This window comes from Muscardinus avellanarius (genome assembly GCF_963383645.1).
Source record: "Muscardinus avellanarius genome assembly, chromosome: 12".
Taxonomy (NCBI): domain Eukaryota; kingdom Metazoa; phylum Chordata; class Mammalia; order Rodentia; family Gliridae; genus Muscardinus; species Muscardinus avellanarius.
In genome coordinates, this window is record NC_137798.1 from 49,534,512 (window position 1) to 49,678,690 (window position 144,179).

Consider the following 144,179-nt stretch of genomic DNA (forward strand, 5'->3'; position numbering starts at 1 on the left):
AATGCCTTTGTGTTCCATCCCCAGACCCTCAAAAAAATACAATAATACTAACTAGCTTTATCACCCCAATTTAACGACTATTTCCATTTCTTAGTCACCTCTGGTTACTTACTCATATGCTTAGAATAAAATTTTTTATTTTCGCCGGGAAGATGGCGACCTAGAAAAGCGGGGCTTAAGAGCCCCGCTAACAACTAATCTCCATTACCACAAAATCAGCACCTTTCATAGCCAGAAAACACCATCACCAGAGAAACAAAAAAATCACCAGGCTCCAGAGAGAAAGCAGACTGAGAACAGAGCTCAGAGCCACAGAGGAGATACACCGGCCTCACTCCCGAGGCCGCGACAGCAGCGCCATACTGCCTGTGGCAGCGGCGACTTCACCAGACGGCTACAGCAAGCCAAGGTGAGCCGCTGAGGAACAGCCAGGCGGGATTTCTCGCCGCAGGTAAAATCTAAAGCTCGCAGTGGCTGAGCTCAGCACACGCCGCAGGGATTCAGAGTGGAAATCAAAACCAAGAAGAAATACGCCAGCCTCACGGCCGAGGGTGTAGCAGCGGCGCCATATTGCCACCGGCGGCAGCAGCAGAGAATTCACCGAATCCAGTACAGCTACATCTGCGTACTCAAGAACAGTGAGTCATATTGCGGGCCACAGAGGAGAAATCCCAGTACTGTACTCCCTGGGACTTGACCCAGTGGGGGAGGGGCGGTGGCAGAGATATCACACCATAGGAGAACATGCAACCTGGCACACCCCACAGTCTAAAGCAGCCTCTATCGACTCTCTGGGTCAGAGACTCTGTGATACAACCCAGTAAAGGAGTAGTGGGGTCTGAGATACTACAGACTCGAGATCCAGAACACCTTAAGTGAAGTCATAGTGACCCAAGGGAAGAACCCAGAGAAGGCACAAACTTCCGAAATCATGGGAAAGAGGAATAAAACTGGAGCAATGAATGCCCACAACCCCACAACATCAGAACCCAATAAAACAGAAAATCAGAGATTTCTAGAAGATCAAATCAGGAAAATAACTGTAGAAATAATAGAGGTGCTTCGAAAAGAACTCAGAGAGAGCCAAAAAGAGATAAAAGATGCAATTAATGAAGTAAAGGCCTCAATTCAAAGCACAAACAACCGATTAGACCACATGGAGAACAGAATCTCGCTCTTAGAAGATGATCATTCCAAAAATGAACGCATAGTTTCTAATCTAGGAAAAAATATCCGACAGCAGGAATCTGATATTGAAGAAATATGGGCCCATTTTAAGAGAGCTAACCTAAGAATAATTGGAATAGAGGAGGGAAAAGAAAGTGAAACCAAAGGGATCAACAATCTCTTCAAGGAAGTAATAGCAGAAAATTTTCCAAACATAGAGCAAGAGGGCGATACACAGGTCCAGGAAACTTATAGAACTCCCTTTAGACAGGATCGGAGAAGAGGATCCCCACGCCATATAATTGTCAAAATGACCAATGTGGAAGCCAAGCAGAGAATCTTAAAGGCAACAAAAACAAAGGGCCAAGTGACATTCAGAGGCAAACCAATTAGAATCACTCCAGACTTCCCAAACCAAGTTATGAGAGCCAGAAGGGCTTGGAGTAACATGTTCCCAATTCTGAAAGAAAACAACTTCCAGCCAAAAATTTCCTACCCAGCAAAACTTTCTATCAAATTAGATGGAGAAATAAGAAGCTTCCATGACAAACAGAAACTGAAGGAATTTATGTCTTCAAAACCAGCACTAGAGAAAATACTCAAAGAGATTAACTACAAAGAAGAAATAGGTAACACACACCAGAACCGGAGAAACAAGAGTTTCCATCCAACAGACAACTAAGACTGGTTATCTGTGGAGATTCATTATTTATGTTAGTCTTTTACCTATCTCTAAATGGTATTGTTTGCCTTTATTGTTGTTAATTTTTAGGATTTCTAGTTCGAATATTAATATACCTTCAGATATAGCATTTGGAAATATTTTATACCATTCTATTAGTAACTGTTAACTCTGTTTACACTGTCTTTGGATATACAATATTTTTTTTTTTAGGGAGTTTGTATACTCTTCTGTTGCCTGTGCCATTGAAATCATATCCAAGAAATCACTACCAATTTCAATGTTGTGAGGTTTTATGACCCAGATTTTCTCTTAAAAGTTTATAGTCTTAAGATTTATATTTAGGTCATTTATCTATTTTGAGTTAATATCTGTATATGGGATTAGGTAAGGGTCCAACTTTATTCTTTTCCATGTAATTATTATGTTTCAACAATATTTAGTTAAAAGATTATTATTTCCACCACCAAATGTTCGTGGAAACCTTGTCAAAAATAACTTGACAATATACGGAAGAATTTAGCTCTAGGCTTTTATTTAACTCCAATGGTTTATATATCTTCCTTTAGAATAGTACTACACTGTTCCAATTATTGTAGCTTTATATGGTTTGAAATCAGAAAATATATATCTTCTAGCTTTGTTCTTTTTCAAGATCGTTTTGGGTATCTAGAGTCCATTTTCCATATTAGGATAGATTTTTTTTCTGAAAAATAAATATATAAATATATGATAGTTTCACCTTAAAAAAATAGAAAAAAAAATATTCTCTGGTATGAAAGAAAGTAAAAGAAATATTGAAATGTTATCTTTAAGTCATCAAAAGCTTGGTATCAGACAAATGAAACTGTTATGTGAGATTATCATTTTTAATTTTGGATAAATTGCTATAATACTAGATGTCAACCACTAAGCCAAGCATGGGAGGGAGGGTGGGGAGAGAATGGGGTGGGGTTTGGGTGGGGGCTGACTGGGCGATGTGTGCATGTATGTCTACAAAAGTTTGTATCCCACTATGATGTATGAATACAGTGCACCAATAAAAAAAAAGTAAAGTAAAAAAAATAAAATAAAAAGTAAAGTAAAAAATAAAAATAAAATAAAATTTTTTATTTTCCACACTGACCCCAGATTAGTACAATATCCATCATGAGATTCCTGTCCCTGTCCTCTCCAACAGCTGCTCCTCCTCCCATCATTCTGGCCTCTGTTGAAAGATAAACATATCTGCTAAAGCTCCAAACATTCAAATAGCTTAGTCTACCAGTGTTCAATTCTTAAATATGTTGCATTCTTCTCCAAAAAATATGAAAAATTCTGTATCGATATGAACAGTACTAAAATTATTTCTGATAAAAATAATGGGTAAAATTTCCAAGTATTTTAAATCCCGACAGTTATATCAGTCAAATTTCCACAACTATGACAGAAAAAAATTACCTTATTCATGGTCACTTAGCACATTTTTGTTGTTGTGTTGGCCTTTGCGGTAGGATAGCACCTTGTAGTAGGAGCATGTGGTAGGAAAGGGCATGCTTATTATAAGAAAGGAGGAAGAGGAGGAGGAGGAGAAGAAGGAGGAGGAGGAGGAGGAGGAGGAACAAAAGGAGGAGGAGGAACAAAAGGAGGAGGAGGAGGAAGAGGAACAAAAGGAGGAGGAGGAGGAGGAGGAACAAAAGGAGGAGGAGGAGGAGGAACAAAAGGAGGAGGAGGAGGAGGAGGAGGAGGAGGAGGAGGAGGAGGAACAAAAGGAGGAGGAGGAGGAGGAGGAACAAAAGAAGGAGGAGAAACAAGAGGAGGAGGAGGAGGAGAAGGAGGAGGAGGAGGAGGAGAAGGAGAGGAGGAAGAGGAGGAGGAGGAGGAGGAGGAGGAGGAACAAAAGGAGGAGGAGGAGGAGGAGGAAGAAAAGGAGGAGGAGGAGGAAGAAGAAAAGGAGGAGGAGGAAGAAAAGGAGGTGAAGGAGGAGGAGGAGGATAAAGAGGAGGAAAAGGAGGAGGAGGAGAAGTAGGTGAAGAAGGAGGAGGAGAAGAAGGAGGAGGAGAGGAGGAAGAGAAGGAGGAGGAGAAGGAGGACGAGGACGAGGAGGGGGAGGACAAGGAGGAGGATGACGAGGAAGAGAAGGACAAAGACGACGAGGACTAGGACAAGGACAAGGAAGAAGGGAGGGAAGGAGAAAGGAAGTTATGAAGGGGCCAGATATTCAATATCCCTTTCAATGGTTCACTCTCAATTACTTCACAAGGCCCCACCTGCTAAAGGTTTCAGGACCTTCCAATAGTACTATAGGCCAGGACCAAACCTTCAACATATGAGCATCCAAGATCCAAATAATAGCAACATCAGAAAAAAACAGTAGTAAAACAAAGTATGCAGTAAAGTATATCAAATTTCTAATGCATACTCTAAAAGCAGAAAAAATACTTGATGGGAGTAACTACTGAGTTAAATACTGATACCAAATACTATAAAATATACTAATATTAAAATAAAACTGAAAAATATAATAGTACTGTGAAAGAAAAATGATAGTATAAGTTTTTTATTAGTTTATGTTAAAACTTTTATTCCACTTCTATCCACTTAATACACATATTTTTAACAAAGTAGGATTGGATTGTTCATGAAAATTTCATGAACATTAAACATTAAGCAAAACTAACTACTGTCTAAAATTATTTTCCTGTTAACTATTCTTATAGCACATGCATATCAAGTAAGTATTAAAAAAACATTGAAGCAAAAAAAAAGTTTAAGAAAGTTCAGTACATGGAATATCTAATTCTGTTTTGCACAGTTTCTTGATGTATATTAAATAATAAATATCAAGCAACTCATTTTACTATATCTCTATGTGGTCTCAAATTGCTCAAAATATTTAAATATAAATAAAATTAGTGTTGCGATTATTTTTAATCAAATAACAGGTAACATGTAAAAGAATGGAAAGTGAATCATTTCTGCCTTTAGGTGAAATTGGATCACAACCTTGTTTGAAGGAACATTTTAGCATTTGTAGTCAAAGATATGCTCACTGAACCTGTTTATTTCACAGATACACGTAGTTCAAATGGGTAGATACCAATAGGGTCATCTATTTCTATTATCTTTGTAAGGTCTCCAGTCGTTAAAAGTATTTACCATAAACTATATCTTTGACTGAAGACAGTGATCCCTTTACTCACACACTAAAACAGAACAATACATAGGCACCTTACTTAGATAAATAAGCAATTTTCACACACGTCACACTGTAGCTAAAGTTTAATGTCAATCATTTATAGGTTGGATAAAAATTCCAAACGCCCATAATGGCTGCCTGAAGATGAAAGCAAGAAACTAACTAAATGTTAATTGAATATATTCCCCTATATTAAACATAAAGAGAGAAAAATAAACATTCAAATAAAAGTAATTTATATATATCATAAATAAAAACTAAAAGCTATTTCTGGGGCAAGATGGATGACAACTGGTCAACCATTTAACTTTTAGATAAGGCAGGCAAGCGGGAGGGTGGTGGTGCATACTTATAACCCATTACTTGGGAGGCTGATACAGGAGGGTTTGTAATGGCAGGTCTGTGGCCATTACTTATTCAAGTTCCTTGATGGCTTTGACTACCTTGGATCTCAGAATGAAAAGAACCTTTCATTCTGTGAGAAGTTCTATTTGATCATGATTTGTCCCTTTACATACTGTTGAATTTGGTTTGATAAAATTTTGAGGTTTTTGCATCAATGATATTGAGGGGTATTGTGCAGTTCGCTTTTATTCTTAAATGATCTTAAATTAGTTTCTTGCTATAATTTTATTAATACTATAGCTAGATAATTTTGTCTTTAATTGAAGGGCAATTTTGTACTTCAAATATGTATGATAAAAATACAAAATACACAAGATTTCTAAAAATTGGAGCTATGAACAACATTGACCCATTTGCAGTTGTATGTAACCATGGTAAAATAGAAAAAAAAATGATTTAATGAAAAAATAAACAAATAAACTTTACCTATTTTAGATGTGACCCCAAGGAAATTTGGGTTATTTTACATTACTTCTTTGATCAATATAGATAAGCATTTCTCTTTTTTTTTTATAATATGAGAAGGTTGAACCAAGACAAACACTCCCAATCAACAAAATCCAAATATAGCCATAATTAAGTAATTTTTCTCTCTGAATCCAAATAGGAGATGATATAGGCTAAGACTACTATACACATGTCTTATTACCTAAGCCTGAGAACTACAGAGAAATAATAGTGATAATACTATGCGTGTATATCCATAACAGTTGCACACTTATACACCTTTACACACTAGGCTGCACTTTGTCAACTTAATTTCTGGTGGTTTCAAAGGTTATTATACATAGATGTAGGATATCTAGCACCACATAGCTCAAATATACTTATCTCTGACTGTTTCCCATAGAGGTTGTGTCAATTTTTATTCCAACAAGCAATGAATGAGTTTCCAGTTGCTCTACATCCTCACCAGGAATTGCTATTGTCAGGGTTTCTTTTATTGTTTTGTCTTAACCATTCTAATACAGAGTAGTATCTCATTATAATTTTTAATTTTCAGTCTCCTAATAACTAATTATATTGAACTTCTTCTTACATGTTTACTTGCTATTCTTATTATCTTTAGTTTTTGTCCACTTTTAGTTGGATGGTTTGTTTTCATATTTTTATGTTTTGTGTGGTTTTATATATCCTCTAACTACTTCTAAACTAAAAATTACAACAGGAATGAAACATCTATACAATAGTATCAATAAAATTTTATACAAAATAGATGTCATGCTCAGAATATTATAACAAAACTTTGTGATAATGAATAAATTATGTATTTTATTCAAGTATGTTTTATTTCTCTTGCCTTCTGATGTGATTTTTTTAAACAAATTTTTTTATTGAACATAAATGATATACATTTAAACTATATTTGGTGCCCTCTCCCCCCGCCCCCGTTTTCCCTTCCCCCCTCCCGCCAATGGTTGTCCAGGTTAACCATGTCATATTCATAATTTTACACATATTCAGATGTAGACCCTCATTAATCAAGATCAGCCTTCCTCCTCTCCTATCTTTCCATTCAAACTTTGCTGGTATTTCCCCTCCATTATCTGGAGTCCCGCTGGTATCCTCTGTGTTTCCTAGTTTGGGCATATTAGAGGAAACATATGTACCTTCTCCTTCTGTGCTTGGCTGATCTCACTTAACATAATGTTCTCCAGGGCTTTCCATCTTCTTGCAAATGATATAATTTTGTTCTTCTTTATGGCTGAATAGAATTCTATTGTGTGTATTTCCTAAAGTTTTGCTATCCATTCATTCTGATGAGATTTTTAAATTGGTATTCCTTTCTAGAAATTCTCCAGTGTCTATCAAAACTTGGGAACATGCATACCATTTAACCTAGCGATATGTCTTCTCAAGTAATTAGAGCTATATGTAAAGAACTAAGCGCAAGGATATGGCTCCAAGCACTAAGAACAAGTGTTAAAAAATTAGAAGCTACTTAAAATTTCAAAAATAGGAAAGTGGGTAAATTAATTATGGTGCAAATATACCAAAGAACAAAATGGAACTATTAAACTTGGTACATAAAATCTGGATTTACTAACTTAGGATGATGTTCATGATTGAATTTTCTCAAATTGTTATTTGATGATGGTTTTTAGCAAAATTGTGTGCATAATTTAATCCATTTCTTAAAAAATTATATGCAAATCTATTCATTGTGTACATATTTACTAAGTGTCTACAGCTTATGAGAAAGGATGCTATATACTAAGAATACTGAGATTAACAACTATGTGCCCCTCGAAAAAAATACAGATAAAAATGCATTAAATCTTGTAAAGACTATAACGACAAAATCTGAGAGAGGAAAAAAAAATCATCAATAGGCAAAATATTACTCTAAAACTACCAATTAATCAGTTTCCCTTTTTCCTTAGAGGCATCTAGAGAGCAATAGCAATAAAGGACAAAGTATAAGATAGTGTTTAATGTGTGTGGAAAAATAGCTACTTATAGAGTTACTCAGAAAGGCAAGCATTCAACTCCTAGTTGTATCACTTCCTAACTGTGCAAACTGGGGCAAATCATTTAGCCCTATGTATAAAATGGAGAAGGAACAATTACCATATGAATTAATAAAATATATGAAGTAAGACAGTGTAATGTCTGTGCCGGGCATGGTGACTCACCCTTGTAATCTGAACATTTATGAGGCTGAGACAGGAGCATCGTGGTTCGAGGACAGCATTCTACCTCCGAGCTATAATCTCAGCCTTATTTTTTATTCTTTATTTTGAAACAGGGTCCCACTGAGTTGCAAAGGGCCTCACTAAGTAGTAGCTGAGGCTGTCCGCCCAATTCCCTCCTCCCTCTCTCCTTTTCATGTTTTGCTTACTGATCGACTTTGATATGTCTGTGAATTTACATTATGTACATTAGGGATATTTCTTCATTGATATTATCTACTTATGTATAAACAGATTGATCCAAATTTAGCTATTATGGATGTATGCTTCAATATTAAAGCAGTAATATTAGCATCTTTACAAATAATAGGGAGATTGTAAAGTGCTTTAAAATTTTATGACAGCTAATAATAATAATTAATAAAACAGCGATGACGACAACTGCATATGTGTAATACAGAGAAATGAGTGGCTTTTCCTAATCCTTAATAGTACTGAAAAGGTACAGTTATGGATTGGCAATTTTTTAGCATTTTTATTACATTTCAAATATGTGCATGAGAGATAAGTACAGCTGCTGCATAGACAATTAAAAAATACAAGCAGCATTCTGCTCTATAAAACTTAAGATAAAGATGGTATCCCTGAAGTCTCTCCTTCATGAATATTTGCCAGGAGTCCACAATTAGCATTAGTAGTTGATTTTATAGAGATGAGCTATTATAATATGGTGACATCAGGTAAGGGAATTATTTAAATGTCACAAGAAGAGAGAAATTAATAAGGAAGGTAAGGCAGAATAGCAATAAGGATTCTCAAAGCATGATTTGATTGAAAGCTGGTCACCTAAGAGTGGATTTTGCACTACTCATGCTGCCATGCTGCTAAACACTGTGACATGGAGAAGATATTCACAAGACAAAAAACTTTTCTAATATTCTGCTAAAATTATTGGATTATTTAATTAGATAAAATATTTGGACACTTTCCGTTTTTTTACATCCCTCAGCTTTATTTTTACATTGAAAAAATGTAAGTGATAAACATCACACCAGAGAAAGAATGTTTGAAATATATGACTTGTGTTATCATCCAATGTCTATAATTTCAGTTTTTATTAGCGGGTCTGGGGATGGAACCCAGAAGCATTTGACCTCCAGGCTACATCCCCTGCCCTATTTTTTTATTCTTTATTTTGAAACTGGGTCTCACTGAGTTGCAGAGGGCCTCTCTAAGTAGCTGAGGCTGTCCGTGAACCGCGATCCTCCGGTCTCAGCCTCCCAAATGCTGGGATTACAAGTGTGCACCACCAGGCCCAGTTTCCAATGTCTATAATTTAGGAAGAAACAAGTCTACCTGTTTCACTCCTGCATCTTGAGAGCTCTCCTAGTTAAAGTAATATATTTTGGTCAGTTTTAAGTATATTAGACAAATAATACAATTGTCTGTCTTGCTTCTGAGGGACTTAATAATTAAACTTGAATGTGTGCTTTCCCTATAGACTTTTTTCTTTTAAGTCTCTTTGAGTTTAGTTTTTAAAATTAAGACAAATTTTCAGAAATGTTTCTCTATTAATTTCAAACTTGTTAAAGACAGAAGTCATTTATATTTTATATTCTTTGCATTTAAAACAATGCCACCACATAAACAGCACTCAACAATTATGTAAGGAAAAAATGAAAAGAAAAAAAGGAAAGGAAAGAGGAAGAATTTCTACCCTGAGATAATGACTAGGTAGACAAAAGACTAGCCTGAACTTTGCAATGTTTAGGCTTAAGAAATTTTAGAAGTTAAATTGGGAGAGGTATGGCAAGATGGCAACAGAGTAAAATCCTCCAGCAATCATATCCCCACAAACACCAACTTGAACACAACAGGCTGTGTTCAAAAAAGCTAGGGAAGTCACACTAGAGAGCAGAGTGCCTAGTTTTTATAATAATAATAATAATAATAATAATAATAATAATAATAATAAATAATAATAATAATAATAAACTATGCACTGAGATGGGAAAGAAGAAAAAAGTTAACATATTAATTCTCTTCCAATTGCATGGAGCGTCTGAAGAGATGTCTCCTGTTTGTGAAAGGAAGGAATAAATCCAAGTTTTAGAACTGAGACCCAGTTTCAGGCCCACCATGGAAAAACCAAGTACCTGACAAAACCCTACAAACCCTGCCATCATGCCAGTATTTATAGAGTAAGCCTCAGGAATTATGATAACCTGGTGGCAGAAAGACTGACTCTACTATTCTTCTTCCCACCTCCAACATCAGAGGAAGGTAAAACACTCTGTTTGTTGAGGAGAAGACATGGAAGTTAGTATAGGTCCTTGCCTTGAAGCTTAATGATGGTCCAGGCATGATGAAGCCCAGAACTAGGAAGAAACCAAAGGGCTCTATATACCCAAGCCAGAGCTCATAGAACTGTAGACCTGACAGGCATAGATAGAGAGCACGTCAGTGAGAGAATCAAGTTTCAACCAACATCATTGATGGACTTAGAATAGGCCTGGGGCACACTTCCTTGCCGGAGATTATGCCAGTCCCTGTAGCTCTAAGGAGCAGCCTAGGATCAGCCTTGGAAGCCAAGGAGCTGTCTCCACCACATGTCGTCCAACTCAGCAGCACAGATGTAGCGAGTCCAGTACCTGAAGTTAGAACTTAGACACACCCCAACACTAGGCAAAGACCTGAAGCTCAGTGGAACTTACTCATGTTTTAGTCTGCACGACTGTCAACTGTATTGTTAGCCTGGATGCACACCTACCCTTGCAGCTGAGAACACTACTCTTACCTTGGGCAGTGAAGTATGAAGCAAAACTTCATTCACTGGGAGTTGAGCAGTATAGTAATCACAGGATTTTGCCTTAGAATTTAATGGCAAACTCATAAAACCTATCACAGGGCAGATACTAATGGTTCCCCTTCCCAGGCCTGCACACAGATCCTCTGAAAAGACCCCCAGTCCTAGAGAAGATATTAGCTCCAGTTTATCAGACTTCTAATTGGACCAGCAATACCACCAGAGGCTGGTTTTAGTGCTCATGTGCCATGACTCCAACTTAGCAGTAAGAATCCCATAGAGTGTACGTATTGGTGCAATCATAATATGATGCTTATACTGGAGGCCTATAGGCTCAAGGTGTGCACATCTTTGTAGAGTTGGTGGTCATAGACATGGCATTGAAACCTAGGGATGGTTTATCCATGGTAATTCTGCCCAGAACCAAACAGAATCCCACAGTGCCCAGTCACACACCAGTGATTATGGATGAGACATCTAATCCCACTCCAGCCCCAGGAAGAGGATTGTGGGAACAGACTATCATCTTGAAGTACTATCTTGCTTCATGTCGAGCAACATCATAAAGTGTGGATGTGGGACAAACCTGGGCTTAAACCTCCATCTAGTGCTAAAATGGTGGCAATAAACAAGGGACCAACAGCAGACTTGTGGCAAACTTGGATGTAAGGTAACAGAATCATAAAGAAATAAGTGACAGAGAAATTTGACAGAGATGGAGTAAATTTTAAAAATCAAACAGAAATGCTTGAATTGATATATACACTAAGAAAGTTTAAAAACATGATATAATGACCAAGAGCATGATATATAAATAGAAAAAAGTGACTATAAAAAAGAATATAAGTGACTATAGGTTCAGAGAAAATAAGCAGCCTGCTTATAATTTCTTGAAAATCCACATAGAGATTATAAATAATTAAATATATATCTAATTCATCAAAGGCCAGATGTCACTGCCTTCTAAAAATCATTGAAAGATCTCAGGAAATCACAACCTTACCTAATGGTCTAAATAAGTTACCAGAAACTAGCAAGATAGTAATAATTCTAAGAAAACTTTCAGAGAATTTAAAACAGTTGTTTTAAGAAAACAAGTTTCAAGAAAACATAAATTCTTCAATACTGTAACAGAAAATTAACAGAGATGGAGTAAATTTTTAAAAATCAAACAAAATACTTGACTTTAAATATACACTAAGAAAGAAGGTTAAAATCAAGAACAGGATAGACAAACAGAAGAAAGAACTAATGAGTTGAAAGACAGGCTATTTGGAAATACACACTTAAAAAGACAATCCTTTCAATAAGTAATCCTGAGAATATTGGGTATCCACATGAAGAAGAATGAAATAAAACTCTCTTGTCTTGCCAGTTTTAAAAATTAACACAAAACAGAATAAGAATTTGATTAAAAAAAAAAAGACCTGAATCTCTGAAACTATTACCAGGAAACACAGAGAAAATATTTCAGGACATTGGAATAGGCAAGGATTTGGGGCAAGAACAAAAAACGAAAACAAAAAGTAGACAAGAGAGATTATATCAAATTAAAGGCTTCTACCTAGCAATTAATACAGTAATCAGAGTGAAGAGAAAAAAGAATGGGAGAAAAATGTTTGCAGAATATACATCTGGTAATATGCAGAATATTGATGCTCACATACATATATATGAAATTAAACAACTCAATAGCAAAAAAACACATAAGTAAAAACAAACAAATGCCCTGATTTTAAGATAGGCAATAGAGCTAAAGAGATACTTCTCTAACAAAAATGCAAAAAAGTTTAACAAGCATATAAAAATAGTCAATATCATTAATCACCAGGTAAATAAAAATCAAAACCATAGTGAGATATCACCTCACACCAATAGCAATGGTTAATATCAAAATGACTAAAGATATCAAGTGCTGGTGACAAAGTATTCCTAGTATGTGTGCAACAGAACAGACAGCAGGAGTAATAAGTACTAAATTAAGAACCTGACAGTAAAAAGCTGGGCATGGTGGTGCATGCTTGTAATCCCCGCAGTTGGGAGGCGGAAACAGAAGGATCACGCAGATTCAAAGCCAGATGCGCTGGCTTAAGAGACCCTATTTCCAAATAAAAATATATAAAGGTCTGGGAGTGTAGCCCGGAGGTAGAAGGGCTTCCAGTAACCCCAGTACCACCAAAAAAAAAAAGAAAGAAAAAAGAAAAAGAAAATAGAACCTGACAGTAAGGTAGATTACTCAAGGGAATAGGTTTTGACTAGTAAGTGACATACATTAAAATGTCAAATGTTGTGTTCCATTTTTCAAAGGAATGTGAAACTGGCCACAGAAAATTTATGTACAGTAATAGGTAAATTCTTTACATAACTTTTGTGAGGTGATCAACCTAAAATTCCTGATTCCAAAACTGGTACTCCTTTCTCTTTATCAAAATGTGACTTATCCTAAGAAGGAACTAAACATTATCTATTCAAAGGCTTCGGGCTACAAATTTTTACTTTTATCTTATTTTTATGCATTGATCTGATTGCAAGATGACAAATACTTGAAAATTAAAATATTCTGACAAGAATTCAGACCTTTTGGTCTCTGTGATGTTCACCAAAAGTTCTGAAAAACAGAATTAAGAAAATTACAAATTAGAAGCATATTAGCCCATATTCTCATTCCACAAATGACAATACACCTGGTTAATAGTTCTCTTTACAAAACACAGCAGGGGTCTCCGTGGACCCAATAAAAACCAGAAAGAATAATTTTACAGTAGTGATGTGTTTGGAGGAAATGGTTTGTTCTTTGGGGTTGTTCATTTAAATAGTCTTATTTATATTCAGAGAAAAAGAACAATTCTGTTATATCTTTTAGTAAAGAAAAAGCAATACAAACTATGTCATGTCAGAGTAAACAAGAAGGTATATACCTTTATAAAAAAAAGAATCAGATATTCATGCCAAATAATTTCCATCGGCTTCCTAGAAAATATTTCGTATTTAATTTTGAGAAATTTATTACGAATTTATATTATTACATTAAAACATCTTAATAAAGTTGTACACATTAACATGTACAGAAAACATCTCACTAGAAATGAGGTTAAGTATGTTATCAAAGGCATCTTTTGACATTTTCTCCTCCATGGATTCCTTCACCTTATTTTTTTATTCTAGTTCATGAGCTTTCTAGATATTCCTTAGGAAAATGTAGTTTAAAAATTTTACTTCCTACAAATGAAGGGGAATTGACAGCTGTTCAATTCTCCAACTATCCATTTGATATGACACTGATTTTACTACAGTCTTTTCCTGAAACATATATATTGCAGTGAATAAAATATATACAGAAATATAAAATTCCCAGGCACATGAAATAAAACAGAAATTTTTTAAAAACTACTTATTGATATAGAAAATATATATTTTGGTAGTAGCATCACATAAAATTTCTCATCAACAGTGAACATCTGTTTCCTTTCATTATGATTTTCTTTTGCAAATTCAAATGGCTATATGACAGCATCACCACATATAGGAAATGCAAGTGTTCAAGAAAAATTCTGGAATTCTCCCTAAAAATAGTAATAGTCAAGTGTAATTGTTTGGATTTAGAATGTCCCTCTAGTCCTCATGGAAACAAAGTAGAAATGCTGGGACTGGGGCTTGGTTGTTAATAAGGGGGTCCCTAAAGGGTGTGTGGGCATGGGAATTATAGATGGTTCTCTCCTTCCCTTGAGCTCTCTGATGATGAGAACAAAGCCTTTGTTCTCTCCCTCTCTCTGCTTCCCACCACCGTATCTTAAACTCCCAGCCCGACATGGATGACTGAAAGTCTGAAATATCAAAAAATCATGAGCAAATATGTCTTTCTCCTTCTAAGTTGTATGATCAGGATTTTTGGTTCATAGCAGTGATAATGGTGACCAAGACATGAAGAAATAATTTAAAATACATTAAAAACAAGTAAATAGTAAGGACAAAGACTTAAATGTACATCACCAATGTATATGATATGCACTATTGCTTTTAATAAACTTCATAACTCAATATTTTGTTGATACAACAAAAGAGAAGTAAAAAATAAAATTATTTTTAACTTTGAAAGAATTAAAATATCTAAAATTAATCCAGTCACAAAGGTTAAAATTAATTAGTACAAGAAAGAATTTTATTCTATTTTCTAAAAGGATTATATCTGAAGCAACATTGGGTTTAACTTAAGGACTTAACTATGTCTCTTTAATCTAGAACAATTAATTAAACATTAACATAGGCTTGGCATGGTGGTGCACACCTGTAATGCTAGCACTTGGGAGGCTGAGACAGGAGGATTGAGGACAGCAAAGACCTTCAGCAACTTAGTGAGACTCTTTTAAAAATAAAAAGTAGAAAAAAAATCAACATACTTTTATTTGAATATTTTATTTAAATACATTATTGTGAAGTATGTTAGCAGTCTCACAGGAAAGTAGTGATATAAATTACTCTTATTTTTTGAGTTAAATAAAGTTAGATCCAAGTTTTCTAAATATGTTTCACGTTCTGTTAAATCTAAATCAGTCACAATTCACATAACATTTCCCATGCATTCCCAACTCTGCATCTTGTTTTATGTGACTTTTCTCCAACACAACTAATCTATTATCGTGTTTTTAGTTTATGTTTCTTTAAAATTCATGTTAGAATCTAAGACCCAGTGTAATAGTATTAAAAGGTGGAGTCCTTTGGGACATGATTAAGTCATAAGCATTCTACCCTCATAAATGAGATTAGTGGTCTTATAAAAAAAAAAAAAAGGAGATTGAAGGAGCATTCATGTCCCTTTTCCCCATCTGCCCTTTCTGCCATCCTTTCTAGAAGAGACAGCAATAAGGCACCATCTTGGAAACAGAGAAGAAGCCCTCACAAGACACCAAACCTGCCAGCACCTTGATCTCAAACTTTCTAGCTTTATTAGCTGTGAAAAATAAACCTGCATTATTTATAAATTATTCATTACTTATACTAGTCTGTGATATTTTGTTACAGCAGCACAATGGACACAGACTGCTCCCCACCTCATTTCTGAATGCTGAAATTGTGCTGTATCTCCAAAGCCTCACATTGACAGCCTTCTTACCTTTATTCCCCTACCAAATTTTAACCCTGTAAAATTACTTTCTTCTTTGAATGATCACATTATTTTGAACCTTTCTAAGATAATTACATTTTTATGTTCCCACTATTACATTGGTTATTTGTTCACTCTTTTACTTACTGTATTAAATATTTAATGAACATTTTCTATGTATAGACTATGTCCCTTCTATGGAGCACTAAAAATGAATATAACATTATTTCATCCTCATGAAATTTACCTTGAAGGCAAGATTCACTCACTTTCTTACCTTTTATATCTAGCACAATATTATGCATAGTTCACTCATAAAATATTTATATAATTAAATCTACTTATAATGAGTATCAATAACACATAGAAGAGCTATAAATTACAGTATTATGTAATTAATAATATTTGTATGCTATGTAAAACTATTATTAACTTACAGAAAGTCAAAAAACTGATACGGTGAAAGTAATTACATTTTTTTCTTAACTTTAGGGATACTACCTAATGTGGAGAAAAAATTGATGTCACACAGACTAATATAAAAAATAATTTTTTACACAATCGTCCTATCCTGGAGGCAAGATCAAACTTAATTAACATCATTAGAGATTCCTTAAACACATTAAATTTTATAAAGCACCTTTGGGTCACATTATATGCTGCAATATAAAATGAGGGAATAAACTAAACTCAAAGTCTAATCACAGCTCCAGCAATTAAAATCGTTTACAAATAATTTACAGATACATGTACTGCATAGTTATTTTTCCATACATAGACACACAGTATTAAAGTTGAAATAAAGACAAAAATATCTGGCAAAGTTAAATGAGAGGATAATTGTTATTCTTAATGGTATTCTATCCTATAATTTGCATATGATCATCTACATCAGAATGATTCCAGAGTTTCCAAAATAAAACAATTTTACTTATTTTAATCCTTTTGGCAATTGTATTGTCTAGCTTGTGCAGGCCAAAGGAATTATGAATGCCAATAGATGGATGCCTCCAAAATTTACAATTGTGATGATAGATAATTTTGCATTTGCATCCATTCAGGACCACAATTTCCAGACTAAACAGAAAGATAAAAATAACACAAAGCCTCCTACTTAACTGAGGAAAGTATTTTTTCAGTTCATTAACCAAAATATAGGTCATGTGTTCTTTCTGCCTCTTTCTCCCCTTCACATATAACATATCATCACCATTATCAACCTGTTGAGAAATTTTAAAACAAAATGCTTCATATGTTCCAGGTAGGGTTTATAAAGACATCTTTCCACCCTATAATTTGAATAGATCTGTCAATCAAAACTTGCAATATTTTGATGTGGTGTGTGTATAAGACACCTCATCAAACCATAGCAAATTTAATCTACTCTTTCATTAAGAATATTTTCCCAAGCACAAATGTCACTTGATGTGCTAGTCATAACCCATTGCTTTAAACTAATAAACATGAATAGAATGATTAAGATATGATTACTTATTCAAAATTATTTTTTCTAAAATATTTATCTCTTTAACTTGAAAAAATTCAGAGAGCATTTTTCAAACCAAATAAAGTCTACTACCCATACCCAAAGAAAAGAAGACAAAAATTATAGTAAAATTCCTATTTTTTTTAAATAGAAGTTTCTGGTATATAGTAGGAGTTTCTAGTATATAAAAATATGTTTACACTTTGTGTGTATATGTAAATGTGAATGTATTTGTGTGTACGTTCATACTGCAGGTATGGAAGCCTAAACTATCTTTCCTGATACTGAGTAGTTTCATATTGGACAATTTTGCCCTAAAATGGTTCTTTATATAGGATTATAAATCTTGGTATTAAGTTTTGAATTATGATTATTATGTATTTTTTATAAAGACCTAGATAGTAAGTATTTTAGGATTTGGGGTTGACTCAGCTTCTCTGTTTGTAGATTCTTTGTTTTTTAAACCTTGTTGAAAATTAAAAAGGAACCTTAGCTCCTGGATCACTAAAAAATAGGACAAAGGCTGAATTTGGCTCATGATCATGGTTTGCTGCCCTCTGCTTTGAGTTATCAAGAGCCAAACTGAAAGGTATGTAGTTGGCTTCAGTAAGTGTTGGCCAAATACAAAGCCTCTGTCTGTGGTCTTAGGAGGTGCTCTAAATTCTGCTTCTTCCATGACTGCTTTAGAGAGTAGTTACCCAATCTCTTGTGAGCTGTTTCATCTGTTCAGAAAGCCAAGAGAGTTTGACCTGCAGAATTCCACTAGCTCTATCTGCTCTCTCCTCCTCTCTTTTAACTCTTCTTTCCCCTTTTTTCTTTCTCTTTTCTTTCACTTTCTCCTTCTCTGATCCCCCTCACCCACCTACTGCCTCTCTTTAGCACACACACACACACACACACACACACACACACACACACACACACACACACCATTCTCTGCATCAAACAAACACAAAGCAAAGCACTTGCATGGAAATTGTCTTCTACACCTAAAGGAAAAGAGCCATACCAGCTTGGTTATTGTTTAAACTATATCTTTCTAAATCTATCCTTTTTTGTGTGTATAGTCCTGGAGATTGAAGATTTAACCCAGGGGCATTCTACCTCCAAGCTACACTCCTAGCCTTATTTTTCATTCTTTATTTTGAGACAGTCTCACTGAGACAAAGAACCTCAGTAGCTGGAGCTGGCCACAAACCGCGATCCTCCTTGTCTCTACCTCCTGAATGCTGGGATTACAAGAATGCGCCACCATGCCCAGCTTAAAACTATCATTTTTGCCTTGAGACTATATTCATAATTTTACTTATTGTTCTCTGCCCTCATTTTTTGGTTTTTAGGATTTTTTCTACATAATCTAATACATATTTATTAAGTACCTAATATGACTACTTTAAACTTCCCAATTTAAATGTAAATATGAATCACCCTGAGATGATAAAAATGCAGAATATGGTTCATTGGGTTCAGGATGGAGCCTGAAACTCTGCATTCCTAAGGTACATCTAGGTGATATTGGTAGTCAGGTTTTGTGAGCCATATCTAAGAAGTAGGACAATGAAGAAATCTGTTAAGTAAGGTAATTATAATCTAATAGTAGTGAGGATTATTTGAAAGAAATGTGCTTTAGGAGCAAATACTCTTGGACATATTTTAAAATTCAGGAAAAATATCCTAGAGGATTTAAGAAAAACAAGTGTCTTAGGGGAAATATGGTTATTAAAATAAAGGAGGAGTGAAGGAAAGGATGGGAAAAAGAGGAGAAACTTGGATTTCTCACAGAAAAGAACTCCGCAAAACAAATGCTAAGTACCTATTAAAAAAATTTATTAAAAACTATGCAAAAGCTAGGGAGAAATGGGTAACAGAAGGAACCCTAAATGAAGGAGTACTTTATGCTTCTATGATGAAGACGACCATGGATATACAGTGATAAGTGGTCTTAGTTCTGGCTCCTTCCACATTATCAGGAATCCTGTTTTGTTTTCTTTTTGCTTTTGTTTTCAAAGTGTGAATAACCAGCCGGGCGTGGTGGCACATGCTTGTAATCCCCGCGCTTGGGAGGCTGAGACAGGAGGACCGAGGTTTGTGGACAGCCTCAGCTACTTAGTGATGCCCTCCTCAACTTAGTGAGACCCTGTTTCAAAAAAATATAAAGAATAAAAAATAGAATCACTGGGTGTGGTGGCGCACACTTATAATTCCCACACTTGAGAGGCAGAGACAGGAGGATCCCGTAGGTTCAAAACCAGCCTCACTGGCTTAAGAGACCCTGTTTCCAAATAAAAATATAAACTAGGCCTGGGAGTGTAGCCCAGAGGTAGAAGGGCTTCCAGGAACCCCCGTATCAAAATAAAATAAAATGTGTATAACCAGGTCCTAGCATTCTGGATGATTTCACACTACCTTTCCTGTTCCAAATACTGAGGCCCTATATCCACATCCTATTATTTGGGCTTACCCTCCCAATTTTCAGTGTAAATCAATAATTACTTTAGAGATCATTATACTACACAGAACTAATTTATTTTGTTCTCTCATTTGCCCGTGTTTAGTCAATTCTGTATTCTTCCTCTCTCCCTCCCTCCTTCCCTCTTTTTTCTCCCTTTCTCATTTATCATGACTAACAATTCTCCCCTGACATATCTAGCTTATAGTTCTTATGGTCAGGACTGTGTAAATGTCTCCTAGAGGAACCCATGACAGTTATACAAATATATTAAATATCCCCAAATGTCCTTAACATTTTGATAAGGTCATACTTCTTCCTATGTGCAGAATTCACATATTACCATTTATTTACTGATGGTTAACTAGAGCAGTCTCTCATCATCACACCAAACTCTTGAGAATCAAAACATCTTATTTTATTTACAGCACATGTCTTTGATTCAAGACCAAATCTGATGACTTAATAAAATCAGTCAAAGTTATATGAGTGACTTTTATTTCTCAAAGTAAAAATATGAAACATGATTGCTATTCATAAATGCTCTTATAAGGTTTAACACAGGATGGAAAACTTTCTTGTATAGAATCATCTGGGATAAATTAATTGAAGAAATAATAATATTTCCTTGTATCTGTATTAGCACAAAAAAGTATGTTAAGTCATGGATGGGAAAGTTATAGATTCAGCTTAATATTTCAATTATATAGGACTTTCATTTTGCTGTTTTAAGAAAATAATATGATGCCTTGTTTACGAATGTGGTTCCTTGTGGCACTAGCCTGACCGATTCCATTTAGGCAAATTAACCTGTCCTAGCTTCAGTTTCTTTCTATATAAGATAGGTATATTAATAATGCCTACCTAGTACAGTTGTTTAAAGGATTAAATGGGATATTTATATGTACAATCGCATGTGAGCAATCTATCCTAGTGAGGAGGTGTACTTTATCACCGCCTTTTAGAATTATTCAAGTGCTTGGTGATATAACAGACTGACTTTCACAAATTTTATGATTGTTTGTAAATTCTTTATAGAGAAATCATACCCTTGTCATTTACTTCCTAGAACAGACCACTTTCTTATTTTTTTTCTAAGCAAGATGCTTAACTTTGAAGGGAAAATATCTGGGATTCCTATTTTAGGGTAACTTACCCCTAAAGAAAGGCTGTCCTACAAATAAAAGCTATGTACAAATATTTTTATAAATTATCCTCAATTTTACAATAATAAATAAAAACTTAAATACCCCAACCAAACAAGGTATGCAAGAATTTTTATGTTGCTTTGTTGTTGTTAAAACAACAAGAGCTAATTTATTAGAATAGAAAAGCTAAATGAGCATGCCACTGATGGAGAAAGAGGATAGTTTCAAGGAAATAATATTTTCCCCCATTCTATCTTCATTTGATGTTAGTCAAAATATACCACTGGCCATTTAGTAAAAAAGAAAAAATTCAATATGCTGATGCACAAAATCAGTTATTTTATGTATAATAAAAGTATAGAAAAGGGAAGATGAAAGTACGGAAAAGAAAATACTGTAGCAATCAGGATGTGGTGGAACCAATTTGAGGCTTTTCTAAATGAGAATGTACTCTTGATCTGTAAGAACAGAGTTCTGGGTAAAGTAGCAGGCTCTGTTATAACAGACACTCTCCAAATCTGTACTGAATCACATCAATTGTATCTTCATCCCCCATTTCCAACTGTGCAGGTGTGTGTGTTTCATTGATTGGCTGCCCATCAAATTTGAATTTGATCTGCCTCATTGATAAACCCTGTGGCTCACAACAGGCTTTCATTAGCTTACTAAGTGGTGTGTCTCTTAATCTTAAACCATAACAAAGAACCATCCTGACCTGCTACATTCAAACTAATATGATCGATGTCCTTAGATCTGACTTCTTCCTTGGGCTTTTCATTGGCCATGGAGAGAGCCAGAGTGTCCTCTGTCTGCTTCACAAAAAGCACGCAAGAAGCACGAGGAATGGTAGGAGGAAGAGGAAAACCCACTCTGTCGCACAATAATGAAATGGGTAGTTACTATATTCTAATAAAATGAAAAAATAATGAAATGTAAAATATTTTAACAGTTACATTTAGAGAAGCATTAAGAGATAAATAAGGTTAATGACAGCACACTTCAAGTATAAATTTTGGAGGTTAAATGTTTTATACTATGAATATGTTACTTAATATTGATTTAATTCAGGCCAGAAAAAGCAATGTGCTACTCTACAGTGGAATTGGGTATGTATACATTCTGAAGTACAAATACTCTGTAATTTCTTGAAGATTTAGTTAATTCCTCCATATGGCTCAGATTTATTGTAACATGTGACCTTTAGCCACTCACATTTTATAAGAATTCTGTAAAAGTTCTGGACAGTTCTTTTGTCTCCAAAAGATTTCACATCCAAGCTTTAAACAGGTTCTAGGTTGCCGGGCATGGTGGCACACTCTTGTAATCCCTGCGCTTGGGAGGCAGAGACAGGAGGATCATGCGGGTTCGAAGCCAGCCTTTCTGGCTTAAGAGACCCTGTTTGCAAATAAAGTAAAAGAAACATAAAATAGGTCTGGGAATTTAGCCCAGAGGTAGGAAGGTTTCCAGGAACCCCAGTACAGCCAAAAACAGACAAACAAACAAACAAACAAACAGGTTCTAGGTCATGTAGATATCCAAAGCAAATAGCTGAGTCTAGGCACAGGCATCTCATTTTTATTCTTTCCTTTCAACAAAAGAAAGTAGGACATTCTAATCAGACTATTAAAGCATGACTCAGGTTCTGCTGAGTCTTTGTTCCTCAGGATGAACTTCTGCTTCCAGGCAAACATGTGTAAACCAAACCTCGTGGAAAAGAAAATGAAATCTCCCTCTCACAAATCCTTCCCTTTATTCCTTCTATTCTTCCTTAATTCTTTCTCATTTTAGTCATACACACACACACACACACACACACACACACACACACACACACCTTCTGCTAGAAATAAATTTCTCTAGCAAGCATCCAAGCTTTACAGCAAAAGCATAAACTGTTTCTTTAACGTAACTTGTGGATAGCTGTGCTTTGCTTATCATTTTTTCAAACATGTGTTTTTCTGACATATCTATTGTTTTTGAAATCTATAATTAGTAAAACATAAAGCAACTATTTTTATTTTCCATCTGCCAGATGCCAAGTTGTCTCTGGAGACTCTGAAGGAACATAAGCCAACATGGCTCTTTTCATTTGCATTCTTGTTTACCAGAGTGGGTGATGGTGACAGCTGAAATAAATAGCCATGGCTTAGGGAAAATGGTTTTGTTTCTTAATTGTTACTGGGCTGTGATCAGGAAAAGACTAAAGATAAAACATAAATCAGCTTCCAAAAATGGTGGCTCTCTATTCTTTTAATTTTTCAGTCTACTATGATGAATTTTAACAGTATGATTTTTTAGTTAATGAAGCAAACTCATCTGAACCTAAGCTATTATCAGGCTACAACCAAGACTACTCTGACATTGAAGATACCAACAATTAGAATATTTTTAGTAGGAAGAAAAGTTTATTTGGAAATAATTTGACAAACTATGTTCATTATAACAGCTATTGAGATAGGGGTGTAATTCTGATGTACATATTAGATGTGATGGGAATGAAAGGGAAATGACTTAATTTTCCAATTTTGGTCTAATACTACAGAAAGTCATCTAATTTTTTTTTATCTGCTTCACCTATCTGGAATATTCTTGCACTTAACTACATAGGACAAGAATATTATAAAGGGCAGTAAATTCTTTCAAAAATTAATTTGCATAAAAATAAATGGACCTGGAGAATATTTTGTTGAGATTAGCCAGTCACAGAAAGTGAAAGGTCATATGTTTTCTTTCATATGTGGAAGCTAGGTAGTAATTTGGATCTAAAAGGGACTTTAGGTAATGAACAAACTCCGGTGGAACAAGGGAGGTGGTTTTGGGGTGAGAGGGACAGGGAAAGATAATGAATAAAACTCTTCCACTGACATTATGAACATATGTGAGAATAAATGCCAATCTTAATATTTTGGAATGGGGAGACAGCCATGGGAAAGCTCACCAACTGCTGTGTGCATGTATGTCACTATCATTGTGAAATACCTTATGATGTAAAACCAATAATGCACCAATAAAAGTATAAAAAGTTATTCCCATTACCCAAGATAATAATATTAGACTACTAATCCAATTAAGCTCTTCCTTCTACCTTCCTAATGCTTTGAATAAGCTGCTGGCTAGCAGCAAGGTGTAGCAAATACAAGACAGGTTGACATAAATAATAACACAAGCATTTCACAAAAGCCACCACCTTCCAGGTTTGTTTTCTTGGTAAATTTTCCAGGTATAAGATACCTAAGAAATGCATCATTTCACACATTTGATACAGTCCCCTTTATTTATAAGATTATCTTTTATGCCAATCTTTTCCGTAATGTATTTTAGTGTGTGGGACCTCATTTCACTGTGTTTACCCATGATAACCCCAGCCAACATTCCCCCTTTAAGTATTCTTCAATGAATAAGCCAGTTGGCATATTAGTCGCTCTACCCCTAAATACTACAACCTAATATTTGCTTATGCATGTTATTATACCTTATTAACAAGAGATGGAGATTCTACAACCTTGGTAAGTACCCTAAGTGATTCCTCAGGTCAATCTTAGTTGTATTTTTACCATTTAAACTCTCACTATGCAGTCTTTTTATTCAACAAACATGTATGGAATGTTTACTATAGGCAGGCACAGTTCAAGTTTCTTTGGATCATTTATTGACTAAGAGAGAAAAAAGTATGCCATCCCTTAGGAATTTATATTCTTTTTAATGGACATAGGTAATAAATATCAACAATAATAAGTGAGAAGATTCTTTAGTATGATAGAGTAATAAATTCTCTGAAAGAGAAAGAAAAGACAGTTTGGTAAAAAGAATAATAAATGAATGAGGGTGTGAGGATGGCAGAGTGTTTTCTTTTTCCCAAATGGTTACCAGAAAAGCAATACTGGAGAAACACATCTCCAGTATTTGCCTTTAATCTTTACTGTTTCTCTTAATGTTACACCTAGATTCACAAAATAAACATTTATATTCTCTATTAGTTAAAACTGATACATTTCTCACTCTCAATACAATGGATTTCAGTCTGATCTGCCCTTTTACAAAAGTAGAAAATTTTAGTGCTTACATTATATAAAAGATTGGCATAAAAGAAAATCTTATAAATAAAAGAGGCTGTATAAAATCCTACTGCTTAAGAAGTATACTTCCAAAACAGGAATTAATCAAGTACAAGTTAATCTTTACAACCTATACTTAACATATACATTTATTACCATAACATATATAAAATACAATAATATTTTTCTGGGTTTTCCTTGGAATAAATTGGCTGAAAGATATTTAAAGTAAACCCTATGCCAATGATTCTCAAACTCATCTGCATCAGAATTTCAAAGTCACTAGTAGAACTTATTAAATGGCATCTACAGCATAAATTCTGATTCAATATGTCTGGAACAGAGAATCTGTATTTATAAAATCACAAGTGAAACAGGTTATACCACATAAAGAAACACTACTTTGCATCAATATTAGTAAAATTTTAGAACCTTTAACTTAATTGTGAAGTACCAAATGAAACTAGCATGTCAGTTCTGATTTTTTTAAACTGAAGAAATGGATATAATTGATGTATATTTTTATTGTTATTTTAGTATTTCACCAGTCAATAAAAAGGATAGGAAGCTATTTTTCCTAACTCAACCACAGACAACCCAAATGAAATAAAATAAATCTCTTCTCTCCAGGACTCAAACAATACTATATCTGCCAGAAGATTAGATCACATTCCTAATGTTACGGTGTATATTTCTAAGATTCTCCTGGCCATTCAAGCAGGTTAGCTATAAGCTTGGAAAAAATTCACAGTTCCCTTCAACTGTAGAAAATCTATTCTTGTCAAGTAAGAAACTAAAACGCTCCAAATAAATATAAATTGTGAGTTTATAGATAGGAAAAGTATCAAGAACTCCTCCCTAAGCATGAAAGACCCTTGTTTCAAATCCTATCTTGGTCCCTAAGGAAACTGGTGTTCCATAAAAAGTCATACCCCAAATTAATGGATGAATTGAGATTACTAGAAGCAACAAGTAGTTCAGCGCTGCTTTCAGAAACCCAGTGAAATGAAGCAACGATAAAGAGTTATGTTTTGAACAAGCTATGGGATTGTCTCAGCTCATTTTTGTGGAGCTGAAGCCTTGCCTGCCAAGGTTTCTTAGGCAGCAGTGAAGCACTGCTCAGATCACTACAGAAATAAGTTTTATGGGCTACACTTGTCAAGGTCCGCTGGATATGTCAGGAAGAAAGGAGCAATAACACGGGAAACATTCCTGCTTACTCTTAAATAAATGTAGGTATTTGTTGACCAAGAGTACCTAAAGATTCTTTTCTCTAGGTAAAGTAAGCATGTATACTTTATAAACTCAAATGATCCATGAATATAATGGGATATTCATTAAAATATGGTAATTAATCAACTTCTTTAAATCAAAGATTGCAGCAAAAGCTAAATATCTGTGTCAAAAGACATGCAGTTCTACCTGTTGGTTAAACAAAAATGAATGTGAAATATTCTTTATATTTTAATGTTAAGTTTCCTGGGTTTACCTAAGCCACACTTGGGTATTTAAAAAGTGATCATATCAGTTGAGCATGGTAGCACACACTGTAATCTTAATACTTGAGAGACTGAGAAAAGAGGATCACAGGTTTAAGGACAGTCTCAGCAACTTAGAACCTCAGCAACCTAATGAGACCTTGTTTTAAAATATAAAATAAAATTAAAAACAGGGCTGAGTCTGTAGCTCAGAGGTAGAATGCTCCTTGCTTTAATCCCCAATACCACCAAAAAAAAATTATCATATTGAGAATAATGACTGTGTGTCACTGTTTTTTATTCAATTGTTTCCCCTGTTTAATCTCTAGCTCCTTATTTAAAAAAAAAACTTTAATTAGCTCAGAAACACCTGAAATGGCCTCACCTGTACTCATAAGTACATGTATATAGGTCCAGATATTATTAAGGGATTTGCCATTTCCCTCCTCTTCCACACTGTCTGCTCTGGTGACAGCTCAGTTCTTAGCACTCTTGCCAAAGCTTTCACTGCTGGTTAAATTGCATGAAATCACCTCAACCCCACCCATCATGTCTGTGCCACTAAACTGGGTCCCTTCATATATATAGAATTATTTTGTAAGTATGAAGTTTCTGTATAGCTGATTCCAAAAATAATTTATCTGACACATTTAAACATTTCACTTAAATGTATAAAGTGAATTTATTTTAAGCCAGGAAAGAAGTTAAACAGATCATAATTTAGTATAAGAATCCTAGGAAATTATTGCCCTAACTTTAAGTGTTTGCCCTCTTCCCCTCTCATTGGAGCTAATTACCACTGAGTACCATTGAGTTTTGTGTTTTATAGCTATTAGATGTAGCAGGCAGAAAGAAACTGGAGGATGTAAACCAAAGTGTGGGCTACTCAGTAAGAGATAGAGGAAGATGGGAGAGAGGGGTGGGGGAGGGAGGGGGAGAGGGAGGGAGAGGGAGAGAGGGAGAGGGAGAGGGAGAGAGAGAGGGAGAGGGAGAGGGAGAGAGGGAGAGGGAGAGAGGGAGAGGGAGAGAGAGAGAGAGAGAGACTTGTACTTTTGTACATTGTTCTCTTGTTCTCTTGTGGATTGTTTTATTATAGCCTGAGGACCAAAAATAGAAGATCTTAGGGCAAAAGTCAAGGATCAATGCCAATGAGAAAATTTTTGAGCAGAGAAACATATTCCTAAAATGATAAACATTTTTTCCTACCTACCTATCATAAAGTCTAGAACTCAAAAGAGAACTAACTGCCGGCCAACTTATACCTCTATGCTACTAATGAGCAGAGAATATTAGATATACCACTACACAGCCAATATTCAACCAAGACATGTCTCACTAGAAGAGGGAATCAGAGTTTTCACATTGGCAACGGTGTGCAAATATGCAAGAAAGAAACCACTTAAGGGGAGAAGACTAAAAAAAAAAAAAAAGCTCCAAGCAAACAACAAATGAATACCATTAGAGTCCTAAAGAAATGGATAGGTAGATCTCTCCAATTACAGATTCCATATGGAAAGTGCTTAGAATTCCTCACTTCCATCTTTACAATAATAAAAAGCTACACAGACTAAAAGCCAATCATTTATCTTGTACCCATAAAAGAATCAAAGTCACAGGGCAAAATACCACCCTAAAATCTTGAAAGAAAGGAAATATAGTTATTTTACCTTATATATAAGGCATGTGTTCCGATATTTTCTACGAATGTCTGAAGCTGCACATAGTTCCAAGCCCTATAAATACTATGGTTTATTCTGTACATGCTTAGAATGCTTAATTTATGTGTTAGACATGGTAAACAATTACAACAATAATAAAATATAACAAATGTCAAAATCACTATGAATTACTTCATCATATGATAATATAATGTACCAGTAAAATTATATAAAATATGTAACAGGCCGGGTGTGGTGGCACATGCTTTTAATCCCCGTGCTTGGGAGGTGAAGACAGGAGGATCGGGCAGGTTCGAAGCCAGCCTTGCTGGCTTAAGAGACCCTGTTTCCAAATAAAAAAGTATAAAATACGTCTGGGAGTGTAGCCTGGAGGTAGAAGGGCTTCCAGGAACCCCAGTACCACCAAAAAAAAAAAAAAAAAAAAGTAACAATCATAATGATATAGTATAATAAAAGTTATTTAAAACTTGTGTTTTGTTAATTTCTGCAATATTTTTAACTTTTTATGAACAGCCTCAGTAACTGATACATCAAGTGAGACCATCAATAAGGGGAAAATACTACACAGAAAATCACAGCCAAGTTTGGCTTAGTGGAAGAAGAAGTTGCTGTAGCTACAATTGGAAGGAACACTTAAATTGTAACACTGATTAAATTCTGGAGGCATTATGTAGATTGACATAGGAGTAAGAAATATGTAGGGACCACAGACTGAGGGGAAACTCACACTTTTGTGAGATTTTCTCCCAAGAATTCAAGATTTAATGGTGAGAGCAAGAGAAACTCTGCTGTTTACAACAGGGAGGAGAAAAAATTAAAATATATTTTGTTTCCCATATCTCTGTTGGTCAGCTCCTTATAGCAGTGACAAAATATCTGACATAGATGAAAGACAATGACATTTATTTTGACTAATATTTACAAAGGTTTCAGTCCATAGTTTCCTGTCTTCATCACTGTCTTAGAGCCTGAGATGAGATGGAACTATCTTTGTTTCAAGGGCATGGCAGATAAAGCTACTACTCATCTCACGACAGCCAGGAAGGAAAGAGAAAATGAAGGACCTGGAGAAAAGAAATACCCTTCCAGGACAAGCCACAATTACCTACTTCCTCTCTACCCCTTGTCTACAGTTTCGACCACGTGTCAGTTGTCTTTTCAGCTACTAATGGATTAATCCACTGATGAACTCAGAACACTCATTATATAATCACTTCCAAAAAGCCCACTTATGAACACTGTTGCATTACGAAACAATACTTCAGTATATGAACCTTTGGGGGACATTCAAGATCAAAACCATAGCAGTATTTAAGAATCATACTCCAAGAAAAAGGACTCTTTCAGGACTTTATTTGATTCAGGTGGTATAAATTTATCCAATTCCAATTCTCTATCTCTTTTAGAAAATGTTTCCTATCTCATACTATGAGGCCAGTACTACCTTCTTACCAAAGTTAGATAATACAAAAGACCAGTATCTATCATGAAAATACATATAAGAATTCTCCACAAAAAGTATTATGTTATTATATTAGCAATAAAATACAACAATGTATTTGAAGAATTATTGAATTATTCAACATGACTACATGGGATCCATTATAGGTATACAAGACTGATTGAGTCAACATTTGAAAATATTTAATGTAATCCACCACATTTAGACTAAACATGAAAAAGCATTTGACAAAATCCCAAACTAGGATTAGAGGAGATCTTCCTCAACTTTATAAGAACATCTAAAAAATATCTATAGCTAACATACTTAATGATGAGAAATCAGGTTCTTTCCCTCAAGATAGAGAACAAGAGAAAGTGTCCTCTCTCACTACTAGGCAACATCTTACTAGAATCTTTACATATATATATATATATATATATATATATATATATATATATATGTTATATGTATATATACAATCTTTTGTTTGTTTATATATATATAACCTTTTGTTTGGTTGTTGTTGTTGTTGTTGTTGTTGTTGAAACAGGGTCTCACTCAGTTTCCAGGCTGGTCTCAAACTCATGAGTTCAAGTGATCTTCTCATCTTGTCCTCCCTAGTAGCCTGGCTTAAAAATGATGACATATATAGAAGAAATTTAATGGTTTTAGTTCAAAGATTATTTGATTTTTCCATAGAAAAATTTGCAAAGAATAAACAAAAGGACTCTTAGAATAATAAGTAATGTTGTAGGATAGAATATTAAAAATAAGTCAATTCCTATATCACTAAGCAACTGGATTAGGACCAAAAATTATGTACTTAGGTATAGATTTTTAAAAACTATGTACCAGATCTCTACTAGGATAACCATAAAACTCTGATTTACATCAAAGGAAATGTAAATCAATAGAAATATTCCATGTTCATATCTGAGAAGACCCAAGAGTGTTAGAGTGGTCTTTCTTTACAACTTTATTGATATATTCAACACAATCCAAAGGTCCAAAAATTATTTTGGTGATACCAACAATAGAATTCTAAAGTTTCCTGGAAATGTGAAACACTTAAAATAGCCAACACTGTGCTGAACAATGAAATTGGGGAGTGGACTATACCTGACTTCAAGACTTACTTTATCAAAAATTGTGACATTGGTAAAAGAGTATACAGATGGATCAATATAATAGAGTAGAAAGCCCAGAAACAGACCCACACATATATAGTCAATGATCATTAACAAAGAAGCAAAGAAGATAGAGTGAAGAAAAAATAGACTTTTAAACAAAAAGTGATGGAATAATTTGACATTCATATTCAATAAATGAATCTATACTATCAGAAAAATTCACTCTAAATGTATCATAGAATTAAATATGAAATATAAAATGCAATACTACACACCATCTAGAAGAAAACACAAAAGAAATTCTATGTGACCATAGGTTTGGTGATAATATTATAGATCCACTACCAATAGCATCACCTATGAAAGAAATAATTGATAAATTAAAGTTTCTTAAAATTAAAAAACTCCCAGTCTCCAAAGTATACCATTAAGAGTATCACAAGATACTCTGGTATCACAAGCCACATACTTGAAGAAAATATTTTCACAATTCTTGCCTAATAAACTGGTATCTACACAATATAAAAAGCACTTAAGATTTATACCTAAGTAAACAAATAACCCAATGTTTAAAATCAGCAAAGATATGAACAAATATACCTCACCAAATAAGATACACAGATGGCGAAAAGGCTCATGAAAAGATGCTGTATCATTTTTCATCAAATAATTACAAAGAAAAACACCCACACATGTGGGACAAGCCCATGCTGTTCATCCCAGTGAAAAAATTTTTCAAAGCAGAAAGCAAGTGGATGAATAACCTAGTAGACTGCAGACAGTTGCTCCGAGAGCAGCACCAAGTGCCTTGGCTGAATAGCGCTAACCAGTGGGCTGGTAATTGTGGGAACTGTGCCATGAATCAAGGAATCCCAAAGAATGGACATCACTGTGAGTGAATGTGCATTGAACAAAATCAAGTGGTGAGAACCAGGAGGCAAATATGTGCTCACAGTTGGCAAAATGAGCTTTATGTGTTGACTGATAATGCCAAGGCAATCACCCCTCCCCCGTTCTCAACCTGGATATCTGGTGGAGCTGGATGTACATTTTGCCAACCAGGAGATTTCTTTGAGAACATAAATTTAAACTGAAATATCACCACTCTGGCTACAGCTTCTTGAGATTTCTTGCTATGTTAGCACAACTTTATGAGAACATGGATGTCACTCGAGAACTTCTAACAATGTCTTTGTCTAATAGAAAACCAAATATGTGTCACAACTATTTCTGCTATGCCGCAGTGGCTCCTTAGTTGAAAGCTCCACTTGTAATGGGACCATTGTAAAATTCCTTGCGGATTGGTCAACCCATTAAGGAACATTTATATACACAGAAGTAACTTATAACCAACAAAACCTGTGCTATTTTCCATTTTGTCAGTTCCTTCAACACAAACCTCTACAGGGCTCGTTAATCTGGCTGTCTTTGGTAATTTACAAAGGAAACACTATAGTACTCTTCTTTGCCTTGATTAGGCTTGTCTGTCTCTATAAATCCAGACAGTGGAATATGAAGAATTCAAAAAAGTTTTAAATGGTACAAGTTTTATAGTAAAATATTATATAGTTTGTCAATTTGCATATGACCTTAGAATTTGGATAAACAGGTTATATTACTAAGATCAAGGACCCATGGGTGAATACAAATGTGAATCCTGACTTGAATCAAATGGTTCAGTAGCCATTCTCCAAATCCAGAAATCACTATGATGATGAAGCCGCTATCCCTGGCTCCTTCCTGAAAACTGGAGAGTCTGGCTCATCCCCTCTGAGGAAAGGCAGACGTGATTGGTTGGGTGAAACCCCAGACAAGTTCACAAAGTATGTTGGTGTCAAGGACATACTCTTGTCTCCTTGAGCGTTTCAAAGGCAAGCAAACCATTCTGGTCTCTCTTAGACTCTTCAAAGAAGTGTCTCACTTTTCTCTTGGACTTACCATTTTCCTCTTATATTTGTTATTTACAACCAATCTCAGAATTTCCATAGCAATCTCACCACTGTTCTAAAAGAAAAACATATAGTGCTGATTTGTTCACATCCCTAAGTTGTTAACCAAGTAATTAACTTCAAACATTGTATATTAATGAACTTTAAGTTTTAAAGAAGGTATTCATGTCTGCTTTGTGAAATGCTAACACCATGCTGAATAATATGTGGCTAAGTAAAACAGCCTTGTTTTGTGCATGTGTTTTGAAACTGCAGTTCAACTTTCTTTAACGTTTTGATTTTGGGAAATATTTTAATACAGTATAGTTTCCATATTAGAGTCACTTTCTCCAAATAAAAATTAAATCTGTTAAAGACATTAGCATTATTAAAAATAGTTTTGTGAAATAAATCAGGCACAGAAAAATGAGTAATACATGCTCTCACTCATATGTAGAACCTAAAATAGTTGATCTTATAGAAGCTGAGAGTATAGTGGAGGTTACCAGAAACCAGGGAGAATAGCAGGGAAGGGACAAGAAGAGATCGATCAATGGAAACTAAATTACAGTTAGATGGGAGCAAGAGGCTCTGGTGCAGATAACAATACATTTCAAAAAGCTGTAGGAAAGGATTTTGAAATATTTCCCATAAAGAAATGATAAAATAGGAATTACATATGTTTAACCTAACTTGAACATTATAAAATGTATACAAACATTGAACATTACATGGTATCTCATTAATAGGCACTGATTTCATGTTTGTGTCAGTAAAAAATTAATTTAAATAAATAACCAAATAAATATTTGACTCACTCATTCCTTCAGTAATGGTTGTAGGGAACCTACGATGTGCCAGTGTTTCTGGTGTTAGAACTCTTAATAAAACAAAGTTCACACTCTCATGGAACTTGTGTTTCTTGGGAAGAGATGGACAAGAAGCAAAGGTATAGCATGTCAGGTGGGGATGAGTGATATGAGGACCAGTGTTCTTAACAGAGTTGGGGATGGTTTAGAAAAGCAGGGATATTTTAAACAAAGCATTATATATGTCTTCATCCCTTTGGGCTATTATATTAAAATACCAACAACAGATTAGCTTATAAACAGAAATTTACATTCTATAGTTCTGAAAGATAAAAGTTCAAGAAGAGGGTATCAGTATGTTAAGATTTTATATGGGCCCTTTTTTAGGCTACAGGCTTCTTGTAACTTCATATGGTATAGAGTGGTTGTGAGAACTAAAAACTCTTGCAAAGCACAGATTTCTTTCATGGGAGTTTCAGTCTGGTGACATAACCACCTCTCCCAAACACCCATTGAAGTTAGAATTTCAACATATTAAGTTAGGGAGAACAGAAACTATCACTTCATTGTAGATAGTGAGTAGAGATCTGAGAAAGTGAAGGAGCAGGTCAGGCAGATAAAGGAGCCCATAGGTCAGATAGGTTGCCAATGGAACCAAGATCTGTAGGACCTTGTAGACAATTTAGAGCACTGTATTTTATTTAGAGTAAGAGAATGCTTAGAAATTTTCAGCAAAGGAGTAATTTGACTGACTAAATATTTTCCAAAAATCATCATGGCTAACAAACGGTCTTTTACTAAAGGTGTGGGGATAGAGAGCAAGATAGAGAAATCAGCTGAAAAACTTCAGGAATAAAACTATTCACCAGGGTTGTAGTGTATGCCAGCAGTACTTGAGAGGCTGAGAGAGGTGGGTCACAGGTTCAAGGCCAGCATGGTAATTTAGTAATATCCTGTTTTAAAAATAAAATTAACCGAGCGTGGTGGTGCATGCTTGTAATCTCCGCTTGGGAGGCTGAGACAGGAGGATCGCGCAGGTTTGAACCCAGCCTTGCTGGCTTAAGAGACCCTGTTTCCAATTTTTTTTTTTTAATTATAAAATAGGTCTGGGAGTGTAGCCTGGAGGTAGAAGGGTTTCCAGGAACCCCAGTACCACAAATAAATAAATAAATAAATAAATAAATAAATAAATAAATAAATAAATAAATTTAAAAATGAAAAGGTTTAGGAGTGTAACTCATAGGTAAAATGCCTCTGAGTTCAATTTTCAGTAACATACACACACACACTCAAATACAATATAGGAGGCAATTAATGAGAGTTATTTAACAAAACTTAATTTGCAGATTTGTTTTACACAGATATCCTGTGCAATGTATTAGTGATACATAAAAATAGAAAGGTCATGTAATTAGGATGGCCCACTGATTGTTCTTCAGTAAAAAGGAAAAAAAATTATTTAAATTTTTTCTTCAAATGCAATGTCAAAAGCAACAAAAACTACAAATTAAATCATCATTAAGAGGTTATGCAATCTTCCATCTCACAATGTACAAACAGCTGACAGTTCTAATATAATCACCTACCTATCACTTCTTCAATTAAACAAAAAGGTAAGTTCCATAATTGTTGCTTGATTTGTTATTTCCTCTTTCTGGAAATCTTTTCTGTTTCTCTAATGAACGCTTACAACTTCATGCAAATTCCTCATAACACTCACTTTCATTGATATACTTTTTGTGACTGTGACTAATGTCTCCACATGCTAAGCATACCCCCTACTCTGTAAGCAAGTACTGAGGAAAATGCAATCTGCAAGACATTATACATCAGGTAAGAGGCTACAGAGCTGAGTGCAAAAAGATTACAGGCTGCACAATCAGAAATCAGAATGATAATCTACCTCAATTGTAGGATCTTCTGCAAGATATATAATCTTTCCAACTTCACTTTCATTGTTGTACAATGGGAAAAATAATGCCTACCCCGTGTGTTTGTGAGAAAAATCAATTAGATGATAATAATCACTATCACATACAAGACACTAAATCTGGCCCCAGAGTCCACATTCTTGATCATTACTCCATGCTGGCTCTTTGATAACATTTATAAAATACCTAGTCCAGTGCATGATACATAGAAGACCTTTACACAAATAATAGTTCTGTTTTCCCTTTTATCTTCCAGGAATGTTGTGCTATTTTCTTTCGAATAAATGGACAATTAGTGGCAGGCAGGAAATATAACTTTTCTAGGCTTCTCTTTGGGGATTTTTTTTTATTACTGTGCACACTATAGCCAATTGATAAGTGGCTATAGAATAGTAAAGAAAATAAAAATATATTTTAATAAACTAGGAATATAGTAAATCAGTAAGCTTTGTCCTGATGTAAATACTGACAGTAACAATGCTATTAAATGTCTACCTCAGTTGTGGAAACTTCAATAAAAACCTATATAATTTCCCACCCCAATTTTGATCAAAAGATTTAGTAGATAAGACTTGTTATTCATGATCAAAAATTGTCCAAGTCCATTCATCGTGAACATGCTGGTAACTTTCCAAATACTTCAATGCTTCCCCCAAATTCTTTAATTCTCTTTTCCTTTGTCCCTCTTAATATTTCCACCAGTATGTGTTTTAAACTTTCATTACTCATGACTTCTTTTATTTTAAGCAAACTTCTACACTATAAGAAATCCAAGAGGAGAAAGTAATAACACCTCAATTCCTGCCCATTTTACAAGTTATCCTTTTCTCACTGAAAAGGAATCCCCTTCCTTCTATTCTCTCTTGCTTCCTACAAAATTTAAATTACCATTATCATACCAAAGTCAAAAATAAATAAAAAAAATTTACCTTGATACCTTTGCCATATTTTCAGAAATATAGTGTATATGTGCTGCCTTCATTTAAAATTGAGTGAACTTTCTTTTGCCAAGGGCATCAATAGCATAATGGATGCAAACTGGTTTTGTCCTCCTACCTCCTTGACATTTGTGGAGCATTCAACATTAACCATTCTTCCATCTCTAACATTATCTGGCTTCTATTTGTTTTCTTTTTCTGTTTCCTCTTTCTTAGTCTCCTTTGCAGGTTCTCTTCCTCTTCTAATCCCTGCAGTTACATCCTTGAATCTCTCTCCCCATTTTCACCCTCTTCCAGTGGCCTCCATGCACCCGATTCTGTCTCTGCTAAAGACTGGCAGATCCACATCATACGGGGGAGCCACAAGCTATAATATATCTGCCAAAAGGACACAGCAGGTAGATAGGCATCGAATGAATTTATTCCCAAGTGAATGTTCAGAAGCATATTCTTCCAGTTCCAATCTATTCCATAACATAACCAATAATGATGATGGCATTGTGTTCACTCAGTCATCCATGCCAGAAACCTGCAAGTCATCCTTGACCCACGTTATCACAATCCTGCTTTCTCATAATTAACCTCTCCCAATGTTCAGAGGCAGAATAAGAATTTCAGACAGTGTATACTTTATCAAGAGAGCTAGCACACAACCTCCTTAGACCAAGTCAAAAGGATTTTTTTGGAAAACCACAAATTCCCTTCAAGTGAAGTTGTTGAGTAAGCACTACCCATCACTAGGGAAAAATGTATTCATTAACTCCTAATGACAAGTATCTATGTCTTAATATTTGGAGTTTTGATACAGTGATTTACATTCTTTTCAGTGCATCATATGATATCCTGAGATTCCGAGCTAATAGTTATAAAGTGAAGGCAACTAACCTATATTTTTTACACATTCTATGGATAATTCTAATGCACAGACTACTGATGATCGCTATCCTAGATATAAGCTGTTCAATGCAGGAAATATTAGCCACATGTAGCTGGTGTTACCAAGGAAATGAATTTTAACATTTAATGTACTTTATTTAATATTTTAATACATATTCAGAAATTTAGTTATAATTATTGGAACATGCTTAATATGTTTAGAATTTTGAGAATGTCTAATTATTCATCTGTAAATGTTATAAAATTTAAATATAGATCAAGAATTTCAATGAAAATTTAGTATCCAGATTGAGACATGTTAAAAGAATATACACCAAATTTCAAAGATTTAACATCTAAAAAGAAAAAAAAATGTTGATAATTATTATATTTGTTCTTGTTGAAGTGATATTTAGGGTATATGGCATTAAATACAATTTACATTTTAAAGTACATATTAAACACATAAGTAATATGTTAAATTAACTTTGCCCTTTATTTTAATATTGTCTGGCAACTAAAAATGTAAATTAGATATGTAAATGGCATTATATGTCAATTAGACAGACAGCACTGACTTAGTTTTTAAGATATTGATATTTTTATTTTTGTACTGACTTTCCAGAAAACAAATTTTGAGATACAAGGAGTGGGGAAACACCAAAATTAATGCCAGTGTTCCATAATTAATTAACAATAGTGCATATAGCATCAAATTAGAAAAATTGGAAGCATTTTAAGAACTAATCCTACTATAAACAATGAACTAGTTTATAAATAAAATAACCAACTCATAGACAATAAAAGGACTTTTTATTATTTTTCTCATATTTATCATTTAGTATATGGTAGCACTACTTTATTACTGTTTAAACTAGTATGGGAACAATTTTTTAGTTTAGGTAGTCACAACAGAATTACATAGACTTGGTGACTTAACAAAACTTATTCCTCATAGTTATTGAGGTTAAGAATTCCAAGATCCTCTGTGGCCCTGAGCTCTGTTCTCAGTCCGCTTTCTCTCTGGAGCCTGGTGGTTTTTTTGTTTTTCTGGTGATGGTGTTTTCTGGCTATGAAAGGCGCTCTTTTTGTGGTAATGGAGATTGGTTGTTAGCGGGACTCTTAAGCCCCGCTTTTCTCGGTCGCCATCTTCCCGGAAGTCAAAGCACAAACAACCGATTAGACCACATGGAGAACAGAATCTCGCTCTTAGAAGATGAGCAATCCAAAAATGAATGCATAGTTTCTAATCTAGAAAAAGATATCCAACAGCAGGAATCTGACATTGAAGAAATATGGGCCCATCTTAAGAGAGCTAACCTAAGAATAATTGGAATAGAGGAGGGAAAAGAAAGTGATACCAAAGGGATCAACAATCTCTTCAAGGAAGTAATAGCAGAAAATTTTCCAAATATAGAGCAAGAGGTTGATACACAGATCCAGGAAACTTATAGAACTCCCTTTAGACAGGATCCGAGAAGAGGATCCCCACGCTATATAATTGTCAAAATGACCAATGTGGAAGCCAAGCAGAGAATCTTAAAGGCAACAAAAACAAAGGGCCAAGTGACATTCAGAGGCAAACCAATTAGAATCACTCCAGACTTCCCAAACCAAGTCATGAGAGCCAGAAGGGCTTGGAGTAACATATTCCAAACTCTGAAAGAAAACAACTTCCAGCCAAAAATTTCCTATCCAGCAAAACTTTCTATCAAATTAGATGGAGAAATAAGAAGCTTCCATGACAAACAGAAACTGAAGGAATTTATGTCTTCAAAACCAGCACTAGAGAAAATACTCAAAGAGATTAACTACAAAGAAGAAATAGGTAACACTCACCAGAACCAGAGAAACAAGAGTTTCCATCCAACAGACAACTAAGACTGGTTATCTGTGGAGATTCATTATTTATGTTAGTCTTTTACCTATCTCTAAATTGTATTGTTTGCCTTTATTGTTGTTAATTTTTAGGATTTCTAGTTGGAATATTAATATACCTTCAGATATAGCATTTGGAAATATTTTATCCAATTCTATTAGTAACTTTTAACTCTGTTTACATTGTCTTTGGATATACAATATTTTCTTTTATTTTTTAGGGAGTTTGTATATTCTTCTGTTGCCTGTGCCATTGAAATCATATCCAAGAAATCACTGCCAATTTCAATGTTGTGAGGTTTTATGACCCAGATTTTCTCCTAAAAGTTTATAGTCTTAAGATTTATATTTAGGTCTTTTATCTAGTTTGAGTTAATACTTGTATGTGGGATTAGGTAAGGGTCCAATTTTATTCTTTTCCATGTAATTATTATTTTTCAACAATATTTAGTTAAAAGATTATTATTTCCACCACCAAATCTTCGTGGAAACCTTGTCAAAAATAACTTGACAATATAGGGAAGAAGTTAGCTCTAGGCTTGTATTTAACTCCAATGGTCTATATATCTGCCTTTAGAACAGTACTACACTGTTTCAATTATTGTAGCTTTATATGGTTTGAAATCAGAAAATATACATCTTCTAGCTTTGTTTTTGCTTCGAGATTGTTTTGGGTATCTAGAGTCCATATTCCATATCAGGATAGATTTTTTTCTGAAAAATAAATATATGATAGTTTCACCTAAAAAAAAGAAAAAAATATTCTCTGGTAAGAAAGAAAGCAAAAAGAAATATTGAAGTGTTATCTTTAAGACATCAAAAGCTTGGTATCAGACAAATGAAACTGTTATGTGAGATTATCATTTTTAATTTTGGATAAATTGCTATAATACTAGATGTCAACCACTAAGCCAAGCATGGGAGGGAGGGATGGGGAGAGAATGGGGTGGGGATCGGGTGGGGGCTGACTGGGCGATGTGTGCATGTATGTCTATAAAAGTTTGTATCCCACTATGATGTATGAATACAGTGCACCAATAAAATAAAATTAAAAAAAAAAGAATTCCAAGATCAAGGTGCAGAAGATCCATTGTCTAGTTATGATTCATTGTCTTGGTTTTCTTATATCAGCATATGATAGAGAACAGAAAGAAAAGGCTACTACCTTTCCTTGTCTTCTTAAAAGAACACTAATTCCATCATGGAGTTCTAATTACCTCCCAAATTCCCAAACTCCAAACAGCATCACATTTGGGCTTCAGTACATGAATATTAGAGAAATACAACATTCAATCTATAACAAGCCAATTTGATTGTTAATAACTTGTATTTAATATGCTTCTTTGTTAAAAGAATAAAAGAAAGTATAGAAATACTTTCTGATAGCCGGGCATGATGGTGCATGCTTGTAATCCCAGCATTTGGGAGGCTAAGACTGGAGGATCCCAGTTTGCGGACAGCCTCAGCTACTTAGTAAGGCCCTCTGAAACTTAGTGAGACCCTGTTTCAAAATAAAAGAATAAAAAACAGGGCAGGGGGTGTAGCTCAGAGGTTGAATATTCCTGGGTTTCATCCCCAGATCCACACACACAAAAAAATACTTTCTGATATCTAGACTCTTGATGACCCCAAATAAACTGCTTGTTTCAGAGCTGGGAAATTCTTAGAGATATCAAACAATATGCCTTCAAGTGTATTATTCTTATACTAACTAACCAATATGGAGCACACCCACCCCCAGTCTCCTATATTGGCCTCTTATATCCCAGACTGGCCCTAATCATACCAGAGTCAGGTACCAGACAACTACATACAGCCTCTGTACCATGAAGACAATTGAAATTATGCAAACTAGCTAATTCTAAACTTGCTTATTCTGTCTCATTCGTTTATTCTCATGACAACAATAACTAAGGTTCCTTTCTACATTTTCTCTTTCTCCCTTGGCTTCCAGATCAGCCCCAGTGCTTCCTTTTGTGGCCCTGTGTGGCGTGGCATGCCCTCTCCCCTAGGTGGTTTTGAATAACAATCTGTCTTTGCAATGAACGTCATCCCCTAATCTACTGGTCTTAGCAAACTTTAATAATAATAAAACTTATGTTTTAAAATGTAGCCTATTACCATGTTTCTGTAGTGCCAATGGGCATTTGACCTACCTAACATTTTTTAACAAGATGTCATCTTGCCTTTGAGCTACCTGTACTAGAAAGTATACTGCCTTAGGTTTTATTTGGTCTTATAAACTATTTTCATTTTAGACTATAAAATTTTAGAAAATCTGGCCCATCTCTTACATGTCTCCTTATGCCCTTAGTAAATAAATATTCTGCATATTGTAGGTTTAAACAGATAAAATATATGCTACTTAGCCAGACTAATGATATAACTACCAATTTCATTGAAATACATGATTTCTCTTAATTGTAACTCCCTCATTTACTAAGTAAAAATAAATAACAAATTGACTCAAGTTTTGACCATCAGTAATTATCTAAATTAACACTAACTTAAACAACCAAACCATTCCTATGATTAAGATTTTCCTTCAACATCTTCCCTTTTTAAAAACAAACAACTCTATGTGACTAAAACAGTCTATTGAATTGTGCTATGGCAGGGAAAATCACTTAAAAACCTAACACTATATTACTAAATATCCTAAAATCCTCAGTTCCTTAGTTTATGGCATTCGTTTCTTTTATAATATTTTATTTTTAATATTTAACACATACACATATATATGAGTGGGGTAGCATGTGATGTTTTAAGACACATTATGTGTTTTTAAATTACATGACCCATTCTTGAACTCCATAGAGGATCACTATCCCCTGGTTCACACCCTTTCTTAATTAGGGCAAGTTAATTAGATCTCAAGTAATTATTGCAATTTTTTTTCCTGGTAAGAATGTAGTATATAAATAAAACAATATACTAGATTCTATTAAAGGACCTAAAGATAATAGGCTTCTGAAATATTTTCTGCATATTTTGCCTTGCTGGGCAGGTTAAATATGCCCATCTCCTGACATAATAATTATGTATTGTATATTAAAATTAGGTTTAGCTATAAATTTTATAAGTACATATAAGTGTTTAGGTGATTCCATACTACGCACAGGTGTATGTGTACATATACTCACACACACACATATGCACATACACTCACAAGCATATTACTTGACCTAAAACACTCCTTGTATAGATGTTGCCATATAATCTTCTACCTTTTGAAACTTTCACAAACTTATAAATGAAAAATAAAAAAATGGAATTAAAAGAATTTTTCAAGGTGTGTTATTTCCAATGTATCAAACATTTTTGGTTCAGATAACTAAAGTTGCATTCCCAAAATGAAATGATAGAATTTTTTCACTTTTTTAAATATACTTCCTCAATTTGTACAGAGAAAACTTAAAACAGGAGCTGATATAGAAACAAATGTAAAAATATCCAAGCAAAAAAAATAGATGTACTTTATGCTATAAATACTATATATATTTGACTTTTCCCATATATATGTACATATATATACACACATACATATGTGTATTATGTATAACACACATTTATAATATATTATTTTATTTGTATGTATATGTCACTATATGTAAGTATAACAATAAAGTTAAATTGGGACTCATTGAAAAAACAAAAACAGTAACATTATGAAGAATTTTAAATAGCAAAACTAATTATTTTCTTGTATTAAGGTGATATATGTATATACAGTAGTTAAGCAGTGAGTTGCAGATTGACAATTCACAAAATAACCAGATTCTGAGATCATAATAAAATACCAATTTCGTGGCTTGTAACAAACATTAGTATATGATGGATTAGACTGGCCATATGAAAAAGTGTATATTCTATTTGGCAACACAAGAAGATGAAACTCTCCTAGAAACTGATGCTAAAAAAGAATCAATAGCTGGGCGTGGTGGCGCACGCTTGTAATCCCCACGCTTGGGAGGCGGAGACAGGAGGATCACTGGTTGGCAGCCAACCTCAGCTACTTAGTGTTTCAAAATAAAAAATAAAACATAGGATATATATATATAGATATATATATATGTGTGTGTGTGTGTGTGTGTGTGTGTGTGTGTGTGTGTGTGTATGTATATATGTATATATCCCCAAATAAAATGCTCCTGGTTCCATCCCCAGTACTGGAAAAGAAAAATGTACTACTCAAAATATACTTGAAATCACAAAATGGTATAATGAAGTATTTTTTTAAGATGCAACTGCATGCTAGCAAATTATTTGTGACTCTTTTCTTAAGATGCAACTGCATGCTAGCAAATTATTTGTGACTCTTTTCTAATAAGAACAAGGCACATTTACTAAATCTAAATAATACATTTTAAATGCTTACAAATATCTAAAATTCAAGTACTATTAAATTCTATCTGTCCAGAAAATGTTTTCATAATAGAAAAATGGTAGTTTATATCAAACTGGGTATAAAAGAGAGTCAGAGAATATATTTTATCAGTGATTCTCTAAACTAGTCAAGATTAAATATTCTGCAAAGCTACGCAGAATCTTTTGTTCATGAAGCATACTTCTGATTTATATTAGATTATACTAGTATCTTGATACAAGAAGGCATGGACTCATGAGGTAAAAGAACAATGACAGTCCTTTGGAAAGCACCAAATTCCCACAGTGTCCACACACTCCTTACAAATTTAAAAGTTAAAATGTATTTACACATCATTTTCTCATATAGTTTGTTTTTGTTTGTTTGGGTGAGTGGTGGCTTTTGTGACTTCTGTTTGTTTTAGGTGCCATAAGACTATTCTGTATTCTCTGATTACCTATAAATTCACAGGGAAAGAAATGAATTTCTAAACCAGAGAAGTTAACTGGTTGGTTGTCATTACCAAGTTATACATATGCAATAACTTTAACCTTGAAAGACAGCCTGTTGGCTTTCTTTACCAACAATTCTACATATTTCAAATGAAACAAAGATTGCCACTCAATTTATAATTATCTTAGTATTTTTTCAAGGCCCAAATCGTCCTGTTTGCCAATTGGTTTTACTGATGACAAGAACTGTAAGCATTACATAGATCCAGATAAAACTGTTTTTTGATAAACTAATGATTACATAAAAATACATAAAGGGTAAGAGTTAGGGCTTCATCAGATGTGATAATCTAAAGGAAAGCAGGTGTTAAACTGTATACAGAGGGCCTTCCTAGTGACATATCATTATAAACCTTATCTCGCTTGAGAAGACTGCTAAGGCTGCTTTAACACTTATGTTCAGAAAGTTTCATAGTCCATTTTGTGCTGCTACAACAAAAACTACAGACTGGGTAATGTAAACTGAATGAAAATTTATCAGCTCATCTTTCTGTAGGCTGCAGTGTCCAAGATGAAAGGGCTGGGGTCTGGCAAGAGCTTTCTTCCTTGGTCATCTGAGGACAGAAGGGCTAAGTGAGGTCAAGAGAAAGCAAGCTCTAGAACGCACAGCTTCAAGCCTTCTTATAATTGGCATTGATCCACTCTAGAGGGAAGAGCCCTACTGACCTCCTGATAGGCCTCCTTCCTGACTCTTGCCCTAGGGATTAAATTTCCAATACCTGATATATTTGGGGGGAAATCGATCAAACGATAGCAGAGTATATATATATATGTTTTGGCTCAAGTTTATATGAGATGAAAGAAGTCTTGAGAAATTTTCTGATTCCTAAGATTCTCTTGGCTTCTCTTAATAATTAAAGAGATTCACTCCCTGTCTTTATTTCCAGTGTTGAAGGAAGGAGACCTTAAGAATCTAGCTCTTCTTTGATGGACAGCAGCTGGTGGAGAAAACGACGATGCTTTGCTAAATGCTGCTCCGCAGCCAGGGGTAAGTTTCCCACAAATCCCACCTTCTTGATCAGATGGTACTTTTAGTATTCATCTCTTCTCACTAAACACCAGGCAACTGAAAATCAACACAAGCTAAACAACTGCATTGGCTTCTTACTGACAGGCCACACCCGTGTTCCTTCTCTTCCAATCTCCACCTGCTACAATCATCCTTTTTTTATCATATATACCAAAAAACATGTCCCAAATTTTACAATTTTAAAGTTTTTTTGGCAAGTATGCTTTGACATGGTATACAAGGATTTTTCATGATCTGGACCCAATTATACAAATATTCAACATCCTCCTAGTCATTATAACACAACGTGCACATGCACATGCACACACTCCTAGGTTTTAGATCAATACTCTGTATTTTTACTTTTTTTCCTATTCCCATGCCATTGTCAATTGTTTTCTCTCCATAGTGGCATCATTCTCTTCCTATTTATTTGTACAGAAAAGAAAATATTCAGTAATATGAAATGCTAACCTACAGAATGAAAAAACATATCCATAAACCATGTGGTAGATAAGGGGTTTATATGTAAAATATATAAGAAACTCACACAAAATAATAATAATAACTACAACAACAGCAAGAGCAACAACAACAATAACAATGTGATGAAAAAATAGGCAACGAATCTGAGCAGATATTTTTCCAAAGATGGACAGGTACATAAAAAAATTCTATTACTAAAAAATAGAGAAATCCAAATTTAAAACACAATGACATATCACCTTGTAGTTGTTAGAATGATTTTCCAAAAGATGAATGATAACATGTATTGCCAATGATATGAAGAAAAAAAAAACCCTTAAACAGTATTGTTGGGAATATAGGTTAGTACAGCCATTAGAAAAAGTTACCTGCAAAAGAAATTTTAAAAAACAGAAAAAATATCTACTGTAGAATCCAACAATTTCACTTCTGGGTGTAACTACAGAGAAAATTCAATCAACCTGCCCTGCTAGAGAGAGATCCACACTTTCATGTTCAGCGGAGCATTATTCACAATAGCCAAGCCATAGATTTGATCATCAGTGAATGAATCAATCAAGTGTGGCATGTACACCCAGTGGAATGTAAGTCTTCCTTAAGTTTGTTCATTTTTGCTTCTACTACCGGTTTTTGGTATCATATCCAAAAGTTATTACCTACATCAACATCAAGAAATTTTCTCTGTTTTTATTTCTAGAAATTCTACAGTTTCTAGTCTTATATTTAAGTATTTAATCCATTTTGAATTAGTTTTTATACATGTGGTGAGATAAGGTGAAATAAGGGTCTAATTTTATTCTTTTATATGAGGATAGTCATTTTATGGCACCATTTATTAAAGAAAACTGTCCTCTCTTCATTGTATGTTTTGGCATCTTTGTCAAAAAAAAATCAGTTGGCTATGAATATGTGGATTTATTTCTGGACTTTCTATTTTGTTTTTGTGCCAGTACCATACTATTTTGATTACAATAGCTTTATAATACATTTTTAAAACAATGGAGCATTGTTCCTTCAGATTTGGTCTTTTTGCTCAAGATTGCTTGGCTATTTGAATTTTTGTGTGATTACCTAAAATAAAGGAAAAAATAATGAAGGAAGTCTTCAATAACTAGCAAAGAAACCTCATAAAGGAACATAATAAAGAAATCTAACATCCACATATTTTAAGAATAGAAAAGAAATTAGAATATTTCAAAAAAAAATAATGACAGAAAAATTTTGCAAGCCTGAGAAAAGATACCAACATTCACTTAGAGAAAGCTCAGAGGTCTCCAATCAAAATCAATGCACAAAAAATTTAGCAAGACATATCATAATCAAACTATCAAAATTCAAAGACAATTAAATAATTCTGTATATTGTAAGAATATGAAACTTATCACCAAGAAGGAAGTCTCCTCATGGCTATCAGTAGACATCTCAGCAGGACCCCCACACTCCAAAAAAGAATGGGATGATATGTATAAAGGGCTGATGAAAAAAAAAACTTGCCAACCAAAAATACTTTCACTAACAAAGCTGCCCTTTAGAAATCAGAGGGAAAGAAAGACTCTTCCATACAAAGCTGCCTTACAGGAATTTCTAAAAGGAGTACATTAAACTGAAAGAAAAGTCCTATTAGTTCATAACATAAACTATAGAAAAATACAGAACTCAATGGTATAAGTAATATATAATCATATTTAGAGTATGAAACACTGCAATGAGGGTGTTTAAAATGAAGATTAAGCTGAGCATGATGGTGCACACTTGTAATCCCTACGCTTGGGAGGCTGATACAGGAGGATCACACAGCTTCAAAGCCAGCCTCAGCTACTTGGTGAGGTTCTCAGAAACTTAGTGAGATCATGTTTCAAATAAAGTATAAAAATAAGTCTGGGAGTATAGACCAGAAGTAGAAAAGCCCCTAGGTTCCACCCTCAGTACCACACACACACAAAAAAAATGAGGATTAAAAGGCTAAATTATTAAAAACAAGTATACCGCCGGGCATGGTGGCGCACGTTTGTAATCCCCATGCTTGGGAGGCAGAGACAGGAGGATCACTCAGGTTCGAAGCCAGCCACACTGGCTTAGGAGACCCTGTTTCCAAATTTATTTATTTATTATTATTATTTTTACAAATTTTTTATTGAACATATTTGGTTTACATTTAAGCTATGCTTGGTGCCCTCTCCCCACACCCACATTTTCCCTTCACCCCTCCCACCAATGATTTTCCAGGGTAACCATGCCACGTTAATAATTTTACACATATTCAGATGTAGACCCTCATTAAACAAGTTCAGCATTCCTCCTCTCCTATCCTTCCATTCAAACTTTTCCTGTTTCCAAATTAAAAAAAAAAAAAAAGTATAAAATAGGTCTGGGAGTGTAGCCCGGAAGTAGAAGGGCTTCCAGGAACCCCAGTACCACCAAAAATAAATAAATAAATAAATAAAATAAGTAATAAAAATAAAAACAAGTATACCTACAAAAATTGTTAAATAAATTATAATATAGATAAATGTTAATATCAAAATCATAAAATATAAAGGGAAAAGGAGAAAAAGTCTAAAACTTTTGTTTGTGATTTAAGTTTTAGCTGTCATATTATGCTATAAATATAAAATTTCTATGTAGCCACAAAGAATAAATCTAGTTTAAAAAAAACCTAAATAGAATAGATAAGCCAGATGTACTGCTGCAAGCCAGTAATTCCAATACTTGGGAAGCTGAGACAGGAGGATCGCAAGTTTGAGGCCAGCCTCAGCATTTTAGCAAAACCTTCATTAACTTAGCAGGATTCTATTTTAGAATTTAAAAATAAATAAAAAGGACAGGGAGTGTTCACTCCAAGATAGAATGCCCCTGGGTTCAATACCCAGGGCCAAGAAAACAATGGATAAAGTGAACAACACAGAAAACACAACACAGAAAGAAAAAGAGTACAACACAGAAAACTATCCAACCACAAGTGAAAGCAGCAAGAGAAGAAGAAACACAATTTACCACACAATCTCCAGAGAAATCTAATGCTCATCTAAGCTTTAGAATCACTGCTTTAGAAATAATCAAGCTACACAAAACAGGAGCTCAGTTAACATTGTTAATATAACCTAATGGCTATTTATTTTTATCATATAACATGGAAGTGTGTAGGTAGCCCATAGTATGCATAGCTGACCAAAGGAATTACTAAGCACTCAATTTAGCTTCTCCCTCCACAATTCATGCTCACAAATGACTATATAACAATCAATTCTGTTTTGTGTGTGTAGTGCTGGGGATTGAACTCAGAGGCATTCTGCCTCCAAGACACAACCCCTCTCCAGTACCCAGGTCATTTTATTATTTTGTTTTGAAACAAGGTCTCATTAGGTTGCTGGGAATCTCATTATGTTGCTGAGGCTGGCCTTGCATATGTGACCCAACTTCCTCAGACCCCCAAGAACTGGGATTACAGATGTGTGCCACCACACTCAGCAAGTATTTTTTTTTCTTTTTAATCAGTGAAATTATAACTTTTCCTATAAATTTACTTATTAGATTTCACTTGCATCATAGAACTAAACTACAGAGCTATAACCAGCTATAAAATCTCTTAGAACATCAAGTTTCCTAGCTTATGAATACATTGTTGGCTTTTGGAAAACAGGATTCTGAGAGTAAGAAAATTCATATAGTTAAGTAGATTCCCTTCCTTAAGTTAGAAATTTCTTCCTGTCTTGTGATAATAAAAAAATACAGGAGGCTCATTTAAGAAATTATTCCAAACTTCTTTTCTTATAAAAACTTTAATCAGTGATGCCTTTAGCCTTATTACTTAGGTTTAAAAAATTGGCAATGCTTGACCTTTATAAATTTATAAAATGACAACTCTATAATATACATATTTATATTATGTATACATATAATATACATATACAAAGTGAAATATGTATATTACCTAATATACATATTATATTGTATATTGTACATATATGCATTGTATATTTTACCTAATATACATACATATGTATGTATATACATAATATACATATGAAATATGTATATTACCTAAGATACATATTTTAATATACATATATTACCTAATATACATATTTCACTTTGGAAACATACTTAGTTATTAGTGTACATAAATACTAAAACAGCAAGGATATTTTTATTTGTTTCATCAAATGAAATCAAATCCTAAGCTGAATTCTGTGGGGAGAAAAAAACTGAATCTTCAGACAAAAGGTTGAGGACTATGATTTGAACTCCTTGGGCATCGGTCAATCCATGTAATGATACATGCTGTACTTTGGGGGAAATTAGGCTAGAACTGGCAATGTAACTGCAAGCCAGGAAGCTTAAAAAACAACTCAGAGCACATGCTGACATTTTGCCATTCAGTACATTTATCTTCACATATGAGACTTTCTCCTTAATAGTTAGGGCAGCACAGTTCAAAACTTTGCTTGTACCAGTCAGTGATTTTGAGTAGGTGCTGTCCCCAAGGCATTCTTTGTTATCATCGGATTGCCATGTGAAATGGCAATTACCATTTCCCTGCATCTTTTAGAAAGAATGATTAGTGGAACTATTCTGGTGCCAGGTCTGTGTACACAGCTTATTTTATAAAATAACACCTTGGATTTTTTAGCAAGGTCAGATTTTTACTATGCATTATGCAGTGATAATAGATAGTCAATAGGTATTTTCCCATTAGTCCTGATTCTATATGTGATCTTTAACATTAATTATATGTCTAAGGTGTATTCTTTATAACTCTCTACATAGAGATGGAGGAAGTAACACTTCACAGAAGAATTTGACTGAAATTTTTTTAAATCGGGAGAAAATAATCACACTTCTACTAAGTAGAATGATTGCTAACACCATAAAAAGAATTATTTTAGGAACGGTGGGGTTTTTTTCCCTGCACATCTATGCTCAGCATTTGAACTAAGAGCACTTTCAGGGCTAGAATTTGGATCAGCTTAAGAAGTCAGTGGTTAAGTAAAATGGGCCGCTGTAGTGAAATCACTTGGAAAATGTGTCAGATTTCAGGTCTCTGAAGAACTTTTAGAAGATTTTCTCAGTGGTAAATCATTGTGGTCTCTGAATGGAAAAAAGGTATGGTGGGTGTTTTTAACTTTGAAAAGGAGACCTCTAAAAGAATTCAACATAAAAAATAAAAAGAAGCATAAGAACTAATGAAATTTGAGTGAACATTTACTTTCAGGCAAGTTATGATTTTGTAAATAGGAAGTGAAAACGATAATGACCCAAAAGAAAAGGAACATAATATTTTAAAGTTTTATACATCAAAATTCCATACAGAAGAAATAAAACTCACAGGCAAATCAAAAGCAGATTTGAACTGATATAACGAAAGCATTAAGTATGTCATCCCAAGTCATTCACATTAATACTATAACCAAGGAAAACATCTCTGAATAAAAAGTAGAGTGATCAATTAAATGAAAATTCTCAGAAGAAAAATAAATTAGCAAAAATAGTGTGAACTATTTGCTTTCACTGTGATACACATTTCAATTACAATTTGCAATAAGATACATATGAGTTTCCCATTGCTGTTATAATAAATTATCATCAATTTAATACCTTAAAATAGCATAATTCACTGCTTTACAGTACCAGTGGATGGAATCTGACACATCTATAATTGGCTCAAGTCAAGGTATTGACAGGGCTGCATTGCTTTCTGGAGACCTTGGGGATCAATCTATTTCCTTGTCTTCCAGCTTTGGGAGCTACTCACATTCCTGAAACATTGGCCCTCTTCCAATCTCTTTCTAACACTACTGTCAACATTCCATCCCTTTCTCTGGCCCTGATCTTTTCTTCTTCTTTTTAGAATCTTTGCAATTATATTGTCTCCACCTAGATAACACAAAATACTACTTGAAGGTCAGCAGAGGAGAAAACTTTGCCATATAAACCAGTATATTCGCAGGTTTCAGGAATTAAGACAAAGACATTTCTGAGAGTCATTATTCCACCCATTATAGATACCCTATTTTGCCAACAAAATTTGGGGACATCTTAAAATTTGTATTCAACTTGGAAAACATAGCAATATGATCAAAGGCAACATTAGCAAAGGAAAAGTAGATATTGAGACTTTGAACACAAATAATTTAAATCTCTCAGTAAAATAACTTAACAATGAAGTCTATGTTTGAATATCTCCAGTTAAAGCACAAAGACAGCTCATTTTATCTCCAGATTCCAACTCTGGATCCCATCTTCAGGTCTAACACTACAGATTTATTTTTTTATCATTAAGCAAAATTTGTCTGACTACCTCATAACTTCTACTTATTCTTTTACTGTTTCTGCTGCATGGAAACCAAACTTCACACAGTTTTCATACAAACTTTCATACAATTACTATTCAAACTATTTGGATTGCCTCTTCTCATGCTCATGCTCTATTCCTCAGGTGTATGCTTTTTATTTTATTCTTTCAACCATTCTATGTACATTACAACTTTGAGACACTTCACAGGTGAACAAGAAAAGTAAAAAATGGGGAAAAGAAAGGTAATATTGGTGTCTGTAATTGTCAAGTGAAAGACAAAATAACATTTCCAGAATTCTTTTGACGTTGGATTCCATTCCTCTTTGCATGGTACATTTCATGTGACAACATATGGAGAAAATGATTTTTATCATCGGCCCACTCAGGTGTATGTCATTTGCAGATTAGTCTGTATCTAAAATCAAGTGATTCCTAAGAATTTTGGACATGATCAACCTAAGTTATTATTGTGCTCTATGGGTGCAATCATCAATCCATATTTAGTCTATCTAATTTTAAAAAGTCTTACCTATTTCTTCAATGTGTATGTATTGAGCATGCACTTTGTGTCAAGGCACAGAAAGCACAGCAGGAAGAAGAAAGAAGGAAGAACTTACTATTCTTAATGATTTTTCATTTTTTTGGTCCAAGTCAATACTCAGTAAATGTAATAATGAGAAATGTAGAAATAACAGAGGGGTGTTTTAATTTAAAAGTTAAAAAAAATACTTTTTTGTGTGAATGTAAAAGCTGAGTTGTTTTTTTTTTTCTTTTTTTTTCTGGTACTGGGGATGGAACCTAGGGGCATTCTACCTCTGAGCTACACTCCTGGTCCTATTTTTTAGTCTTTATATTTTATTAAAACAGGGTCTTACTGACTTGTGAAGGGCCTTGCTAAGTAACTGAGGCTGTCCGTGAACCTAGATCCTCTCATCTCTGCCTCCTGAATGCTGGGATTACAAGTGTGTGCCACCACCCCCAGCTTAAATGCTGAGTTTTGATGGATGGACAGAGTACTAGTCTGCTTTAACTACTGTAACAAAAGAGTAGTGGCTTGTACAACAGAAATAAATTTTATTACAATTCTACAAACTGAGTAGTCTAAGATCAAGCTTTTTTCAAGGTTCAGGTTTTACTAAGGGCTCTCTTTCTGGCATTCAGGATGCTTCTCATTTTGTCCTCATTTAACCTCTTCTTGGTGGATATGCAATGGAGAAAAAGAGAGATAAATGCATTTTCTTCTTATAAGGCTACCAATCATATTAGATCACAGCGCTACCCTTGTTACCTTATTTAGCATTAATTTCTATTCCTAAAGGCCCTGTGTCCAAACACAGTCCATATTAGTGGTTAGGGCTTCAACATATGAATTTGAGTATAACACAACTCAATCCATACCAGGTAGGTAGTAGGGTGGCATGACAAAAAAAGGTGCATGAGTCTAAAAATATAGAGGGTATAAGGCTGTCAAGAGTTTTATAATCTATGGCAACCTAGGCATTGTGGTGTATGCTTATAATCCCAATACTTGGAAGGCTAAGACAAGAGGATCACAGATTCATGGCAACCTCAGTAACTTATGAGGCCCTCCACAACTTAGTGAGACCCTGTTTTAAAATAAAGATTAAAATAGGACTGGGGCTATAGCTCGGAGGTAGCCCTTGAGTTCCATCCCAGTACAACACACACACACACACACACACACACACACACACATAAACACACAAATATTAATACTAATCTATGGCAAAGATTATTAAAGTTATCTTTAAAAGCAACAAGAAGCCAGGCATGGTGGCACATGCTTGTAATCCCAGCATTCAGGAGGCTGAGACCAGAGGATAGGGGTTTACGAACAGTCTCAGCTACTTAGTGAGGCCCTTCACAACTCAGTGAGACCTTGTTTGAAAAATTAAAAGACTAAAACATAGGGCTGGGGGTGTAGCTCGGAAGTACAATCCCCTTGGGTTCCATCCCTAGTATAACAAGAAAAAAAAAAGGCAACAAGAAATTATGAAAGGGAAGCTTGTCAATTTCATCACTGAATGAAATAAGACTAGTCTAACATGAATTATAAAAAGTAACACTATGTTATTCATTTATATATAACAAATTTTCCCAAGACTTAGTGCTTAAAACAACATTTATTAAATCACGGTTTTGTTGACTTGGAAATCTGGGTGTTACTGAACTGGGTTTTTTGGTTCAAAATCTCTTCCAAGTCTAAGATCAAGATTCTTCATAGCAATAATCATCTTGAGGTTCAGTCAATTCCTAAGCTAATTCTAAGTATTATTGTTAGTGCTTCTAGGCCTAACCTTGGCCCATTCATATGCACACTTCATAGTTCTTGGCAGAATTCTGCTTTCCATGAAATGTTTGTACTATGGGCATCAATTTTTCACTGGCTATTGGCCATAGACCTTCCTCAATTATTTGCCACATGAGCTTTTCCATAAAGTAGCTCACAGCATGTAGCTGCATTACCAGGGGGAGCAAGCAATAAAAAAAGACAGACAAAAGCTTGGCAAGTCATGACTCACAGTCCTTCACAATCTATCTCAGCTATACACTCATCTAATCAACCACTAGGTTCAGATTTTATTTTACAACAACCTGAATACTGGATAATGATTTCCATTGGGAGCCATCTTGGAGATTTTCCTATGACAGATAGCAAAGTGTTTTAAATTTATCAGTACTTAAAATCATTGTTTCAAAAATACTTATTTGCAAAGTCAATATACTTTCCTTTTTAAAAATCCATAATTAATATTGTCTACCTCCAATCATCAAGCAGTTCACTGAGCAATTCCAGTTAAGAATTGTTATGATGTTCATGTTATATATGAATCCTCAAATTTCCAATGTATTGCATGAAATAGTGTTCACTATTTGAAATAGGGCTTAGGTTATTTGGACTTTCCATTTCAAAAAGTTTTATAAAACATTTAGGACATTTTCCTACACACTCCTGTTAGTGTTACTTGCTTTCTTCACCCTGTGATCATAGAACTTGATGATTCACTATCTGAAAACACTTTCACACATTGTGAAATAATTTAAGTCTGCATTTAAGAATGTAGGCTATCTTATGCAAGTTTCAGAGTGGCTTTGAAGTAATCATTTGAAAACTACCCACTTATGTGCTTCAGGCTGAATTTTAATGTTTCACCTCTCTGACCTTCACTAGCAGCTTTTCTCACTTGCAGTAGCAGCTTTACTGATATCCATCCCACAATCTCTTCCAACAGTTCTATAAACTCCAAGCTCAAACCAAAACATATTGTGTGGCTTCAGTGTTCTTGACTAAATCTCACTGAAGCAATATATGCTACGCCTTTCTCTGTTCTCCCAGAGGACAAATTGGGAACAGATTTTAAGTTCAATACCCTCATCAATACATTTTCTCTTTTCTTGGCACCAGGAGTATTTTGCCCACAAAATAATGACAATAGCAATGACCTAACACTGTAAGCATTGCTTACTTTAAAATTTCTATCTTCTTTTGTCCTTTATGTATTAATCCTTCTATTTTACAAAGGGAAAAATTGAAATCTCAAAGGGTTACATGAATATCTGTATTAGCTTTTCCATCACTGTGACCAAAATACCTGAAAAGAACAATTTGGAGAGGAAATGTTTATATTGGCTCACAGTTTCAGAGGTACAGCTCATGGCCAGCAGGCTCCAAGGTAAAAATATGTCATGGGGAGACAAGCTCCTCAGTAATGGTGGTCAAAAGCACAGAAAGAGTGAGAGAAAGTGTCTAGGGACAAGTATAGTTCTTAAGGCCAGGTCTTCAGTGAACTACCTTCTCCAGCCATAGAATATATGTAAGATATACTAACCATCTCTGAACTTTGCTGCATTACCAACACATAAACTAGTCTGGGTAACATTTTATATCTAAACCATAAAAATGACCAATATTCTGTGACTAGTAAGTAAACGGTCAGGACCTTGAACTCGGATCTACTAATGTCAAAGCTAGGTTTCTCTTTCTCAAACTACAATGCATCCTGTAAAGTCATTACACATATATGCTATGGTTGATAATGCTTTCAAATAATGACAATTCTGGACCCAAAAAGCCAAAGATGAAGTTCAAAATGCTTATCATTAATTTATACATAAAGCTCCAAAATATGCCTCCCTCCCTTTCTCTACAGCCTTACCACTTATGTTCGCTCACCTACCTCTTAATTTCTAACCATACAGAACTGCTTTCCATTCATATGCCTGTGAATTTGCTCTCTTCTGTCTCTACCTAGAGCATCTTTCTCCTTGCTTCACATTCCACTATCCTACCATCATCATCCCTTCAAGAACATCTATTGATTGTTCATGACTAACTCAAGAGTTACTGCCACCATGGTGACTTTTCTGTCTCTCCCTTTCATACTTCTTTCCTTTTTATGCACAAAGTATCATATATTTACCTACATATTTTGAACACTTACAATGTTTGAATAACATTTAATTTATTATGTGAGCTATAGATGCTACATAGTTAATATTATGTTTCCATATATTCAATTAATTATCAATGGAGTCTCATGTCACATCTATAAGTAGAGATTGTACTATGATTCATATTTCTGGTATAGATTCTTATCATTAGAACTGAAATTAAGTATATTATAATGAACAGTTATGGATCAAATAAGAGATAAATAAAATATATATAAAATAGCTACATGTGTTTGACAAAAATGTCATGTAAAAAATTAACAGAATAGCATTAATATCATCCAAATTGTCATCATGTTGAGTAAAGCATTTGTCTTACTTTTCTTCACCTATACAGCACTTGATAAATCCAAGGTGGAAGAAATCGATTCAGATATAAGGAAGATAACCTGTATAGTTATACACTTAATGGATATCTGATTTTTATTCAAGAATTTACAACAATTTTGAATACTTTTGAGCAGAATCGTGTAGCATAAAGGACATTAAACTCTGAGCCTTGAAATTTATATTTGCCCTGCTTTGCTGCTAATTAGTGAAGTGAAATTGAAGAACTTGTTCAGCCCCTCTAGCTTCAATTATTTCTTACTTAAAATGAAGAGATAAGACCAAAGTATTTCTGAAATTATTTGAAGTACCCAAAATCTCACACATTTTTACATCTTAATTGTTGATTAATATGATTATGTAAAATCACTTTGGCCTACCACTTAATGAGAACTGCCAGCAAGGTACAGGCTATAATGGTCCTGGGGCATACAGCTCAAATAATATTATTATTCTGTTCAACTTTCCAGGAACAGGTCACATTTGAATACAGATTTAGTACATACAGTTGAAAGTTATTTCTTTAGCTTTTATTCCTAGAAAAATAATCTTTGAGAAATTTAACTTAGTAAGAGTGACATCTATTTTTATCTTTTATATTTTATTTTATGAGAAACTTTCTCAGGCAAGCACAGCCATACACTGTCAGTGACTATTTACTAGTATCATAAAGTTGTTGAGTAGTTAGGATGTATAAAGCCCTAATCCTTAGTCTTTGAGGGAATCAAAAAAATACAACAATTTTGTCCTCATGGAATAGATAATCTTTCATTGAGCTTTTTTTCATCCAATTGGTACATTAAAATAGCTGAATCATAATCTATGAATGTTTGGAGGGTCTGGGGAAGGGCTAAATGAGTAATATGTGAATGTATGCCTCTATCATCTGTACTCCATTAAGATGTATGACTACAATACACCGATAAAAAAAAATTTAAAGGAGGTCAAAATGACGATGTGAGGTCCTATCTTGTGAAAAATATACATATGGTATTAACTACCATCTTGCATTATAACTACTTGATTTTTGTATTTTGTATTGTATTTCTTCCTTAGTAGAATATACGTAACATATACTAAACATATGAAGTTTGAAGCCAAAAGAAAGGATGAGATTGACTAAGATTGTGTCATGTAGAGAAGGAGAAAAAGAAAGTAATAGATATGAAAAGAAGCCATTCAGGAATCTTGAAATTCATGAAATAAGTTAGGGAAGCCTGTGAAGTTGTCCATGAAGGAGTATTCATGGAGAAAAAAAGAAAAGTAGGAAGGAGAGGCAACAAGGAAGCCATAGGAGATATAACAACTAATCAGAGTAGCCACCTTATGTCACAAAAAGGGAAGGATTGAATAATCCTCAGTGACTCTGGGAAGAGCTATCTCAGAAAGGAAGTAGTGTCAAACATCAGTTTACAGTGAGCTAAGGACTGAATGGATGGGGAGCTTAGTAAGTAAGAGTAAATGTTAACTAGGTTATCAGGTTTAGTGCTAAAGATAGAAAAGAGTTTAAAATCAAGTGATAGTATTTGAGAAGAAAGGAAATGAATGTCTTTAAGTAAAAGGTAAAAAGATTAATGACATGAAAATAAAACTAAAGCTAATAAAAGGATAAACCTTTTACTGGTATAAGGCTTGAAGTGGGAGGAAATTTCATGTAGGTTAAGAGCAGGAACATTTAAATCTACCTGCATTTATGAAGGAAATAAGGCAGGACAGAGTTTATAAATGAAATGTGCTCAGTGAGAAAGGTAGGTGCTGTGGGAAGTTAGGAATCCAGTATAGGATTTGGACATTTTAAATCGTGATAAAGGTTTAGAAAAACATATGTAGTGAATGAGAATAGAAAAGGGATAGAGCTGGACAAAAAGAAGGGAGCAACATAGCACAATTCTGAATATGTAGCATATCTTACATTTTATATTATCTATTTAAAAATATATGAACAGCCAAAAATGGTGGTGTATTCCTGTAATACAAATACTTGAGAGGCTGAGACAGGAGAATCCCAGGTTTGCAGTCAGCCTCAATAATGTAGTAATGCAATCCACAACAGTGAGACCCTGTTTCTAAATAAAAATATAAAATAGGGCTAAGGGTGTATCTTAAAGGTAGAGTACCTCTGGGTTTAATCTCCAGTAAATACACACACACACACACACACACACACACACACACACAATTGATAGCTACTGCTAACCAAGTAAGAGGAATAGGTCACTTTTTAAAAAGCAGATGAGGTTATGAAGAATTCAAGGAGAGCAAGACATCACAGACACTGGATAAAAACCACAATAGGGTATGGCATCTTCAGAAGCCTTAGAGCATAGTCAGGGGAGCCAATATAGAGACAGATGAGAGCCTTGGCCCTGTGCTACCCTAAGGAGAAGAGCTGAGATTCAGAACAAAAAGAGCACTGGCTGAGATTAATAGTCTTGACATTCAGAGAGGCATGCTTCAGGCTTTCTCCAGATACCTCAAGAACCAGAAACAAGAGAGAATCAGTACAAGGGCAGTGCTAGAAAATGCCTCTTAACTAATTTTTCCATCAAGAAATCCTGTAATGCCTTCCAGGAGGTCATTTTAGTAGGCCCAACAATAGTAAACAAACAATCTTAGAGTGATTCTTTAAATCATTCTTTAAAGCAAAGATGTGCTTTTCAAGTATACTAAATGCGATTGATTTTAGCAAAATTGTTGCTTCAAGATGATGCAATAAATGCTAGTTTCAGGTTTCCTTACTGAAATGTGCACCTGAAAAAAAAAAGAATGTAAGTGTTTAAATTAGAAATGTAAATGTCTAAATGATTTGAGTTAGTTGTCAAAAGATGTATTTAATATATACAAAACTGAGTTGTTTCCTCTGGAGCCTAAGCCCCCACCACTATGTGAAAATACATCAGTTACTACAAGTAAAATCTGTCACTATAATAAAAGCCCTGGTAGAAATGAGTTTGATAGAAACAGCCTGAATGGAAATCCCAGCCATAGTAACTTGTCATTGAAGAGCTTTCATTTAGGGAGCCCACCATTATACTAAGAGAGAAAAAACAACCAATAACTGATGTCTTGGAGACACAGACCCCCAGGAATATCACTTTCCTTGCTCTCCCTACTACACAGACATCAATCAGATGGTGGAAAACATATTGTGTTGTATGTTAAGTTGAAATCTTTCCCACAGCTCCTTGGGCCTTCAACTTTTGAGGTGCTGATTATAGTTTGTGCTCCAAGATCTGCTTTTTCAAATGATCATCATCTCTTTTAATACCCAAACATCCAGAAACAGAACTGAGAGTTTCATGCACAGAATATTTATTTATGCCTCAATCTCTTATTCTCTTTGGGAGAAAAAGACTAAAACACAGCTTATCCAGGGGACAAGGAAATAGCCATCGCATGGATGCAGGTGACAATTGCCTCATTTCCTAAACACCTGGTTGTCAAGAGAGTTACATGGACCCATTAGTAGTTGTTACCACTACAAAATTAAGAAAATAATAGAGAACATATATCACTCGAAAAATACTATGAATGCAAAAAATGAGACTAAATAAGACTAAGCTTCCTGAGTTTGATTTAACTCAGTCAACACTAATGCCTACACTAGGCCGGCTGACTCCAAGCCTGAACTCTTCCCATATTAAATGCCCAGTCAGAGTGTTGTAGAAACTCTTTGGAATGATTGATTCAGTGCCACTTAGGGTAGAGAAAAAGTTTATTGCACAGGCAGGCCAAGCTGAGAATAGTTCCTGAAAGACCCTGATCCTGAGCTTGATGTGAGCTCCCATTTTATAGATTTGTGACAAAGGGTAGAAGCAGGCAGGTAGGCTTACAGGGGTTGAAATGTGACAGTGATTGAATTTGTGAGGGTAAGGTAGGGAAATTTCCATGCAATTTACTGATATATGTGTCTTTTACAAGCAGTTCCTTGGATACCTGTCCTCCTGTTAGTTGCTTATCTGTAGTTACATTGTTAGTTAAGAGTTTAAACAGGGTGTGGTAGTGCACACTTGTAATCCCAGCATTGCGAGGTTGAGACCTGAGGATCGTGGTTCTCAGACAGCCTCAGCTACTTAGTGAGGCCCTCCACAACTCAGTGAGACCCGGTTTCAAAATAAAGAATAAAAAATAGGGCAGGAGGTGTAGCTCAAAGGTCAAATGCCCCTGGCTTCCATCCCTAGACCCCCACACACACAAAAAAGAGTTAAAGTTTAGGAGTCTTCTGCTTTCTCCCTCAGTACAGTGAGCGTTTGATGCTTAGCAGAGAAAAGAGTGCCTTGCAAGTCAAAAGAGTCAGCCCCTCCTCCTAGGCAACCAGGGGGTTGGATGGACCAGTTGGGTGTCCCTTCCCAGTGTACACAGAGCATCAGCTTGATAAGAGGAACAAGATAACTTAATTTAAATACTTTTCTGTTTTTTTATAACATAGGCCTGCTGGGTATAATCCCTGTATTACTCCTCTCTGAGTTACTTAAATGGTATAAAGTTGGTATAAAGTGTTATAAAGTCTTCGTTTATGGCACAGGGGCTAGAAAGCCAGAATTAACTGTCTGGACCATCAGCTGATTAAAGAGAGACTCCTGAGTTTTCTTTTTCTCTAAAATCTGGATGTGGGGACACTCTTCTTCAACACAGAGGAATGGGAAAATATTTGGCCTTTTATTCTAATAACTTTTGGGGTCTTCTATAAAAATTCTCATTAATGCTTTTTGAGGCAAGAGCAGGAATAAATAAAAATTTCTAGAGTAAGTTAGGTACAAAAATAAGTAGAAATTGTGCAATTCAGTCAGAGATACTCCAAAGGGATTAGAAGCTTCTTTTATAGAAACTTAAAGTATTATTTTTCCTTTTTATTTTTTTATTGGTGCATTATAGTCATACATCTTATTGGAATACAAGATGGTAGAGGCATAAATGCACACATTACTTATTTAGCCCTTCTCCTATTTTTACCCCATTCCCTCCCATCTCCCTCCTTCTCATGTTTGGCTTACTGATTGACTTTGATATGTTCATACATCATGTAAATTATGGCATTTCCCGCTTACCTCCTCCAATAACCCTCAGTTTGGTCAGTCACCTTATTTGCTCATCTATGGTTTCTCCTTAGACCACAGTTTCTCCTATGACCCTTTTTATCTCTAGCTTGTGCATTACAAAGAGCAACTGATCTTTTACTTTTGTGACTGACTAATCTCACTTAGCATAATGTTCTCAAATTTCATCCATTTCCCTGAAAATGGATGTTCTTATTTATGGTTGAGTAAAATTCCATTGTGTATATATTCCATAGTTTTGTAATCTGTTCATCTATTTATAGACATCTTGGCTTATTCCATAGTTTGGCAGTTGTGAATTGTGTGGCTAGGAATACAGATACCCAGGCATTAGTTTGACAGTTTGGTTTCCATTCTTTTGAGTAGATGCTCAGAAGTGGAATTGCTGGGTCATATGTTAAGTTCATTCCCATTCTTCTGAAGATCTTCTATACTGATTTCCAAAATGGTTGCACTTACTTAAATTCCTACCTACAATATATAAGGGTTGCCACTTCTCCATATCCTTGCCAGCATTTGCTTTTGTTTGTGTTTTGAATGCTTGACATTCTAATTGGAGTTAGGTGAATTCTCAGAATAGTTTTGATTTGCATCTGATTGCTAAAAAATGTTGAAGATTTTCCTATATAAGTATTGTTCATTTAAATTTCTTCTTTTGTAAAGTGTCCATTTAGTTCACTTGCCCATTTTTAATTGGGTTATTTTTTTCATAGCTATGAGTGTCTTGGTTTCTCTGTATATTCAAGATAGTAGTCTTCTATCAGAGAAATATCTGGCAAAAATTTTCTACCATTCTCTTGGCTTTCTGATGAGGTTCATGACTGTTTCCTTTGCTGTACAGAAGCTCTTCAGGTTAATACAGTCCAACATAGTGACCCTCTTTTTAATTTCTGTGCTTTTGGGGTCTTACTGAGAAAGTTTTTACCTGTGCTTATATGCTGCAGTGTTGGACCTATGCCTACTTCAAGGAGTCTCAAGGTCTCTGGTCTAATTAACAAGTCTTTGATACATTTTGAATTGACTCTCATGCAAGGTGAGAAAGTGGGGTTTATGTTCATTTTTCTGCAGATGGTTAGCCAGTTTTGCTAACATCATTTGTATAAGAGGCTATCTTTTTTGCAGTGTATGCTTTTGACTCTTTTGTAAAAAATCAATTGGCTGTAAGGGTATAGATTTGATTATGAGTCTTTAATTCTGCTCCATTGGTCTATGTGTCTCTGTTTGTGTCAGTACCATTCTGTTTTTATTAATATGATTTTGTTGCATAGTTTGAAGTCTGGTATTGTGATGCCTCTAGCATGGTTCTTGTTGCTGAGAACTACTTTGGTTATTATGAGTTTTTATTTTTGTTACAGATAAATTTAAGAACTGAATTGTCAATGTGTATAAGGAATGACCTTGGTAATTTAATGTGTATTGGGTTGAATCTGTATATCATTTTTGGAACAATGGCCATTTTGATATTTATTCTGCCTATCCAAAAACATGGAAGATATGGAGATCTGTGTGGAGATTCCTAAGAAAGCTGGGAATAGACCCACCATATGATCCAGCTCTACCACTCCTGGATATTTTTCCAAAGGGGTTGACATCAGAGAACTACAGGAACATATGCATACCTATCTTCATAACAGCACAATTTTTAATAGCCAAAATATGGAACCAACCCAGGTCTCCATCACAGAAGAATGGATTGCAAAATTATGGGAAATACACACAATAGAATTCTATTCAGCTATAAAGAAGAACAAAATCATGTTATTTGCAAGAAGATGGAAATTCCTGGAGAGCATTATGTTAAGTGAGATCAGTCAAGCACAGAAGGAGAAGGTACATATGTTTCCCCTAATATGCCCAAACTAGGGAACACAGAGGATACCAGCGGGGCTCCAGATAATGGAGGGGAAATATCAGCAAAGTTTGAATGGAAAGATAGGAGAGGAGGAAGGCTGAACTTGATTAATGAGGGTCTACATCCAAATATGTGTAAAAGTATGAATATGGCATGGTTACCCTGGACAATCATTGGTGGGAGGGGTGAAGGGAAAACGGGGCAGGGGGAGAGGGCACCAAGTGTAGTTTAAATGTATACCATTTATGTTCAATACAAAATTTGTATAAAAAAAAACATGGAAGATATTTCCATCTCTTAACATCTTATTTGATTTCATTTTTTAATGTTTTATAATTTTTCTTGTAGAAATATTTTACCTCCTAGATTAGGTTTATTCCTAAGTATTTTTTGTATAGTATATCCTGAGTGTACATGTTTTCTGGATTTCTTTTTTAGTGGATTTATGACTGACATACAGGAAAGCTTTTGGTTTTTTAAGACTAATTTTGTATACAGACAATGCTGAATATGTTGATCAGTTCTATAAGCTTTTTGGTTGAGTTTGTTGGGTCTTCTAAGCATAGTATGTCATCTACAAATAGTGATAATTTTAGTTCTTCTTTTCCTATTTGTTCTCCTTTTATTTTCTTCTTTTGCCTTACTGCTCTGCATAGAGACTCAAGTGCTATATTACAAAGTAATGGTGATAATGGATATCCTTAACTTGTTTCTGTTTTTAGGGGGAATTGTTGCAGTTTTTCCTCATTTAATATGATGTTGTCTGTGGGTCTACTGTATATTGCCTTTATGATGTTGAGGCCTGTTACTTCTCTTCCAATTTTATGCAGTGCTTTTAAGATAAATGAGTGTTGGATTTTGTCAAAAGCTTTGTCAGCGTCTATTGAAATAATCATGTAATTTTTATCTTTGGTTCTGTTGATATAATTAATTACATGGATTTTTCTTGTGTTGAAATAGCCTTGTATCCATGGAATGAATTCTACTTGGTTATGGTGTATAATTTTCTTGATGTGGTTTTGAATATGTGTTTGCTAGTGTTTTGTTTAGTAGTTTTGGGCCTAAGTCCATCAATGATATAGGCCTATAATTTTCTTTGCTTGAACTGTCTTTGATTTTGGTATTCATGAGATGTTGGCTTTGTAGAATATATTTTGAAGAGTCCTGTTCTTTATATTTCACAGAATATATTGAGGAGTGTTGAAATTAGCTCATCACTAAAGGTTTTGTAAAATTCACTTGGGAAACCATCTTATCCTGAACTTTTGTTTGATTGCAGGCTCTTTATTGCTGCTTTAATCTTTTTGATTTCTATCGGTCAGCTTAAATTTTTTATATTGTTTTGACTTCTTTGAAAATATTGTTGATCCTTTTGGTTTCACTTTCTATTACATCTTCTATACCTACTATTCTTGGGTTAGCTCTTTTAAGATGGTCCCATATCTCTTCAATGTTAAATTCATGTTGTCAAATTGTTTTTTCCCCTAAATTATTTACTACATCTTCATTTTTGAAGTGATTATCTTCTAAGAATGAGATTCTATTTTCCATGTGGTCTAATCTATTGTTCATGGTTTGTATTTATACCTTCATGTCAATGTTTGCATTTTCACTTCCTTCAGGGCCTCTTTCTGATTCCTGTTAGGATATAAAATTCTTTATGTATTCCTTTATTTTTCAGTATGTCTGTAAATTCTTTTCAGAATTCCTGTATTATTTCTACTGTTAAATTTGTGATTTGTACTTCTGTCGATCTCTGCAATTCTCTGTTGCCATATTCTATTATTGTGGTGTTGGGGGATTTCGCTGCTTCCTTGATATTTCTCCTCATGACTTCAGGTTTCTTAGGTTTGTATCTTTGTTGCTTTTGATAGCTTTCCTTCACTCTGTAGGTGTCAGCTAGTATATACAAGGGCAAGTTTTTTTGGATTCAATGGTGAAGTTTGAGTGAGGAGGAAGGTGTTAAAGTAGTAAATGCAAAAATAGGGTACACTAGCAGATAGGATTAAATAGAATGAGAATTTGTGAGGTAATGTAGAGATTGGAGATAGTTGAATATGTAGTAGGATTCGAGTAACCAATGTAGAGTATTTAGTATAATGATGTGAAGTGGATTTGATACAAGACCAAAAAAAAAAGAAAGAAAGAAAAGAGAAAAGGGATGGAGAGAAATGAGTGGATATGTATATGTAAGAAGCTTATAAAAGGGGTGAGAAAGAATGAACAAACAAGCACACACAAAAAATAAAATAAAATAAAACAAAACAACAACATAATAATACCACTCTACAAATATATGAATCCTGAGCAAATGTGGCCTACACAGTCCTCCTAGGTCTGTATGGATTCTTTCAGCCACTTAAGTTTCACATTCTATAACAGGTTCTTGAGCATGTTTCAAGCTTTCTATGCAGCACTGGGGCTGGATCTCGTGTTAAGCATAGGTTTCTACATTTTCCACAGATGCAGAGCCCGTGTCTCTCCTCACCTGTATAGGCAACAGAGACTACTTGGACCAGATCCAGTGTATACATAGGAGTCTGCATTTTTCACAGCTAAGGCTAGGTTGGTCTGACTAATCCCAGTCACTAGGATTAGGTGGTCTGTGGAAATCCCCAGAGGCCCTACTAGGGCTCTGAGCCCCTTAGGGACTGTAGGCGTTTTTTCGTGATTGGTCCAGGAACCCCAGTACCACAAAAAAAAAAAAAAAATGTTATTTTCATGGTGATAGAGATTGAGTGTCAGCGGGACTGATATGTGCTGATTTCCTCAGTTACCATCTTCCCAGAAGTTTCATCTTTCCACTTATTATATTTTTATATTATCTACTGTAATTAAAGTCCCAGATGGATACTTTTAAGGAGTAAAAAAGAGAAGGCAGAAAGTATATAAATAAACATATCAGTGCCAAAACAAGATCTACCAAAGAAATAAAGATGGTAGAATTATACAATATGTAACAGACTTTAGAATGTTATAAAAATTACACAGGAAATCCATATGGAAAAGCAATAGTAAGTATTTAATATTAAATTTACTAGTTAATATTATATTTTAATAACTTAATATTAAATATTTAATAGCTTATACTTAACAGGGGCTTTTAGATTGATTGACTTTTATAGAAAGGAAGAAAAATGAGGAGACAGAAGTTAGATTCCTACCTCATATAAAACAAATAAATAAGCAAATTAAGTTTATAGATTCAATAGAATAAATATAGAAGGAATTTTGGGGGTAGAGAAAAATCAAAGTCACTAATAAATATCAAAGTAAAATATCAGTAACATGACTACATAAAAACTATACATCAAAAAACATCAGAGGAAATGTGTGAAGAATTATAATTAATATATAAGAAGGTAATAGCATATATATTTTGTTTATAAATTATATTAAAAAGATAAAGATAAATATAGAAAATAAAGAACATAAAAACTTAAAAAACATATTTTCAAACACACTTTAAAAATTCATTCTTATAAGAAACACCAAATAAACTACTTTTTAAAATGGAGTAGTATATTTTATTGTAGCAATAACAAAGATTAAAAATCATGACTAAAACTAGTACTGGTGAGTAAAGATATCCGCTCTTAAAATTTCTTTTAAAGTTGGTGGAAGTGTAAATTAATATTACCATTAAAAAATGAAAGTAAATATCAAGAGCTTTAAAATTATTGTGAATACTAATGACTCATGAATTTCACCTTTAGGAACTTACAATAAAAGAAAAATAACACACATGCACAAGGTTTAGAAAAATTGGTTCATCATATAGACATTTATAATAATATTTAGGCAATCTGACTATTCAATAAGATAAATTAATCTACAAATTTTGGTATGTCTATGTTCTGAGAAATAAGAACCATGCTTGGAAGCATCACAATATCTAATTTCAAATTATACTATAGAACTATAATAACAAAAACAGCATGGTACTGGCATAAAAACATAGACCAACCAAACAGAATAAAAGATACAAGATATATAACACTCTCCAACATACAGGAACTATAGAGACTTCCTCAATAAGATCCCAAAGCTCAAGAAATAAAACCTTGAATCAAGAAATAGAATGGCATCAAATTAGAAAGCTTCTATGCATCAAAGGAAATTGTCTAGAACCTGAAGAGAGAGGTTACAGAATGGAAGAAATTTTTTCCATCTATTCCTCTGATAGACTAATATCTAATATATAAAAAAGTCACAAAATGTAACACTAAAGAAACAAATAACCTAATAAAAAATGATAAATTGAACCAAATAGACAGTTTTCAAAAAATAGAAACAAATAGCCAATAAATTAATGAAAAAATATTCAACACCATTAGAAAATCAAAATTTGAATAAGATTTCATCATTTTATCTAACTCCATTTAGAATGGCAATCACTGAGAAAATAAACAATAATAATTCCTGGCAAGGATATAGAGAACTAAGAACATTTAAACAAAAAATTGGTGGGATTGTAAATTCCTGTAATCACTATGGAGATCAATATGAAGTTTCCTCAAAAGACTAGGAATGGAAACATATATACTATATATATATATATATATATATATATAGTGACTATATATATATGTATATGTATATATATAAATAAAGTGATTTTATATATATATAAATAAAATCACTTCTCAGTGTTTTTCAAAAACAGTAGTCATAATATTATAGTGACACATGCATCTCCATGCTTATTGTAGCACAATTCACAATAGCCAAATTATGAAACCAGTTTAGGTGTTCACCAAAAGATGAATAGATAAAGAAAATGTGGTAGATACACACAATGAAATTTTATTCCACCATAAAGAAAAATAAAATTATGTCTTTCCAGCAAAATGGATGGAACAAAAGAATGACAGATGATATCAATCTCAGAAAGTGAAGGGTTGTATGTTTTATCTCAGATGTGGAAGCTAGCGGGGGAATGGGAAACAAAAGGGAGTTCAGTTAAGTGAGGAGAGAGACCAGTAGAATAGAGGAAAAGTATCTGGGGAAGAAGATGGGGAGAGGAGAATGTAGGCTTAAGGACAGACAGTTTGAATAATATTATTTTCATATATGAAGATGTCACTATCAACCTCACATGTACAGAAATTGAGGAGGATGCAGAGGGAAATCCACCAAGGGGATGTGTGTAGGTATATTTCTATCACTTGAGTCTCATTATAATGTATAATTACAACACACAAATAAGAGTATATAAAAATCACTAATTTCAGTAAGAAATACATGATACAGAGACCGGAATATGTGTATATCCACGTGTCCTGACATCTACTCACTTAAGCAGATTTGCCTGAGAAGCTAGATGATAAGCAGAAGCCTTTTGAACTAAGAAGCCAGGCCTGGTGGTGCATTCTTGTAATTATAGCTACTTGGAAAGCTGAGAAAGGAAGATTGCAAGTTCCAGCCCGGCCTGGGCAACTTAGTAACACTCTTTATCAAAATAAAAAATAAAAAGGGCTGGGGAAGCCGGGCATGGTGGCATATGTCTAAAATCACAGTAGCTGTGAGGCTCAGACAGATGGATATTGGGATCAAGGCCTGCCTCAATAACTCAGTGAGATCCTGTTTCAAAATAAAATAAAAATAAATTAAAGTGGGCTGGGGGTATAGCTCAGAGGTATAATGGCCCTCTTCAAACCTCAATACTAAAAAAAAAAAAAAAAACAGCATGGTCAATGATGTAGTTCAGTGGCAGAACACCCCTGTCTTCAATATCCACTTAAAATAAAAAAGGAAAAAACGGTTGTAGGGCTTGGAATTTGAAGAGGAAATGGAGTAATAAAATATTTAATGGTATTAGGGAACAACAGCCTGATGCCACATGTATGTTTTTTCTAATAGGAATAGAATATTCAACTACAGCTCCCTTCTTTTCTCTCCACTTCAGAAATGGCCCTATTAAAAGGCTGTGTAATTGTGTGATTGAAAGAGGAAGCTGAAGGGGCTTCCAGTCCACTAGATTTGGGGGACTTCCTACAAGATATAGGCTTAGAGAATGTAGAAAACACAAAGCACTAGCCAGGCGTGGTGGCGCACGCTTGTAATCCCCACACTTGTGAGGTTGAGACAGGAGGATTGCTCAGGTTCGAAGGCAGCCGCAAGCGCTGGCTTAGGAGACCCTGTTTCCAAATATAAAATAGGTCTGGGAGTGTAGCCTGGAGGTAGAAGAGCTTCCAGGAACCCCAGTACCACCAAAAAAGAAAAAAGAAAAAAAAAAACACAAAGCACTTTTGTGCAGCCTCCTGAGACCCAGTAGAAAAGAAAAGGATGCCTAGCTGAAGAGGCAAGATAACAGAGCTTGCCGTTACTACCGAAAGGGTCTGGTGCTCACAGACACTGAGCCTGGAGGGGTAGATTTGATCCCATGGTCCACCAGTCCTCCAGGGAGCAAGTCCAGCTCTATCTGGCAAGGGCCACGGCCACACAGGCATTAGCAGCTCTCAACCAGCTGCAGTGAGGCCTTGAGGACAGCAAGTGCCCCTGGCCCTCTGCAGTCCTGAAGAGACAGCCAGGGGCTTTGCTCCTGGCGGGCTGCATGCAGTCCTCTCTCTGACTGCGGCTAGCCAAGCAGGGCAGCAGCTGCAGCACATTGAGCACAACCAGGTGCTTCTGTTTGGCTGCCCACATTTTCAATTAAGCCATGTGATATTGCCAATATTGGGCCATTTAACCTACAAAAATGGTAATTTCATATGGTTGAGACTGTATGTCAAAACTTGCCATAAACTCAAACTTGGTAATCTCCCACTAAAAATAAGACAGCAACTCCCTTACAATATAGAGTCAAAGTCAAATTCTAATTTCAATTTTAAGCACAGCAAATGAGACTAAGTTTATTGAAACATGGCCACGTTCGCTTGTTTGCCTATTATCTTTGCTGCTTTTACACTCTAAGGGCAGAGTCGACTAGCTAGACAGAAACTGTGATATAAAACTAAAAATATCTACTTCCTGGCCATTTAAAGAAAAAGTTTGCTGACCTCCTGGATAAAGACGAGATGTGTTAGGCTCTTATAAAGAGCCTGTCATCACATTCTAAAGGCATTCTCTTTCTAACATTTGTATCACTTTTGGATAATATAATAATTCGAGAGACATTTTTCAAATTTTCAGACCTCCAGACCCAGGAACTATCCTTGTTTATATATGCTAAGTAGTAGGCTAATGATCTGAAAGAGTCTCTTCATCTATGAACACCAGGATAAAATCTAGCTCATCTCAGAATAAAGATCCATAAAGTATTGTGAGTACTCTGTTTAGTATTCCATCAAACTGTTGAATTTTATAGGACTCTCATAAAACTTTAATGTTATTCCAGTGCTGTAATCAGGTGAACAAAGCCATGTATTAACACAAAACACTTATGATTATAAGACATATTAAAATTTTAAAAAACATATGTTCAATCTACAACCTGAAAGCAACAGGATGTTGTATATTTGATGGCTGTAGTTAAACTTCCCATAAACTACATTATTCTCTTTCAATCTGAATAAAACCTCAGAGATGGAAATGGTTTATGCTCAGCCATTAATGTGAATAGGCAGCATGAGTCGAGTGTAATACATTAAACAAATCACAGCTGTGAACTGTTTATTAAGTAATTTATTTCATGTTATGTTTATCTCTGTTACTCATAGAGACACTTTTACCTTGTGAAATGGTATTTCATTTTCTTTTATCTGAATTGAAATATATTCAATTTACAGTTCCACAGTTTTTCATTTCTTCTATGAAAGAAAAAAGATTTTTTTAATTTTACCATGTTGTTTAGGGCAAATAAAACATTTGAAAATATAAAAACATTTGCATCTTTCTACAACAAGGAAAATGTCTCTTTCAAATAGGTCCCTCAAAGATCACTGAAGAAAAAAAAAAAAGATGACTGTCTCTCACTTATGCTTTCTAGTGTAACAACAAGAGCAGGACCTTATCTGTGCATACCATGCAGTAAAGGTGACAGATATATATACACAGATACTTTATTTTATTAAAGCAAAATTCAGAAAAGGATGGGTCTTATATAGTTTTTCTTTTCTCTGGTTCTTCAGAAAGTAAGAATTGACTTATATAAATAAGAAGACTTACATAAATTAGAAAGATGTATTCAATATCTTTTCTTAACAATACCTAGATGGGTTCTTCAGTTGACAAGGTTAAAGGAATTATAAATGATTCATCAACAGTAGCTGAGCACTCTGAAGGAAGATGTTAGACGTTTTCCCCATAAAGCTAACAAGACAATTCTTTATAACATGTTGGAAAAGAAAATATTTAATATAAACTGATGGAAATACTTAAGACAGTATGCCTAAAAGAACAGTCTTGACAGAGATTGGTCCAAAAGCTTGTGGTCCTCCCATTGTACTTCCTCTTCTGAGTAACCTATATGGGTTTTCTACTTCTATATTTTCTGCAGAAAACTTTGGCCTCATATCCACATTGCCTAGGTTGTTCAGGTCTGAAGATTCATCTTCTGTTTTTATTACTGGATCCTTTTTATTCTATGGATGTTTCCTGATACTACAGAGTGGGAGAATGTTCTCCTAACAGGGTCTTATCTGTCCTTAATTTCTTATACTGGAGAAGTACATTAATATATGGTACAATTCAATTAAGCATTTTTAAGCTGCTAAGATTACAGGGAGATGTTCTGCTCCTTAACCATCTCAGACTCAAGAATGTCAACATTGTGCATATACTAGAATAAGTAATAGAACCATTTTATTAGAAATCTTTTTATTATACCTGTTATAGTAGGGAAATTATAACTCAGATAAAATAAATCTTTAAGTATAATTTTGAAAGAAACTAGAAATATACTGTCTTAAGAAAATCTAGAGAAAAAAATGCTCTTTTTAAGATAGAAGTGTATTTTTCTAGTGTTTCTCTTTTGTGTTTGTTTTTTGGTTTTTTGTTTTTGGTGGTACTGAGGTTCCTGGAAATCCTTTTACCTCTGGGTTACACTTCCAGACCTATTTTTTAATATTTTTATTTGGAAACAGGGTCTCTTAAGGACAGGAGAAGTAACCCTGACCTCAAGTTCCTGCCCCCTGATCTCCTGACAACATCTCCACTGATCAAATCAAGAAAAGTGAGTGGTCAAGGAAAAAATCTGTCCCCAAGAGCAAGAGCAGGGGGAAAAAGAGAAGAAAGTAGATTTGTAGGTGCTGTTTAAGAATATTTATTGCCAATAATATGAACAATACCTTAGAATTATCTTTGCAGCAAACATTCATATCTCACATTTAATTCTAGGCATGAGCAGAAATGGAAAATACCAAGTTGAATAGCTTTTTAAATTGCCAAATGACTTAATTCATAAAAATAAACTGACTCCATAAATTTTGTCAAGTCCTATATAGACATATACATTTTATAAAACTGTAATATAAGACATTTTTGTTATTAACCAGAAGAAACAGTATATAAACCAAAGGAAAAAAACACTAAAAGAGTCCATTATTTTAACAGAGCACAGGTTTTGGTTTTCAGATATAAAATCAATACTTCATGTAAGTTATATAAAGAAATTGAGTTTTAAGTGTTTACTCTATGAAGAACTATTTAGTGCTGTTACAAGTTTATGTAGTTGTATATTTTCAAATTGTTTTGAGGATTTAATCATGTTCACTACACTACAAACTCAATTATTACTAGAAGTTTTATTTATAAAATAGATAGATACAATTTTTTCTTTTACTATGAATATGTATTGATCTCCCAGTTTAGTTGATATGTTGTTTATACCCATTAAATACTTACAGAGTAAAGATGTTCCTTGGCTTAGCAAGTCAGTCCAGACTTTGTGGTACTTGTTTTGGCAGCTGGGATTGTGAGTCAATTTTTAAAATATGTCTATCAGAATGATATTAACTACTTTATATTGAAACTTCATTTTTTTCCAAATATAATCATTGTTTCTACGACCATCTTATATAAATACTTAAAATGATAAAAGATATGGACTAGGTAACATCATGCCAATTTTGTGCCCATTAATTTCCCATTATTAAGCATGAAACATTGCTCAGCCCCACAGAGAGGTTAGAGTCCAAACAAATAATGTGAATTGTAAATAAGCAAAAACTGTAAAGATTTCCTTCCAGAGATAGCTTCTCAGCTTCAGATCTCTGAATTTTCAGGTGGAGAAAGAGCATATTTTACTCAGGGAACTTTGTCAGCTACAATCATGAATTGCTGTCCCTGGACCACTATGAGGAAGGAAGAACTGAAAAGAGAAAAAGAATGAAGATCAATGCTTCCAGCAGAGAACATATTGCAGAGACTGACTTCCTGCCAGACTAGATCTTGAACATCCTATTCCAAAAGAAATAAAGAGCTTTCATCCAGCCAGCAAGAAGAGAAGGCACATCAGTAAGTGCCTATCCTTTTGGTTCATTTATCTTAGCTGAAAGATGTTTCAAATGAAGAGAAAAATCTATTTGAAGATCTTAAAATGAGAAAAATAAATGTACTTATGTTTGGAAATAAGCAATCAATGTATAAAATTGGGGTTCCCTAAAGCTTAGCAAGAAATAAATACTCATGACTATATGTCTGAGAGTAACATAGAATTAAAAGGAAGGCATAGGGGAGCTATATATTGATGGTTATTCTTACTCCAGCTGGACATCTCTCCAGGGTCCTACAAATCAAGGACTTGATTCTGCTCTTGGCTATAACCAGTATAATGTCTATAAAGATACGTGACTTCAAGTCAGAAGCTGTGGACATAAATAATTATATTCTCAATTGCAAATCAGAACAGAAGTTGAGCAATAGGAGCACATTCAATATGAAAACAGTTCTAAGGCTATAGATTTTGTTTTTCTGAGGGATATTGACAAGATATGAGAAGCCTCATGAGTCAATACTATGAGCAATAAGGCAACATGTAGAGAAAATGGTGTCAAAAGAAAGCAATCTGGGAGACTACTGAGTACAAAGGGTTCAGGATTTAACAGAAGCTTCCTTTAACACACTTGGCAGAACCAGTCAACTTTAAATATGCTACATTTCCAAGTCAGAATGTCCTCAGGCAGAGAGACAATTACAAATCAGAAGACTCGGGAAAGAGCCAAGACTTATTCTGGCCTGAAGAATTAAGAAACAGATTAGGACACTATTCCATGCCCATCATAATCAGATGCCTATTTTCTGTTTTTCTCAATCCTAAAAAAATAATGGAACTAATCTCCAATTTGTTAGGTACCTAGTGGTCTTTGTAACATTTTATTGTTGTGATTTCATAATCAAATTTCTTACAGTATAAATTCAGGCCAAATACTTAAAAGTTTAACTAGTGCATGTATCACAAACCTAATTTTATCAGAATATGTAAAACACAGCTTAAAAAAACATGGATTGATAAAATTTAGAAATTGCTATAATGATTATATCAAAGTTTTTTTTCTGTAGCTTTTTAAAAATACATTTATTGGTACATCATAGTATTATAGTCTCACATCATAACAGTTCAGAGTAATAGTGACATACATGCACACAGCAGTGGAAAGTTTTTCCCCAGTTCCCATTTTACTCTCCCCTCCCCTCTATACAAGATATTGAGATTGGTATTGATATGTGTAATCCCAATGAAAATGTTTACATCATTGATTCTCAGTCCCTCTTTTAATCCTCCCCTAAACCACCCCTTCTTGCTCCACTGGGGTGTCTCCTCCATTGCATAAAACCCTCTGGTATCCTGATTATTCCTTAGCTTCTGTATATGAGACAAAATATATAACCCTTCACTTTCTGTGACTGGCTAATTTCACTTAACATAATGTACTCCAGTTCTATCCATTTTTCTGCAAGTGACATAATTTGTTCTTCTTTATTGCTGAATAGGATTTCATTCTGTGTATATCCCACAATTTTTAACCCATTCATCTACTAATAGATACCTCTCTTGGTTTCATAATTTGGCTATTTTGAACTGTGCTGCTATAAACAGGGATTTGCATGTGTTACTATAATAATCTGATTTCAGTCTCTTTGGTAACATACCCACAAATGGTACAGCTGCTTGATATGGTAGATCCATTTCCAATTTTCTGAGGAATCTCCACACTGATCTCCTTAGAGGCTGCAATAATTTACAATCCAACTAACAGTATAGAAGAGTTCTTATTGCCCATGTGCTTGTTAGCATTTATTATTTGACTTCTTGATTATTGTCATTCTAATTTGGGTTATATGGAATCTAAGTGTAGTTTTGATTTGTATCCTTCTGATTGCTAATAATGTTGAACATTTTTATATATTTATTGGATATTTGCATTTCTTCTTTTGTGAAGTAACTACTTAGTTCAATTGCATATTTCTTGATTGGGCTGTTTTTTAGTGTTGTATTTTAAGTACCTGAAATATACTAGAGTATTGTATGTGGGAGGAAATGCACTAAACTTTCAAACCAAATAAATATGAAGATACCAGTTACTCACTGACCTTTTTAAGAATTCATATTATCATACCTCTTAATGAAGTTCAGAGTGATAGAGGCATACATGTGCACAGAACCCAGTGAGCCATAACCCAGTCCCCACCCCACTCCCTCTCTCTCCCCATCTCTTTATGCTCAACATAATTTTTCGCCTTGATAAGTTTGTATATGTACATCATATCCATTGAATTGTTTCCCTCTTCACATCTTCCTCCTCCTCCCATCTCCCTCAGTTAAATCTCCTCCTTCACTTTACTAAGGTTTCTCCTTTTTAGTCTGGGATGACCCTGTGTCCCAGTTTCTTTCTAGCTTCCATGTGTGAGGCAAAATATCTAACCATTTATTTTTGGTGACTGGCTAATCTCACTTAGCATAATGTTTTCCAGTTCCATCCATTTCTCTGAAAATATCATACTTTGTTCCTCTTTAGGCACGAGTAGAATTTCATTGTGTTTATATCCCATAATTTTGTAATCCATTTATCTGTTGATGAACATTTCAGCTGGTTCCCAGTTTGGCAGTTATGAATTGTAAAGCAATAATCATAGAGATGCATGCATTGCTATGTAATCTGGTTTTAATTCTTTTGAGTAGATATCCAGGAGTGGTCATATGATAGGTTTATTCTCATACTTCTGAGGATGCTCCACACTGTTTTCCAAAGGGGTTACACTAATTTGGAATCCAACCAACATGTGTCAGAGTTATTACTTCTCCACATTCTTGCTAGAATTTTTTAATGTTTTAATGATTGTCATTCTAATTGGGGTTAGGTAAAATCTCAGGATACTTTTGATTTGCATCTATATGATTGCTAATGATGTTTAAATTTTTTTCATGTATTTATTGGCCATTTATATTTCTTCTTTTGTAAAGTGTCTAAAAGTGGGTACGCTGTTTAGAGCATAAATGTTGACTATTGTTATTTCTGTTTTTGGGGTTGTTCCTTTTACCAATACAAAATGACCTGCTTCATCTCTTTTAATAAATTTAGGCTTGAATTCTATTTTGTCTGATATGAAAGTTGCTACCCCTGTTTGTCTTTGAGTTCTCTTTGCATGGACTTATTCCAGCCCTTTACCTTTACTTTATGAATATCTTTACCTGTGAGATATGTCTTTTTCAGACACTATAAAGATGTATTATGATCTTTAATCATATTTGCCACTTTCTTTTAGTTGGGGAATTTAGACCATTAACGTTCAGTGTAATTTTTGAGAGAATTTTTATTCATATCATTTTGAGGTGTACTTTCTATTAGAGGTAGGGTTTGTTCCTTTTTCTTAGTTGTTTATTATATAGTTGGACTATTTTTATTTCTTTGTAATTTATTTCTTTGAATATTTTTCTTAGTGCTGTTTTGGAAGACATAAATTCTTTCAGCTTGTTTGTCATGAAAAATTATTGTTTCTTTGTCAGAATTGAAAGATATTTTTGCTGGGTAGAATAATCTTGGATAGAAGTTATTTTCTTTCAGGGTTTGGAATATATTACTCTGAGCCCTCCTGGGTTTTATGACATGATTTGAAATGTCTGGAATTATTTTTATTGTTTTTCCTCTGATGTCAGTCTTTTACTCTCAATGTATTTAAGATTCTCTTATTTTCTTCTATGTTAGTCAATTTGAATAATACATTATGTGAAAAACCTTTTCTCTGACCTTGTCCAATTGAGGTTCAATGTTTCCTATACCCATATATTGACCTTGATTTCCATGTTTGAGAAATTCTCTGATATTATTTCTCTGAAGAAACTTTTTATTCCTTTGGTTCCCATTTCTAGACTTTCTTTTATGGCTATTATTCATAGATTTGTTCTTTTTTTTTTTTGGTGGTGGTGGTGGTACAGGGGTTCCTGGAAGCCCTTCTACCTCCGGGCTACACTCCCAGACCTATTTTATACTTTTTTTAATTTTTGGAAACAGGTCTCTTAAGCCAGTGCACTGGCTTCAAACCTGCGTGATCCTCCTGTCTCCGCCTCCCAAGCACAGGGACTACAAGCGTGCGCCACCACACCTGGCCCTAGATTTGTTCTTTGTAAAAAGATGAATCTAAACCCCTATATCTCACCAAACACAGGAATCAACTCAAAATGGATCAAAGACTTAGAAATTAGACCTGAGACTGTGAAGTTAGTAGAGGAGAGCATAGGTTCAACACTACAACATATTGGCACAGGCAGTAACTTTCTCAACAAAACCCCCAAAGCTCAGGAAATTAGAGCAAGAATAAACAAGTGGGATAACATCAAACTAAAAAGTTTCTTCTCATCAAAGGAAACTATCAATAACCTAAAGAGGAAGCCTACAGAATGGGAAAGGATCTTTATCAGCCATCATTCTGATAGGGGGCTAATATCCAGAATATACAAAGAGCTCAAAAGACTCTACACTAGCAAAACAAACAACCCAATCAAGAAATGGGCAAATGAACTAAATAGACACTTCACAAAAGAAGAGATACAAAGGGCCAATAGATACATGAAAAGATGTTCTTCATCACTAGCCATCAGGGAGATGCAAATCAAAACTACACTATTTCATCTAACCCCAGTCAGAGTGGCAAGCATAAAGAAATCAAACAACAACAAATGCTGGCGAGGATGTGGGGAAAGAGGAACTCTCTTACAATGTTGGTGAAAATTCAAACTAGTTCAACCACTATGGAGATCTGTGTGAAGATTCCTAAGAAAGGTGGGAATAGATCCACCATATGATCCTGCTATACCACTCCTGGGTATCTTTCCAAAGGGGTTGAATTCAGAGAAATACAGCAACATATGCATACCTATGTTCATAGCAGCACAATTTGTAATAGCCAAAATATGGAACCAACCCAGGTCTCCATCAACAGATGAATGGATAGCAAAACTTTGGGAAATACACACAATGGAATTCTATTCAGCCATAAAGAAGAACAAAATTATATCATTTGCAAGAAGATGGAAAGCCCTGGAGAACATTATGTTAAGTGAGATCAGCCAAGCACAGAAGGAGAAGGTACATATGTTTCCTCTAATATGCCCAAACTAGAAAACACAGAGGATACCAGTGGGACTCCAGATAATGTAGGGGAATTATCAGCAAAGTTTGAATGGAAAGATAGGAGAGGAGGAAGGCTTATCTTGATTAATGAGGGTCTAAATCTGAAAATGTGTAAAATTATGAATATGACATAGTTAACCTGGACAACCATTGGTGGGAGGGGGAAAGGGAAAACGGGGTGGGGGGGAGAGGGCACCAAATATAGTTTAAATGTATACTATTTATGTTCAATTAAAAAAATTGTTAAAAGAATAAAAAAATAAAATCCTCCTGTTTTAAAAAATTCTCAAAAAAATAAAATAAAATAAAATAAAATAATCCCAAATCTCTTTTAGGTCTAGTTTGTCTTGTTGAATTGATTGTTCTATATTATAAAAATGCATATATTTTTGGAGTGGTTATCTTCTAGAAGTAAGGTTCTGTTTTCTATGTGCTCTAGTCTAGTACTTACGTTTTTTATTAAATTTTTATTTTATTTAATGCATACTTTACTTCTTTAGAGATTTTTTAATTATTCCTGTTCAGGGAATCCGTTTCTTTGTTAATATTATCCTTTATATCTTTCAGACCATCTCTGAACTCTTTTCTAAAATTCTGAAACATTTCAGCTATTAAAGTTCTGAGTTCTCCTTCTGGCATTCTCTACATCTCCGAGTTGGTGAGTTCTGTTGTCAGGTTTTTGAGGGTTCAATGTCTTCTTTTTTCTTTTTCTTTTTTTTTTTTTTTTTTTTTTTTTTGCAGGTCTGGGTATGGAACCCATGGACATTTGACCTCTGAGCTACACCCCCTGCCCTATGTCCTATTTTTTATTCTTTATTTTAAAACAGGGTCTCACTAAGTTACAAAGGGCCTCACTAAGTAGCTGAGGCTGTCTGCAAACCATGATCCTCCAGTCTCAGGCTCCCAAATGCTGGGATTACAAGAGTGTGACACCAAGCCTGGCTTAAATGTTTTAATATTTTTCTTTCTCATATTTTTCATATTTTAAGTTTTCTTAAGTTTGTGTCTTTGTTTTGCTTGTTGACTCTCTCTCTCTCTCTTTCTCTCTCTCTCTCTCTCTCTCTCTCTCTCTCTCTCTCTCTCTCTCTTTCTCTAATTTTGTGGAATTTCTATGTCTAATCACAATTTATGATATCCTATTCTGGAGGTAATTATTTACCTCTACATATGTCTTAAAAGTGAATACTCTCAGCCATTGTATTGTCTGCTAAGTATTTATCACCCTGCAATAATGTCTCTATGATCTGTGTCCTGTATCACTCTTCTGTTGTGTTGACTGTATATTGCCAGCACCAGGGTGCAGGTACTCCAGGACTATCTGCCCACTGCAATAGTGGTTTTGATGAATCACAGGTGTTAAATAGAGACAAAACACAATAGGGAAAGAGAAAACATCTACAAACAAACAACGACAACAAAATCTCACAAACAAAAAATGAACAAACAAACAAAAATAATTCTCACAGTTGGCCTTTGCAGGCCTCTTGAGTTCATGGTTAGAGACCACTTATTACTGTAGGTTCTCGAGCATGTTCCAAGCATTCCTGCCTAGTCAGAATCCTGTAAATAAGAAGTCAATTTGCAGCCCCAGCACCAGGTCCTTGGGTGAAGCTATGGACTAGTGTCTCCCTCTGCCTACATGGGTGCTGAGTGCTGAGAACCTATTGTCAAGTGCTGGCTCCTTCTGGGAGCACAGGGAATCTGCAGATGGATTGGTCTACAACTTCTATTCTTGATGTTTTTCTCAGAATTTTGTGTGCAATGAGTAGCCATGGTCTGCATGTCTTCCCACTTTCTCTTTTATGGTCTCTTTTCAGTTACCTACAGTGTGGGGCCTGCACTCACCTCCTTGCGGATCATGCACTCACCTCTGCCTGTGGGCCTATACTGGGTGTAGGGAGGTAGGGAAGGATGGACTCCTGGGTTTGGTCACCTCTTTTTCTTCTGTGCCATCAAAGGATTGTACAATTAAGTGTCTGGTGCCTTTGCTATCTGTGGAGTAAATCTCAGGTACTCAATCTCATGATTTTCCAGGGTTTCCAAAGTTTCCAGTGATTGGAAATGCTCGCCGTTGTTCTTGTGTCTCCACTTGCTCAGAGATTTGCTGCTTTTTTCTCTTTTAATTTCTGTTGTTTTTTTTTTTTCAGCCTTTGTGTTTAAATACACCCTTGTAAATATTGTTGAGTTTCTCTGTTTTTAGTTTTCACATCCAATGAGGTAGTTTGGGGTGTGGATCGCAGCTCACCTTGAAGTACCTGAGGTGAGTTATAGGCAAGCTCACTTTTAGAGTCTTATTCCATTGAATCTTCTTTCTCATCCCAGTGTTATATTTGAAAGATTTCCAAAGAGTTTCTGTTCCTACACATTTCTGTGTCCAGGACCCCAGCTCTGTAGATGACTTGTTGCTCACTGACTTTTCCAATGGTTCTATTCCAGAATTTGTGCCCAGCTTAGTTTGGTAGAATTTTAAAAATCATATGAATTAACCAATTCATTCAAATAAACATGGATTTTCTAAGTGTCAAACAAGTAATTATTTCAGTTTTCAGTCAGTGTCCTGCTATTCTAGCTTTAAGGAATATTATAAGCCTATATTGCTATATTGATCTTGTATCTTAGCATTATTTTAATGTGATTTATTTTTAAAATAATGTTATTTTATTTTAAAATATTATTATTTATTATTTATATTTATTTTATATTTTTATTTTATATATATTTATATATTATATATTATATATTTATATATTATACATTTATTTTTTATATTTATTTTATTTTTATATTCATTTTATATTTTATATTTATTTATTATAGTATTATTTATTTTTTATTTTATATATTTTTATTTTTAAAATATTATTTATGATAAATAAATAAAATATTTATTATTTATAAATATTATTTATTTTGTAATTGTTTTGCAATACTGGAGATTGAATGTAAGGGCATTCTACCTCGGAGCTATACCACCAACCCTATTTTTTATTCTTTACTTTGAACTAGGGTCTCACCAAGTTACAGAGGGCCTCACTAAGTGCCTGAGTTTAGCCATGAACCTTTGATCTTCCTATCTCAGCTTCCCAAGTACTGAGATTACAAGAGTATTCCATAATGCCCAGATTTTTATTTTATTTTAAATAGTAAGAAACTACTGACTATTTCGCCAGCCCAAACTGAGTCTGACTGAGAAAACATAACTTTATTAGCTAGACTACATAAAGAAGTGATAAATCACCCCCCAAAAATCCTCAAATTACTTAATTTAAATGAGAATAAAATTTGCTAACAAATACTTTAAAGTATATCTGCATAAGCATATTACATTACTAGTAATACACTTTGTTCAATTTGTTATTAGTTTTGTCATTTTTGGACGTAATTCTTACTTTTTATATCATAGGAAGTAACAGAAAATAAAATAGCGCCTTAAAAAAACACAAGCAAAATATTCAACAAAAGATATCAGTCTCCCTAGAATAACAGTCACAGGTTCTGATTCTTGTATAGATATATAAATATGAAGATATACTCCAAACTAGCTAGTTCATAAATTTACTCAACTCATATTTTTAAAAAGAAGAAAAATAAAACTGCATATTAGGATTTTTAATATAGAATATGTATTCACTATTAAATGTATTGTCAAAAGTTATCCAAAATTCTATTTCAAATACCACTTAGCAAATAAAACTCTTATCTACTCTTCTCACAAAGGAGTCAAATTTCTTTTCTCCTATGCTTTTTTAAAACCGCTAATTGAATGAGAGATTCATAATAGGATTCTTTTGCAGTGTCTATATATTTGGCTTCAGGCCAAAATGGAATCACTCTGAGGTCTTAGAAACTGAAAAAAATATAGGTCGAAAATAAATGACTCTTAAATTGTTTAAAAGTTGCAAGAGGTGCTTAATATTCCATTTTCAAAATAAGTCACTTTCCAAATATTAATGAAACTAAAATCTCTAGGAGCCCTAAATTGGAGTTCCATGAAGATAAAAACGGCAGGGTAAGAATCCTTTCCATGGCTAAACTACTTAGTATGTCAGGACATCAAGATTTTATCTAACAACTCTCAGGGGAAAATCCTTAAGCTGAAAACACAGAGATACAATGTCCATTTAATAAAAGTAAAGAAAAGGAGCCTGTGACCTGACAATCACTCATAGAAACTACTGACTGCTTAACCAGCCAAAACTGTAGTCTGTCTGAGTACACATAACCTTATTAGTGTGACTATATAAAGAGGTGATGAATCACCCCCCAAAAACTCAAAACTTACTTAATTTAATTGAGAATAAAATTGTTGACAAATACTATAAAGGGGATCTGCATAAGCACAATACATGCCTAGTCAACAAGTAATAGATTAGGCTCTAAAACACCATGTCCATGAATGATGGAATGAGTTTTAAATGACAGCACTGGAAATAATAATAATTAAGCCAAGCACTCATCTTGAGTACCAAGATGGAAAATCTCAAATTGATTTTAAAAATGGACTTATAAAGAGAAACATGCCTAATCAGAATCCTAAAAAATATCTTAACACTGTGCATCTAATCAACACAACTCAACCTCTAGATGCACTTCTTTGGGGCCATGTATCTGCCCCACAGTCTAATCACCTATGACCAGTGGTAGGCGGATGTGGTATAAATAGAAATATAAAAGCAAAAAAAAAAGAAGAGTTAGGAATGGGTAAATAATGAATTGATTAGAAAAGAAATATAAGAGGCTACTCTGATCTGCTTATATAGTATATTATATTCCCTATGTTTGCCTTTCAAATATACTACCTCCCAAATCCCTAATTCAATCTAATAACTACATTTATAACTATTAGGACACTCTTTCTACAGAATGAAATGAAACAGAATGAATAGAATAGAATAGAATAGATCAGATCACCATCAACGGAATAATCTAAGGAATCATATTATTTTTTCACTCTTGTTGATTACACACACATGCACACCCTACATACATATGTGCTAAGACATAATACAAAATGTGCTTCTTAAAAATTAATTTTTGCATTTTCTTTTCAGCAGTCTCAATGTACCAAATGAGGTAAAAGGAAACTCCTACAACCTGGTCCTATAATGTGCTTCCTTTTTCCCCTGAGCCAAATATTTTACAATGTAAATTTGTCCTTTTTATGCTATCATTTACCCAATAATCCAAGAATAGCCACTCAACCTTATCATTCATGCATTATCCATTCCTTTAAAATATGACAAGATAGTAAATACCAAAGGACCTAAACTCTTGATCTCCAGTTGACAACTAACCCTGATACATCACAGGCAACATAAAGATTATTAGCTCTCATTTCCAGATATGAGGGTAGGTTTCACTTCACTTTATTCCAAGGAAAATCAATAATAAAGCCACATATAGTTTTTTTTTCTTTTCCAATTCTCTTACTCCCCAGAGGAAAGAGAAAGAAAGCCGGCTAAAAACATTTTCTATTTTTAAAGTTTCTGCTGAGAGACTTCTGGCATATCATGTTCGTGCACATGTAACATACAGAGAAAAATAAATGTCCCAAAAGCAAAAGTCTTAAAACCAATATAAAAATTTAAAAAATAGACAGTCAATAATTTTTAAATCAAACAATTTGTCAGATTAGAGAGAAAATATAGAAAAAGAATATTACCTTTGTAAGAAATTTTTAATTTTTCTGATTTTCCTATTATGTCTCTGAAAGGATACCAGTATTTTCCTGTTTAAATAAAAGAATGCTCTAGGCAATAATAAATATCTTCTTTCCCATGACATTGATCAGAAGGTAAAAGATCAATGAGAGCGATAATGACAAAAAATTAAAAGGACACAGTGTATACAAGACACAAGGAAAGTATGCAAGAGAAAAAGAGCAGCAGAAAATAGAATATGCTTGGAAGAAATGTCATTCTCTTAACCCTTGGCAATTGTCGCTAAGGTAATGTTTTTTGAACAGGTCTAAACTGAGAGGACACTGAGCTTAATTAATGGTGGGAAAGATGATGTAGACTGGGTTGCATACCATGAAACTCCAGTCATGTTACATGCAAAATCAAAATGTTAGATGAAAAAATAAATCAGAAGATAGAAATCAAAGAAAAAAATCAGTCCTAGGAATATGCCTCATGGAAAAATTACTGATTTTCAAAACCCTTTTGATAAATCTATAAATATCAATTATCCCATTAACTGAGATAATTCAGTTGGCCATCTAAAAGTGAACATAAGTACTATTTATTATGTTTTAATAAATACTTTAATGACAACCATAAAAATTTACTTTATCATTGAATTTTCAGCTTATTCAATAAAGGAGTTATGGTGTAATAAAATGATTAATAAAAATGAGAAAAAGATTGCATGAGTAAATGTTGGCAGAGTAAATGAGCTCTCTTCTGATCAATAGTAGAAACCATATCAAAACTGCTTAGTTTAATAATCAAGAAATAATATTTACCACTTTATTTAGTTATAGAGCCAAGCACTAAAAAGAAGCTTTGAACTATTCCAAAAGTTGCTAATTCTTAGGAAAAGACTGAGGGTAAAAGAAAGTAAAGATACTGAATATATTTTTACTTTTAAACATTATGCCATTTTGGAAAATATAAATTTCTAATTTCTTATGCATATATGACTTTCAAATAATTAACTTATACATTAAATTGAGCTGGGTGTGGTGGCCCATGCCTGTAATCCCAGTATTTGGGAGTCTGAGATAGAAGGATCACAGGTTTGGAGGCCAGCCTCAGAATCTAGCAAGACTGATTCAAAAGTTTTTTTTTTTTTTTTTTTTTAATTCAGGTCTGAAAGTATGGCTCAGCAATAGATGCCCCTGGGTTCAATCAGCCAATCTCCAGTACCCTCAAAATAAGGCAAGAAAAAATGTATTTGAGGCATGGTATTTACAATATACAATTATATTTAAAATATATTTTAAGTGAATGAGTATGTTCACCCCTAATATAATGTTTCTAAACAAAGTACCAAAATACAATCTGAGATATGGCCAAGTTAAAAAATATTAATATCCAAATGCTTTCTATAGTCAGATATTAAAATTCTGTGCTTTTCTAAATCTTTCCCCTCTGTCTTGGCTGACAGGAAAGTTAGAGCCAAGATGGGTGCCCCAGTTCTAACACTCAGCTCATCTTGGGTATCTGCTCACCTCATCCCTTCTGCTATCTTTAGAATATAGCTTTTAATTCTGTTCCTAATTGCCTTATTTTTCATTATGTCTAATCTCATAAACCATTTCAAATGTTTTCAGAAATAGGCAGGATGTAAATTCTAAGTAACAAAGATTTTTTTAAAATTACAAAACTTCAGATACTTTAAAGAAACTCTCTGGCCACTTACATGTAACCTTTATAGTTAAACATGTATAATGTAGAGGAATTTTGTATAAAAACCATAATTGGGTGATGTAAACATTTATGTTTCTACCATCTTTTAGCCCATCCAGATGTATGACTACAATGCACCAATAAAAAATTAAAAAAGAAAAAAATGGTGATGGTACTGACTTATAATTGCATAATCGTTAGTAAAAACATTACCAATAAGTGAAAGGTAAAAAAAAAATCACTTTAGTGCTTTTAAAGCCACAAATGGTATTATACCTCTTAGCTATGTTCCCAGCTCTTTTTTGAACAGTCATTAGGTTGCTGAGAGTCTCACAAAATTGCTTGGGCTGTCCTCAAACCTGCTACACTCCTGTCTCAGCCACCCAAGTATTCGGAATACAGGTATGCACCAACATACCTGGCTCTCTTTATTTTTAAGGTCCAGTTTTTAAGATCAAGTTTGACTATACTTGGGCTTACTTCTTTGTCATTTACATCCTTAATAGCCTCTGATAAAAAGATAAGTTAGTTCTTTTATTGTGTTTCCCAAGGGAGTAAACACTCTATATTGCTTTGTGTTGCTTCTTATACAAAAACCTTAAAAAAGAGAGAAGCTTGCCAAACCCAAACCATTCTTGATTTTTAAAGAAATTATTTCTACTCCCAATTTTCTAATTCATTAAATGAAATGTTAGGTCATGATTAAGATGGTGGGAAGAAAGTAAAGTTCTATCCAAATATAACTGCTACTCTTTAAAGATATATAGTGACTTGTTATTATTCCCATTTTTCTCAGAAGACAAGAAATGATTTGCATTTTTGTATCTATGAATAAATTTGTTGACCTTAAGAAAAAGTCATCATTATTCAATTCTGTTTTTGACTAAAAACAATTCCAGTTCTATTCAGGCAGGATAAGAATACTCTTCCTGTGTAGGAATTTGTAACATTCCTTTGTATTTAAACTCAAAAGCTAAATCATCCTTGTAGTAATCAACCTGCTATTTCTTCTGATTATTCTCATAAAATTGTATAAAATCAACTAGACATCCACTGGTATGATTTCATCATTTATGAAGATGATAAAATCATCAGGGCAAAATCAACTGTACCTATGTTTAATTTTTAGAATTATAGATTGATTTTGTAACAAGCAATAGCTCTAAAAAATACAATTGAGGATGTTCACAAATGTATTTATTACTCACATTTTCTTCACATAGAAAATTTACTTCTAAGAAAATTCAAGTTCCTTGATAGTAAATAATGTTTAACACAATAAAACATATCCTTTTATATTATTTGACTGTTTTTCTATCATATTATATGATACAATCCATAAAGACATCCTATGAATAATATTTTAATTACTTAAAAAGATTCATAACTGTTATGAGTCTCTGACATATAACAAATCGTCATCTATAGATGTTTCAAGGTAGGTAAAACAACACTGACAGATATCAATTCTCCCCTACCTTTGTTCTTTTCCTAGCTGGAAAGACCAACTGTTTATTTCTAGTTCAATCCCAACCTAACATCTCGAACCAGTTTTGACCTTAAACAGAATAAGGACTACGCTAACATTCTGGAATTTAGTATAAGAGTGAGGAAGAATTAGATATTAATGGAAACAGACTTCTCTGAAATGGAAGAATTTGGTAACAAGAAGAGATCAATGAGGAATTTCTAACCATTCTTGTTAGACTTCCAAAAGTCTACGATCTTGAATGGAAGCAGTCACTAGTTTGTAAGTTAAATCTGGGCAGCTGTTCAGCAAACACATCCCAATATATATGTATTGTTGTCTTCCTGCTATCATGGGCAAGCCGAGTCTGATAAGGTACCATAGTCCTTTATGGCAATGTATTTCCCAATTATGGCTACAACAAAAGCTGCCATTGGGCAGCCATTAAAATTCAGTACAAGTGAAACCACATCAGTTTCTTCTTCATAGTCTTTAGTGGAATCTATGCCTTCATCTTTTAGAATCTGACCTGGCCGTCCACTACTTTGACCATTGAAATTCAGTAAAAGTGAAACCACATCAGTTTCTTCTTCATAGTCTTTAGTTGACCTAAAAGGGTACAATTTATGCCTGTTGATAATCGGCTATATGTTATCAGCGTGAGTACTTGGCACCATTATGCAACAAGAAGACCAAGCTACAGGAGATGCCAGGTATATCAGACACAATGCAGAAAAGAGTCCAAGGAGCACCAAAGCACTAGATATATGGCTTGTGTTACACAAGCCATTCTGGATGGTCCTCCCTAGAGCATTTTTAGATAACTTCAGTTCCAGCTGACATCTGAATGTTGGAATTAGTTTGCTAGTATGTTGTAGGAAATTTTTACATCTCTGTTCATAAGAGAAATTGTTCTGTAGTAGATATTTTGTTCATTTTTGTTGCTATGTACTTGTCTAGCTTTGATATCAGGGTAACTGTGCCCTTGTAGAATTAGTGTAGAAGGATTATCTCCCTTTCAATACTTTGAAATTATTTGAGAAAAATTTATGTCAGGTCTTCTTTAAAAGTTTGCTAAAATTCCTCAGTGAAGCCATCTGTTCCTGGGCTTGTTTTTGTGGGGAGATATTTTATTACTGATTCAATATCATTAGTAACTATTGGTATACTTACATTTTCTATGCCTCCAGAAATACTTGTTTCTTGTAGGCTTTTTGAGTTGTTGGTATATAGTAGGTCATTATAGCCCCCAACAGCCTACTGCATTTCTGTAGCATCAGTTGTAATGTTTTCCTTTTAAAAAAAAATCTGATTTAATGTCTTCCTCCTTTTATTTGGTTAGTTTAGCTAAAGATTTATAGATTTTTTATCTTTTCAAAACACAACTCTTTCTTTCATAGTTTTTAGTTTTTCTTTTCTTTATTTCTGCTCTATGCTTATTCTTTCCTCTACTAATTTTGGATTTGGTTTGTTTGGCTTCTATAGTTTTTGAGTTTCACCATTATTTAACATATATACTTCTTATTACAAACTTCCACTGCTTTTGCTATATTGCATAGGATTTTAGTATAGTGTCATTTTAATTTGCTTTAAGAAATTCTTTATTTCCCTTTTGATTTTCTTCATTAGCCCATGAGTCATTTAAGAGAAAATTGTTTAATTTCTATGTACAAATTTTTGTACAATTTTAATTTTTTCTTATTAATCTTTAATTTAGTTCCATTATGAAAACAAAAGATATAAAATACCATTTCTATTTTTTTTAACTTTGTTGAGCTTTGTGTTGTAACATATGTTCTGTCCTTGGGCGATTTTCAGGAGCTGATGAGAGAAATATGTATTTTTGAGTTATTAGATAAAATATTTTGTAAATGTCTTTAGGCCCATTTTTTCTATATTATAGTTTATGTTTCTTTGTTGAGTTTCTGCCCAGACGATCTTTCCATTGATGAAAGTGCAGTGTTAAAGTCCCCAACTATTATTGTTTTAGCATACGTCTCTCCTTTTGGATCTAATAGCGCTTGTTGTATAGAATCAGGTGTTCCATCCTTGGGTGCGTATTTACTTATAATTGTGCTTTATTCTTATTGAATTTATTCCCCTCATTATTATATTGTGATCTTCTTTGTATCCTCTGACATCTTTTACTTCAAATGTATGATTTTATGATAGTTAACATCTTTTCACCTCCAGTGTTAGTCTTCAGCATTTTTAGGGTTGGTTCAGTTGTGATGAATTTCCTCTTTTTTTTCTGGTTTTGGAAAGGCTTTATTTCTCCCTGTATCTGAAGAATAGACTTGCTGCTTGTTGACAGCATTTACAATATATAGAAATTTCTCAGCTATTGTTTAATAGATTTTTAGTTGATTATTTCAATTCCCTGTTTTGACCAAAACCTAAAAATTGTACATACTAATGGGGAGACATAGTGTTTTGCTACTATATGTACTATATAATGTTTAAATCAAGTTAACCATATCTATCTCCTCAAATATTTATTATTTCTTAATGATGTAAAACTTCAAAATCCTTTCTTCTAGCTTATTATTCACAGTACATTATTACCTATAGTCACCCTCCTGCAACAAGAGCACACCAGAACTCTTCTCTACCTCTAACTTAGTACCCAGTAATCAATCTCTCTCCTTGCCTCTTCACTGCTTTCAAAGCCTTGGAAACCACCACTCTACTCTCCACTTCGATAAGATCACTGTTTTGTGTGTGTGTGTGTGTGTGTGTGTGCTTCTTAATTATTTTTATCTATTAATTGAAATGATCATTTTTATCACTCAAAAATATGCCAAAATTTATTTTACCAAAAGAGCTTTCTACAGATACCAAAAGTTTATATGTATGCTAGGGTTCGTATTTTATTTTATTTTATTTTATTTTATTTTATTTTATTGCTAAGTGCAAAAAAATTCGTGCACTTGATCTAGCCTGATCTTAAGTTTCTCAACTTTCTCTCCAAAATTTTGATGTTATTATTTTATGACCATCAACGCTTTATAAACATCAAGGCTGACCAGGGCCCCAAGGGGTGACCTGCACTTTTCTGGCAGATCGCGTGGACTCTGAAAGAAAGCAGCTTGGGATACTCTCAAATATTGTCCTGAAGGCAGCTGCTGGACCCCAGAGTTCCGACAGCCCCTTTGGGGTGTTCGGCCACTTTTCCCTATTCCCTGCTGCTTCCAATAAACCATTTACTCCCCTTCCTGCGGTCTGCAGGTGTCATTCTTCGCTCACTGTAGACAAGAACCTGGTAAGGAAATGCTGAGTTTCTTCTCAAGAAACTTCATTTCATCGTTGATGAAACACTGGGTTTATTCTCAAGAAACCCCCCCTCATTTCACTGGCAGTGCGGATATGGCACCTGTCAGTGTCTGAGGAGCACACAGGAACCAGGTCACACAGTGGCCTTGAGTTAGGCATTCATCAGTATACAAAGGCTGTGTGGGTGAGGCCATTATGGATCCTTAGAGGGCCAACCAACCTGCTCAGGGTGGAGGAAATTGCCCAGATCCTTCCCGGGGCCTTAGTATACAGAGCCACTAAGGGCAGCTTGCCTGGCTGGTTCTTGGAGCTAAGAGTAGATTGGGCCACCCATCTGTTTCTCGATGCTTTTTGTAGGTTGTACTGCTCAGGGAAACTTCCTAGGCTTGTTAAAGAGTGGATGAGCCACCTACTTTATAGAGTCAGGTCAGCCAAGTGGAGTGTGCAGCAGTCTAGCTGTTTCATAGAATACTGGATAGGTGGGATCTCAAAATGATATGTACACAAGAGCCTCCATAAAAGCAAGCATAGTAGGAGCTGGGCTACAGGACTGCATAGCAATGTGCATTCCTGGGAAGCACCCCAAACTAGGCCCAGGGCCTAGGAGGTCCACATGCTTCTCCATCAACATATCCAGTATCTGTGGCATTAGTGTGGCCTGCTGGGGGCCTCCCACCTACCGTTTCCCCACTTGTAAAGTCCCTCTTGGTTCAGAGTTTATTTTTATTGGAGAGATGGGATAGTGGATAACGTATGCTTGCTTTCCTTCTTTATGAGCTCTTTTGTATAGTTGTGCTGCATAATGTTGGGAACATCTACACTGCACCCAAAATATTCCTATAACATAGCTGTCTTGCTCTTTCATTTTTATTTTTTCTTTCCATCTGTTGGACCTTTCTCTGTAGGGAGAAGTACAGCAAGCAACTCTTTGGTTAGTTTCTCTGGCATCACTTCTAGACTTTTGATTGGATCCACCCATCATGAACTATCATTTGCAAACTCATGTCAATAATCTCACTTCTTCCACTTGCTAGGTGTATGATCCTGGAAAAAAATCTTAATATATTTGTGCCTGAATTTCCTTATCTGCAAGAATAGAATTCATAATGATACCTAATCCCTAAGGTGGTAAGGAAGATTGAACCTACAAAGTACTGTAATGATTTCTGAAAGTAGCTGGCCCCACTTAAGTTTTGGCTTTATTATTTTTCATCTCATTCATTGTATTAGGAGTACTAGATTAATTGCAGAATAGCTGTAACAAATCCTAGTAAAAAGTGGATTTCACTAGATAAAGAGCCTAAATTCTTCTCAGAGGTCAGATAAATAGTATTTTATTAAGAGGATTCTAAGTAGTGATTATTCTTACCATTCTTTTCATCTGTCTTATCAAAAGCAAGCAGGAAAGTTTATTTCAAAATCACTTTGTGATTTTTTAAGGGAGATATTCTAACCTAGAAATGTCAAATGTAGCTGATGTGGTGAGTGAGGACACTGCCTCTCCTAAAATGAACATAATCCCAGCTCAGTTGGTGAGGAGTATCAGCTGTAATTGAGGATCTTTGTAAAAGGGAGTCAAGCTGTCCATTGGCATGTACTTTGCCCGATCGAACATCTGATGCAGTGAGAAGCAGTCATAAAAGTTGAAGGCAATTAAGACTCAGATGCCCATACCCATCACTCCAGAGAGCAAGCAGCAGAGGGCAGTTTGCTATAAATTTTCCAGTTTTTTAAGGGAACATGATATGAATTCTGTATTTGTAGTTTATGCTTCATGATTCAGTGCTTCCTGATGCTAACTGTTGAAGCTAAGCACAACATTCACAAAAGAATACTACTATCAACAGTGACAGACTTGGTAATTTTGTATCCACTGCTAATTCTCCTACTCTGCCTTACTAAATAAACTCCAGTTTAAAAAATGCAAAGGATGTATTATGAACATCTTATTTCAATTTAAAACATGCAAGTATAGACTTATTCTCCTGTCTTTTGATATAGTGCCCAATTATTTTGTTTGAATGTCTCCATCAATTATAATCCTTGATTATCTTTTCTGTATACATCACTTTTATAATTCATCTAAAATTTGAAGTTTGGGTTTCTTTAAGGAAGAAAGAAGACATTTGAGAAGCAATGAATGCAGATCTTTTCAGTTTGACAATTTTTTAGGCTTTTATAATTATCTGCTTACATCTAGTTTGGCAATATTTTTAAATAAAAATTTTCTTCATGATATACTTCTAAACTATTCTAAACCATGAATTTAATTTTCATAGAACAACTTTACTTTTCCCTGCTTAAATATTATGGATTTCAGTAATATTCAGCTAAATCACATAATTACATCAAAATGTCTGGAATATACAGTTTGGATGAAAATAAAATCAAATATTGTCAAGAAAAAAAATTAAAATGAGAAAATAAATATGGTAGGTCATATTTGAGAAGAGCCCTATAACTATCAGAACTCAGCACATCTGTTAATCATCAGAATATTTGATAGATATAATGAATAGTATAGTATTATCTAGCTAGTGATGAAGAGTTGTATATGTAAGATTTCACCATTAAAGATATCTTATAGTTCCTTTAAAATACTCACTAACTTACTCAAAATTATAGTACATATCAAATTTAATATGTTATATTAATTAGATATCATATTATATGCCATAATATTAGATACTATATTCTATATTCTCTTTAGTCCTAGGATTTAAAGAATAACAATATCCTTCAGACTTATTCACAAGTCCCTAGGAGGACAATGAGTTTTATTAGTTACTGTGGTAGGTTAAATTTTATCCCCAAAGACTCATATATTGTAATCCTAGCCTCTAATACTTTAAAATATGACCTAATATAGAAAGTGCATCATTGTTGGTAGAATTAGTTAAAGAAGTCATAGTAGAGTAGGATGAGTCTGTCACCCAATATGACTAGCGTCCTCATGAACAGGGAAAATTTGGAGATACTTACACAAAAAAGAATATCATGTGACCATAACAGTGGATATGGAGGTGATAGTTCTACAAGCCAAGGGATGGCAGATTTCCTTCAAACTACTGGAAGAAGAAACAAAGCCTGGGGCAAACTCATCTACTCATCTCAGAAGGAACAAACCCTGTCAACACTTGATCTCAAATTTCTAGCCTCCATTACAGTGAAACAATGAAGTCCTGTTGACTAAGCACCCCACTTTATGGCATTTTGTTACTGAAGCCCCAGCAAACTAACACAGTCACTCTGCAACCAATTTGTCCTTAGGACACAGTATTGGTGAAGCTCAAATCTGACTAAATTTAGTCCATTTTATTTGCTACTTTCCACAGCTTTTTAAATATTTTTCAGGTCTTGTCTTGGGAATATGTGTTCCTATGATACTCTTCCTAGTCTTTGCATCACCCCAATTTATCTTATCTATTCCTAAATGTAATGAGGTACCTAAAACTGTAAATGGCTGACTCCTGCAAGTAGAGCATAAAAGGAGTTACCCTTGTCTTGGATATGATTTTTTTTTCCTAGTTCAAGGCATTAGTTTTGCAGCTATATCAAAGTGTTCACCCATACTGAGTAAGAATCTTCATTTTCACACTTGATTCTGCTAAAGCATGTCTTCTGTATTCTGTCTTTTGTTGCAACTGGGGAGGGAGGAGAGATCCAAGGGTATAATTTAAGTATCCATTCCAGTGAAACTTCTTTTTGTAGCTCCACCATGTCATTCTAGTATACTGAGTTTGGCTTGGAACCTAATCCATTTGTTTAGGTCACCAGTAAAGTTGTTGAAATGCAGAGGGAAAAACCATATCCCCAAACCATATTACCAGAAACGTTCTCTATGTACATATTAAGGAGACATCTGAAATATACTTTTATCAATCAGTCAACAAGAAACATAGCTATACTTACACCAAGCTCATGTCTCTTCATAAGTTTAAAGAAAATTTCAGTTATTTTAATAAAACCCAAATAAGCTCTATCTCTACCTTTCCCTGACTTATCAACTTAGCAATTCTGACAAAAAAGGGGAGATGAAGCTAATTCAGCATTTTGTTCTTAGAGATGCCAGATTTACTCATAGTGATCTCTGCTAAACAATATAATGTACGTCTTGATTTCTTAAGAAATTGACTTCCAAATTTAGCTGAAATCATATTCGAATTCATTATGTGGCTTTTTCTTCATAAGTCGAAATGAGCTGCAAAGTTTAACATTTAAATATAATCATGATAAAACTAAATCTTAGTTCATTTTAGAAAGTCAACTCACAATTGCCTTAAGGAGGAAAAAAGAAACATGCTTTTTTTATGAAAAATGTGCTTCTGGTTTACAATAATGCAGGTTTTTTAATCATGTAAACAGAAACTACCAGACAAGCTTTCGAACAATATGATTTATCTCAGAATCGAACACATGATTTGTATCTTCACTTGTGTCTTCCTCATAGATAGTTAAAGCACTTAATCCCAATTGATCTTCTAATCCATTGCTGAGAACTTTTCCTTAGATACTTTACTCACTCTCTGAATTCCTTCTAGGATTTTGTTTAAAATGTCTTTTGTTTCCTCTCTAAAAAATACACATACACCTCTCTTCTCTATCTCTCTGCCCCTTATTTTCTTTATAGCACTTATCACTTGGCTATCATATATAAGGCCTCTTTCAAAGTAGATAGATAGATGATAGATAGATAGATAGATAGATAGATAGATATAGATAGCCTCTTTCAAAGTATATATACATACATATATACATACATATATATACATACATATATAGTTTGTTTATATATTTTATGTCTCTTTTGCTAGAATATGAACTACACTACCAGGAAATGTATGTTATTCTCATAGCTATATGACCAAGGCTTAGAATAATACCTGATACCTAGTAGCTTCTCCACAGAAACATGTTGAATGAGTGAAGAAAGATTACACAGAAAACCCAATGATACTGTCCAGCAACACCTCAAGACAAGATCATCCAAAGCACAAAATCATAGTTGAAATAATTCCCCTAAACATGTCACAAAATAAAATGCAAAATTAATTAAACTTGTATTTAAATATTCTTACATATAAGGGTTTACTGTTTAGGATATGTAACCCTTAAGTATAAAACAATTTAACAAAATGAAGCCAAAATATCACCATTTTTAAATAGTCTATTTTCCCACTTATTATCTGGATTTTTTCTTTTATTCAAATATTAGAATAAGATGTAATTAGAGAAGAAAAGCAATCCCTGCTACCTGCATTCCCTGTCTTTCTTGCTTTTTATGCCTCATCAACCCTCTTGTACCCCGGTCTTCACCATGACATACACCATGGAAATTATCACCTGACATACATCTTTATTGCCTATGATATGAATGATTATCTTTTATAATCAGAAAAAGAAAACAATAACTTAAATGAGTAGTTATTTAAATAAGCCTGGTTTTGATTTGGTTTAAATTTGAACTTTTTCATTGGTTTATATTGTTAATGAATTTAATATTTGTTAGAAATACACAGTGCCTTTGAATAATAACTAGTTAATTAATACCACTCTCCTACTGAAACTAAAAGCTTCATCCTTCATTTAAAGAAGAAAAATGTGGTTCTATTAAAAATTTCCATAAACTGTACAATAAAGAAAATTGGACTATCCTCAACTGGATGTATGAGAACATGGAGGAGTTACTTTAATTCAGTGCATACACTGAACCAACCAGCCAAATTGATTTCTAAATAAGCAACTGATGGATATATATACCTAATAAATGTATACTTTATTAATATAATTATTCTAGTCTTAAATAAATAAGTAATACCTTCCAATAGCAAAGCACTTGAAAGTTCATGAAATACTCCCCTCATAGCTTCAATTTCAACATGAGTAGATGCTAGTTTTAGAACGCAAATTGCTCTAGTTTCCCAGCCTTTTCACTAGCAAAACAGGGCAATGTTGATCCTTTAAAAAGCTCCATCTGTTGATAAGAAATAGCTGTTCAAGACAGCAGACTAGTCTCATTCTTTGTCATTTGCATTTAAAGGAAAAGGGAGATGAAGGAACAGATATGTAGTATGGAAGAAAAGATATGAGGTACCGGAAATTAGGATGACCCATTGATTAACATAAGACCAAAATCTATCACACACACACGCACACACACACACACACACACACACACACCCCACACAGACATCTAATCCCTTCTTTACCCATCTTGACTGAAAACTTAAAAAAAATATTGGTTGGCTGCAGCAATTTGTATTGCTTCACAGAGCCTTAAAGGATTCTAGTTGTTCATGGATCCCACGTCTAAAGACATGGAGACAAAATGATACCGAATAGTGACGTACAGAACCAAAGAACATGCCCTCAGAGTCCTTTCTAAACCAGGTCATAACTCTATAAAACACCGTTAAAAAAGGAGGCTCACATTTCCTATGCTGCAATAGGGAGTAAACATTTTGGAGCATTTGTAGCTATTTATTTCCTTCTGAGCATTTCCCTGATTGATGTTGATATATTAACACAGGTAAGCGAGTTTTAAAGCAAGGGGGAAAATGGTTTTGCTATTGGCTATTTTACTCAATCACAGTAAAAAAAAAGACTGAAAAATTATTAATATTAAAAAGTGCTGAGGAAAAAACATATTTATCTATCGATAAAGCCTTTTTTAAGGCTTCCTTATTTTACAACAGCATTATTGATCAGGCTGAGCTAACTCTGCCTTTTGGCAACTTACTCAAACGGAGACATTTCAGTCGTAATATAAAGCAATGTTTACCACTGTAGTTTATGTTTAACATACTGTAGTTATTTTAAAAGTTATTTTGTCATGTTGAGGTATTGATTTTTCCTTTTAATTTTAAGCTAGTCAACTTTAAAAGTCCTTCATCGCTACTTTGCAGAATACACCATTCTTTCTTGAGAGCCTGTTAAGTAAATAAGTTAGAATATGATAATGAGCTCTAAATGAGATAAAGAAATGTTTTAAGAAGTTAAACGGAATTACCAGTGAAATAAGACTGTAAATTTCACTTTCTCAGCCTAATAACAATACTAATATGATTGCCCATTTTATTGGTCTTTAAGATTCTAAAATCTCTATAAAAATTCAATCTAAATTTTATTGCAAAAGTAAAATGAATTAAAAAAAACAATTAGTAAAAGGTTTGCCAAAGATGAGACCATAAGCTCTTTGGAGCTTTCTCTTGAAAGAAGGAAAGGTTTATGTTGTATTTTAATTTTACTTTGCTTCCTGTCAGTATGTAGCTCATTTGTTTGGAAATCATATGGATTCTAGGGATGTGCTGTCATGAATGAGACTTTTCATGATGGAAAGTGAAGTCATGATGTTAGAAGAGTCCATGTGGAAATCAGAGTTGGTTCTTTGCTCCCAAGTAGCATTCATTTTTTAGAGTTCCTTAAAGGTTAGGCTCAAATGCTTCCAGAAATAGATTATTTTTCACCTTAGCAACAAACTCCATTGCAATCAGTGCTGCACAGGGAAAGAACATAGTCTTCATAGTCAAAGAGATCTAAGTGACTAGAAGAATAAGAAAAGTGAAAGGAGGTTAGATATAAAGCAAAGAATCTGAAGGAGAGAGAGAGAGAAAGAGAGAGAGAGAACATGAAAAAATCACGACATTGTTATCATAACTGATGACATTTAAGTATTTATTTTGTATCCTACCTTTTTCCAAAAGCTTTAAGGAAACCAGTATATTTATTATTATAAAGTGCATAGATTTTTTTTTCAATTCAAGCTTTTATTAGAGTGATGTTTGTATGAAGGAAAATATGCAAATTTTCTTATTAGAAGATATTGGCAAAAGCATTTCTCCATGTAACCTACATCCCATATAGAGACCAATCCCATAATGCCAGAAAATTTCCACTTGTCTTCTCAAATAGATTGCTCCCTTAAAGAGACAATCTCTGCTCTGATTAGGTTTTTAGAAAAAGAAATAACCTATTGATATGATAAAGAACATCTCAAATAAAACTATATTTACAGTTTTTATATCTAATTTGTTTTCAAAATCATTGTAAGGTGCAACTTTATAAATTATCTACAATGTTTTAGAATGTTTTGAAGAAGTAGCATATTACATGATGTTCTTGAAAAAAGATAAACCAAACCATAATGTGCTATTAAAGTGATTTTCTTAGCTAAATTAGTTGCTATAAGCTAACTTTTCAGTCTCATACATTAGAAATTATATGTTAATTCCTGTAATATATGAGTCTGTCATTAATTTTTACTGTATTATGAGGATTACCACCTATAGAACTATGAGAGTGAAATTGCATTCTATAGGGAAGATATATTCTAGTAGCATATTTTATTTAGACTGGGTAAATGTGTGCCTTTTGAGCTGAAAGGGAATGAAAACACTTTTTTTCTTAAAATATCACCTGTAATCACTCAACCTTGCAAAAGCCCTTCCTGGATGAGATATATTTATTCAGTTTTTCACTGTATTACATTAAGTTAGGTTTAAGAGTTCTACAGAAACTTTAATGACACAAAAAAGCATGCTTGTGTAGCCTTGTAGCAATCATGTAGCCGCATGTAGTGGTGTTATTTGTATGACCTTGTAAACTTAATTTTGAAAATCGGTGAAATGCTAGTTTTGTGTTCAGTGTGCTTAGTGCAGAATGACAAGCTTTCTCACTTTTCAAGCCCTCAATTTTCAGGCAGATTCATTTGTACAATAAATCCCAAATAAGGCAAACACTACATGAGCTTACATATGTGTGGATTCCACCTACAGTTCATGTCTTCATGAAAAGTAGACTGAACGCCTGATAGAAAAACATTCAGACTTGTTTCTTAAAGACATAATAGCGTAGCAGATGATACATAAAAGTCCTCCTCTCTGTGACTCTGTTGTTATTAAATAAATTTAAGGACCTGTCAAGTTCTTCTCTATGGCAATCTACAATCTAAGGACAAGGTGTTGCTACTGACAACTGAGGACATTGGGGTCCCAAGTGGCAGAGGCCATCTTTCAGAGGGCTCCAGCTGTCACTTAATCACATCAGTGAAACATACTAATCCATTCCTTATTGCCTGACACAGCTGTGAAAAATTATCTTTTCATATCACCATAATTTTTATCAGAATCAATATTCTATCAGAATCACTTATGAAATGGTATTTTTAAGTGGGAAACAATGCTTAATTTTCCAGGAAGGAAGAGAAAGGGTCTATCTGGTACATAAAAGGCTGAAATCCTTTCAGTTAGTGGTTTCCAGAAATTAGATAAACACCAAGCATGTAATTCACATGTCATTTTACTGCAACATTTTCCTGCAACAAACAACTTGAATGCTAGCCCTGAAGATTCACTTCTGTTGTTGTTGTTGTTGTTGTTGTTGTTGTTGTTGTTGTTAATAATGGAAGGCATTTTAAAGATGTATTACTATATTTATATAGAAGAAATAAAATATGAATATACAAAAATAAGAAGTATGTAACCTAAGTATGAAATACAGACATTTTATCACATGACTTCAGATTCATGAAAATCTCCCTACATTATTTCTGATAGCACATCCTTGTTATACCACAAACTAGCAAATGAAAATACTTGTCGTTCTCTCATGGAGTGCAATTTGGAAAATATTATTTCAAGTGTTACTTCATAAAAAACTGAAAGGTCTTATAACATTTGCTAAGAATTAAGGTTTATAATTTCTGTAGCAGGTAGTTATATCTCTGAAAGAGAGACTTACCTGCTGCTGCCCAAACCATATTTTGACACAAGCTATAAAAGAGGCATCTGTGTGACTAATGGCTTGGCATGCACATTCACTTGGTGGCTGAGTGCCAATATTTTATCTGGATGGTTGGCTTCAGACACAGATGCTTCTACTTTAGCAATTCTTGAATGAGACTGAAAAATATCATTCCTATATATTATATCCCTTCATTAGCCCTAGACCCCAACTCCTCCTCACCTGCCCCAGTGCCAAATGCTTCTCTTTTTATTCTCTAGAAAGACTTCTCAGAGGTTGTCCAGAAGAAATAAAATATGGGCCATCAAATATGGGTGGAATGGTTGAGCCCAAGACAGATAGTGACACAGAAGAGAGATATACTAATATGCCCTGTGTTTCTACAAAATGTCACTTAAGCTTGGATTGTACTCCAGCCCCAAAGAAGTATGCTATATAGATAAAGTGAGATTTTGTGCATGTGTGTCTGTGGCACTAGGGGTGGAACCCAAGGGCATTCTACCTCCAAGCTACACCCCCAGCCCTATTTTTTATTCTTTATTTTGAAACAGGGTCTCACTGAGTTGCAAAGGGCCTCGCTAAGTAGTAGCTGAGGCTGTCTGCGAACCATGATCTTCCTGTCTCATCCTCATAAATACTGTTATTACAAGCATGCACCACCACTCCAGGCAAGTGAATTCTTCTTTTCCAAGAATTATTGTTTTGCCCTTCCTGAATCAACTAACCAGCTCTGTTTTGAAGATTTTTCTTGCCGTCTCCCATCTTACCCTGCACAAAGAGCAAATTAGATAAAGTCAAATAAGTTGAGGTTAGACATGTAATTGGGTCTCAAAATACATGTTGTAAACTTCTACATGCTTGTCAGAAATGGGTTACTTTATTTAGTTGCTATCAAACAACTCAAAGGCAGAGGCACCATCCGTTATAATTTAGTGTCTATGTGCGTATAAACAAACCAATTGCTAAGAGCACATCTTTGGCTGACATGAGGAAAATGTCTCCTGTGGGCCTTCATCAAGAGAAAACTGTGTAATGTAATAAAGAATCATTAATGGCAGCCTCATGGTAAACACAGTGGGTATCAAAGATGTGTTCCTTCTAATATCACTCAGCATAAGCTGATGGCAAATTGCCACTTCACAATTTTTGTGATCACTCTCCCAGGAGGACCAGAACAGCATTCTAGAATTTTTACTTATCTGGCTTAGATGGGGTGTATTTAAGAGTAGCCAAGTGAATGTACAGGCGGCATATCCTTCACACAATCCTTGATAAATAGTGTTTCTCCCAGGTGAGCTGCTGATAGTGCTGAATGGCAGTGAGTTGAAGATTATCTTCCCTGACAAGTACCTGCAGTGTCGCTATTCTGTTTTTCCAGTTAAGTGCAAAGCCATATGTTTTAACAGCTCCTCAACCCAGAGGCCAGATTGACATTTTCTTATGAAAGTTGACAAGTTTGACAAGAACAAATGCTTGGAAGGAAAGCCACTCCATCTGCACATGGAGATAAACATGGGAGTACACATGGGCAGGGCCAATATTCTTTTCAAAAAGCAATTATACTCCTGCTCACAAATAAAAGAATGATCAAAGTGCCAATGATGAGTGCCATTTTATAACAGTAAAACAATTTTAGGCTAGATTAACTTTCACAGAACACATGCCCATTTGCAGGAAACAAATTTTGCTCCACTTGCTACTATCACCTGCCCCTAAAGATATCTCATTTCACTCTGTTCCCCAGAGTGAAGATTGCTACTCAAACAAAAACTATTTATGTTAATTCTTCTAATAGATAAATCAATCATTGTGATAAAGAAATAAAAGATAAGAAAAGCCACTGACTTTTTCTTATGCGTGTTTACTTGCAAAAAAATGGAAAATAGAGTTGAAAGCTATCTTTCTGAGAGAAATACAGTCTTTCCTCTTTCTTTTCACCATTCTGAATTTTCCTCTTTATTCTGACTCATTCCTCCATATAGCTGAAGTGATCAGGTATGAAACAGTGCTGGTTAAAGCTGACACCTCCACCGGGAAGATGGCAACCAGGCGAGCAGCACATACCAGTCCTGCTGACACCCAATCTCCACAAAACCAGAGAGTACAATCAGTCGATGAATAAAATGATAAGTACAAAGCCGGACGTGGTGGCGCACGCTTGTAATCCCTGCGCTTGGGAGGCAGAGACAGGAGGATCGCGCAGGTTGGAAGCCAGCCGCGCGCGCTGGCTTAGGAGACCCTGTTTCCAAATAAAAAATGTAAAAATAGGTCTAGAAGTGTAGCCTGGAGGTAGAAGGGCTTCCGGGAACCCCAGTACCACCAAAAAAAAAAAAAAAAAAAAAAAAACATGATAAGTACAAGGCTACAGGGAAAAAGAGTTTAGAAGACTGATCAGAGAGCAGAAAAGAAAACTGCCGGCCACGGCCATGGGTATCACAGAGGCACCATCTTGCCTCACTGCACCCGACTCCAGAGACAAACAGGAAAATAATGAAGGAGAAACTTCCGGGAAGATGGCGACCAAGAAAAGCAGGGCTTAAGAGCCCCGCTAACAACAAATCTCCATTACTACAAAATCAGCGCCTTTCATAGCCAGAAAACATCATCACCAGTGAAACAAAAAATCACCAGGCTCCAGAGAGAAAGTGGACTGAGAACAGAGCCACAGAGGAGATAACCGGCCTTGCGCCCGAGGACGCGGCAGACGCGGCAGCAGTGCCATACTGCCGGCGGCACCAGTGAATTCACAGGACGGCTACAGCAAGCCGAGGTGAGCCACTGCGGAACAGCCAGGCGGGATTTCTCCACGCAGAGAGCATCTAAAGCTCCCAGTGGCCGAGCTCAGCACACGCTGCAGGGATTCAGAAGAAATCAAAATCAAGAAGAAAAACGCCAGCCCCATAGCCGAGGGCGTAGCAGCGGCGCCATAGTGCCACAGGCGGCAGCAGCAGAAAATTCACCGAATCCAGTATAGCTACATCTGCGTACTCAAGAACAGTGAGTCAAATTGCGGGCCACAGAGGAGAAATCCCAGTACTGACTCCCAGGGACTTGACCCAGTGGGGGAGGGGCGGTGGCAGAGATATCACACCATAGGAGAACGTGCAACATGGCACCCCCCCACAGTCTAAAGCAGCCTCTATCGACTCTCTGGGTCGGAGACTCTGTGATAAAACCCAGTAAAGGAGTAGTGGGGTCTGAGATACTACTGACTCGCGACCCAGAACACCTTAAGGGAAGTCATAGTGACCCAAGGGAAGAACCCAGAGAATGCACAAACTTCCGAAATCATGGGAAAGAGGAATAATACTGGAGCAATGAATGCACACAACCCCACAACATCAGAACCCGATAAAACTGAAAATCAGAGATTTCTAGAAGATCAAATCAGGAAAATAACTGTAGAAATAATAGAGGTGCTTCGAAAAGAACTCAGAGAGAGCCAAAAAGAGATAAAGGATGCAATTAATGAAGTAAAGGCCTCAATTCAAAGCACAAACAACCGATTAGACCACATGGAGAACAGAATCTCGCTCTTAGAAGATGAGCAATCCAAAAATGAACTCATAGTTTCTAATCTAGAAAAAAATATCCGACAACAGGAATCTGATATTGAAGAAATATGGGCCCATTTTAAGAGAGCTAACCTAAGAATAATTGGAATAGAGGAGGGAAAAGAAAGTGAAACCAAAGGGATTAACAATCTTTTCAAAAAAGTAATAGCAGAAAATTCTCCAAACATAGAGCAAGAGGTTGATACAAAGGTCCAGGAAACTTATAGAACTCCCTTTAGACAGGATCGGAGAAGAGGATCTCCACGCCACATCATTGTCAAAATGACCAATGTGGAAGCCAAGCAGAGAATCTTAAAGGCAACAAAAACAAAGGGCCAAGTGACATTCAGAGGCAAACCAATTAGAATCACTCCAGACTTCCCAAACCAAGTCATGAGAGCCAGAAGGGCTTGGAGTAACATATTCCAAACTCTGAAAGAAAACAACTTCCAGCCAAAAATTTCCTACCCAGCAAAACTTTCTATCAAATTAGATGGAGAAATAAGAAGCTTCCATGACAAACAGAAACTGAAGGAATTTATGTCTTCAAAACCAGCGCTAGAGAAAATACTCAAAGAGATTAACTACAAAGAAGAAATAGGTAACACACACCAGAACTAGAGAAACAAGAGTTTCCATCCAACAGACAATTAAGATTGGTTATCTGTGGAGATTCATTATTTATGTTAGTCTTTTACCTATCTCTAAATGGTATTGTTTGCCTTTACTGTTGTTAATTTTTAGGATTTCTAGTTGGAATATTAATATACCACCAGATATAGCATTTGGAAATATTTTATCCCATTCTATTAGTAACTGTTAACTCTGTTTACATTGTCTTTGGATATACAATTTTTTTTTTTTTAGGGAGTCTGTATACTCCTCTGTTGCCTGTGCCATTGAAATCATAACCAAGAAATCACTGCCAATTTCAATGTTGTGAGGTTTTATGACCCAGATTTTCTCCTAAAAGTTTATAGTCTTAAGATTTATATTTAGGTCTATTATCTATTTTGAGTTAATATTTGTATATGGGATTAGGTAAGGGTCCAATTTTATTCTTTTCCATGTAATTATTATTTTTTAACTATATTTAGTTAAAAGATTATCATTTCCACCACCAAATGTTCGTGGAAACCTTGTCAAAAATAACTTGACAATATAGGGAAGAATTTAGCTCTAGGCTTTTATTTAACTCCAATGGTTTATATATCTGCCTTTAGAATAGTACTACACTGTTTCAATTATTGTAGCTTTATATGGTTTGAAATCAGAAAATATATATCTTCTAGCTTTGTTCTTTTTCAAGATCATTTTGGGTACCTAGACTCCATATTCCATATTAGGATAGATTTTTTTCTGAAAAATAAATATATAAATATATGATAGTTTCACCTAAAAAATAGAAAAAATATTCTCTGGTAAGAAAGAAAGCAAAAAGAAATATTGAAATGTTATCTTTAAGTCATCAAAACTTGGTATCAGACAAATGAAACTGTTATGTGAGATTATCATTTTTAATTTTAGATAAATTGCCATAATACTAGATGTCAACTACTAAGCCAAGCATGGGAGGGAGGGATGGGGAGAGAATGGGGTGGGGATTGGGTGGGGGCTGACTGGGAAAAGTGTGCATGTATGTCTACAAAAGTATGTATCCTACTATGATGTATGAATACAGTGCACCAATAAAAAAAATAAAAAATTAAAAAAAATAAATAAAGCATATGATGTACTTAAAATAATAATAATAATAATAATGAAGGACCTGAAGTGAGTACAGATCATCAGAGTTGTAATTCATTATTTCTTCCTGCACTAACACCAGCTACAACTTCCAGCAGTGGCTGCCAAGCTCACCACACTCTCCGGGGATCCAGAGGAGCACCCAACACCAAAAAAGAAACCCTCCCGCCTTGTGGCTGCAGCCACCACAGCAGTACCATCTTCCCTGACTGCACCCAACTCCAGAGACAATTAAGAAAACAACCAAGGACTTGAAGTAAGCAGTGGCAGATTACCAGAAATGTAAGCCATCAGTTCCTCCTGCGCAGACTCCTGCTACAACTTCCAGCAGCAGTAGCCAAGCTCACCACGCCCTCTAGAAATCCAGACTGGTGCTCAACAAGACCATATGCCCAGGGCAGACTCCCTAGGGACTCTTGTAGCTGCGATAAACTCCCTGGGTCTGAATTTGCAGCAGTGGCGGCTGAGCTTACCATACCCTCCAGAAATTCAGAGCAGTAATCAATACCACTATAAGTGAAGCCATGTCCCCATGGGAGAACACACAGTGTGGTATCCCCAGGGGCTGGTACAGCTGCAATAAACCTTCTGGGTCTGAGACTTTATGGTTCAACCCAGAGGCTCAGACAGACTCAGGCTCTGCATCAGTGAAAAGTATGAAAAGAGACCTACACTTAACACCAGACCCTACTAGTAGGATCTCCAGGATCACCGCAGACAGCCCAATTATGGTAAAGGGAGAAGTCAGACCAACTCAGCCCTAGCTGTGAAGAACAGAGAATCTTACATTGAGTTTGGTCTTAGAAGAACAGAGAATCTTACATTCGGTTAGGTCTTAGAGGCATCTGCCATCTATGGAGGCAGGGAAAGACTGAGACTCCACATCTGGGGAAAGCGTGGAGGGTGACCTGCACTTAATACTAGATCCAACCCCATTGATAATCGGCCATCTGCATAGCCTGAGAAAGACTCAGAGAATCAGATTTGCAACAGGAAAAGTGCCAGTGGCACTCGGTGTCTGCACAGAGAGAGACTGCAGAGGCCCAGTCTGCTGAGTATTTATTATATATTTGTAGAGTTTCATTAATTTGTTGTTTGTGTTGTTTTGGGTTTTTGTTCATTTTTGTGTGTGTGAGTGTGTATGCCTATATTTTTTACCCTGTTATTTTACTCTCTCCCCAAATCCTCTCCCAAGTTTCATCCCTTGTACATACCTACTCTCTTCTCTCCATCCTTTTTTTTTCTTTTTCCTCTTCTTTGTCTTGTATTAAATCCACTTCATATCACTATACTAAAAACTCTATATCTGTTACTAGAATACCACTACATATTCACTATTTCTAATTTCTACTCCATACTACCTTACCAAACTTGTACTCTCACTATATTTGATCCTATCTGTGGCTTTACTTTAATCTTGTACCTATTCTTCCAATAGAGGACTAATATCTAGAATATACAGAGAACTTAAGAAACTCAGCACTAAGAAAACAAATAACTAAATCAAAAAATGGGCAAGTGACAGGGCATGGTGGCACACACTTGTAATCCCTGTGCTTGGGAGGCAGAGACAGGAAGACAGTGCAGGTTCGAAGCCAGCCTCACTGGCTTAAGAGACCCTGTTTTTCCAAATAAAAATATAAAATAAGTCTGGGAGTGTAGCCTGGAGGTAGAAGGGTTCCATTCCCAGTACAACCAAAAAAAAAAAAATGAGCATGTGAACTAAATAGACACTTCACAAAGGAAGAAATTCAAATGGCCAATAAATGCATGAAAAAATGCTCAATATTTTTAGCAATCAGAAAGATGCAAATCAAAACTACCCTGAAATTTCACCTAACTCCAACTAGAATGGCGATCATTCAAAACACAAACAACAAATGCTGGTAAGGATGTGGAGAAGTGGGAACTCTAATACATTGTTGTTGGGATTGCAAATTAGTACAACCACTTTGGAAAAGTGTATGGAGGATCCTCAGAAGAATGGGAATGAACTTACTATATGATCCAGCAATACCACTTCTGATATCTAAAGAAAGAAAACCAAACTGCCAAACTAATGCATGTATATCTATGTTCATAGCTGCACAATTCACCATTGCCAAACTATGGAAACAGCCAAGATGTCCATCAAGAGATGAATGGATTATAAAACTATAAGATATATAAACAATGGAATTTACTCAGCCTTAAAGAAAAACACAATTATGCCATTTATAGGAAAATGGATGGAATTGGAGGACATTATGCTAAGTGAGACTAGACAGTCACAAAAAATAAGAAATTGGATGTTCTCCCTAATATCCAGAAGCTAGGGAGAAAATGGGTTATAGGAGGAACTCTAGATGAAGAAGGAGATTCTATAGATGAGCAAATAAGGTGACCTGAGGGGATGGGAGGGGGAAAGAAGGAAATTCTCTAATGCACATGATGTACTTTAATAAACATATCAATGTCAATCCCTAAGCCAAACATGAGAAGGAGGTATGGGGAGAGAATGGGATGTAAACTAGGTAAGGGCTAACTGGGTGATGTGTGCAGGTATGTCTCCACCATTTTGCATCCCATTAAGATGTATGAATACAATGCATCAATAATTTTTTTTAAAAAAAACAACTGACACCTCCATAAAAATTCTGGACTAGGCAAATTAAGGTGGCTCTCATTTTAACAAGAAAGTTTTTGTCAACTTATTACTAATAAAAGAGGCAAAATGTTATCTATTGTTCCATCTTCTCTATAGGAATAGAACCCACAGAATATATATACATACATATATATATATATATATATATATATATATATATATATATATATATATATATCAAAAGGAAGATTATCAATTTAGCATATACTCAAAAGCTGTGTAGTCCCAAGTAGCCATCTATGTCTAAAAAAGCAAACAAACGAGAAGATGCTGGAGCAGTCCAGAAATCTGGTGCGTTAGAGTAGGAAGAACCAATGATGTAGACCAGATCCAAGACAAAAAGAACTGGAAACTCCTTAGAAAATCGTGGTTAGTCCAGATAGAAAATGCAAAAGAACTGAAGTTCTGTATCCTCAGACAAGAGCACTAGCAGCAGATACAACTGCTCAGGAAAAATCAACTTGCCTTTAAGTACTTCCTCCCTCTTCCACCATTTTTCATGGTGCCACTCACATTTAAGGTGGGACTTCCCCCTCCATTTGCTGTTCTACATGCCAATCATCTTGACATATCCTGAAGTCTCTTAATTCTAGGTTTGTCTCAGTTCAATTAAGTTGATAATTCAGATTAATTATTATATTCACTAAAGTTCCATCTTGCAGTTTGGAACAAGTCTTTGATGTTGGCTGGTTCTCTATATCAATATCCTCTATATATGCATATAAACAAAGCAATGTAGGTGGAACAGCAAAAATACTATCAAGAGGGAAGTTTCTAGCAGCAAAGGCTCATATGAAAAATAAAGATTTTCAAATAAGCAAACTAGTATTCACCTTAAGAAATTAGTAAAGGGAAATCAAACTAAGCTCAGTCTTATTCATCTCCTACCCTTCCATTTCAGCTTTGCTGAGGTTTCCCCTCCATTATCTGGAGTTCCTCTGGTAATCCTAATTGTCCCTAGTTTGGGCATATTAGAGAAAACATATGTGATAAGAATGGTTAAAATGCTAGCTAAAGAAGTAATGTACCTCAAAAATTTTAAAGCCATATATGAAAAGCGCATAGCTAAGATCATACACATGAGAAATTGAAAGCTTTCTTGTCAGAACAGGGACAGGAAAAGGGCACCTATTCTTACCACTTCTATGCATTATAGTAGTAGGATTTCTATCCAGAACAATTAGGCAAGAAAAAGAAATAAGTGGACTCCAAACTAGAGAGAAAGAAGTAAAGTTATTTCTCTTTGCACATAACACGATCCTATATGCAGAAAGCCTTAAATACTCTACACACACACACACACACACACACACACACACACACACACACAGACACACACACATAAATTCAGTAACTCTGTGTAGTATAAGGTCAACATTAAAAAAAATCAATTGCATTTCTATTACAAACAATAAGTCATTCAAAAGAATAAGAAAATAAAAATAATCCCATTTTAAAGGAATGATATACTTGGTCTGGGCATGGAACTCAGTGGCAAAACACTTGCTTAGGTTGTGCAAGTCTGGAGCTTGCTTCCTAGCACTGAAAATTAAAAAATAGCATTCTTAGAAATAAATTTATCCAACTAGAGGAAACACTTAGAGTGAAAATAACAATTAATTTAAAAAATTAAAGGAGACAAATAAATGGAGAGACATTTCATCTTCATGGGTTAGAAAAATTACTATTTTTAAAGGTCCATAATATATGAAATAGTTTATATACCCAAAGCTGTCCCTACCAAAATCCCAAAGGCATTTTTGTTTAGAAAAAGAAAAAAATAATCATAAAGTTCATATGGAACCAAAGATTTAAAGTCCCAGAAGATCTAACTGTAATGATTTAGATTTAGAAAGTCCCCTACCCCTCATGGAAACCAGGTAGCAATGTAGGAAGTGGAGTTTGGTTGCTAACTAAGAAGGGATCCCTAGAGGTGAGGCCTTAGGGATTATTTAGGTGTCTTTTCTCTCTGATCTTTCTGCTTCCAGCCTTCATAATGTGACAACCACAGCACTGGTGCTCTCTCTCCCTCTCTCAACTTTCTGTGCTATGATCTGAGCACAAGGGACCCAAAAATCACATGGACTGAACCTTAGTATCTCCAAAACTATCAGCAAATAAATCTCCCTTTCTCTTATTTGTGTGGTCTGTCCCTCTGAATTCCCACAGTGCAAATGCTGATCAAGAGAAATTGGTACCAAAAGTGGGGTTACTGCTATATCTAAGTTTGGCATTTATTTATTTATTTATTTATTTATTTATTTATTTATTGGCAGTACTGGGGATGGAACCCAGTGCCTTTCTACCTCTGAGCTATACCCCCAGTCTATTTTTATTCTTTATTATGAAACAGGGTCTCACGGAGTTGCAAAGGGCCTCACTAAGTAGCTGAGGACGTCCCAGAACTGTGATCCTCCCATCTCAGCCTCTTAATGCTGGAATTATATGCATGTGCCACAACGCCTGGCTAAGTTTGGCCTTTTGAGCTTTTGAAACTGTGTTCTGAACCATGCAGGAGGCATCACAATTCCTGACTTCAAATTATACTACAGAGCTATAATAATAAAATCAGCATGGTATTGACAAAAATACAGAATCATAAACCAATGGAATAGAATAGAAGATACAGAAATATGTCCATACACTTAGAGCCAATTGATTGACAAAGGTGCCAGACACATACACTGGAAAAAGACAATCTTTTCAACAAATAGTGTTAGAAAAACAGATTATCATTTATTTAAAAAAATGAAACTAAATCCTTATCTCTCACCCTGCACAGGAGTCAACTTGAGATGGATCAAAGACCTGGAAGTTAGACTGTGAAACTAACATAGGAGGTCATAGGTACAGTGCTCTAACATATAAGCATAGGTAGACAGTTCCTCAACAAGACCCACAAAGTTCAGGAAATTAAAAAGAAATTAATAAATGGAATGGCATTAAATTTTAAAAAAGTCTTCTCATCAAAAGAAATCATCAAGAATCTAAAGAGAAAGCCTAGAGGAGAAAAGCTTTCCCAGTTATCCCTCTGATAGAGGACTGATATCTAGAATATAAAATGAACTTAAAAGGTTTTACTCTAAAAAAACCCAATCATGAAATGGGCAATTGGATTAAATAGACACTTCACAAAAAATAAATACAAATCGCTGGGTATGGTAGTGCATGCTTGTAATCCCCACACTTAGGAGGATCCCACAAGTTCGAAGTCAGCTGTGCTGGCTTAAGAGACCCTGTTTTCAAATAAAAAAGTATAAAATAGGTTTGGGAGTATAGCCAGGGGTAGAAGGGTTTCCAGGAACCTCAGTATCACCAAAAAATTAAAATATAAATAAATAAATAAATAAATAAATACAAATGTCCAATAAATACATTTTAAAAGTTTAACATAATTAGCAGTCAGGGAGATGCAAACAAAAACTACACTGAGATTCCATCTAACCCCAATCAGAATGCCAATCATCAAGAAGTCAAAAAACAATAAATATTGGTAAGGATGTAGAGAAATTGGAAATCTTCTATAATGTTGGTAGGATTGCAAATTAGTTCACCTGCTACAAAGATCAGTATGGAGATTTTTCAGAAAAGTAGGAATAGATTCACCATATGATCTGGGTATACCATTTCTGGGTTACTTTCCAAAGGGGCTGCAATCAGAGAACTACAGTAATATATGCATACCCATGTTCATAGCAGCACAATTCACGATAGCCAAATTATGTAACCAACCTAGGTGTTCATTAACAGATGAATGGATTACAATATTCTGGGATATCCACACAATGTAATCTTATTCAGCAATAAAGAAGAACAAAATTATATCATTTGCAAGATAATTGAAAGACCTGGAGAACATTATATTAAAATTACCAGTCACAGAACGTGAAGGGTCATATGTTTTATCTAGTATACAGAAGGTAAGGAGCAATTAGGATAACAGAGTGTTCCAAATGATGCAGGAGAAACCTCAGTGGAGCCAGGGAGGTGGTCTAAGGAAAGAGGAGAAGGGAGATTGAGGTTTGTTGAAGGAATTACTACCATTGGCTATGTGTACATGTATTAATGTCAGTCTCAGTACTCTGTTGGAGAATGGAATAGATGCAGAGGGAGAGGGAAAGGAAGCCCATCAAGTACAGTGTGCATGTATGTCACTGTCGACATGATTTGCATTATGATGTAAGACTATAATGCACCAATAAAAGCAAACAAAAAGGAAAAAAAAAACTGTCTGAAGAAGTTGGAAGGGCCAGAATATGCTAGAAAGGCAGAAAGTAGAGGCTGTGCCCAGGATATTTCAGAGGCAGAGAACTCATAAGAAAATGGAGTAGAGGCCACATATATTACATTATGGCCAAGAACTTACTGACATTTTGCCTGTGTCCTGAAACTTTGTGTGAGATTAAATTTAAAGATGATAGACTAATTTATCTGGAGGAAGAAACCTTAAAGTAGTAAGATATCTAAACTGCATTATGGATATTGATGTTTGCTTTTAGTGAACTGTACACTGAATTTTGGGAGCAGAAAGTAAAGCAGAGAGACTTTACAGATTTGAAATTTGGCCAGAAAACCATGTGTAAAATTGGGGCCCAAAGAGATGAATGACATCATATAAAAATTAAGATGGATGAAAGAATGAGGAAGAGGCACCCATGATGAAGATAGGGCTAACGGTGGCCTGAATGAAGGTAGACCCAGCTGTGGTCATGATAAAGGGAGGCACAGTGGCTGTGATTGAAAAAGGCCCAGTGGCAGTGATTAAGCGAGTATGACTAACTTTCCTGCTGGTGGTTGATCTCACTGTTTATGTAATGATGGCTTTATTGGAAAAAAGGGGTCATAGAGCCTTCCCCTCTATTTCAAAATGAGGCATGGGAAGTCAGGCAACATGTGGCAGTATTGGAATCAATGTAAATTAGCACAAATGGGGCAATTTTTGAAGCTGTGAGGCTGAAGCCAAGGTTGCAAGGGAACCCCTTGAGATTTAGAGATGCTAGAAACATGGAAAGACTGTCTGCACGCTATGATCCATGGAGACCAGTTAGAAGAGGTCATATGCCACCCACTGCAATCAACCAGGCTGAGGATCAGGGCTACCAAAGCCCCTTGGAGATCACATCTCTCTGCTATGTGCCCCACATGCCAGAAGTGGAGCTATAGGATCAAATTCTTGCTCTACTGGGCTTTGGTACTGTTTTGGTCCCATTTCTATTTTCGTATACCCTTATTTCTTTCTTTTGAAATTCAAATGTTTACTCTGTCATTTTACAATGGATATATTTAACTTCATAACTTGATTTTTGCTTTCACAGGGGCATTCTACCTTGGAACTACAGCCCCGGATCTAGTTTTTATTCTTTGTTTTGAAACAGGGTCCCACTAAGTTGCAGAGTGTTTCACTAAGTAGCTGAGGCTGGTGAAGAACCTGTGATCCTCCTGCCTAAGTCTCTCAAGCACTGGGATTACAAGTGTGTGCCACCATACCTGGCTTGGATTTTGGACTTCTGAGTGATCCTAAAACCATTAAATTAGGAAACTCTTAGAGATGGGTTTGGTACATTTTGCATTGTGAGATAGCTGTGAGTTCTGAGGGTACACAGGTGGAGTATAAAGGTTTGGGTTTAGAATGTCCCTCTAACCCTCATAGAGAAAGTTAGCATTGTTGGAAGCAGGATTTGGTTGCTAAGGTGGGGGATTTCTGGAGGTGTGGCCTTTGGGATTATATAAGGTTTCTCCTCCTCCTGCTCTCTCTCTCTCTCTCTGCTTCCAGCCTTTGTGATATGAGGAGCAGAGCCCATGTGATCTTCTTCCAGCTAACATTCTCTGAGATCTGCAAACCCAACCTCACATGAATTGACTCCTGAAATATAAAAAAAAGTGAACAAATAAATCTACCTTTCTCTAAATTGTATGTTCAGTCATTTTTATTATTTCAGTGAAAACATTGATCAAGACACCAATGAACTCTTGAGAAAGAACAAAGCTATAGGTATGATACATCTTGACCTGAAACGTATTACAAAGGTACAGTAATTAAAACTCTAAAGTATTGTCATAAAGACAAATAAACCAATGAAGCTGAATAGAAAGCCCAAAAGAAACTCACATATACATTGTCAACTAGTCTTTGACCAGAGTGCTAATGATACACAATAAGGAGAGTCTCTTTAACAAATGGTAGTAGTAAAACTAGTTATATACATGTAGAAAACAATAATGAAATTGAACTCCTACCTTATACCATAAACGAAAAATCAACTTGAAATGAATAAAGACTTAAATATATGAACTAAAACTATAAAACTACTAGAAGAAAATATGGATTTTTGACATTGGTCTTAATAATATTTTTTGATATGTCATCAAAAGCACAAGCAAGAAAAACAAAAATAGAGAAGAGTAACTAGAACAAAATAAAAAGCTTCCATATAAGCTAGATACAGCGGCTTATGCCTGTAGTCCCAGCACTTGGAAGGCTGAGACAGGAGGTTCACATATTCGAGGCCAGCAAGACCATTTCAAAATAAAAACTTTAATAGAGGGCAGGGCATGTATCTCAGACATAGAAAGCTCCCAGGTCCAATCTTCAGTACCAAACACAAACACAAATAAAAGCTTCTGCACAGCAAAGGAAACAACCAATAGAATAAAAAGGCAGCGTATAGAATGAGAAAAATATTTTTAAACAAATAATCGGCAAATTTCCAAAATACTAAGGGAACTGTTAGAAATATAATAAAATTTTAAAATATTAAAAATGGGTAAATATGTCTCTGATAATCAGATATTTCATCAAAGAAGACATAAATAAACAGGTGTATGCAATGACAACATAATTTTCAGCAAAATGCAAATCACATCTTCAATCATAAAAATCTTTATACCTGTTAGGATTATTCTTATTAGACAACACAAAGGTAACAAATATTGGCTAGAATAGGGAGAAATTGGAAACTTTTACACTGTTGGTGGGAATATAAATTGATACATCAGCTACGTAGTGCAATATGGAGGTTTCTCAGAAAAATAAAATACACCTGCCGTTTAATCCAGCAGTCCCACTTCTGAGCATATATTCAAAATAATTGAAATCAGGATCTCAAAGAGATACCTGCACTCCCATGTTCATTGTGGCATTTCTCAATAGCCAAGATAAGGAAATAACACAATGTCTGTGAACAGATAGATGCTATATAAAGATGTGTTATTTACATATAAAAATACTATTCAGCATTACAAAAAACTAAAATCCTGTCATATACCACAACATGGATAAACACAGAAAAAATTATCCCAAGAAAAATAAGCTAGCCAAAGAAGAACAAATACTAGATTTACCATTGTTAGTCATCTATAAGAGTCAAATTCATTAAAAAAAAACTGATAATAATAGCTACCAAGCATTTAGAGGTAGAAAAATAGATATTGTTCAATGTGTATAAGATTTTATTTTGCTAGATAAATAACTGCTAGAGATCTGCTGTATACATAATGCCTATAGGTAACAATATGTTATTGATACCCCAAAATGGCTTAACAGGGTATATTTTATGTTAAATATTCTTATCACACACAGAAGAAGGAATACAAAGAAATTTGAGGCAGTTAGACATTTCTATTACCTTGGTTATGGTGATGATATCAGAAGTGTTGCTTATATACAAGGTTGTCAAATTTTATAATTTAAATATGTTGAGTTCTACATATACCAATTATACTGCAATAAAGCTGTTTTTTAAAAATGGATGCTAAGCCAGTGTGGTGGCGCACGCTTGTAATCCCCATGCTTGGGAGGCTGAGACAGGAGGATCGTGAAGGATCAAAGCTAGCCTCATCTGGCTTAAAAGACTCTATTTCCAAATAAAAATATAAAAAATAGCTGTCTGGGAGTGTAGCCCGAAGGTAGAAGGGTTTCCAGGAACCTCAGTACTACCCCCCAAAAAAGGATGCTAAATTCCATCAGATGATTTCTACTCATTTGATAAAGTTACTGACAAGCCGTATCTTTATTCTTTATTTTGAAACAAGTTCTCACTAAGTTGCAGAGAGCCTCACTAAGTAGCTAAGGCTGTTCTCAAACCCACAATTCTCCTGTCTCATCCTCCCAAGTACTGTCTAGAACCTCTATTATTTTTAAGATTTTACAGTGGGGTTTATATTTAAGTTAAAAATATTTTTGTTTGATTCTGAGGATTGAACCCAGAAACATTCTACCTCTGAGCTATATCCCCAGCTCTATTTATCTTTTTTATTTTGGATAGGGTCTCACTAAGTTGAAAGGCTGTCCTCAAACTTGCAATCCTCCTGTCTCAGCCTCCCAAGTATTGGTATTACAGGCATGTGCCATTATGCCAAGCCTCTCTCCTTTCATTTTAACTTCACATATCACCACAGTAATCAACCCAAAGTGTATTAAGTTTTGTTTATTGTTGTGACTGTTTTGTGTTATTATTTTACTTTGATATTCAATTTATCAATATAGAGATTAGAAAGTTAAATTCCAAGTTTCCTAAGACACAGCATGAAAAGATTGGGTTTATGATGATCAACAATCTGTCAGTTAAGAGAGATCTAAGGCTCCCATTCTCGACACCAAAGGCAGTTTCATAAGGCCCTTCTAACTCTCACTGACTCAAACTCACCAACTCTCTCAGTGATACCACCTCAAGTCTTCACCAGAAATTTTTTGTTAACTTTTTACTTTTATTTTTTATACTTTTATACATTATAGTCTTACATCAGAATGTGGTTCATAGTGATGGTGACATACATGCCCACAAATCTCGGTGAGTTTTTTAATGTCTCATTGGGGGTGCAGACTCAGTTTGGTGGCACCTGCTAATTGGAATACTTAGGTGAGATCTCTGCTCATTGACGAGCAGTATTAGAGACCATGTGCTGAACTGGAGAAAAAGATCACCACCACCACCACCACCACCACCACCACCACCACCACCACCACCACCACCACCACCACCCCGCTTTTTTTTTTTTTTTTTTTTTTTTTTTTTGGCGGTGCTGGGGGTGGAACCCAGGGGCTTTCTACTTCCGGGCTATGCTCCCAGACCTATTTTCTTAGATTTTATTTGGAAACAGGGTCTCACTATGTTCCGAGAGCCTCACTAAGTAGCTGAGGCTGGCTTCGAACCTCCGCAATCCTCCTGTCTCAGCCTCCCAAGCGCGGGGATTACAAGCGTGCGCCACCACGCCCGGCAGCCCCTTATTTTTAAAGGTACCTGAAAACACACTCAATGGGACCAAAAAAGTAAGGAACATGAATTATACTATTACAGCTTAAAATTATTTTTACAGAGTCCAAATCAAAATACTGTAATTTTTTTATTTCTGGTTACTATACTTATGATTTAGATTTAAAGATCTCCAAGTTTCTTTGAAGATCTGACAAAGTGAACGTACACACACAGCACTATGGTATGGGACAGTCAGTTCCCGCACATTCTAAAACACACCCCCATTACATATCTACCAATGTATAGATGTACATATCTCTATATGTGTGTATTGAGTATATTTATCTACTTTTGATTTGGTATCCCAACTGTTTTAAATATTCATTATATTCCTCTTCTTTTACTTTCCATAGAAATATATAATTTGTTTTCCTTTATCTCATTTTATAAGTTTCTAGAAAATCCTATTTATGCATGTTTTTCCTAAAAAATAAGAAAATAGCTGCAAATTTTTACAAGTACTGGAATAATTTACAATCATGTTATCAATAATTTGTCAACTACAGTCAGTCATCTCAACTTAAAGCATAAGCTAGGCTTATTTGAATTGTTATAAACCTGAATTGCCAGCTATAGTTACGTTTACTTCTTTACCATTCAAAAAACAATTTGTAATATGAGGAAGTAAGAGTGAATTACAGAAATAATATTGCATCGGATTATTTACAGACTTCTAAACTATGTTCAGTCCAGAAATGAGTAGAAACTACTGTAAAAACTACTATCGATATTTTTATCAGTTAAAACTTCTGCGCACCCTTCCTTTCCTGGCTTTTGGCATACTGTTAGTTCAAGTTTACTAGATTTTGGAAACCTTCAGAAAGATATTTTTATGCCACTGCCACACGTATTTAACTTTTTGAAAGAGTTGATTGGCCATCAGAAATAGCATATAGAAATAAGTTCTGTCACAGAGTTGTAACTTACATGCTAGAAAGGAGGTTTTTCTTTGTAGCTCATTGATTGGAAAAGCAGAATGACACATCATGAAAGCATCTCCATTTAATTGAAATGTGATGAGAAAATTGCATCACCATGATTAATTAGGATACCCCTGACCCAACATCCCAGCACCACCCCTGCAGAAGAGCTCTTTCTCACTGCAGAAGACTTCCTATTCATTATTCAAAGTTCAATGACTTAGTGTCACTATATAAATTAAAGTACTTCCAATTCACTGAAAAATGCGTACTATTATGAAATACTCAAGAAAAAAGCTGGGCGCATTGGCACACACCTGTAATTCTAGTATTTGGGAGGCTGAGACAGGAGGACTGCAGGCCCAAGGCCAGCCTTGGCAACTTAGCAAGGCCTTATTTCAAAATAAAAAATACAATAGAGCTTGAGGTGTAGCTCAGGGGTAGAACGCCTCTGGGTTCAATCCCTAGTACCAGTACCACTGAAAAGAAAAGAAAAAAAAGAAATTGGTCAAAGTGTATCTCATGTATTATAAAATAAATTATAGTATTAATAATACTTGTTTTCTTTAATATTTATGTCATCATAAAAATGTGGAATAAAATTTTTTTCTTTAATCAGATGCAAAAAGGTAATATGCCCATTAAATATCAGTACATAATCAGCCAGAGGCTAGATTTGTATAAGTCTATGAAAAAGCACAATATCAAAAAAGAATTCATTACAGTGCATCAACTTTACTTCTAGTGCTTTCAAGAAATAATTTTACCCTACTTAAAAAGCATACTAGAAAAATATATAAGCATAGACTCATCACAGAAATTGGCAACTTAGAAAGAAAGATCTTATTTCAAAATAAAATAGGGCTGGCAGTATAGCTCAGAGGTAGAACTCCCACGAGTTAAATCCCCAGTACCATCAAAAAAATAATAATAATATATACCTGGTGAGAGAGTAGTAAAGTTAGAGACAGAGAAATTAAGGCATTAAAGGAGAATTTTACTTAATTACTATCATTTGAATTTGTTTTTACTAGATGTATTCTTGTATTACTTGTATGTTTGAAAGTAAATAAACCCATTGAGTAATATTAAAGAAACATATACAGATAAATACAGGAAAGAAAGAAAGAGAGGACAGTGTAGATGTGCCCTTAAGGCAAAGACGTACAATGAAAGAATCAGGCAGCATTCATAACTAGAGTTAAGTGCTGATGAGGAACTAGTTTCTGGAAACCAGTTGGTGAGACCAGGTTCCAGGATTTAAGAATCTATTTACTGTGCATATATTTTAAGTCTCAATGCTAATTAAGGCCATTTTATTTGTTGTTTTAAATTGAAGTCTAAATTTTTTATTAATTTTTTATTGGTGCATTGTATTTATACATCAAATGTGGTAACGAACTTGTGTGGGCATAAATGCACACATCACCCAGCCAGCCTCCACCCAGTCCCCACCTCACTCCCTCCTCATCCCTCCCTCCCATGCTTGGTTTAGTGGTTGACTTCAATAAGAATAAGTACATCATGTGCTTTAAAGCATTTCCCTCTCCCCACTTCCCATCCCCACACTTAGGTTGCCTTATTTGCTCCTCTATAGGATCTCTTTTTTTCACCTGGAGTTCCTCCTATGACCTCATTCACGCTAGCTTTCACATATTAGGGAAAGCATCCGATTCCTTACTTTTTGTGACTGACTAATCTGACTTAGCATAATGTCCTCAAGATCCATCCATTTCCCTGAAAATACCACAACTGTATTTTTTTATGGCTGAGTAAAATTCCATTGTGTACATATCCCACAGTTTTGTAATCCATTTATCTGTTGATGGACATCTTGGCCGGTTCCACAGTTTGGCTATGGTGAACTGTGCAGCTATGAACATAGATACACATGCATTAGTTTGGTAGTTTGGTTTCCTTTCTTTTGGGTAGATACCCAGAAGTGGTATTGCTGGATCAAATGATAGATTTGTTCCCATTCTTCTGAGGATTCTCCATACTGTTTTCCAAAGTGGTTGCACTAATTTGCAATCCCACCAACAATGTTTTAGAGTTCCCACTTCTCCACATATGTTTGTGTTTTGAGTGATTACCATTCTAGTTGGAGGTAGGTGAAATCTCAGGGTAGTTTTGATTTGCATCTCTCTGATTGCCAATTATGTTGAGCATTTTTCATGCATTTATTAGCCATTTGACTTTCTTCTTTCATGAAGTGTCTATTTAGTTCACTTGCCCATTTTTTGATTGGATGATTTGTTTTTTTAGTGTTGAATTTCTTGAGTTCTCTATAGATTCTAGATATTAGTCCTCTATTGGAGGGGTAGGTGGCAAAAATCTTCTCCCATTCTTTTGGCTCTCAATTGAGGTTCTTGACAGTTTCCTTTGCTGAACAGAAGCTCTTCAGTTTAATGCAACCCCACACATTGATTCGCCTTTTGGTTTGTTGTGCCTTTGGGGTCTTGTTGAGAAAGTTTTTATCTGTGCCTATGTGTTGTACTACCATGTCCAGATGGTAAGAGTAATTTTTCTAATTTAGAAAACATTTTGAAGGCTATTTTAATTAACTAAGAACTGTCTTCACACAGACATCAGGGCAAAAGTTTTTTCCTTGTTTTACCTCAGAGATAGATTGAAATGTTCTATATATGTATTAAGGACACATATAATCCAAATCACTCATGTCTTCTCTTGAAATCATGCGGCCCTGTTCAATTTGAATAAAACAATCTAATATTTACGTGTGTGTGTGTGTGTGTGTGTGTGTGTGTGTGTGTTGCTGTGAACTGAACTCAGATATATTCTACCTCTGAGCTACACCCCTAGCCCTGTTTTTTAAATTGTGTGACAAGGTTTCACTATGTTGCTGAGAGCCTCACTAAGTTGCTGAGACTGGCTTTGAGCCTATGATTCTCCTGTTTCAGTCTCCCAAGTATTGGGATTACAGATGTGCACCACCATATTCAGCTAACCTTTATTAAGTACTTAATATATGCCAGAAACTGAGCCACAGAACTGGGCTCTATGACTCAGACTCAACTATAAGAATATTTTTGTTAGTAAATCACTTAGGTGAAGGATCCAGCCCTGGTGGTCCTAAAAGACCAGGCTCTGCCACCTTTCCCTACATGGTAACCAAAGGGAAAAACAGTAGTGAAGAGCAAGAAAGGAGCTTTGAATCAGTGTGGCCATGCCAAAAAGAACAGATATAGGGGAATGATGAACAAATATTTTTAAGGGACTGACAAAAACTTTAAGGTTTTATAGAAAGAGGGAAGACCCTCATTTAAGGAACAGCTCTGTTCAGTCATGTGTCAATTGATCCTGCTGGGGGGAGGGTTCTCATCAAGGGGTGATCCATTCTGGAAGGTTTTCAGTTGTGTGGGGGCAGTTTCTGGTTCCTGGTTGTAAATATGCTTATGAACCATAACTGTTGTTCCTGGAATCCAAGGTAACTACAGAAGAAAGTGAATCAGAGGAAAAAAAAGTTTAAAGGGCAAATGGACTTAGAGAGGGTCAAATGGGGTTGGTTAGGTCAGAGACTGAAATCTTCAGTTTCAAATAGATTTAGGTGAAATCAGCAGCGGGAGTGAGCTTTCTAACCAGCTAGACTACCAGGAATTGGATTAGAAAAAAGCTATACATGTAAGACATATTTTACCTTTGTCAATGACAGCCCTCTGGCAGACACAAATATTCCATTAACTAGTCTTATCTTTTTCACCTCCTTTATATTCATTCCTCTTTAATATAGAAAGATTATAGTGAGCTTCCCTTTTTAGGCAGTACTGGGGATTGAACCCAGAGGTATTCTACCTCTGAGCTACACCCTCAGCCCCATTTCTCAGCCTTTATTTTGAAACAGGGTCTCTCACTAAGTTGCAGAGGGCCTCACTAAGTAGCTGAGGGTGGCTGAGACCTTGAGATCCTCCTGTCTTAGCCTCTCAAGTACTAGAATTACAAATGTGCACCATCACGCCTGGCTTTATATTGGGCTTCTAAAATACCCTAAAATTAAACAGTATTTTATTGTTTCTCTACTGCTAGATACTTCTCCCCAACCAACTTTATTGTACTATGTGAGCATGTGTGTGTATGTGTGTATGTGTGTGTATAGGGGGGTATATGTGTTTTACTGAGTATTGAACCCAGGAACATTCTAACTCCAAGCTATACCACCAACCCTATTTCATTTATTATTTTGAAACAGGGTTCTCCCTAAATTGCTGAGGGTCTTCTTAAATTACTGAGACTAGCCTCGAACTTGTGATCCTCATGTCTTAGTGTCCTATGTTCTGGGATTATAGGTCTGTACCACCGTGCTTCCCTTTATACTTCTTTTCAACTTCTATTCAATCCTTTTAGGACAAGTATGGGCCTAAGTGAATTAAATATTATTGATCTGTAATCTTTTGGTATACTGTTGTTTTAAGACTTGTACTTCTCTCTTTGCAGTTGTTATACCGAAAAGTTTTGGGTGCTCATTGTTCTTTGCAATTAGATAAATTAAAATATAATATATAATATAATAAATAAAATTTAGCAGAGTATAGTAATTAGCAAGATGCAGAACAATGAAAACAAATGTCAGCTTAGGATTCATCTCCTTCCCAGCCACTGAAACTCCTCTCAAAAAGTTTAGTGTTCGGTTGTAACCTTTGTTTGGCAGCTTAAAATTTCCTCTTCTGAAATATTTTAAATCTACATGAGAGCCTTCTCTCAGAAAATATTTCCAGAGAAATTGAGTGAACATTAAATTTCAAATATGCTAGTTGAATCTCTGCTCTTCTATTGACATAGTTTTCTACAAAATAAAAGACTCCACAGTGGGAAAAGGAAAACCGTTTTCAAGCCTATTATAGACAAAACCATCAATGTCAGTTATGGTCCAGAAAATCCAATTTAGGATTTTTCTGAGAGGAACATACCTTCTCCCCCTCAGACAAAAAAGCAGACCCCGTGGAGCAATGCATGGTACAAAACAATGTCTGTAGTAGGAATGCATGTAAATAATGCACCTGTGTGCTGCCACACATCACAGGGAAATCTCTTAAATAAAAGGGGCCATAAGATTATATAGAGACTATTAACAGGCCTATTTTTGCTAAATAACTGTTCGTCTGCCCACAGGGAAATTATAGCCTTGACATTAATTATAGCTATCGAAGTATTACCTGAAAAATTAATTTTTATGCTGTAGGAACAGTTAGGTAGATAAACCAGGGAAAAAGCGCCACTGATGTAGACAAGTAGTTCCTCCAGAGTCCAATGAGGCCATCTGTGCCTTTTCCTGAGCTTTTTCTTTTGGCTACATTTGAGCAGCTACATCCACCGGTGGCAAATGTTCTTACTTCAAAAAGGAACACCAGGGAAGAACGAAGGAAAGTAGTTTTTTCCTTGTGACTGTCCTTATTAGTATGTGTGCTCACATGCATCAAGCTAATGAGGCAGTGTCATTAAATGGAACAGCTGTATTGAGTATTTTGAAAGTTTCAGTACATTGAAAGGATAAAGCAAAAAAAAAAAAGGCTATTAGTTAAACACAAGTAGTCATACGGTAATAATGAGGACAGTCAAGCAATATGTTGACTTCACTAATAACTACTGCGTTTGGTGAAAGGGGTAGAATTTTAACATATTATTTTTCCCCAGAGCATAAGTTACTAAAAGCTACATTCCAAACATCGTACATGGTATAAAAACTTCTTATGTTAGAAAGTGTGATACCAGAACATTTAGATGCTCCGTTTTATTTAAAAGAACAAGACATACATTAACCCCTAATGTCATCACGGTAATGCCTAATTTTTTTGTTTAATCTTAAGGTTAAAATAAATGGCATCGCCGTTTTGCACATTATAAGTGAAAACCTAATGAGATAATAAATTTGGGAGAAATTGTAAACAGAAATCCTTAATCTTTATCCTCAGAACATGAGTAGTAAAATTAAATTCATAGTTAGATTATGCCATGAGCATTCTAAAAATAAGCAGAAATGACAACTGTATAATGAGAAATGGGAAACAAGAATTATTCAAATCCTTCTTGGAGCTGTTGTTTAATGTATTCCGTTATTAGCTGACTTTTTTCAATTACAATAATCCTACAATCCTTTCTGGTTCCTGTAAACACAGCCTATTTAGTATGATATTAGATACAGCTAATAAAATCCCAACCACCAAAACTCCCCAAACCTAAGAATCTGGTAAGAAAAATAAGAACGTCTTTTAATTTCACCGGCTTATTATTTTATAGAATTTATGAAATTTCTTCCAAAACCCCAGAACATTCTGGAAGCTTCTTTCAAGAGATCCTTCCCTACTACTGGCAGAATAAGTTGAATGATATTTCTTCTGAAATAGCTGTAGTTAGTTTGAATAATTAAGAAGCAGAATAACCCATTTTCTTTCTATGTCATATATGCCCTGTCTCAGATCCTCTAAATAAGCTAATATTCATCTTTATCCTGATGTCTCTTGTTTTTACTAACAGCTTAATATAAATAGGTCTAGATAAAACTGTGATGGTGTTTATCTAGGTATAGTTCTTCTTCCCAAACTTCTTCATGCCTCAGTTTCTCTTTTCACCACCACTTTAGCCTCCTCCAAAATTCCAGCACCCTCTTATTTTTCTTTGAATATGAGAGTCTTCTCATCCAAGCATTTATATCCCACATTATTAACTCACTCAATATTTATTGTGCTCCTGCTATGTGGTAGGCATGGAACACAAGTTAAATATGCTCTTCTCTTCCCGTATTTCATCCTGAAAATAGTCCTTTATTCTGTGTTCTATTCTTTCAGGGTTCTGCTCTTGTTAAGTTGTCCAGGCTAAGAAATTGGGTAGAAATTCTATAATATGCTACCTTCTGAGTTACAGATCATACTTAGTACAGAACTGCTAAATGCTAAGCAATTAAGTAATTATGTTTAAATCTCCTTTCACTGGAATTATAAGGTCATTGATGTTTTTATTGATAGAAGTGCAAACATAAGTCATAACTGTAGACCAGTGGATCAACGTAAGAGGCACGAGGGCTAAAACTAAGCTGTTCTATAAAGGTAAGGTAAATATTCTGAAGGCAAGATCATCTGCAGAAATAGTAAAAAAAAAAAATCATGCCAGAAGCTTACAAGAGAGTATAATATACTGCAACTGTCATTTTTTTTTTTACCTGTATTTATTCAGACATATACCTTATTGGAGCAACTGCATCCAATCTTATCTCTGTCTATTCTTGACACTCTCATCTAGGATGGCATTTCTCTTTATGTCTTCTTTAAAATTTTTATTTTATATGCTTTTATTCATGCAATATAGTCTCATATCATATTATGTTAAGTGAGATTAGCACAGAAACAGAAGAGTCATGTTTTCTATAATATGTGGAAGCTAGGGAGTAATGAGGATACCAGAGGGATTCTAGATAATGGATATGAAACCTCAGTGGAGCCAGGGAGGTTGTCTAAGGGAAGGGAAGAGGAAAGGGTAAGACTCATTTCACTGAAGGAATTACTGCCATCAATTATGTGTACATGTGTGAAAATACCAATGTCATTCTCACTCTCTATATGGGGAAGGGAAGAGATGGAGAGAAAATGGGGGGGGGAGGGCCATCAAGCGCTTTGGAATGGTACGTTTGAAGCACTGTTATTTGTTAACTACTGCTACATAGCAAATTATTCCAAGACCTCCCGACTTAAATGTTATTATCTCTGAGTTTCTGTACATAATGAATCTGGGTGTGACCTAGCTGCATCTTATGACTCTGATACCATCATTAGTTTATAATCAAGATGACAGTCAGGGCTGCATAAATATTAGTATACGACTAGAGGAGGACATTTGCAAGTTCAGAAATATAGTTGTTAGCCGGGCATGGCCTTTTTATTTTCCTCTCCTCTATCTATACTTACTTTCTTGGTAATCTCTTTCAGACTCATGACTTTAAATGCCATCTATATGCTAATGATATTATATTATATCATTATATTATATATATTATATTTATATTTATATATCAATTTATATATATAATTATATATCAATTATATATATTATATTATATATTATATATATTATATATATAATTTATATATCAATTATATTTCCAAACTAAACTTTTCTTCTGAACTCTAGAACCATATAGCCACATAATATCTTACTTTTTTAGTTCCACTTGGCTGTTAAAAAACAGAAATCAACGAGAACCTAAAGAAAACCTCACTGTGAGGAAGCCAGAAAAATAAGCCCATGATCTCACTCTTTGCCAGTCTATGAATTCCCACGGACTGAACAAAAGCAGAAGGGCAATAGGATCCTGCTGATTAAGTGAACTGAGTCAGCCTTTGGGGGTAGAGAGAAAAGTAGGGAAGAGTAGGAAAAGACACTCAGAGTCAAAGGAAAAATATTCTACATTGATAAGTACTAGGCATCTAAATATTAACATTTCTCAAACTCAATATTTCTTCCCAAACACCATTTTGTCTTCAGCCTTCTTCTCTCAGAAGGTAGTAATTCCATCATCCAGTTGCTTTGGTCAAAATCCTTGAGGCCATTCTTGATTTCTTTCTATTTTCCATACCTGTATAAAATTCTATGGAAATTCTATGGGCTTTATATTTAAAATCAACGCAGAAACCAATTCTCTGTTTAGCATCTTTGCAAAACCAATAATTCTTAACTGCAACAACAAAGATATATTACACAGATAATTTTTTGCCTACTTTTCTGAAATATCTTGAAAATTCATCTGTGAAGAAACATGAATGTGATTTCTAGTTTTGAGATTTGAAGTAAAAATTGCATGCAATTCTACCTTTCATGTGATATTTCTGCCCTTATCTGTTACTTATCCTCTTTTAAAACACGTACACATAGTTAATACAGGTGAGATTGAGAATTGCCATCAATTATATACTTAACAACTTCATGAAGATGTGAAAAGCTCCATAGAAATTGTGTTGTCTGCCTCATCAAACTTGTAATGATAAAGTGAGAAATTGGAAGCAGATTATTACATATTACTTTAAATAATCCTTTTTGGATTTTTTCCACTTTTATTGGTGTATTGTAATGATACATCCTGATAAAGTTCAAAACTATAGAGACATACATTCATACAGCACTTGTTGAGCTTCCCCTGGGCTCCCACACCTGCATCCTCTCTTTCCACATACATAAAATTGAGGGTGGCATGATAATTTTGTATGCGTGCATAGTGTCAATTGAAACGTTTCATCAGATTTCCCTCTCCCACCTGTCTCCCTCCCCTAGAGCCCCTCCATCACTCTCCTGAAATGGAAGGTTTCTAGTCCCTTTTTCTGGGATCCCTTTAGTATCCTAATTTCTTCCTAGTTTCTACATATGAGAAAAAATATCTCTTCACTTTTTGTGACTATCTGATCTCACATTTTCCTACAAATGACAATTTTGTTCTTTTTTTTTTTTTTGGTAAGTGAGGAATTGAAAGCAGATTACTAAAAACAAAGTTAAATAATACCCTTTTATAAGCTATGGTAAGAAATTCTGAGTATGACAGTAAACTATGTAGTTACATTGTAAAACTGTTTCAGTGCCAGAAAATGCCATGATAATTAGGAAGTTTACAAACCAGTTTGTGCTAATATGCTACCTTTTCTAAAACAAGACCATAAACTTAACAGTCTCTCATTTCTTACTACTTTTTGTTTTGTTAGGTTTTCTTTGTTTTGTTTTATAGTACCAGGGATTGAACTCAGGGACATTCTACCTCTAAGCCATACCCCAAGACCTTTTTATTTTGAAACAGGATCTTGCTAAGTTTCTGAGGGTCTCGCCAAGAGTTGCTAAAGCTGTCCTCAAACCTGCAATTCTCCTATTTCAGTTTCCCAAATACTAAGAATACAAGCATGTGCCAACAGGCCCAGCTTGTTTATATTTTAAAGCTGGCTGTTCTAGCTTTTTCATGACAAATTGAAGAAAATAATCAGATAATATATTCCTATAAAGTAGTTATCACTCCAAATGTACATTAAAGGTGTATAAATAAAAGCAAAATTCATATTATTCAGAAAAATGATCAACAACCTGATACACTGGGTATGTCACATTAAATGTAGACTTAGCAACTTTGCATGGGCTTATTAAGCTTTTAAACTTATATTAAAACTAAAACCAAGGTCAAGAAAGAAGATACCAGGATCAGTCTCCATTAGGCTTCAAAACAGAAAATAAACTTTCACTAGGAAGGTACAAGATTCAATTACATCCACTTCAGGATGCCTGACACTCCTGTTGCATTCATGCACTCTTTAACAATGATCTAATGGCACCTTTATTCTTAGCCATTACCTATTTTCTATTCAAAATGCATCCAACTTAATTCATTTAAAAGAAATATATAAAATGAAATAAAAGGCATATTGAACCTCCACATTTGCCACTAAAACCTTTGGGCTGATTTACAATAGGATTATTATTCCCTCCCTGGTCTCTCTACAAACTTAATTAAATAACTAGCAGTTTATTTTATTTATGCTTCACATATACTTATTATTATTAAAACATTAACAATAGCTAAAGTTGATTCACTGCCTGTTATCTGTCAGCCATAATGCAAACCAATTAAAATATATTAGCTCATTTAATTGTCATAATAACCCAGTGAGGCAGACATTAATACCACAATTTATTTTAAAAAGACTTTAAATTAGAATTATCTACCTACGGGCTCCTTGAGAAAAGTATTTATGTTCATGAAGGCATGGTTAGAATGATGGTTTATTAATGATGAGGATTTCTATTATACCTCCTACAAAGAAACTACTTAAAGGTATACACTCTTTCCAAGTGAATGACAGAATGGCAAAATATCCACATTTTAACAAGTGAGCCACTACTGACAGATGCTCTGAAAAGAGAACAAGTTCAGAGGAGTGTGGTGTTCTCAGACTCCTAGGGGAGCAACGCCTCCACTTGGAATTCTAATTTCAGTTTCAGTTACTAAAGAAGAGGAGCAAAAGCTGACAGCAGAGGCCATGGAGGAGAATGAAGGAGAAACAGGGTTGTGAATTCTTAATTAACGGGATGTTCAGGGATGCCGGGGCAAGCTTTATAAAGTTGCTGTGGAAGGGCGCATTTAGCATACAGACAGAAGCCACTCGCTGCTCTCACTGACTTCAGGAGGTAAAAAGGCAGTTTCCAAAGTTGCAGTCAGTGGTGAGAAGGGAAATTATTTCCTCTGGAAACCCTGACTCTATCTCTCTGAAAGCATTTTCATACTGCTAAATGACTTGGTTAATGGCATGGCTCAGAGGTTCCAAAACTCAGTTCCTGAAACTAATTCAAAATGTGCACTCAAGAAATGAAAGGAACAGTCATAAGCTAAAAAATCTAAAGGCCTTATTATTTCAACTAATGTTAAATTTCCAAATGAATCAGGTCATTTTCTATGTATTTTGAGAAAAGCCAAAACTAATTTTAAAAATCTCCTTTGTTCTCCTAAGAAATCTTATTGCTTATGTGAAATCTTTACTTAATTATACATTGAAGGGCATATTTGAAATTTCACTTACTCATGCATCAATGGCTACATGCTGAAATTTCACAAAGTGACGGGTGGTGTCTAGGGCACAACAACTAAGAAAGAAGGCACATTTCTAAAGTTAAATTCTATCTGGTTGGAGTGAAGACTGAAACCTCCTGTGGTGTGCCACAGAAAGCTTTTAAGAAGTGATTTAAGGAGGTCACCAGTACTCACAGCCAAAGCATTATGACTCCCTCAAGATATACACAAACTTGAATAAGCATGTAATAGAAACATTTACAAGGTCAAGAAAATTGAATTTTAAAAGTGTGTGTGTGTGTGTGTGTGTGTGTGTGTGTGTGTGTGTTTACATATATCGAGTGATTGAGACTTATTTACAATCATAGCTGTCCTCCAAGTTTTGATGGCTTGTCAGGGACTAGCCTTGGTGGTGTTACAGTAATATATTAACATTTAGTGTGAACCTACATCTAACTGGCATCATGCTAGGAGCTAGGAAAACAAAGTGGAAGGACACATCACTTCATCACCATGGAGCTTGGAGTCCAGTGGTGTTGAGAGGGAAGTGATCGCTTGATTGCAGTGTATATACTATTCATAACTGCAAGGAAAGAGGTGTGAACAACCTCTGGAAACCTGCTTAGTCCATTCAGCTTAGTCACCACTACAAGGAAATTACATTAACTGGGTGGCTTATAAAGGAGGTGGCTTGTAAACAACAGAAATTTATTCTTCACTCTTCTATAGGCTGGAAACTCTGAGGTCAGGGCACAGGCACATATAGTGTCTGATAAAGACCCACCTTCTCGTTCATAGAAATGCCTTCCTCACTGTGTCCCTCAGATGTCTGGGGCTAACAAGATCTCTTGGGCCTTTATTAAAAATGCAGGAATCTCACTCATGAGGATCCACCTTCATGACCTAATCACCTCCCAAAGGCTCAACCTCTTAACAGTCTCACTGTGGGGTTAGGATTTTAACACATGCACTTTAGAGAGATGCAAATATTCAGTCCACAGCAGAGCTAAAGGAGGGGACTCTGCAGCTAGGAGGACAAGTAACTAGAGACTCTCAGCCGGTCAATGACAGAATGCCTCCTGAGAATCAAAACTGCCTCAGGAGAAATGACAATCCTCCCATACAGGCACCCTCAGAGCTCAAGAAATGTTAAGGCAGAGGCATTAACATGTTCAACACATTAGAGAAAAAGCCTGAGATGAAACTCAGCAATAACCCAGACTTTCCAACTCTAGATTCCAGGATTTGGCACAGGCTTGCGCACAAAGTCTTGGATGCTCCTTCCCGGAACAATCTCTGCTAGAATAGCCTCCCCTCTTCGACACACACGTGGGTGGCTCCATTGTGGTAGCCAAGGTAGTCTTTCCTGTCATCACATGACTGTCCTAAAGATTAGATTGTAATCATCCTAATAAAGTATACAAAGCTTTGTAGCCATAGTAAGTTTTAGAAACATCTCACATCTGGGCTTCACCCTACAACCCTGGTCTCCGGCACAATTTTAAAGTTTACTATTTCCTCCTGTTCACTCTGCCATCAGTTTTCTTTAATCACAACCCAAATCTCCCCTCTTGAAAATATTGTCTCCACTTATCATATTTATTAATAGCTTCCCACAGCAAATATTGAGGACAGAGATGTGAAATTCTGAAAGCATGGGTAGAAAAAATATATTTTTCCTCAAAACTAAAAGTAGGAGGGAGATCTTTATCCATACCTGTCAGTTCATCTCTAATGATAATAAAACATCGCTTATTGAGTGGTCCCTCCATGCCTAATACTGTTCTATACATATTACAGAAACAACCTCATTTAATCCGTACCACTGCACAGGAATCATACTATCAGTAGCACCACTGGATATAGAAAACAGTGAAGCAAATAAACTTGCCTGAGAATTTTCATCTCATGAGCAATAGTGTTGGAGTGTGAACTCAAGCAGCATGGATTCAGAAACTGTCTGCTTAACCATTAATCTTGTCTTCCTTTCCAGCATATGAGAGCTCTTACTGTTATGACCCATGCAGGTATATAAACAAGATAACCGAGTTTTTAACAAGCTCTATTTATTGTAAATAAACCAGAAAACATGGAGATGTTGGGAGACTAGTTGTTAGATTATCCATGATGGCACTATAGATTAGGTACTAGAGCCAGGCTAGGCATGGGTTTGGAGAAAGGACTAAAAACACATCCAGTAGGATTGTTTTTACATAGGTTTGTATCATATGTTCTCAACGGACATTGAGAAATATCTATTCAGTTCAATTGCTCATTTTTATTGGGTTATTTTATCTTTTTGGTGTTACATTTTTTGGAGTTTTTTATATATTTTAGATATTAATCCTCTATTAGAGAAGTAGCTGGCAAATATTTTCTCCCATTCTTAGGCTCTATATGTTCTCAGTTATTTTCTTTGCTATTAGGAAGATGAAAATAAAAACTACATTGAGATTCTATCTAACTTCAATTAGAATAACAATCATCAATAATACAAACAATAATAAATGCCAGTAAAGATGCGGGGAAAAGAAATACTATTGATGAGATTCTAAGTTAGTGAAATCACTATGGAGATCAGGGTAGAGGCTCTTCAAAAGAATAGGATTGGAACCACCATATATCCGATAAACCATATACTACTCCTCAGTATCTTTCCAAAAGAATTAAAGATAGAATACATTGAGATGTATGCCTACCCATGTTTATAACAGAACAATTTGCAATCTTCAAATTATGGAACTCATCTAGGTGCCCATCAACAGATGAATGGATAAAAAATGTGCTATATATCCACAATGGATTTTTACTCAGCCATAAACAGAAAAAAAATTATATCATGAAAAAGAAATGGATGGAACTAGAGAACTTTACACTAAGTAAGATAAGCCAGTTTCAGAAAGTCAAGGGTTACATGTTTTCTCTCATTTGTGGACACAAAGAGAAAAAAAGGAAAGAAAAACACTTCATGAAAATGAGGAGAGTGATGAATGAAATGATGGAAGGAGACTGGGGGGTGGGAAAAAGAAAGGGGAAATGGAGACTTGAAGGAAACAGATTAAATAATGTGTTCATATTAAGGTATCACTATCAATCTCACTAACATGTAAACATGTATGGGGAGAGGGAGAAGGGGGTTGGAGGTGGATGCAAACACAGCAAGAGATATTGTGGCATATATGAATGTATTGCTTTGAATCTTACTATGTCATATAATTACATAATACCTTTAAAATTCTTTTAAAAACCCATATACATCAGGTAGATCCACTCTGATGCCACAAATATGAGAGAACAAAGCAAAATAAGTGTAAGCCTATAAAGCCCAATACAAATGATAACCAAATAATTATGTGCCCCCACTTTTATGTGGTGATATAGTAACAAGAGAAAGCAATATCCACAAATGAAAGATTACCACCACTCAAGGACCAAATGCTCCCACAGTGATATATTTGCTTACGTTATCATTACCTACTCCCATATTGCAATGCTGATGGCATTTTGATGTATTATCTATCCAACTATCTTTCTTCCAAAATCTTGGAAATAGCAAACACTTATATATCACCAAATATTTATATATTTTATAAGAAATTTAAGGGAAAAAATGGTCATGTTATTTCTTTTTCTCTTATTTAGAAAATGTCCTAGAACAGCATTTTTGCAATAATAAGCATTTAATAAACACATGTTGAAATTATATCTACTACTAAAAATTTAGATTTCTTTCATGAGCGGGGGACAATTTCCCCAAAACTTTGGAAATAAATTAGATTAAAAGAAAATGTAGGTCACCTTATTTGCTCATATATGATTTCTTCTTCCTTGTCTAGAGTTCCTCCCATGACCCATTTTCTCCCTAGCTTCCACATATTAGGGAGAGCATCCGATTTCTTACTTTTTGTGATTGACTAATCTCACTTAGCATAATGTTCTCCAGTTCTATTCATTTCACTGTAAATGATGTAATTTTTTCTTCTTTATGGCTGAGTAAAATTCCATTGTGTACATATCTCACAGTTTTGTAATCCATTCATATGTTGATGGACATCTTGGCTGGTTCCATAGTTTGGTAATTGTGAATTGTGGGGCTATGAACAAAGATATGCATACATTAGTTTGATAGTTTGGTTTCCATTTGTTTGGGTAGATACCCAGAAATGGCAAACCATAGATGAGCAAATAAGGTGACCTAGGGGGGATGGGAGGGGAGAGGAGGGAAATTCCCTAATGTGCATGATGTACATCCACAAACATATCAATCTCTAAGCCAAACATGAGAAGGAGGGAGAGGAGGAAATGGGGTGGGAATTGGGTATGGGCTAAATGAGTAATGTGTGCATGTATGTCTCTACGATATTGCAGTCCATTAGGATGTATGGTGGCAGGGCACAAATGAAATTTTTTTTAAAAGAAAGAAAATAGCCAGGCGTGGTGGCGCATGCTTGTAATCCCCGTGCTTGGGAGGCGGAGACAGGAGGATCACACAGGTTCAGAATCAGCAGCGCTGCCTTAAAAGATGCTGTTTCCAAATAAAAATATAAAATAGGTCTGGGAGTATAGCCCAGAGGTAAAAGGGTTCCATCCCCAGTACCACAAAAAAAAAGAAAGAAAGAAAATGCAAAAGTTCATTTTAATCAGTTCACCAAGATGGTCTATAGCAAGAAAGTAAAATATGTTACTGATTCTAAAAAGATCAAGGTGAAGGAAGTTTTAACATTTATAAAGTGTTACCATGGTGTAGAAAATCAGGGAATACAAAATTCATTTCAAATGAATACAAAATGGATGTATCCATGCATGTAAAAATCCAAAGCTGCACTGGAAACAAGATGAATTTTTGTAAAGCTTTTAAACTCTAATCCCTCATGCAAAACCAACCTGGAGCCTGGCTTTAGGAAGACAATTTCTCTTGGCATATATGTTGTTGTATTTTCACATCCTTAGAGCCACCTGTTGTATAATGTTTGTTCTCAGGTGATTTACTACAATCAAGAGTTTGTGTATATTTTCTAGTTGCCCAATTTTAGCCACTTCTTCTCTAAATAGACTTTAGAAAGAGAAAAATGGAGAGGAAGAGGGAGAGAAAGAAAGAAAGGTAAAGAGAGAGGGGGGAAGTCTAAAGGAAAACCCTAATTTTATCTCCTACCCCTAGCCTCAGCACTGATTGCTTTCTTACTTTCATCCTACAAGTTCAAAGGTAGCCAGTATAAAGAGCACTATACAGTATTCACAATGTGTTGTCTGAAAAGAAACACTGAAACTGCATTAGTCAGATAAGTTTGATGAACATGGCCAGCTTTTGTCCCATCCTTTATAATTGCAATGTGTATCTCTAAGAGCTTACTCTGCAAAATTAACTTCTTATCATCCCGCAGCAAGTACAGACTATGAACTGAAGAAACTAAGCCTTTCCTAGGAAACAGTGACCTTTGCTATGAATTATGTAGGACATGGGAAACAATGACAAGTAAAAGAAAATGCAGCTTATTTGTATCCTTACAGGCAAAACATAGGCTCATTCCCCTCCTTATTAACATTATCGCTAGCATTTGCTAAGTGTGGGTCTTTGGCATGTTAAAATGATAGTCATACACATTATAATATCAAATGATATTTTTATTATCAGAAGATATTGTGAAACCAATGTTCTTTTAAATATATATACATATATATTTAAACTGTTTGAGGGTCATGGAAAAGTGTTCCTTCTAGATTACAAGTGGTCAAGATGAGGCTAACCAACACGTGGCCCACAAAAGCAGCAGAGCTTCAAAATGTGGACTTTGATAATATAGAGGACTTGGCAACTGGACTATAAATGTCCAAATAATAAGTATTTGAGCTTCTATTGGCCTTTTTTTTTTTTTTTTTTTTTTTTTTTTGCAGTACCAGGGAAGGAACCTAGGGGCACTGTACCTACAAGCTACACCCCCAGCCCTAGTTTTTAGTCTTTTATTTTTGAAACAGCATCTCAGTGAGTTGTGAAAGGCCTCACTAAGTGGCTAAGGCTGTTCACAATACTACAGTCTCTGCCTCCCAAATGCTGGGATTACAAATGGCTACCATGTCTGGCTGGCTATTTTTGTTGTTGTTGTTGTTGTTGCAACTACTATTTATCTCTGCCACTACAGAATGAAAGCATAATACAAAAAGAAATGGGTGCATCTGTGTTCCAATGAAACATTATTTACAAAAATAGCTGATAGGCCAAGTTTGGCCTAAAGAGCATAATTTGCTAATCTATGACTTACGATGTATGAACACAGCTCAGAGAAATTGGACACCAATGTCAACATATATGGCCAAACAAAATATATTCCCTGGGCCAAGTGAAACAGTAAAGGTAGAAAAGTGGAACATAACGATTCTGAATTGAAGCTAATAATTAAGTATGATTTTCTTTCTATAATTTTTAGATTTTACTTGATTATATCCAGACAGGCAATAGTTAAATTATGTATTATAGGACAAAGTTATTCATATTAAAAAGCATAACCAGAGTAAAGAGTTAATTGACTGGACATTTGCATATAATGTCATCAACTTAAAGACTATTGAAGGAAAGGAGAATCTGGAAGGAACCTCTCAATGTTTACTAAAACTTACATCACATAACATTTCTGGAAAAAAATATTTAATATATTTCAAGAACATTGTCAATCCTGTTAGATATATTTAACATAATCCCATCAGACTTCTGTGCAACACAAAGGAACCAAGAGTATGAATACACACACACATAGACACACACACACATATATGCATGTACACACACACATGCGCACACATACACACACACACACACACATACACACACAAATTCATTCCTTGTAATAAAGCAACCAATTATAGTGAATCTGCTGCTGCTAAGGATGATAATGATAACTATCAAGCTTTCAGTAACAATAGTACTTTCCTGGTGTGTGTTGGGATTTATTCTCCATCATTTTACAAAATTATTTCTAATCACCAGTGATGTCTATTAAAGTCATTATTATCCCATCTTCTACAAATAAGGAAATGAAAATGCTAAATTACTTTATCTAATAGCTATTTATTAAGTGGCTCCAACTGAGATTAGAATGTTACCTATACATACAACTTTTCCACAAGAGGAGGTAAGTAAGTTTTTCTTTTTAGAGGCCTTCTCTGAACTATGGCACACAGAGAACTGTGACAAAAAAAAAAAAAAAACCAGAAGTCTTAATAAGCTGAGGAAATAAAGAATAAAATTTGGATATTATGACCCAGACATCCAAAAGTCTAAAATGTAATCTTTCTTTTTTTGCTGTGGTAGTAAATTCAGTATCATTCTGCACATGTATAGAATGAAACTTCCTGATTCCAAGTGGAAATAATAACTACCAGGGAATGATGTAGAACAGGAGAAATTAATGAAGTAGGTAGAAGGGAGTCAAAACAAGGAAGAAAAAAGAAACTATAGGATAACACCTAAAAATTGTATGATGACTTTCACCTTCACACTGAAGGTCTGTTTTCTTCCAGGCCTACATTCCTAAAAGATCCAGTAAATATAAGGTCCAGTAAATCTTAGAGCACTATACATCCAGTTAATTGGTGTATATACTTTGTTAGCCTACAGAATGTATTTTTGGACTGATAAGAGAAGTCTAGGCCAAATTCTTAAGCGGTCTAGTTAATTAAGTTTACCCTCTTCATATGCTCACCATTCACTTATTCATATAAAGAAAGAGCCCTGCTCTCCCAAAGTATGCCTCTGTCATTCTGGAGGTGGTCCAAGTTCTTTATGGAATGTGTATTATCCTAAATATTACTTTCCTAAATAAATCTCTGTTTATATCTATTACTGACTCATGCTGAAATTCTTTTCTATCATGTAAGCCAAGGACCCTGCTGATCCTGAGTTGAGGAATCAACCCTTTTCCTATGTGACAGCAGCTTTAAACTTGATAATTCTCAGTGCTTGCACAAGCCTGGAAAATGTTAGCATCCCAATCAGCTAGACTAGAGAAGGTAATTGGAGACCCATATCAAAGGAATTTTTCAAGCAACTTAAATATCATTAACATTGGACTTTCCAAAATAATCAAGCATTTTCCCAATGAGAAATTTAAAACATTAAATCCATTTTAAACTCTGACTTTCAGAAATGCTTAGTCCAAGAAAAACACATATATCTAAAGCAACCAGAAATATCCCCTTTGGGTTGCATTAAATAATGGATTTACAAGTTATTAACGAATCCCTCATGAAAATTTCGGAAGAACTAACAAAGGTGGTAGAAGGAAATTGAATCAGTGAAAGTAGAGAAAAACAAAGCTTGAGTCAGCACAAATTCGAGAACTTCATAAAGGCAAAGTAAAGTATAGAAATGAGTCAAAATGTAGAAGAAAAATTAGAAACAAGGAACATTTCTATCCTGATTTTGAACTTGGTCTACGTAATCTGGACTGTTCATGTCTTCTATTTCGTGTTTATCTTACTTCACTTCAGGAAGTAGCCATTCAAAAATAATAACAAATAGTCATCTTTCCAAGTACACAATGATTCTAGACTTCAATTTCCCCTTGATCGCAGATCCCCTGTGGCCAACAATGGTCACATCACAAAATCCTGTTTCATACACAATAGGAGGGCTTAAGCTGCATCACTCTGTTTTCAGAAACTGCAGCGCATTTGTAGAAGCAACTAGTGCAGAAAAATTAAGTAGTAGTTGAAGGTTATATAAAGAACAGGGGGGTTCTCTAGAAGAAAATTTCGATCCATTCATAACTTAGAACAAAACACCACTGGTAAAGCAGAAGTCTTTGTTAAGCACACCAGGTCGAAAAACTAGCTTCTTTTTAAATATCAAAAAACTACATTTGTGTTTGCTTCTATGTGCTCTCTTCTTTTATGTACAGATCTCATTTTGTACTATGGATCCTTTTGGAATTCATTTATTTAACACAACTATAGAGCCATTTTCTAAATGCCTAGATTTTAGGCACTATTCTAGACGTGAGTAACACAGGTATGAGTGTGAAACTGGTTCCAGTGTCTTCAGTGGCTTTTGCAGCTGAAAGGCTAGAAATAACTGTAGGTAGCCTACCTGGCTCAGATAGAACAGATTCTATACACTAACACCACCAATGAAACTGAAATCAGTCTTTTCAGTTTATAAAATTCAAGAGCTGCCAATAATCATATTTTTTTCTTAGTGGGTCCCTGTCCCATGCAATCGAAGAATGAAAGTTACTGGGCAATAAAGAGATGTAAATCAAAACTACTCTGAGATTTCACCTAACTCCAACCAGAATGGCAATTATTCAAAACACAAACAACAACAAATGCTAGTGAAGATGTAGAGAAGTGGGAAGTCTAATACATTGTTGGTGGGATTGCAAATTAGCGCAACCACTTTGGAAAACAGTATGGAGGATCATCAGAAGGATAGGAATGAACCTACCATGTGATCCAGCAATACCACTTCTGGGTATATACCCAAAAGAATGGAAACTAAACTACCAAACTAATTTGTGCATATCTATATTCATAGCCACACAATTCAAAATTGTCAAACTATGGAACCAGCCAAGATGTCCATGGACAGATGAATGGATTACAAACTATGGGATATGCATACAATGGAATTTTATTCAGCCATAAAGAAAGACAAAATTACATCATTTACAAGTAAATGGATGGAACTGGAAAACAATATGCTAAGTGAGATTAGTCAGTCACAAAATAAATCAGATGCTCCTCCTAATATGTGGAAACTAGGGAGAAAAATGGGTCACAGAAGGAACTCTAGATGAAGAACGAGAACTATAGATGAGCAAATAAGGTGAACCAACTAAGGTGGATGGGAGAGGGAATAGGAAAATTCCCTAATGTACATGATGTACACTCACAAACATAACAAAGTCAATCACTAAGTCAAATATAAGAAGGAGGGAGGGAAGAGGGAATGGGATAGGAATTAGGTAAGGGCTAATTGAGTGATATGTGCATGTATGCCTCTACCATATTGTACTCCATTAAGATGTATGACTACACCGTAATGTGGTACCAAAAAATGTACCAACAAAAGGTACCAATGTACCAATAAAAAGAAAAAAATAAGGGTAAGGGTAAAATTATGAATGTTTATTTTAAGGAAAAATACAGTCTAGAGAGAGACATAAAACAACTATGTAGGGGAGAGGATACAAGAGGTTTGCTGTTGAAACTCTCAGAAGACCAGCTTTTATTATTTTGCCTTTTTATCCCCTCATCTGTCCCTGATTGATCTGATATGAATCCTGAGACCCAATGTCTGCAATCCCATTTCAATCCATAATTTGAATTTTTACCATCTTGTAATTTGGCAGCCAGTTCTGATCACCTGGCATCATAATTTTGGTGCCCTTTGCCTCTCCCATCCTTCCTCTCAATACACTTAGAATTTGTTTACACCAATTGTTCTCAGAATTTGTCACAATGAAGGGACCAAGGTTTCAGTTATCTTGAATGGCTCCTGCCCGGCCATTGTCATTCCTTCTTTAACAGGTGGTTAAGATAGTTTTTCTTAACCCTCCCATTCCTAGGTCCCCTGCCCTAGACTGTTTTAGCCAGTTCTAACTGCTCACTGCCAGGGTATCCTGCTGTGCCTTAAGCAAGAGACAGCACAAAACTGATTGGACAAAAATAGGACTTAGGGAATAGTCAAAGTGCATTGTCAGACCCTACCAAGAGATACTGGTATGACCAGAACATTGATCAACAAATCTTGCTAAGATGTAAAAAAGACACTTAGCTTTAGTATAGTTTCAACCACTCATTTGCACAGTCTGTTTCTGGCACTTTTGCAGAATGGAGAGAAGCTGAGCTCCCATTGAAGAATAGGGGTGGAAAATGTTGGGCCCATGAGGATAACACAAAGCAGGGCTCCTGGCTGAGTCATTGTGTCCACCAAGCTAAGGAAACCACTACTTATGAAATGTTTATCTCTGTTTGATGACCAGGACTTTGCTCATCAGATCCTTTAAAAAATGCTCTGAGGAAGACACTATTAGTTATTCCTGTTGTCAAAGAAATCAAGTGCCTATCCTGTTCAGATCTGAATTGACTGGAAGCACTTTGTTGTTATTGTTGTTGCTACTGCTGTTGTTATTGTTATTTTCTCAAAGACCCTCAGGGAAACCCAGACTAAAGCTTCTGCTACTTATACTGAAAAACACAAGGCTGATGAGTTAATTTACAATTCAAAAAGAGGAATGCCATTTCCTGCACCAAATCTATTCTATGCATTAAATTAAAAATATAAGGCATCCAAGTGCCTTTTCCCCAAGATTAAGTTCCCAAAAATTTCAACAGAAAAAATTTTAATGACATAAGAACTTATAAGGTAATATCTACATTTCTTTCAGTGCTATATCAAAGGACATTTTCTAAGAGAATGTTGCTGGCAAGAGTTAGGGGAAGAGTAGTTCAGCCAGCACACAGATACTTAAGCGGGGCAGGCTGATACTTGAATTTAAGGCAGTAAGACTCATTCAATATTGACTTACTGTCAGGAGGACACTCCTAACCAGGCAGATTCATTGAGAATGTGCTCAGTTCATTGCACATTTGGTTGTTTTCCCACCAACCATTTATTTGGTCTTTCTCAGGGCACCAACACCTGAATTTCTTTAAAGAATGACCGCTAACTGATTCTCCAAGTTTCTGGTTCCAGTGTTGATCCAACCTCACAAACGGGACATGGAATTCTTGCCCTAATATCCTTTGAACATATAACCCATATTATACCAATCAGAATGAACACTATGAATTGATCTGAGTTCCAGAAAGGTATGCTTTCACTTCTATTGAATTTTAACCTAGAAAAATGTAAACTAGAACTTCTGAGTGACCATCTCCCACACTAAAGCTAAGAATGAGGTCAATAGGAAGACAACAAGGAGCAAAGAGGAGAACAAAGGCCTGATAGCATTATTTGAGCCTTTGACAAACCCACATTTGAAATGAGACTATCCTCTGGATTCTCAAATTGTATAGGCAAATAAATCCCCCTGTTTTTAAGTTTTTAAGCCAGTTAGGGTTGGTCTCCTATAATGTGCAATAGAATGAACCCTAACTGATATACTTAGAAAGTGAGAAGAACTAAATCTAAAAATTCAAGGCATCATATTTGTAGCTGGTAAAAACTGAAATAGTCAACGCTGATAGTTTCAAAGTTACTCAGTGGTGCTCTTCAATGCCTTTGCTTAACTCTTTTTGTATTCCCATTTATTTATGATAAAACTGGCCTACATATTATTTTAAGTCACCTTCTTTCTAATATATATTAACAATATCAGCAAATACTCTTTTTCAATAAAAGGAATACAATAGCATAAAATTCATTTTACATTAGTGAATTCTATATAGACATGTATTGTTGTTGTTTGTTTCAGTTTTGACAGTTGGACCCAGAGGCACTCTACCACTGAACTGTTTCTTCAGCCATTTTTTTTTGTTGTTGTTGTTGTTTTGAAATAATGTCACTAACTTTCTGAGGGTAGCCTTGACCTTGTGATCTTCCTGCTTGCAAATAGCTAGAACTTCAGGCATGGACCAGTTTGCCCAGCACCCATTTATTTTTAAGTAATATCTATAGGGCTAATACTTCAAATTGCATTTTTACAAGTCTTCAGCAAAAACAAAACCAAAAATAGGATCTACTCTGGAATATTAATACAGGTTGAAAGAAACACAAAATCTGGTGACCATAAAAATGAAAAATTCTTATTTTTCTTTAGGCAAAAGTGTATTTTGCTCTACAAACTCATTAAATGTCCATCATTGTGTACAGAATTTATTCTGATCTTCAAAAGACATTTTGTAACATAAATACTGATAGCATGAGTCTAATCAAGAGATAGAAATCACATGGTAAGTTAAGTGGGAGAAGGTTAATATAAAGAATTATAAGCTGATAAGTGAGACAGAAGAAAACTCCACAAGACATCCAAGTTGGTCCATCCAAAGGACAAACTTGGAAGGAATATGGACCTCGTTGGAGAAGGTGTGATTTGTCCACGGGATAGCCGCGAATTTCATTGGTTTTATCAGACCTGAGCTAGCCTGGAGTTGCTCCTCTAGAGAATGCAGGAAATCAGCACCTTGCAGGGTGCAGATGGAGGGGCAGGCAACCATGGCATGGTTACTGAAGTTTGAATGCCTGTTAGAGCAGGAGGTCTGCAGGGAATACAATGCATGCAGTTGCTCTAGTTTTCATGCCAAGAGGGATATGGGAGTTGGGTATGGTGATGCATGCTTTTAATTCCAGTATTTGGGAGTCTGAGCAGAAGAGTCACAGGTTCAAGTCTATCCTTATCAACTTAAAAGACCCTTTTTCAAAACAAAGAATAAAATAGTGCTGGGGATGTAGCTCAGATGTAGAATGTCCCTGAGTTCAACTTCTAGTACCAAAAAATAAAAATAAAAAATAATATGAAGGCCATGGAAGATTATAGATAGGCAGAGGTCTATAGAAAACCTGTCTCTGGCCTATGGCTGAGGCAAAAGCCATCAGCCATCTTCACACCCACACTATAAAACCCTATGCATGAGAATCTACAAGGGAGTCTTTTCTC